Source organism: Dipodomys spectabilis, unplaced genomic scaffold (genome assembly GCF_019054845.1).
Source record: "Dipodomys spectabilis isolate Male_0828 unplaced genomic scaffold, ASM1905484v1 ptg000098l, whole genome shotgun sequence".
In the NCBI taxonomy this organism is placed as follows: domain Eukaryota; kingdom Metazoa; phylum Chordata; class Mammalia; order Rodentia; family Heteromyidae; genus Dipodomys; species Dipodomys spectabilis.
In genome coordinates, this window is record NW_024870775.1 from 4888616 (window position 1) to 5017344 (window position 128729).

Here is a 128729-nt window from a genome sequence, read left to right on the forward strand (position 1 = left end):
CCAGCCAATAGGTTTGACAACCCCAGTAGGTCTTTGGTTTGTCTCCCCCCCCCTCCCGCCCCCAGTCCTGGCGCTTGAACTCCAGGATCTGGGTACTGTCCCTAAACTTCTTGAGCCACAGCACCACTTCCGACTTTTTCTGTTTATGTGATCCTAAGGAATCAAACCCCGGGTTTCATGCATGCTAGGCAAGCACTGTACCACTAAGCCACATTTCCAAACCTACTTGGTTTGCTCTTTTATTTTTATTTTTTGTTGGTTGTGGGCTTGAACTGTAAGCCTGGGCTCTGCCATGAGCTCTTGCAGATTAAGGCAAATGCTCTACTACTTGAGCCATAGTACCACTTCTGGTTTTCTGGTGGTTAATTGGAGATAAGAGTCTCACAGACTTTCCTGCCTGGGCTGGCTTTGAACCATGATCCTTATATCTTAACCTCCTGAGTAGCTAGGATTACAGGTATAAGCAACCAGTGCCCATCTTGATTTGATTTTTGAGATGGGATCTCTGTGTAGCTCAGACTGGCCTGAGACTCCAGGGATCAAGAAATCTTGTTTTAGCCTCCTGTGATGCCGGGACTACAAGCCTGCATCATCATGTCTGATATGATTCAGGCATTTGAAGCTCAGATACAGGATAAAACTTTCAGCAACAAACTCAAGATGACAGATGTTAACTCTGAAAGTGATGATTGATGATGGTGATTGATGGAGTCTGGTTTTTTAATCCTATTTCCAGTTTCTAACAAAGTAGGTTCTGAGCTGGGCTTGACAGAAAAGTCCCTCCTTCCACAATAACCAGGAAGGTGGCTCAGTGGTAGAGTGCTTGCCTTGCATGCATAAGGCCCTGGGTTCAATTCCTCAGCACCACATAAGCAGAAAAAGCCAGAAGTGGCCCTGTGACTCAAGTGGTAGAGCTCTAGCCTTGAGTTGAAGAGCTGAGGTACAGTGCCCAGGCCCTGGAGTTCAGGCCCCACAACTGACATAAAATATAAATAACCAGCAAAAGCAGGACTGCAGTTGTGGCTCAAGTGATAGAATGCCAGGCCAGCAAATAAGCCAAAGGAGAAGACCAAGTTCAAACCTCAGTACTGAATAAAAAAATAAAAATTAAAAAAGGGGGGAGGGAGATTCCTGCACTGGTGGCCCAAGCCTATAATCCCAGCTACTCAGTAGGCTGAGATCTGAGGATCATGGTTTGAAGCCAGTCTGGGATATCCATGAGATTTATCATCTATAAACTAACAAAGAGTGGGAAGTGGAGCCATGGCTCAAGTGGTAGAACACCAGGTTTGAGATAGAGTTCAGAGACAGTGCCCGGGCCCTGAGTTCAAGCCCTGGTACAGACACACAGCGCACAGGCAGGACAGTGGCACCAGAAGCCAAAGGTATTCCATCTGCTAGGCGCGTTATGGTTTACATGGCTCATCCTCCTGCCTCACCAATTTTCAGAATCAGGGCTGGGTGCACCCTGTGAGAGGAACCGTAAGCTCACAGACCCTGAGGTCTAGTGGTTTCCACATGAGAGAGGAGGGTGCTGTGCAGACACAGCAGAGGGCAGGGCAGTAGGGAGGAGCCAGGGGAGCCCAAGGGCTTTGGAGGCCACGGTAGCTTCTGCCCTGGTAGCTTCTGCCTTGCTTTTGCATGCGCGCAAGCGCAGGCGAGGTGAAATCCTGCAGAAAGGTGTGAAATTCCCCACGTCTGCAGAGTAGATTGGCTAGGGCTGATGGGGCCCGCCTGCAAGAAAGGGAATGTGGTACGGAACCTTGATGGCTTTAAGAACATCAAAAGCAGCAGGGGCAGGAAGTTGATTATCTCTGAACCCCTAGCCTCAGGGAAAGATCCAGAACTGCACTAGCAGCACCTCGCGCCTCGCCTGGCCCACGGCACGTGCGGCCGCCAACAGCACACCTTGGGCCCTAAGGGCGCCCGAGGGCCTCTGGGGCCCGGCTGGGCCGCCCGGGGCAGGGTGCGCAGGCGCGCGAGTCCTCCAGCCCCACGGGGCGGGCGGGTGCGCGCGCTCCCTCGCGCACGCGCGCACGGAGGGGGCGACGGCTGCGGTGACGCTGCGGCGGCGGCGGCGGCGACGCGTGAGGCGCGAGACTCCCCGCGTCTTGGGAGCAGTGTCCTGGCCCCCGCCGCTCCCGCCGCCGCCATGTCGGGCCGGTCGGTTCGGGCCGAGACCCGCAGCCGGGCCAAGGACGACATCAAGAAGGTGATGGCGGCCATCGAGAAAGTGCGGAAATGGTGAGGGGCGGGAGTCGGGACGCTGGCAGGGGTCGGAGGTCCCGGCTCCGCCAAGCGCCGGGCACACGGGCCGGGTGGGACTCCAGCGGCCGGCGCTGGGGGAGGGGGTGTAGGAAAAAGCGGGAGGAGAGTGCGCTGGCGTCGGCGTGAGGGCAGAGGGCGCGCCGTCCCTGGCCAATCGGCGGGCCTGCCGGCCTGAGGGCCCACCCCTCCCCTCTTCCCCCCCTCCCCGTCTCTTACGCGCGCCGCGGGGCGGGGCCTGCGCGTCGCTTTGGCGTGCAGCCCGCTCCTACCAGGTTCTGGGTCTCTGAGCGCGTCCCAGCTCCTAAGCCGGCGTCTCCTAACCTCCCTGGCCACCGTCGCGGGAGCCCAGTCCGCTGAGTCTTAAGTCGTTGAGCTTTGGCGGGAGTCTGTTTGTCTGCCTGCCTTGGAGCAGGCGGGATCGTGGGAATGGAGCCAAGCCTGGCCTCGGACGCCGGAACCGGAACCGTTCGCAAATGCCACCTGGGCCCTGTTCTGCTTCAGGAACTCGGGGGACTCGTCCATTGGACTTCCCTCTTGGACCCTTTTCTCTAGCTAATCAGTTATGAATTCAGAGTCTTGGAAATCCCGCAGGCCTCTCCCTCCACCCTGTTTGTCCAAAACCTGCTCTACACCCGAGAGTCTCCTGCATCTCCAACTCAGTAAATACTGGTTAAGTAACTCATGCATTCCCTTCTGCGTGGAATCCAAGGGTGTGTGGGTGGGTGGGGTTGGTGTGTTGGTCCTGGGGCTTGAACTCCTGGCTTGGGTTCCATCCCTGAACTTTTTTGCTAAAGGCTTGCTCTACCAATTGTGCCACAGCTTCACTACTGACATTTTAGTGGCTAAACATAAGAACCTCACAGCCTTTCCTGCCCTGGCTTGCTATGAACTGTGATCCTTTGATCTCAGCCTCCTGAGTATCTGGGATTACATAAGTGAGCCACCAGGTGTGCTTTTAGCAGCCTCTTTAAATTTCCTGTGATGTCAGCATTTTCTAGAAAACAGCAGCTAGTTTTTCCCCCACTCTAATTTGTAACTTCAGATTCATACTTGAAACTTTCAGAAGTTGGTTCAGGCCTGTGACAGCAGATCCCTGACCTTGGTTCTAGTTCCTTAGTGACAGCAGGCAGTACTTTAGGACACCAGGAGCCCTGAGAGCAAGCAGATTCATTCTCTGCCTGTCATATTTCAGAAAGGAATCTCCTTTATTACATTTCCACATACATTGATTCACAAGCCATAACATGTATTGAAGAGGCTGGTACAGTGCTGCATACCTGTAATTCTAGCACTGGGGAAGTTGAGGCAATTGGATCTTGAATTAATAAGAGACCTATCAGCTGGGGACTGGTGTCTCACACCTGTAATCCTAGCTAATCAGGAGGCTAAGATCTGAGAATCAGGGTTTGAAGCCCAGGCAGGAAAGTCTGTGAGAATTCTTTTTTTTTTTTTTTAACTCTGGGCTTGGGCACTGTCCTTGTGCTCTTCAGCTCAAGGCAAGTGCTCTACCGCTTGAGCGACAGCGCCACTGCCGGTTTTCTAGTGGTTTAATGGAGATAAGAGCCTCACGGACTTTCCTGCCTGGGCTGACTTTGTTTTTTTGTTTTTGTTTTTCTCTTTTTTTTGGGGGGGGGGTCTGGTCGTGGGGCCTGAACTCTGGGCCTGGGCGCTGTCCCTCAGCTCTTCAGCTCAAGGCTAGCGCTCTACCACTTGAGCCACAGCACCACTTCCAGCTTTTTTCTTTTTGCTTATGTGGTGCTGAGGAATCGAACCCAGGGCCTCGAGCATGCAAGGCAAGCGCTCTATCACTGAGCCACCTTCCCCACCCCCTGGGCTGACTTTGAACCACGATCCTGAGATCTCAGCCTCCTGAATAGCTAGGATTACAGGCATGAGCCACCAGCACCCGGCTTGTGAGACTCTTATCTACAATTAACCACCAGAAAACAAAGTGGTGCTGTGGTTCCAAGCCTGTGCCTTGAGCAAAAGAGAGACCAGGCCCTGAGTTCAAGTCCCATGACCCACCAAAAACAAAAACAATAAAAGAGACCCTATCATTTAAATGCACAACAACATTATGGAGGTGCACATCTGTAGTCCCAGCTCCTTGGGAGGTGGAGATAGGCAGATTGTGGTCCTAGGCCAGACAAGGCAAAAGAGTGAGACCTTGTCTGAAAACTAAGCTAAAACAAAAAGGGATGAAGACATGGTTCAAGTGATAAGACTACCTGCATGTTTTTTTTTTTTTTGGTAGGTCATAGGGCCTGAACTCGACCTGGGCGCTGTCCCTCCCTCAGCTCTTCAGCTCAAGGCTAGTGCTCTATCACTTGAGCCACAGCACCATTTCTGGCTTTTTCTGCTTATGTGGTGCTGAGGAACCAAACCCAGGGCCTCATGCACGCAAGGCAAGCACTCTACCACTGAGCTGCCTTCCCAGTACCTGTTTTTACAAGTGCAAAACCCTGAGTTCAAACCCCAGTTCCCCTCTCAAAAAAAGTAAAAGTTGTATTGAAGGTATAAGTCCAGAACAGCAAATTTAGTTTTAATTGGATCTAGATAGACTTCTGAGACATTAACAGTTATTTAGACAGTGAACTTAGGCAAGATATTCATTCCTTCTTGTGCTTTTATTTTCTGAATATGGTGGTAATCTCTGCCATATTCCATGTCTCAAGATACTTAGAGACAAAGATTTCTACAAAGCTTAACTTCAGAGTTGAAATTTGAAATATTCTCCCGAGTAGTTACTGTCTCTTTTTTTTTTTTTTTTTGTATGTATTCTTGATTCCCCGCCCCCCCTCCAGACTAGCAAGACCTGGGCACTGTTCCTGAGTTTTTTTGTGCAAGGTTAGTGCTTTACTACTTTGAGCACAGCTCCACTTCTGGTTTTCTGCTGGCTAATTGGAGATAACAGTCTCATGGACTTTCCTGTTTGGACTGGCTTTGAACGGGGATCTTCAGATCTCAGCTTCCTGAGTTGCTAGGATTGTAGGTGTGAGACACCAGCACCAGGCTTTCTTGTGATTATCCCCTGTGGAGACCCTTACATGGAAGATGGAGACTTAGAAATTATTTCTTCTTTTTTTTTTTGCAATTTTTTATTGTGATTAAGTGATTACATAAATTTCACAAATTTCACAGTATTGTGGGATAATGATGCTTATTTAAAGTCACAAACACATTCTAACCTTTAGAAATTATTTCTAAATTTATCATGGCGTGTGTGTGTGTGTGTGTGTGTGTGTGTGTGTGTGTGTGTGTACAGGGAATTATACTATGAGCATTGGTCATGCTAAGCAAGCCCTCTACCTCCACTGAGCCGTATCCCTATCTCTCAGAGTTTGCTGTATATAAAAAGAGAGATAAGGATATGGGGATATAAATAAGCTAGGATTATAGGCAGAGCCACCTGTGGGTACCAGTGAGTCAAGCACATAGTCCTAACTACTCAGGAGCCTGGGATCTTAGGATCATGGTTTGAAACCTGGGCAGGAAAGCCGGTGTGAGCTCATATCTCCTGTTAACCACCAAAAAGCTAGAAATAGAGCTGTGGCTCAAGTGGTAGATTGCTAGTCTTGTGGGGGAAAAAAGTCTCAGTGACAATGCCCAGGTTCTGAGTTCAAGCCCCAGGATTGGCACAGAAAGAGTCTGTTACAACACCGGGCACTGGTAGCTTATGGGTGTAATCCTAGCTAATTAGGAGAATGAGATCTGAGGAATGTAGTTCAAAGCCAGGCCAGGCAGGAAAGTCCATGAGTCTCTTACCTCCAGTTAATCACCAGAAAACTGGAAGTGGAGCTATGACTTAAACGTGTAGAGCACTGGCCTTGAGAAGAAAAGCTCAGGGACAGCACCCAGACCCTGAATCAAGCCCTGTGACTGACCAAAAATAAAAAATAAAAATCTGTTGGGCATGGTGGTGGTACATGTTGTAATTCTAGCACTCAGGAGGCTGAGACAGAGACATCAGAAGACTCATTGCCAGTGTGGGCTCTATTGCAAAATCGTATTTTAATCAACAACAGAAACCATCTGGGTGCTGGTTGCTTATACCTATTCCTAGCTACTCAGGAAGCTGAGGTCAAAGCCAGCCTAGGCAGGAAAGTTCATGAGACTCTAGTCTACAGTTAACCATCAAGAAGCTGGAAATGGAGGTGTGGCTCAAATGGCAGAGTGCTAGCCTTGAAGGAAAAAAACTAAGGGACAAGCCCAGGCCTTGATTTCAAGACCAAGTACTGGCACAAAAAAAATTCTCCCCCTATGTTATTTCTGCTAGTCTATATTATTAGTAGGAAAGACAGGGACTTGGAGTATGCATTATTTGCCTATAATCTTTATTGAAGTTACAACTTTGTAAATTAGCTGAAAGGTCAAAACAGTATAAAAGAAGGAAAATCTCATGCCATTGAACAAGGGCAAGAAGAAACTGGCAGAAGCTTATGGGTACAGAAGGGAGAGCCGTTGCCAGCAGCCCCACTGGCAGTGAAATCTCTAAGTGACTTCCAGGGTCATTTTGGTGCAAAGGGGCCTAGGTTGGTGATGAGCAGGGTTCTCCCTGATAAATGGCTGACAGCCTTTCCTCTCCCTGGGGCTCACATATGCAGAGAAAAGAGTAACTTGTGGGTTTAAGATGTGGCTCAGGTGGGAGAGTACCAGCCAGTGAGTGAAAGCAAGCATTCGATAGCGAGTTTCAGTCCTGGTCTCAGACCGAAAAAGAGTAACTTGTGCTGTTTACTCTCTGCCCCCAACAGCCCCCAGCGATCTTCCAGCTGCAAACTGCACAATGCCTTCCCCAACGCAGCTCCAAGAATAATTCGATGGGAGTTCAGAAGGCATCTCAGATTCAAGGGTGATCTCTTGAGAAATGGAAAAGTACAAGTTAATGGACAGAAAATTGGTTTTATTCTGCTGTTAATATTAAGAAATGTCTTTCTTTAGGGAGAAAAAGTGGGTGACTGTGGGTGACACATCCCTTCGGATATTTAAATGGGTTCCTGTGACAGACAGCAAGGAGGTAAGTGTGGAAGAAACCAGAATAACAATAAGGCACTTCTTTTTATTTTGAATGTCTCTTTTAGTTATAAAAGAATTTGTTTCTCCAAATGAATTGAAAATACTTCTTGCTATACTCTGTCACTGGCCTGGGCAAGACTTTGCTTGATTTACTTATTTATTTATTTTTTTCAGTCATGGGGCTTGAACTCTGGGCCTGGGCGCTGTCCCTCAGCTCTTCAGCTCAAGGCAAGCTCCACTGCTTGAGCCACAGCGCCATTTCCGGTTTTCTAGTGGTTTATTGGAGATAAGAGTCTCACGGGACTTTCCTTGCCCGAGCTGGCTTTGAACCCTGATCCTCAGATCTCAGCCTCCTGAGTAGCTAGGATTATTACAGGCGTGAGCCACTGGCACCCGGCCTTTGCTTGATTTATTTTACCCCCTCATTGCTTTTATTATTATTTTTCTTGCTTGCTTGCTTTTTTTTTTTTTTTTTTTGTCCATCGTGGGGCTTGAACTCTGGGCCTGGGTGCTGTCCCTTAGCTCTTCAGTTCAAGGCCAGTGCTCTACCACTTGAGCCACAGTGCCATTTCTGGTTTTCTGGTGGTTAATTGGAGATAAGAGTACCACTTAGACTTTTCTGCCAGCCCTGGCAGAAAAGTCCATGGCTGAACCATGATCCTCAGATATCAGCCTCCTAACTAGCTAGGATTACAGGCATGAACAACCAGTGCCCAGCTCATCCCTCTTCTTCACCCTTCCTGCTTCACTATCTAGCACAGTCTAGGCTGCCCAACAAGTTTATCAGTGTAGTTGCATGGATACCCAAATGCATGCCCACTGGCTGATTTAGACCTCCAGTGCAAGGTTACATAGTTGCCAAAGCTTAAAAAAATCTAAGCTGGGAAGGTGGCTCAATGTTATAGTGCTTGCCTTGCATGCATGCGGCCCTGGGTTCAATTCCTTAGCACCATATAAGCAGAAAAAGCCAGAAGTGGCGCCGTGGCTCAAGTGGTAGAGCGCTAGCCTTGACCTGAAGAGCTGAAGGACAGTGCACAGGCCCAGAGTTCAGGCTCATATAGTAAGTATGCCCTCAATAAATAGACATGTACAAAAAGATAGAGCTGGTTGGGTACCAGTGGCTCACGCCTGTAATCCTAGCTACTCAGGAGGCTGAGATCTGAGGATCATGGTTCAAAGCCAGCCCAGCAGGAAGTCTGTGAGACTCTTATCTCCAATTAACCATCAGAACACTGGAAGTCACTTGTGGCTCAAGTGGTAGTGTTTGACTTGAGCTGAAGAGCTCAGGGACAGTGTCCAGGCCCAGAGTTCAAGCCCTACAATCAACGAGAGAGAGACAGAGAGATAGAGAGAGAGGAGAGAGAGGGAGGGAGAGAGAGCATGCACACGAGAGCACACTGGCCGACTTGAGACAACTCAGAAATCATTGGGCTCTTGGAATAAATGCTCATTTGCAAATGCTTGGATGTGTTATTTCTTCACCCTTGCTGTGGCAAACTCATGCTTGCCTACCCTTTCTACTGTGGTCACACAATTACATCTTCCCTGGACCCTGCTTCAGGGAGGGGATATGAGGGCACTGAAGGGCCCTGTACCATCTGGCAGCATGTTGTCTGAAGTGATGTGGTGCCTCCTCTGGTCCAGCTGCAGCAGAGCAGGGTGCCAGCGGGATGCTCATGCTTCCAGTCCTATCACAGGGAAGACTCAGCGAGGAAGTGCTGGTTGGACTAAAGAGCAGCATGGGAGCTCAGAAGCAAAATCCCCTCCTGGCACGTTGCACTTTGCTGCTGTCCTTGCTGGATGCATCCTTTCTGCCTGTCCTGTGCACTCTCAGCCCTCCTCCCTCTTCTGAGGCTCTTGCTTGACTGTCATATTCCTTTTTTTTTTTTTTTTTTTCTTTTCTAGAAAGAAAAGTCAAAATCCAACAGTTCAGCAACCCGGGAACCTAATGGCTTTCCCTCTGAAGCCTCTGCCAATCGCTCTCTCCTCCTTGAATTCCAGGGTGAGTTGTATCTGTGTCTACCTTGCGGGGGTGGGGAGGATGCAAGTCAGTGTAGCTGAAGCCAGGAATGGAAAGGTACATGACGTACATAGTAGTGATGTATCACACAGAAGGCCTGGTGTTCTGGATCAGAATTCTTTTCTTTTTTACTTTTTGAGGTGCTAGGATGGAACTCAGGCATTGCATTCCAGCACGGGCTAAGCCAGTTTTTGGCCACTGAACTCTACTCTCCCCCCTCTTCTTTTTGTGAATGGCAATTATATGATCCTATCTTAGATCATAAAGCTACCCAAAGCCCAGGCTTCTGCCCTAAGCCAGCCTTGCCTGTGTCATCCTGCTACTGTGACATTACCTCTTGGGGTATTTCACATCTTAGTGTATAAGATGCCTTCAGTTCCATTTCCAGATTTACCTTTATCTGCTCTTCATGTAAACCAGACCGTGGTTGTTGTCATCCCTGCTGAAGGCAGTTCCAGGGAAGGTTTGCCAGAGCCCACAGGGACATACCTTAGTCCCTTCATAATAAACATGGGGGGGGGGGGTACCTGTGGCTCATACCTGTAATCCTACCTAATCAGAAGGCTGAAATCTGAAGATTAAGGTTCAAAGCCAGATTGGACAGAAATGTCTATGAGACTCCAGTTCCAACTAACCAGCAAAAAGCTGGAAGTAAGCCAGGTGCTGGTGGTTCACACTTGTAATCCTAGCTACTAAGGAGTTTGAGATCTAAAGATTGTGGTTCAAAGCCAGCCAGGGCAGGAAAGTCCATGAGACTGTTATCTCCAATAAACCAACAGAAAACAGAAGTGACACTGTGGCTCAAAGTGGTAGAGCACTAGCTTTGAGCAAAAAGAGCTCATGGTGGCACCCATGCCCCGAGTAGAAGCCCTGAATCTGACCCCCCCACCAAAAAAAAAAAGTCAGAGTGGAGCTGTGTTTCAAGTGGTAGAGTGCCAGCTTTGAGCAAAAAAGCTAAGGGAGAGTACCCAGACTGAATTCAAGCTCAGTATGAGCACCAAGAAAGAGGGGGGTGATGGGGGGCTTGGAAGGAGGGCTACAGGCTTACCATCTCTCTTATGGATGTAGATCCTCCCCTTCCCCTCCCCCCACCTGCCATTGATGTAATGGAGAAAGGAGGGTGGGCTCTAGTTGCTGTGGGGAGTGATAGTCACTGCTGGGGACTGCACTGCTGCATTTCCCAGCCTGTGGTCTTGGTGTCTTCTTCATTTAGCAATGCCAGAGCCCCTCCTGTGACCTTCCTTCCTCAGGGAGGGGCAGGGATCAGCAGCCTGCCCATCTGTGACATCTGGTGCCCACAGGAGGCCAGAAACAGTGTGAAGTAAGAACCTCACTAGGCACCGGTGGCTCATACCTATAATCCTAGCCACTCAGAAGGCTGAGATCTGAGGGTCATGGTTCAAATCCAGGCTGGGCAGGAATATCCATGAGACTCTTATCTCCAATTAACCACCAGAAAACTGGAAGTGGCGCTGTGGCTCAGTGGTAGAGTGCCAGCCTTGAGCAAAAGAGCTCAGGGACAGCACCCAGGCTCTAGGTTCCCATGACTCAGCTCCATGACTGACAAAACAAACAGAAAGAACCTCAGTGGTGCTCAGGGGACCTACAGAAGCATCAGGGTGTTGAGGCAGCGCCTCTTCTGAGGCATGGCACATTGGTCTTCTGGGAGACTGAGAAGGGCAGTTAGACCAGCACAAGCTGCAGAGGCCACTGGGCACAAAGCAGCACTGCACATAGGGTCTACCTGCTGCAGTCAGGGGTCATAGGAAAGCTTAGCACACTGAGGTCCAAGTAGATGGACCTTGAGTGTTGAAGCAGGCATCCTGTGTGCCTGAGGGAGCAAGGGGTGTTAGATGTGCCTTGAAGACTGCAGGAGCCACTGGGAGCAGCACAAAGGCTAGAGACACAAGACTGGAAGTTGTTAGGTGGCCATCATCAAAGGCCTGCCTGAGACAGCAAGACTTGGACTGGGGCTGCAGGGAGAGACTGCTTTGGTCACTTTAAGCCTTCAGATATAGCCCCTGCATAATCCCTCTTCTTGGGGCCTCAGGGCCTTAGCTGACTACCTGCAGACATCACCAGGCTCCTTCGGGTACCAGGATTGCCAGAGGAGTTGTCCTTTCCCATGGGACATGAAAATGCCAGGCTGGAGCTGGAAGGGTAGGCAGTCATGAAGTGGTTAAGTCTCGGCAGACCTTACATTAGTTTTTTGGCTGACTGCAGCGCTTACAATACTTGGGTAGTGAGATGGGACATCTTGATCACCATAGGCTCTGGAGGTGATCCACAGTATACAGGAGCCATGACAGGGCTTGTCCTTTTTGAGAGCACCCCAGCCATGATCACATACCCTTCATGTCCATGGCCATCTATGAGGTATGGGTCCTCCTTGGCACCCAGCTCCTCCTGCGTTGACTTTGCTGTGTTTGGTCCACAGATGAGAACAGCAACCAGAGCTCAGTGTCGGACGCCTATCAGCTCAAGGTGGACAGCAGTACCAACTCGAGCCCCAGCCCCCAGCCAAGTGAGTCCCTGAGCCCAGCCCACACCTCCGACTTCCGCACAGATGACTCCCAGCCCCCTACGCTGGGCCAGGAGACCTTAGAGGGTGAGTTGTGGAGGGCCAGTCATTTGTCTTTGGAACACAAGGGTGGTTAGAGCGTGCCTTGGCCTAGCAGGTCCAGCTACTTGTAATAGCTCAGGCTTTTTTTTTTGGTCAGTCATGGGGCTTGAACTCTAGGCCTGGGTGCTATCCCTCAGCTCCTCAGCTCAAGGCGAGCACTCTACCACTTGAGCCACAGCACCACTTCCCATTTTGTGAATAGTTTATTGCAGATAAGAGTCTCATGGACTTTCCTGCCTGGGCTGGCTTTGAACCGTGATCCTCAGTTCTCAGCCTCCTGAGTAGCTAGGATTACAGGTGTGAACCACCAGCACCAGGCTTCAGGCTTTTTTTCTGTGTATGTGTTCAAGGCTAGTGCTTTACCACTTTGAGCACAGCTCCACTTCTGTTTTCCTGCTGGTTAATTGGAGATGTCTCCAAGAGACTTTCTTGCCTGGGCGGGATAGTTCCAAGTGGAACACTCATCCGTGGCATGTAGCCTGCTTCTGAGAGGCATCTGTGTCCCAGTCTGGCTCTGTCTTCCTGTTACACAATCTCCCCTTTCCTATAGTCTTCCTTGACACTTATAGGAAAGTTTCCCCTGCCAAGGCCTATACTAAGGCTGACCTTGCTGCTTTTCAGAGCCCTCCCTGCCTGCCTCGGAAGTTGCCGATGAGCCCCCCACCCTCACAAAGGAAGAGCCAGTCCCTCTGGAAATGCAGGTAAGGAGTCACAGCCTCTGGTGAAGGCAGGGCCAAGGGACTGGTGAATTCAGGGTCATCTGTCATGGGGGTGTGGGTGGAGCCTGCGGGTGGTAGACTGACCAGTCTGCTACTCCTGCTCTGGCTCCTCCTAGATGGCAGAGGAAGAAGAAGACTCGGGAGCCCCACCCCTGAAGCGCTTTTGTGTAGACCAGCCAGACATGCTGCAGCCTGGGGAGGTGCAGAGCACATCGGAGAGCTAGCACCTCCTGCCCCTACACCTCCTGCCCGCCTCTATTTATTGCATTCCAGCCCTAGCTGTGCCGCTGCTGGGCTGGGCAAGCACTGTGGTGCAGAGCCCACACAGGCAGCCTTCTGGGAGGGCTTGGGGTTGTAGCAATCATCTTCCTGTCCCTGGCACCTGTCTGCTTGCTCCTGAGAAGAGGAACCCCAGGGCCTTTTCATACCCCAAGTAGGCTGGAGCACCAGCCACCCCAAGATTCATCTATCACCTCCAAAGGAGCATACTCGGCTTCCACCCCTGGGGACTGAGGCCCCTCTGCCTGGAAGAGGAGATGGAAGGTACCTCTAGAGCAGAGCACGCCCCAGGTTACTTGAAGGTGAATGGAGACTTCCAGCAGGGCCCAGGCCCTGCTGCTGTTGAGGAACTGGTGGAGACCAGGGAGGTAAGGGGGAGGCCCCTCATCCTTGGTGGAGGTTCAAAGCTCATGTGGATTTCCTGTGCCCAGGCTTCCTGCCCAAGCCTAGGCAGCCCTGCCTCTGGGGCAGCTAGCTGCTGACTGATTGTGCCTGCCAGAACTGCCAGACTCCCCCAACACAAACACAAACGCACTTAACATCTGGCCACACCATGCATTTCATTCCAGCCACCCACCTCCCTCTGTGCTCCACCCCAAGATGGACAGATAGGAGGTTCTGACCACAGTACCTGCCTCACAGTACTCCCTCAGCTCACACTTTCTAGAGAGTTCCTTTTCTTTGAAATCTGCATGTTTAATTGAACTTGGTGATTTTATTTTTTGTTTCAAAAAAGTTTAAGAAAAATGGAAATGGGCAACAACGAGCGAAGACTTATTTTAGCACTGAATAGAATATTTTTAAAATTAAACTATTTGAAATATGTCTTGTTGGTGTGAGTGCTTCATTCTGAGGCTGTGGGGATGGCAGGGCTGGTGGGTGGCCCAGTCTTGTGAAGTGATGGGAAGGCCCAGCCTGGGGTTGGTCTGGTTTACGAGAGTACACTTGATGGCAGTTGTTTGAAACTTTTGCTTTATCCCTGTACACCTGAGGGAACTTTGAGAGAACAATGCCAGTCCTGGGGCTGGAACTACGGGCCTGGGGCATGTCCCTGGGCTGTTTGTTTTTGGTCAGTTGTGCGGCCTGAACTGGGCCTGAGCGCTGTCCCTCAGCTCTTCAACTTAAGGCTAGAGCTCTACCACTTGAGCCACAGAGCCAGCTTTTTCTGCTTTTGTGGTGCTGAGGAATCGAACCCAGGACCTCATGCATGCAAGGCAGGCACTCTACCACTGAGCTGCCTTCCCAGCCCATCCCTGGGCTCTTTGCTCAAGGCTAGTGCTCTACCATTTGAGTCCTGGCACCACTTCTAGCTTTTTCTATGATTAATGTGAGATAACATTCTTAAGGACTTTTCTGCCTGGGCTGACTTTGAACCTTGATCTTCAGATCTCAGCTTCCTGAGAGGATTATAGGCATGAGCTACTGTGCCGGCAAAAGGGTTTTTTTTGTTGTTGTTGTTGTTGTTGACATATTTTTTTGGGGGGTGGGGCTTGAACTGAGGCCCCAGGGTGGTGTCACTGGGCTATTTGCTCAAGGTTAGTGCCCTACTACTTTGAGCCACAGCACCATTTCTGGTTTTTGAGTGGTTAAATTGGAGATAAGAGTCTGATGGTGACTTTTCTGCTCTGGCTGGCTTTTAACCATGATCCTCAGATCTCAGCCTCCTGTGGGGCTTGAGTTCTGGGCCTGGGCGCTGTCCCTGAGCTCTTCAGCTTGAGGCTTGCGCTCTACCACTTGAACCACAGTGCCACTTCTGGTTTTCTGGTGGTTTATTTGAGATAAGAATCTCATGGACTTTCCTGCCTGGGCTGTTTTTGAACCATGATCCTTAGATTTCAGCCTTCTGAGTAGCTAGAATTACAGGCATGAGCCACCAGTGCCCAGCTATGTTAACTTTTTTTTTGGTCAGTTGTGGGGCTTGAACTTTTAGCCTGAGCACTGTCCCTCAGCTCTTCAGCTCAAGGCAAGGCCAGCGGCTCTACCACTTGAGCTACAGTGCCACTTCCGGTTTTCTAGTGGTTTATTGGAGATAAGAGTTTCACGGACGTTCCTGCCGGGGCTGGCTTTGAACCGAGATCCTCAGATCTCAGCCTCCTGAGTAGCTAGGATTACAGGCATGAGCCACTGGTGCCTGGCTCTATGTTAACATTTTTTTTTTTGGGGGGGGGGAGGTCCGGTCAATGGGGCCTGAACTCTGGGCCTGGGTGCTGTCCCTCAGTTCTTCAGCTCAAGGCTAGCGCTCTACCTTTTGAGCCACAGCACCACTTCTGGCTTTTTTCTTTTTGCTTATGTGGTTCCTGGGAATTGAACCCAGGGCCTCATGCATGCAAGGCAGGCACTCTACCACTGAGCCACCTTCCCAGCCCCTATGTTAACATTTTTAAAGAAGAGTCGGGCACTGGTGCAGTACAGATACTTCAATTCTAAGTTATACATAAACTAAGATGGTTTTTGTTATATAGGAATCTGATCAGCAAGATATAGAGAAGCCACATTTTGAGAGATGGAATTGTAAGTCTTTATTAGAAAGCTGGGGCTGGGGATGTAGTTTATTTTAGAGTGCTTGCCTAGCATACATGAAGCCCTGGATTCAATTCCTCAGTGCCACATAAACAGAAGAAGCTGGAAGTGGCACTATGGCTCAAGTGGTAGAGTGCTAGCCTTGAGCAAAAGAAGCTCAGGGACTGAGTTCAAGCCCAAGACTGGCAGTGAAAATAAAAATAAATAGAAAGCTGGCTACTGCAGGTGGACTCCTAAAGACCTACAGTGCAGAAAGTGGCTGGCACAAAGTTTTGAAAACTTGGAATGGGGACCCAAGCCCTACAAAGGCAGACTTTATAGAGGAACAATCAAGGTCAGCAAAGCAAAGGTCTAGGGAACTGACCAGGGGCCAGCATTCTCTGAAGAAAAACTTTCCTGGGGCTAAACAGCATGATACTTCCGCTTAGTCTGTGAAGCAGATTTTTCCTGGGGCCAAACAACGTGACACACCTGCAGTTCAAAGAATGGCTTGTCTCACCTCTAGGCTTTTCCAGAACTGGGTGAAAAGCCCCCACCACCCAGCTAGGAGCCAGGATGGCTATGAGGACAAAGCAATGTTGCTTAGACCCAGTATATTCTAATTTCATTTTAATGTTGAAAGAGCCAAAGCTATTGAATGTCTAATTGGTAAGCAAATATAAAAAATAACCAGGTTTTGCTGGGTGTGGTGGCACATGTCTATAATCACAGCATTTGGGAGTCTTAGGCAGGAGGCTACCTTGGTTGCCTGGGATACATAATAAGATGTGTCAAAAAACTAAACCAAGCCACGCACTGGTGGCTCACACCTGCAATCCTAGCTACTCAGGAGGCTGAGATCTGAGGATCACTGTTCAAAGCCAGCCCGAGCAGGTAAGTCTGTGAGACTCTTATTTCCAATAAACCACTAGAAAACCAGAAGTGGGGGCTGGGAAGGTGGCTCAGTGGTAGAGTGCTTGCCTTGCATGCATGAGGCCCTGGGCTGGATTCCTCAGCACCACATAAGAAAAAAGAAAAAAGCCGGAAGTGGCGCTGTAGTTCAAGTGGTAGAGCATTAGCCGTGAGCTGAAGAGCTGAGGGACAGCACCCAGGCCCAGAGTTCAGGCCCTACAACTGGACCAAAAAAAACCCCCCAAAAAACAGGAAGTGGCACTGTGGTTCAAGCGGTAGAGTGCTTGCCTTGAGCTGAAGAGCGCAGGGCAAGTGTCCAAGCCCAGAGTTCAAGCCCACAACTGACCAAAAAACAAGATAAATTAAAAAAAAAACAAAACTAAACCAGATAGACTTAAGAACTAAATTTCTATAAATGAAGTCTGAAGTCTGGTAGGTTGGGTTGGAACCCATAGAACAAACAGGAAACAGCAGAATCAGGGCTGGAGTAGATGTAGCCTGCAGAGGACCTGCAGGAAAATGATCAAGGCATAAGAGAAGGCCCCCCACCCCCCTTCATTGAGCGTCACTTCACCATCCTCTAAACTGTAGTATGAAGTTCAGGCTAGCAATTTCTGTGGCCATCCTGGGCCACAGAAAAAAAAAGCCAAGTTAAGGCCACAAGTTATTTGCCAGTTTGTAAATTCTCTCAAGAGAGCCTTAGGCTTTCTGCCTCAAAACCCTTCTTCTTCTTCTTTTTTTTTTTTTTTTTTGCTGGTCCTGGAAGGTTGAACTCAGGGCCTAAGTACTGGCCCTGAACTTTTGTGCTCAAGGCTACTGCTTTTCCACTTGAGCCACAGTTCCACTTCCAGCTTTCTTTCTGGTCATTAATTGGCAGTAAGAGTCTCACAGATGCCAGGCACTCAGGGCTCACACCTGAAATCCTAGCTACTCAGGAGGAGACTTCAACCTGAGGATAGTGGTTTGAAGCTAGGCCAAGCAGGAAAGTCTGCGATACTCCTTATCTCCAATTAACCTTCTAAAAACCAGAAGTCAAGCTGTGGCTCAAAGTGGTTATCTCCAATTAACCATCTAAAAACCAGAAGTCAAGCTGTGGCTCAAAGTGGTAGAGCACTGGCCTTGAGCAAAAAAGCTCAGGGACAGTGACTAGTGAGTTCAATCCCCACAATCAATTCTCTTCCCCTTGGGGCTCTCTGGTCTCCCAGGCTCTTTCTTCATTTCTGGTTTAGAGGGCTTACTTAAATCAACTCCAGTGCTCAGTCAAGTCGGCTGAGGTTTCACTCTGTCCTCTGGAAAATGGGAAATGGAAGGGCAAATCTACTTCCTTCCCTGCTAGGTGACTAGAGGAGGCACTGATCTAGAACATTCCTTACAAGGGAAGGTATTCTCCCATCCCCCCCCCAACCCCCAAACCAGTGTCGCACATGTGCAAGAAGCACTTTTCCACTGAGCTACATCTAGGCCTGGATTTTCCCCAGCCTATCTGTTTTATTTCCGAGGAAACCTCTCGCATCCTATTTCTCCTCCATAACTAATAGCACAGAGGCTAGAATATGGTAGGTTGCTGGTGGATACTATTTAATGCATTAAGGTTTATATTACATTTAGCATATATATACATACATACATACATATTTAAGATAATGTCTTTCTGGTAGTAATAGGGCTTGAACTCAAGGCCTTGTGATCGCTAGGCAAGCACTCTGCCACTTAAACCACATCGTCCCCCACCCCCACCCCCCAAAAAAAAGACAGGGTGTTGCTATGCAGCCCCATCTGGCTCTAACTCTGTTCTTTCTGCCTCAGTCTCCTGAGCACTGAAGATGACGCGTTTATCCTCTTAACATTTGTTTTTCAAAGAAATTCCTACATGATCCTTTCCGGCGAACCCACTAGAAGCAAGTGGAAAATACTATCCAGCTCTCAACCGCAATCTCGTCCAGAGAAGAAAACTTTAGGCTGCGCCCTGCCGGGGCTCAGGCTGGAAGAAAGTCTGAAGGCTGCTTCCCGCCAATCCCTCGCAGCCGTCCAGTCCCACCCGCGCATCCCCGGGCGTGGCCGAGCACGGCGCCTTTAAGAAGGGGGCGGAGCGCGAGTGGAAAGACAAAGCCCCTGGCCGCGCGCTCCCCCTCCCCCCTCCGGCGCACCACACGGACAGCGGTGCCCGGATGTCGGTGTCGCCGTCGGTGACAGATGGCGCAATGTCTGTAATACGTGAATGTCTTTGGGGCCTGACCTCCTTGAGTTCTCAGACTTTCGGTCTCCCGCTGTCTCTCTCTTTTAACTCCGCGGCTGGACCCCCGCACGCCTGTCACCAGCGCTTACATAACGTGACCTTTCACCTCTTCAGACTGCCCTCTGGTGCGCTGCAACCCAACTACGCGGCTGGGGCAAAAGGGGCGGGACTTTGGCGGCGAGCGGCAGCCGCTCTCAGCCAATAGACTGTGAGAGCTGACTAGGTCTCAGCCTATTGGAGCATTCGCCAGCGGCGCCACAGGGGAGCAAGTTAGTGTGAGCGCTGGCCCGGCGGGGGGGGAGGAGGGGAATCTCCCGCCATTTTTCAATAATTTCCTCCGGTGCCACTAAGGAGGAGTTGTGACTGGCGGCTGCGGGGGACTCAGAGTGCAGGTTGGCCGGGGGACCGCTGCCAGGAGGCGCCGCGGGGTGCGTGGAGGCTGTGTGCCTGGGCTTTCTGCCCCATGGCTCCCACGGAACGGCGCCGGCTGTGAGGGAGCCGGAGTTCGCGCCGCCCTCTCACCCCTCCCCTCCCCCACCTCCCCGGGAGCCAGGCGCCCGCTCCGGGCCGCGGGGCCTAGCGCTGCGCCCCGGGCCGGCGAGGAGCCGCGCGCCCGCCCGCCCGCCACGCCGCCGCCGCCGCCGCCATGGCGCCGCTCCTGGGCCGCAAGCCCTTCCCGCTGGTGAAGCCGCTACCCGGAGAGGAGCCTCTCTTCACAATCCCGCACACCCAGGAGGCCTTCCGCACCCGGGAGTATCCTTTACTGTCCACGCCAGCTGGGCGCCCGCGGGCCGTGGTGGGCCGGGGCTTCCGAGCCGGACAGGGCCGCGCTTGGGGCTGCTGTCAGCACGCTGGGGATGCCAGGGGGTTGGCGGGGGAGGGACGGGGGAAGGGGGGAAGCTTGGACGCCGAACTCGGTCGTGCAGTCTTGGGGTCCTGGAGGCGCCCCGATTCCCTCCCGCAGGGATTGGGCCCAACTCGAGCCGTCCCCGGAGCCTCGCGCCTCCATCCTGCCTCCGATCGCGTTACTTTGTCCCCGGGCCTCGCTAGCGATGGGCGCGTAGCGCGCCTTCGTCCTCCCAACTTGGCTTTAGGCCCTCGAGTACCGGGGCTTCTTTTTGCCTCCCCCCCCCCCTTTTTTCTTTTTCTTCTTTTCATAACTAGTGAACAGTCAAGTTAAGTTTTTGAGATTGTACCCGTGTGGCCTCGTGATCCAGCAGGTCCGGGTCTCGACTTGCGTGTCTGATCACTGCGGGAGCAGCGGTGTTTTTCTCCTCCCTAGTGGACTTTAGGCCGGGGATGAAGTGACAGCGTCAGGCATTTTCAGACTTAGGAAGAGGACCTGATGATGCTTTTCTCCTTTTCTGAACGCACACAGGTTTGCAATCTTGCAAGATTTAGAAGCTGGTTGGCATTTGTGTTTTAAGGAAAAAAAATTTTTTTAGAGGACTAGGAAAAAAAAAATCCAAGATTGACTTTTGTTTTCAATAGGAAGCCGCTGCCTTTCTCATCAGTGTTTGATTACTTGGACATGCATAATCATTTAGCTGAAAGTGTATGGGCTTAATTCTTTTTAATGGATGTCAGATGAATCTTTTTAAGGTGTAATCAAACTTGGTTATTACTGTATCAGCCCTTTCTCTTTGAAAGGATAAGGTTTTGTAGGAATTTCTATTAGTTTCTGTGTGGGAGGAAGTGTCTAGGTGATATTTTTCTCCTTGATCTTTGCTTGACTATAATACTTGACAAGATCTTGTTTGAGGCAGGTTATGAATGTTAGGTATTTCTGCATAAAGACACTTGGAAAATAAAGCCTATGCTGTAGGAGATTTTGTTTGATTTTTAAATAAAGTACACCTATAACATCTTGCAGTAGATCTTAAAGGTGGCCCCGTCTCCCTGTCAAATAGATCTCAGAGGACAGAGCTTTATTTGTTAAGGGTCACATACCACATTGCCATGCTGGGTGGGGGTCAGGATTACAATCCTGTGTACTCTGCCCAGTTCCTACCTGGGAGAGCTGCTTATTAGCTCATCTTTCAGTTTCGTTTTGTTTTGCTTTTGAGACAAGGTCTCCCTGTGTAGTCTGGTTGGAACTCCATCCTCCTCCTTCAGACTCCCAAGTGCTAAGATTAATTACAAGGACGCTTGCCATTTTTTTTTTTTCCTGGGGAGGGAGGGGATGAAGGATCAAAACCAGGACCTGACAGCCATAAGTTATAACATTAAGCAGTATCCCAAGCCCTGTCCTTCAATGTTTTTTCCAGTTGAGAATGAACCCAGGGCCTTCCACGTACTAGGCAAGTGGTTTACTGAGCTCCATCCCCAGTCTGTGGTTTATTGGGACAGCATCTTGCTTTCAAGATCAGGCTAACCTGGAACTTGCTGTGTTTCTTCTAGACTGTTCTCTAGCAAGATCCTCCTGTCTTGCCTCTTGAGTGCTGGCTTCCTCTTTCATCTTTCATTTAAATGTCAGTCTAGTTTGTGACTGAAGGTTTAATTGAGTGATAGAAGGTTAGCTCTACTTACATCGTTATTTTAAAGTTACCATGCATTTTCAAATATTTCTAAACACTAGTGGAGTACAATTTTACCTCTGGGAATCTGATAGTCTTATGTCATTGATGTTTTGAGATGTTGATGGTCATTGACACATCACTAGAGGTTACTTTTTTCAGGTCTGTTCAGCACATGTAAGAAACATGCCACAGAGAGGAGGCACATTCCAAGTCTGTAACAGGTGAAAAATGGTCATAGACAGCTATTCAGGACTAGGACACAGGCTTCAAATAACATTTCATTAAATCAGTGAAATATGTACGTGAAGAATTATCTCCCCACCTCCCCAGTATCCTAGGCAACTGCTTTACCACTGAGCCACATCCTCAACCTTAAAGAATCTCTCTCTCCCTCTCTCTCCTTCTTTCTTCCTCTCTCTCCTTTCTCCCTCCTTTTCTCCATTTTCTGTCTCCCTCTGCCTTCCTCTTTTCAAAGTTTTAGTGAGGATTTATTTCAGTATAACAGGGTTAAAGTAGGGAAGAAAAAAGAGAAACATTTCCTGCTCCCCATGCAGGAAATGGGCGTTAAGACTCAAGAGTTTTTCTTAATAATGACAGTTGAAACCTGAAACATACTAAATGGTTTCTATTCAAATAAACATTCTTTTTTTTTAATTTCCCATACCGGTATTTAGAACTCTTTAACAAAGTAATTCTTTAAAAGCATTATATATTGAGGGCAGGGAATTGCTCTCCTGGGAATTTGTTCAAGTGAAAGCACTTTGAGGATGGTTTATAAACAATTGTACTGTATAGTTGGTGGGTTGGCATATTTCTTTATTAGGCTATTAATGGTTTCATAGAGGAGAACAAATATATGGTTGAGTAATGGCTGCATTTTAAGTATGGTGATTCTCACTTTTCCACTTAGACTTCTGATTATATTTTTAATAGGATTTGATGCCTTAATTTCCTCACGATCTGTTTTGATTGCACGTATACTTTAAAGCAGATTTGTGTATTTTATTGGCTTAATGCTTTGAGTTTGTATGCTCTTGAAGTTACTTTGTAGCTCTTCATTAAACTTAGAGTGGAAGTTGTAAATAAAGCACATAACTTAATGACTTGTACTGTAGCTTTGAATTGTGGTACCTTACCTTCTAGGCCTCATGCTTGTTTAGGTAAGCCCTAAGCCACTTGATCTTAGTTGAAGAACCTTGTTGTTTTTCTTTTCTTTTCTTTTTTTTTGTTTGTTTGTTTTTGAGACATGGGCTCATTCATGCAGTTGGTTTTCATAGTCCATTCTTTTTGTCGGTTATGAAGTTTGAACTCTGGGCCTGGGCGCTGTCCCTCAGCTCTTCAGCTCAAGGTGAGTACTCTACCACTTGAGCCACAGCGCTTTTTTCTTTTTGCTTATGTGGTGCTGAGGAATCGAACCCAGGGCTTCGAGCATGCAAGGCAAGCGCTCTACCACTGAGCCACCTTCCCAGCCCTCATTCTTTTTCTTTTCTTTTCTTTTTTTGGGGGAGGTCGGTTGTGGGGCCTGAACTCTGAGCCTGGGTGCTGTCCCTTCCTCAGCTCTTCTGCTCAAAGCTAGTGCTCTACCACTCGAGCCACAGAGATACTTCCAGCTTATTCTGCATATGTAGTGCTGAGGAATCGAACCCAGGACCTCATGCATCCAAGGCAAGCACTATACTACTGAGCCACTTTCCCAGCCCCACAGTTCATTCTTAATGTGACTATTTGGATATAGGATAATAAACTCTGTGTGTGTGTGTGTGTGTGCACACGCGCGCGCGCGCGCGAGTGATTTATTTTTTGTTGGTCATGGAACTTGAACTCTAAGCCTGGGTACCGTCTCTGAACTCTTCAGCTCAAGACTAGCACTCTACTGCTTGAGCCACAATGCCACTTCCAGCCTTTTCTGCTTATGTGGTGCTGAGGAATCGAACCCAGGGCCTCATGCATGCAAGGCAAGCACTCTACCGCTGAGCTACTTTTCCAGTTCCAATAGACTGTATTTAAGTCAAGAATTGATTTAATTTTAAGTAGGAACTGAAGTTAGTTACAAAGGACCTGCATTTGATTAATATGTTGTTGTTTTGTTTTAGCTGTCAGTTTGTAAAGTTTAGAAATTGATGACCTTTAGCATCATTATGTGGGAACTTCTATGTTATGTGGCAAGAGGAGCGCATGTTATTCCTGCAGTTAACAGGGCTCTGGACAAGTCACTGGAGCTTGTTTAAGAGTTGGGTAACTTGAGTTATAGTACAGTTGCAAGACAGAATATTATTGGACAGAATACTGAGCTCTTAGGTTGCAATTTATAATTCCATTTATTTAAAGTAACAAATTCTGCCACATTAGAGTTTTACTGCCAGTCTGGTCCAGAAAGAACATAGAATAAAATGAAAATCTTGATTCTATTTAATCTTTTCATATGAAACTCTTGATACTAGAGTTGATGTTTTGGGTGGGGCATGTTACCAGAGTTTGAACTCTAGGCCTCAAACTTGCTTGTTCACAGTTGGTGCTTTACCCACCAAGCCACACTTATACCCCTGCTTGCTTGCTTGCTTGCTTGCTTGCTTGCTTTTTTCTTTTTTACCCTGCATTCTGTTGGTTAAAATTGGAGATGAGGTCTCATGGTCTTTTCTGTCTGGCTCAAACTGAGATCCTCTGGATCTCAGCCTTCTAAGTAGCTAGTATTACAGGAGTGAAATACTCAGCTAGATAATGCTTTTTTAACCTTCAAACTTTTCTGGGCCACTTCCTTTCAAATTATCAAGTACTTTATTGAAAGAAACAATCCTTGCAAGTCTAAAGAGAACAAAGCAGCACATTGTGGTAAGAAGTAGCTCTTGAAATCATGAAAAGTAGATGGATAATGAGAATAGTCTAGGATTTGAAAATATCTTATCATTTATAGCTTACACAACCTTTTGAGAATTGCTTTGACATTTTGTCTGCAATTATATGTACACTAGTTGCTGGTACATAAAAATCTCAGTTGGCATTTGCTCTGAGTGGTTATTTGAGAGTGAGTGACTTCTTTGGTAACCTAAAATTCAAAATACAATTTAGAGGCGGCTGACTCAATAGTCTTATGATGGGCTTTTGTCCTGTCCTTACTTTTGTTTTCTTTTAATGTAAAGTAACAAGCACAGGATTACATAAACCTGAATATACCAGTTTAGTTAAGGGTTGTGTGAAGTTCAGTTTTAGATTTTTGAGATCAATCTAATTTGATCAGTTAAAAATTTTAAGTATGCCAGGCCCCAGTGGCTTACTCCTTTAATCCTAGCTACTCCAGGCTGAGAGCCAGAGGGTGGTATTTTCAAGCTAGCCAGGGGAAGGAAAGTCTGACAGACTAATTTCACAATAACCAGTAAAAGAGCCATGAGGCATGGCTCAGTTGTAAAGCTGAGCAAGTGTGAGACCCTGAGTTCAAACTTCCAAAGAAAAAAAAGGAAAAGTTAATATTGTTAGAGGGCATTTGTTTTTGAGATGTGTACCTTGGGTTTAAAGTAGTCTCCAGTAGAAGCATAATATAAGCCCTATGTAATTTAAAATTTCTTGTAGACATGTTTAAAGAAAAATACAGGAGCAAAAGGAAAAAAATTTTTCTTCTGAGTCTGTATGGATAGGCCTTTGTAATGGTCCAGAGAGAAAGCTAGAGAAGTCTCCTCCCGGAAATGGCATGTATATGTTCATATCCACCAGCAGAGGCAGAGTGAGTCCAGTGGCTGAGCCCAGTTGTAGGGGGTAGGGTGTGCATTCCTCTATACTAAAGGCACTGTAAGCCCCAGGACAGGTTCAGGATGTGCAAACTTTATGGAAAGAAGGTGGGTAGTAGAAAAACAATATAATTTACTCTATTTGATCATTTAGGGGTTGTTTCCTGGGAAGTTTTTTATTTTATTTATTTATTTATTTTGACAGTCATGGGGCCTGAACTGGCCTGTGCACTGTCCCTCAGCTCTTCAGCTCAAGGCTAGCGCTCTACCACTTGAGCTACAGCTCTACTTCTGGCCTTTTCTGTTTATGTGGTGCTGAGGAATGAGGTGCTGAGGCAAGCACTCAACCACTGAGCTACCTTCCTAGCCCCAGAGGAGTTATTTTTGAGATCTAACAGTTACAATTGTCAGATAAAGAATAGAGGACTTTGTATTTGCTACTTGATACATTTGTGGGAGGCACATTTTTTTGGGGGGAGGGGGGTCCGGTTGTGGGGCCTCAACTCTGGGCCTGGGCGCTGTCCCTCAGCTCTTCAGCTCAAGCCTAGCACTCTACCACTTAAGCCACAGCATCACTTCTGGCTTTTTTTTTTCTGCTTATGTGGTGCTGAGGAATCGAACCCAGAGCCTCATGCATGCAAGGCAAGCACTCTACCACTGAGCCACCTTCCCAGCCCCCCTCTCTTTTTTTCTTTTTGTGGTATCAGTCCTGGAGTTTGAACTCAGGGCCTAGGCACTGTCCTTGAGCTTTTTTATAGCTCAAGGTTAGCACTCTACCACTTGAGCCACACCTCCACTTCTGACTTTGTCAATTGGTTATAAGAGTTTTACAGACTTCTGCCTGGGCTAGCTTTGAACGGCCTCCTGAGTAGTTAGGATTATAGGCATGAGCCACTGATGCTCAGCAATTTTTAGGCAGACGATAGGGATAAATTCCAAATAAGTCCTAACAGTAATCATAACCATCAGAAGCACCTATACTCACTCAAGACCTTTCTTCAAATCTGCCAAGATCTAAGCAGTAAGCCCATTCTCCTTGCCAGAGATGTGGTTACTATCTAGGTGATTAAACAAAACAGAATCAAACTTCCATTTTTAAAAAAAAAAAAAAGGAAAACTAATCAGAGTATTTTAAAACCAAGCCAGAAACAGCAGTGCACACGTGTAATCCCCTACCTGCTCCCGAGGCTAATAAGTTAATGCAGGAGGATGGGGAAGCCAGTCTAGGTAACCTAGTGAAACACTAAAAAAAAACAAAACCTGGAAATGTGGTCCAAGTAGTAGAGCACAGGCCACCTGCAGAGTTCAGTTTGCACACCAGCACAGAAACAAACAATAAATCACTATAAATGCACCCAGAGTTCAGGCCCCATGACCGGACCCCCCCCCCAAAAAAAAAAGGGGGGGAGAGAAGGAGAGAGAAGAAAGGAGATTAAACTTGCTTGTTGGAAGGTACTATGGCCAAGGAAGTGGTTGCATGAAGCCTGGGGTTCAATTCCTCAGTACCACATAAACAGAAAAGGCCAAAATGGTGCTGTGGCTCAAGTGGTAGAGTGCTAGCATTGAGCAAAAGAAGCTCAGAGACAGTGCCCAGGTCCTGAGTTCAAGCCTCAGGACTGCCAAAACAAAATAAAACCACATCACTATAGTACAGGGATTGGCAGCTATCTCTGTAATTGTGCTGTCAGTTTATTTTCTTGCACAGCATCTTTTGGCCCTGCATAAGCCAGTTACTTGCCACTTGAATTTGAATGTGCCAGCTGAAAGTGGGATTGTGTGGAAATTTTCCATGTGTTTGGCATTAACTATGTTGTTCTCTTCCCTCATTTTTTACAAAGACTGAACAACTAGACAAAAGCAAATGATCTTGAGAATGTAATATTATTAGAGACACAGAAACACTTGGTAAATATATCAAAAATATGCTAAATATATTACAAATGTGCTTAGGGCCTGATGAAATTTACTTTTTCTTGTATTAGAATCAAACCCAAGGTTTTATGTATGTTAGGCAAATGCATTACCACTGAATGATAAATTCAAGGAAGCAATAGATATTTGTTAGAAATAGCTATGCATGTTGGGGGATTGCATAGGAATGAGGACAATAATTTGAACAGAACTCAGCAAGGCAAAGTTTACTTCTGCAGACAGATGCTGCATCAGCCAAAAATTTGGCAAGCACACAGGTAGGCAGGCTGCTCCCTGTTTTTTTTTTTTGCTAGTCCTGGGGTTTGAATTCAAGAGTCTAGGCACTGTCCCTGATCTTCTTTTGCTCAAGGCTAGTGCTCTACCACTTGAGCCACAGCGCCACTTCTGGCTTTTTCTGTTTATGTGGCACTGAGGAATTGAACCCAGGGCTAGACAAGCACTCTTACCACTAAGCTATATCCCCAGCCTGCTCCCTTTTTATCCCTAACCCAGCTGACCCTGCTCCTCTGCTCATGTTGGCTGAGCTTGGGTTCTCAATCTGCAAAAGGATGTGGTGTAATTTACAGGGTGTAATTAAAATTCAAGGAGCTTTTAGTGGATATCTTAAAGTGAAATGGGAAAAGGATTTAACTAACAAGGGCCAACCTACCTGACCGAAGCAGGAACTTTTCAGGAAAAACAATTCTGTCAAGATTAATAAGCATGGGGGGGGGGGGGGGTATGAGGGGGAGGATGGGAAGGAGAAACAAAGGAGGAGGCTACAATGCTTGATAAGAAATGTATTCATTATCTTGCCCATGTAATTGTAACCCCTCTGTACAGTATTTTCACAATAAAAAAAGATTAATAAGCAGCAAAGTATTTTGATAGAAAAGAGAGCAATAGCAGTGTTTATTTTCTTTTTGTTTTTTTCTGTACTGTCCTGGGGCTTAAACTCAGGGCCTAGGTCCTGTCACTGAGCTTTTCCACTTGAGCCATAGCTCCACTTTTGACTTTTGGTGATTAATTGGGTTTGAGTCACACAGGCCAGATGCAGGTGGCTCACACCTGTAATCCTAGTTATTCAGGAGGCTGAAGTCTGAGGATCACAACTGTGATCCAGATCTATCTGGGGCAGAAAGTCCCCATGACTCTTACCTATAATTAACCCCTTAAAACTAGAAGTGGAGCTGTGGCTTAGTGATAGAAGTGCTAGCCATGAGCAAAACAGCTCTGAAACAGCACCCAGGCCCTGAGTTCAAGCCCCCAGACTGCTTCAAAGAAAAGAGTCACAGACTTTCCTGCCTGGGCTGCCTTTGAACCATGATCCTCAGATTTGAGCCTCCTGAATAGCTAGGATTACAGGTGTATACCACCGGCACCTGGCTTTTTTTTTTTTTTGGATGAAACTTAATACTGTTCACATCTTGTAGAGTGAAAGCTGGCAGATTGAGAAAATCTCATTTGTACTAAAGATACTGATATCTAGAAAACATGACAAACCATTCTTATTCTTTAATCTTAATTAGACTTCGGACTTGCAACTTGAAAACTAGGATTCTATTTTTTTCTTCTCTTGCTGTACATTACAGAAAGAATATAGAACATTTTCTGTAGCTAAGTATTTAATGAGTATGGATTGGTTGTGTTTGTTGATTGCATATTTTCCTGAACCACTGCTGACAGAGAGTATGAAGCCCGTTTGGAAAGGTACAGTGAGCGTATTTGGACATGTAAGAGTACTGGAAGCAGTCAGCTCACACACAAGGAGGCCTGGGAGGAAGAACAGGAAGTGGCTGAACTGTGAGTAATATGCTCTGTACTATCTTCACCTTGTTAGGAGAGGGGAAATATCAACAGTGAAGCTGTATTTGTATTTATACTTGTGGGGGCATACTCTGAAATACATTATACTTGGTGTGCTTTGTTGGTGTATGGGTGCCTTGGATTGACTTAGTAGCATTTTGCTAGTAGCAATGTGTGTGGAATACAGGGATTTTTTTTTTGGCCAGTCCTAGGGCTTGAACTCAGGGCATGGGCACTATCCCTGAGCATCTTTTGCTCAAGGCTTGCACTTTACCACTTGAGCCACAGTGCAACTTCCAGCTTTTTCTGTTTATGTGGTGCTAAGAATCAAACCCAAGGCTTCATGAATGTGAGGCAAGCACTCTCTTACTAAGCCACATTCCCAGTCCCTGGAATATAGTTCTATGAGTGCACTTATTAGGTATTGGTCAAGCCTTTGAATGTTCTTGCTCTGTACCTTTTATGTTCTAAATGCTCTGCAAATGTGATTGTCAACAAAGAAGCTGATAGATGCTGTCAAAACTACGGTGTGTGTGTGTATGCGTGTGTGCGTGTGCGTGCGTTTACTGTAAAGGTATACACAGAGAAGTTATCACAAGTCAGGTAATGAGTACGTTTCTTTTTGGACAGTGTCACACTTTCTCTCCCTCTCCCTGTTTTTCCCTCCCTTCTCCACCCACAAGTTGTAGAGATCTTTTTACACATAGAGGTACACAGTTTGAGGATAGTTTGTGTAGTCCAGGAGGTTGGGTTGAGAGTCTTAAAATTTGTCTCCTCAAAGTTCAGGTAGGTTATCAAAGAAGATACTCAGGGCATAGGGAATAGAGGCAAGTTGGGTGTTTGATGGTGCCTTCCTGTAGACCTAGCATTCAAGAAGCAGAGGCAGTAAGATTAGGAGTTCAAGGCCAGCGTGGGCTACATGGTGAGGCACTGTCTCAGAAGAATAAAACCAAGGTAGAAAGTAGGGATGGTAAAACAGTAGTCTTGGAATTTGGAGAAAATGCTTTTTTCTTATTAACTTGATAGTTGGTAAGTAGGTAAGTGCTGCTGTCTCTCCTATATAAGAACAGAATTTAGGGGCTGGGATGGTAGCTCAGTGGTAGAATGCTTGCCTTGCATGCATGAGGCCCTGGGTTCGATCCTCAGCACTACATAAGCAGAAAAGGCCAGAAGTGGCACTGTGGCTCAAGTGGTAGAGTGCTAGCCTTGAGCTGAAGAGCTGAGGGTCAGTGCCCAGGCCCAGAGTTCAGGCCCCACGAATGGCCCCAAAAAAAGAGAATTTAGTGCTCTAATACTGCTGGTCTGTTCTTCAGGGATTCTGGTAACAGCTTCATCACTGACTAGTGATTGGTCAGGGCTCAACCTGGCACCTATTTTTTCTTTGGTTGAATCTCTCTTGGATTAGTACAGATAAGAGTGTGTGTGTGTGTGTGTGTGTGTGTGTGTGTGTGTGTGTGTGTGTGTGTGTGTGTGTGTGTGTGTGTGTGTGTGTTTATATGTACCTAGAATAGGGGATAGACATTTTCTAGAAAGTGACCCCCTCCCACCCCCCCTGCTTTTTTTTTTTTGGCAGTGGTGGAGCTTGAACTCTGGGCCTAAGTGCTATCCCTGAGCTCTTCAGGTCTAGGCTAGTGCTCTACCACTTGAGCCATAGCGCTATTTCCGATTTTTTGGTGGTTAATTGGAGATAAAAGTCTTATGGACTTTTCTGCCTGGGCTAGCTTTGGACTGAGATCCTCAGATCTCAGCCTCATGAGTAGCTAGGATTACAGGCATAAGCCACAGGTGCCTGGCTTATGACTTTATTTATTTTTTTTTTTTTGATGCCACTGGGTTGTGAGCTTAGGGCCCTTGCTTGCCTGGCTCATGTGATCCCTAGGCTTGTTGTTTTTTGTTTTTGTTTTTTTTTTTCAGAGATAAGTTTTTTTTTTATTGTGAAAATACTGTACAGAGGGATTACAATTACATGGGCAAGATAATGAGTACATTTCTTATCAAGCATTGTAGCCTCCTTTGTTTCCCCTTCCCATCACCCCACCCCTCCCCACCCCAATCCTCCAGGCTTGCTGTTTTCATCTAGGATCACCAGTGCGTACTACTGTATCTGGCCTCCTCTCTCTGGAGGTGGAGTCTTGTAGACTGGCCTGGCACCTTGAGCCTTCCTATCTTAGCCTCCCATGTAGCTTGGGATGATAGGCCTTTACCACTGTGCACAGCTTTGAGGAGTTGAGATCATGTCTGAAAAAAAAGTACCCAGCTCTTTGTTTTTCTTCCTTTTTCCATTTCTTTTGTTGTTGTTGTTGTCATTACTATAAAGGTATCTACAAGCCAGGCACTGGTGGCTCATGTGTGTAAGCTTAGAAGGTTGAGATCTGAGGATCTCGGTTCAAAGCCAGCCTGAGCAGGAAAGGCCAGGCGACTCTATATTCAGTTAACAACCAGAAAACCGGAAGTGGCACTGTAATTCAAAGTTGGTAGACACTATCCTTGAACAGAAAAGCTCAGGGACAGTGCCAAGGTCCTGAGTTCAAGCCTCATAATCATTTTTTTTTTTTTTTTTGGGTCCGATCGTGGGGTCTGAACTCTGGGCCTGGGCGCTGTCCCTAAGCTCTTCAGCTCAAGGCTAGCGCTCTACCACTTGAGCCACAGCGCCACTTCCGGCTTTTTTCTTATGTGGTGCTGAGGAATCGAACCCAGGGCCTCGAGCATGCAAGGCAAGTGCTCTACCACTGAGCCACCTTCCCAGCCCCAAGCCTCATAATCAATAAAAACAAAAAGCAAAACAAAAAAAGTTATGTACAGAGGGGTTCCTCTTCCATTTCTTTACCTTTTATTCAATCCAAAGGAAAGTATTCTCCATGGAATAGGTATTACTGTTTGCTCTTGCAGAGGAAGATAATACCACCCTCTAGATGTCTTTTTGGGATAAGAAGATATGTATATGGAAATTCTATGAAAAAGAACGTACAAGCTAAAGGATATGAAGTGTAGTAAGGAAAGTTAGCTGTGATGGCATGAAGTGTGATCATGTGATCATATACCTGAAAAACCCAGAGGGTCAAGTAAAGAGCTGTTAGAACAAATCAGAGAACTGAGCAGAAAACTATTACATCCTACAGACAGTAAGATAGAGTGAGAATTTAGGGGCTAGCATGGAGGGGGGGGCAGGGAAAGCTTCACAAGATTTCCCGAACACGATGATATTGGATGCATTGAGGGCGGTTTATGCCAAATTGTTGACAACAGCAGGAGGTACTCAAATTTAAGTCAGTGAATGATGAAGAGAGGAACATGATTTTAGTTGGCTTAGTTAATAAGTCTGTAGGCTAGCATACTGTTCTGGTCTGGAGCCTGACATTAGTTGAGATAGAAGATGGCGGGAAGGAGGGAATTTGACTGTTTATTCTAACTAAATAACTACTGCACAGTTTCTTGGAAAGTCCTGATACATCTCAGCAGCTCAGGTTTTTATCTACAAGTATTGTTATTTTTTTTGGGACCTTTGCACTTAAAAATGGTCTAAAAAGGGGCTGGGAAGGTGGCTCAGTGGTAGAGCACTTGCCTTGCATGCCTGAGGCCCTGGGTTCGATTCCTTAGCACCACATAAGCAAAAAGAAAAAAGCCGTAAGTGGCGCTGTGGCTCAAGGGGTACAACTGGCCTTGAGCTGAAGAGCTAAGGGATAGTGCCCAGGCCCGCAAAAAAAAAAAAAAAAAAGGTCTAAAAAGCCTAGTCATAAAAAATGGTGTTAAATTGAGTTGCTGTGGAGGTGTTTTTGTTTTGTTTGATCTTACATTTTATTGGCAACTAATAATCTATTTCTTTAGTTTAAAGGAGGAGTTCCCTATCTGGTATGAGAAACTTGTTCTGGAGATGGTTCATCATAACACTGCCTCCTTGGAGAAGTTAGTAGATACTGCTTGGTTGGAAATCATGACCAAATATGCTGTAGGAGAAGAGTGTGACTTTGAGGTAGGTGCCTGTTTTCCTTCTATTTGGTTCATTGAGGATCAGAGTTAGAGGCTCCAGGGAAGATCATAGACTGCAATTCTGTCTGGGTGTGAGAAACTGGGTTATTTCTTTTTTTGTTTGCTTTTGTTTTTGTTGATTATGAGGCTTCAACCAGAGCACTGTCCCTCACCTCTCTTTTGCTTTAGGCTAGTACCCTACCACTTTGAGCCACAGCACCACTTTTTGTTTTCTTGAGGTTAATTGGAGATGAGAGTCTCATAGCCTTTGCTATGAGATCTCAGCCTCTTGAGTAGCATCCAGCTTAATTGGGTTATTCTTTTTTTTTAATTTTTTTAAATGTAAAGATACTGTACAAAGGGGTTACAGTTACATGAGTAAGGTAATGAATATATTGTCTATGGAGCATTGTTACCCCCTCCTTTGTTTTTCCCCTACTATCTCTTCCCTCTCCAACTCCTTCCCCCAACCCCATTTTCTTGTTTTTGGATCCGGTTGTGGGGTCTGAACTCTGGGCCTGGGCGCTGTCCCTCAGCTCTTCAGCTCAAGGCTAGCACTCTACCACTTGAGCCACAGCGCCACTTCCGGCTTTTTTCTTTTTGCTTATGTGGTGCTGAGGAATTGAACCCAGGGCCTTAGGCATGCAAGGCAAGCACTCTACCACTGAGCTACCTTCCCAGCCCCTCCCATTTTCAACATAGTGTCTTTTTGTCTCATTGTTACAATGGGTCAGGTTGTATCCTTCTTTCAGCATTTTGTTAATCCTCTTCTCCCCAAATTAGAAAAAAATATATATATGTAAGTAAGATGTAGGGCACTGGAATCAGTGGGTTATTCTTTTTTTTTTTTTTGTCGGTCGTGGGGCTTGAACTCTGGGCCTGGGGGCTGTCCCTCAGCTCTTCAGCTCAAGGCGAGCGCTCTACCACTTGAGCTACAGCGCCACTTCCGGTTTTCTGGTGGTTTATTGGAGATAGGAGTCTCACGGTCTCTCCTGCCCGGGCTGGCTTTGAACCGCGATCCTCAGATCTCAGCCTCCTGAGTAGCTAGGATTACGGGCATGAGCCACCAGCGCCCGGCATCAGTGGGTTATTCTTGAAGTCTGCTTTACTTAATGTTACGTATCAGAAGGATTGGCCAGGTTCATGCCTGTAATCCTAGCAACTCAGGAGGCTGAGATCTAAAGATCATGGGCAGGAAACCAAAAAATCTGGAAGTAGAGTTTTGGCTCAAGTGGTAGAGCATTAGCCTTGAGCAAAAAGGCTAAAGGACAGTGCCCAGGGACTGAGTTCATGCCCCAGGATCCGCGCGCGCGCGCACACACACGTGTTATGAATGGGACTTTCCTTCCTTTCCCTTTTCTTTTTGCCCCCTCTCTCTCCCTTTTTCCCCTCCCCTTCCCTCCCTCTTCCCTTTGGATTAAACCCAGAGCCTTGTACTTGCTATGCAAGTATTATGTTGCAGCATAGTCCCAGCCCTAGTGGCCTAGTGGGAACATGCTCTGTTTCATTATCTTGGCTTTTTTTTTTTTTTTTAAACTTTTTCCTACTTGTTTAAAATACTTTCAGATTTATCTAATCTGTCTTCTCAGTAATATGAATGAATTGATTTTTCTATTTAAGTTTGTTTTTGACACTTTTGATTATTAGACCATTGAAATCAAGTTTTGAATTTTTTGTTATTGAAGAGGTGGAGATTAAACCTAGAGCCTCAAGCATACTGGGCAAGCACTCTACCACTAAGCTCTTTTATATTTATTAATTTTCTATCCCAAATAGCTACAGAATAATACTATCCTTACATAATCTTGTGAAAGCTTAAGGTAGCATTTAGAAGAAAGGGAACCAGTATTTAAAAAACAGTGTTGTTTCGTTATTTTTTTTTGTTGCCAGTCCTAGGACTTGAACTTGGGCTGGACGCTGTTCCTGAGCTTCTTTTGCTCAAGGCTAGCACTCTACCACTTGAGCCACAGAGCCACTTCTAGCCTTTTCTGTTTATGTGGTTCTGAGGAATCAAATCCAGGGCTTCATGCATGCTAGGCAAGCACTCGATCACTAAGTCACACCCCCAGCCCAGGGTTTTGTTTGTTGGTTGTTGGGCTTGAATTCTGGGCCTGGGCTCTGTCCCTCAGCTCTTCAGCTCAAGGCTAGCCATAGCGCCACTTCCAGTTTTTCTGCTTATGTGGTTCTGAGGAATCGAACCCAGAGCCTCATGCATGCGAGGCAAGCACTCTACCACTGAGCTGCTTTCCCAGCCCAAGTTTGTAGATTTTTAGTGTATATAGTGCTGGGGATTAGACAGGGGCTTTAAGTCTGCTGAAAGATCGAGAAATACCATCACAACCAACAAAACACTGCTGTGTTTATGCCAGAGTATAAAGAGATTCTTGGTCCAAGCTAGTCAGAAAATAAAGCAGAAAGGGTGGATATAGAGCACCTGCCCAGCAAGTACAAAGCCCTAAGTTTAAGACCCAGTACTTCCCCCACCAAAAAAATTTCCCATATGAAAATAAACATTGTTCAGAGCTCCAGTTGCTCATGCCTGTAATCTTAACTACTCAGGAGGCTGAGATCTGAGGATTGCAGTTCAAAGTTAGCCCAGGCAGGAAAGTCCACGAGACTTTTTTGGGGGAGGGGGGATCTGGTCGTGGGGCCTGAACTCGGCCTGGGCGCTGTCCCTCAGCTCGTCAGCTCAAGGCTAGCGCTCTACCACTTGAGCCACAGCGCCACTTCCTGCTTTTTTCTTTTTGCTTATGTGGTGCTGGGAATCGAACCCAGGGCCTCAGGCATGCAAGGCAAGCGCTCTACCACTGAGCCACCTTCCCAGCCCCCACGAGACTCTTATCTCCAGTTAACCACCAGAAAATTGGAAGTGGTGCTGTTGCTCAAGTGGTAGAGCACTTGCCTTGAGCTGAAGAGCTCAAGGACAGTGCCCAGGCCCAGAGTTTAAGCCCCATGACCAACAAAACAAAAAACACATTGTAGGAAATAAAATAGCTCTATTTAAAGGATAATATAGCCAAGGCTGACCTCAGCCCCTAATCTCTGCCTCCCACAGGACTGGGCTTACAGTCTTGAGCCTCTGCACCGACTGTATGTTTTTTTTTTTTTTTTGTCCTGGGGCTTGAACTCTAGGCCTGGGCATTATCCCTGAGCTCTTCAGCTCAGGCTAGCGGTCTACCGCTTGAGCCACAGCACCACTTCTGGCCTTTTCTGTGTATGTGGTACTGAGGAATCGAACCCAGGCTTCATGCATGCTGGGCAAATACTCTACCACTGAGCCACATTCTCAGCCCTGACTGAGGTTGTTATCTGTCTGTCTTTTGTCTAATCTTTTTTTTTTTTTTTTGGTCAGTTGTGAGGCTTGAACTCTGCTCCTGGGCACTGTCCCTGAGCTGTTTAGTTCAAGGTAAGCGCTCTACCACTTGAGCCACTGTGCCACTTCCAGTTTTCTAGTGGTTAATTGGAGATCAGAGTCTCACAGACTTTCCTGCTGGGCTGGCTTTGAACCATGATCCTCAGATCTTAGCTTCCTGAGTAGCTAAGATTACAGGAATGAGCTTCCCTGAGCTCTTTTGTTCAAGGCTAGCACTATCTACCATTTTGAGCATAGGGCTACTTCCAGTTATTGAGTGGTTAATTGGAGGTGAGTCTCACTGAGATTTTTCTGTCCGGGCTAGTTTTGAACTGTGATCCGCAGCCTCCTGAATAGTTTAAGATTAAAGGTGTGAAGCATTGCACTCAGCCTAATCTACTTGCTGAAACCCTTTTTTTTTCTTTCTTTTTTTTTTTTGGTTGTTGCAGAGGAGAGCTTTTTTTTAGACAAATATTTACCATATAACTTACTTGTAGACAGAATGTAGCATACCTTCAATGGATGGCTGTATTATGGAAGATTACTCAACTATTAAAGGGAACAAACTATGGATACCTGGAACCACTTCACTGGTTTTCCAGAGGAATATGTTGGGGGAAAGCCACTTTCCAAAAGTTATATACTGTATGATTCTGAGTAACATTTTTTAAAATAGAATTTTATTGTTATTATTAAGCTGTTGTAAAAAGTGGTTACCATTTTATAAGTCAGATAATGAATACATTGCTGTTTTGGACAATGTCACCTCTTTTTTTACTTTTCCCCATTTTCCCCCTCCTGTCCCTGCCCACAAGTTGCCAGGAAAGAGGGGGCGGGCATATTTTCAAAGATGTCATATTTTGGCCTACAAGACTGAGAAAGTTCCTTACGACTAGTGGTATTAGTGTTTCAGTGAGTATTTATTAGGTGAGGGGAATGTGTATTGAATCACATATTCTCAACATTAGATTTAAGCTTCCATTTTTTTATTTACTAGATATCTCTGATTTCCTCTTGTTACCTATATAGATTGGAAAGGAGAAAATGCTCAAGGTGAAGATTGTGAAGATTCATCCTTTGGAGAAAGTTGATGAAGATGCCACAGAGAAGAAATCGGATAGTGCCTGTGATTCTCCATCAAGTGACAAAGAGAATTCCAGTCAAATTGCTCAGGACCACCCGAAGAAAGAGGCATTAGTGAAAGAGGATGAAGGAAGGCGAGAGAGTATCAGTATGTATGATGCTCACTGTCCTTAGTTAGAGGAGACCCTGGTTATTTTATTGCATAGAAATCTTTTTTGCAACTAAACATGTAAGTTTAGTACCAACTCAAGATTCTGTTCATTATGATTGAGATAGCAATTTAAATGTCCACAAAGTAAATTAAGCCTTAGCTCTCCCTAACTGCCCTACCTGGGGCAAAGTCAAGTGTTAGGAATGGTTTTTCATGAGTGAATGGATAGAATTAATTCTTTTTCCCCCACTAATTTTCTATTGATGTGGCTAGATGACAGAGCACGCAGGTCTCCACGAAAACTTCCTACTTCATTAAAAAAAGGAGAAAGGAAATGGGCTCCTCCCAAGTTTTTGCCTCACAAATATGATGTGAAACTACAAAATGAAGATAAGGTCAGTTGGTTACTTCAGTCCTCTTAGATGTTAGAAAATGTTACAGTATTGGTTTTTCTTGAAAAAAATTAGCTAAAGAAAAATATGAATGAAATGTATTTGTAACGTAAATTCTAAGTGACTTTCTAATTGTGACCTTTGATTGTTTATATATTTCTTCCCTAGGAGATAGCATGCTTTTCCTTTGTAGGAATTACTCAGGTACAAGGAAAATTTTACAGGCCCTGATTAATTCCTCAGAACCATCAACAAAAAGAGAAAAAGAAAAATTTTACATTGAACTGTGTTTTTTGTTTGTTTGGTTTTGTTTTTGGTCAGTTTTGGGGTTTAAACTCAGGGACTGGGTGCTGTCCCTGAGCTTTTTCACTCAAGGATAGAGCTCTGCCACTTGGGCTGCAGCTTTGCTCCCTGTTTTCTGATGGTTAATTGGAGAGAAGAGTCTCATGGATTTCCTGCCTGTGCTGGCCTTGAGTTGCAATCTTCAAATCTCAGCTTCCTGATTAGCTAGTGCAGGCATGAGCCACGATTGCCCATCACATTTGAAATTTTTAACTCAGTTTGTAAAATAAAAATCTATTTCCTTAGCTGGGCGCTGGTGGCTCATGCCTGTAATCCTAGCTACTCAGGAGGCTGAGATCTGAGGATCGCAGTTCAAAGCCAGCTTGGGCAGGAAAGTCCATGAGACTCTTATTTCCAATTAACCACCAAAAAACCAGAACTGGTACTGTGGTTCAAGTGATAGAGTGCTGGGGCTGGGAAGGTGACTCAGTGGTAGAGTGCTTGCCTCGCATGCCAGAGACCCTGGGTTCAATTCCTCAGCACCACATAAGAAAAAAGCCGGAAGTGGCGCTGTGGCTCAAGTGGTAGAGCACTAGCCTTGAGCTGAAGAGCTGAGGGACAGCGCCCAGGCCCAGAGTTCAGGCCCCACGACCGGACCCAAGGAAAAAAAAAAAAAAGTGATAGAGTGCTCACTCTGAGCTAAAAAGCTCAGGAACAGTGCCCAGGCCCAGATTTCCAGCCCCATGACCAACCCCCCCCCCCCCCCCCCCAAATCTATTCCCTTGCCAGGTGCTGTGGTTGAAGTCTACAGTCCTACTTGGGAGGTGTAAATAAGGGTGTCACAGTTTGATGCTGGCCAAGGCATGCAAGACCCCATCTTAAGCAATGGCTAGACATGATGGTGTGAGCCTGTCATGCCTAGCTACAGAAGAAGTATAATGCTTGATCCAGTGGTGTGCCTCTATCATCCCAGTGGCAAAGGGAAGCACAAATAGGATTACAGTTCAGGCATAAAGCAAGACCTTGTCTTGAAAATAACTCAACCTGGGGCTGGGAAGGTGGCTCAGTGGTAGAGCGCTTGCCTTGCATGCATGAGGTCCTGGGTTCGATTCCTCGGCACCACATAAGCGAAAAGAAAAAAGCTAGAAGTGGTGCTTGGTAGCTCAAGTGGTAGAGCACTAGCCTTAAGCTGAAGAGCTAAGGGACAGTGCCCACGCCCAGAGTTCAGACCCCCATGACCGAACCGGAAAAAAAAAAAAGAAAATAACCTAAGGAGATACGACAAAATAAACAATACTTGAGAAACAAAGGACCTCCACTCATCTGGTCAAATCATTACTAAATGACCCCATTCTGCTGACCACATATATGTGCACATCTGAGGAAAACTAGGAGGAGGACACAGAAACAGGGAAATGGGAAAACATACAACAGCAGGACCTATCAGCTGCACTGGTCATTAATCAAAACGAACTAAGCAACTCAGTGGCAGTGATGGGAAATAGGGAATGAACTGGAAAGAGGGAACAGCTGACACTAAGCAAAAGGAAAGAAATGTACATATCACCTGATGTAGAAAAAATAACTATTGTCAAAGCTCACAGAACTCATAAACTTTATAGACCATGATAAAGACAATTTGCCCCATAAGGTTAGAATGTGTTTGTGACTTTAACTATCACTATCTCACTGTGAAATTCATGCAATCACTTAATCGCAATAAAAAAAAATTGCTATAAAAAAATTTTTTTTTGGGTCCGGTCGTGGGGCCTGAACTCTGGACCTGGGTGCTGTCCCTCAGCTCTTCAGCTAAAGGCTAGCGCTCTACCACTTGAGCCACAGTGCCACTACTGGCTTTTTTTCTTTTTTTGTTTATGTGGTGCTGAGGAATCGAACCCAGGGCCTCAGGCTTGCAAGGCAAGCGCTCTACCACTGAGCCACCTTTCCAGCCCCGAGCCTTTCATTTTCACTTGGCCTTTTTCACTCAAGGCTGATGTTCTACCACTTGAGTCATACCTCTACTTTTGGCTTTTTGCTGGTTAATTGATAAGAATCTCACGGACTTCTACCACAGACCTTAAATCTCAGTCTCCTAAGTAGCTAGGATTATGGGCATGAGCCACTAGCTCCCAGCTTGGTTTTTATTTTTTAAGCAATTTTTTTTTGGGGGGCGGGGGTGGGTTCCGGTCATGAGGCCTGAACACTGGGCCTGGGCGCTGTCCCTCAGCTCTTCAACTCAAGGCTAGCGCTCTACCACTTGAGCCACAGTACCACTTCCAGCTTTTATCTTTTTGCTTATGTGGTGCTGAGGAATCGAACCTAGGGCCTCAGGCATGCGAGGCAAACGCTCTACCACTGAGCCACCTTCCCAGACCCAAGAATCCTTGTTTTATTGTTGGAAAGATCGAGTAGAGAACTGGGATGTGGGAGCTAGTTGCATCATAGGTTATTCATAAAAAACCCTTTCATGGGAGAAGCAGCTGAGACCCAAGAAGTTTGAAATGTCTCTGTCAGCGCTCAGTAATAAATAAGTAAATGAGAATTATAACCTAGTTTTTGGCTTCTTTCCTTTTTTCCACCTCAGAATCTTGACAAATCTCATTCCATTCTGATGCATTTGTGTTTTTGCTTAGTGATCCTAAAACATGTCAGGATCTCTTTAAAGTTACGTATTGTTAAATACAGTGATTGATTTCTTTCCCTCATTCAGCAGGTAGCTAAAATATGCTGTTTTCCTATCATGCTTTCTTATTGGTAAGCATTGTATGTATACATGTATTGAATAGAAAATACATTAAAATTTATCTCAGCCATACTGTAATCAAGTGCTAGCTTGGTTCTCCTGACTCATTGAGACAGACCTGAATGACTGTTTTTGTTATTGTTTTGGCTTTGGGAAGTCCAGCACCATAAGCAATTCTGGAGAGTCTGTCCTATTCCAAGAACTGTTTTTTTTTTGGTCAGTCTTGGGCCTGGGCACTGTCTCTGTGCCTTTCAGCTCAACCAAACGCTCTACCACTTGAGCCACAGCGTCATTTCCAGTTTTCTGGTGCCTGGCTCCAAGAAACTTTTAAAAAGAAAAGTGTGCCAGGCGCTGGTGGCTCACGCCTCTAATCCTAGCTACTCAGGAGGCTGAGATCTGAGGATCACTGTCCAAAGCCAGCCAAGGCAGAAAAGTCCGTGAGACTCTGATCTCCAGTTAACCACTAGAAAACCGGAAGTAGCGCTGTGGCTCAAGCAGTAGAGCGCTCACCTTGAGCTAAAGAGCTGAGGGATAGAGCCCAAGCCCAGAGTTCAAGCCCCATGACCTAAAAAAAAAAAGTGTGATGGGCACCAGTGGCTCACACCTGTAACCCTAGCTACTAAGGACTCTGAGATATGAGGATCATGGTTCAAAGCCAGCATGGGCATGAAAGTCTGTGAGACTCTTATTTCCAATAAACCACTCAGAAAACCAAAAGTGGGCTGTGTCTCAAGTGTTAGAGCATTAGTCTTGAGCTGAAGAGCTGAGGGACAGTGCCCAGGGCCAGAGTTAAAGCCCCAGTGACCCAAAAAAGAAAGAAAAGGGAAAGAAAAAAAAGGAAAGTGTCCATTATATGTATATATTTTAATTTTTAAAATGAATCCCTTATGGGTCAACTTTTAGGTAATAAAACCCTACCTCTGCTATTAGTAGTAGATGGTCTGGGGATGTAGTTCAAGTGGTAGAGCACCTGTCTAGCCAGCTCAAGGACCTGCATTTGAACCATAGTACCACCAGAAAAAAAGCATTTGATGGTGACTTTGTCTATTTACTCCCAGATAAATTCATAACTAGAATTGCTTATCCAAAGAGCATATTTTTAGGATTAGAGGTATTTTTTAATTGACATTATTCTATAGCTGGAAATTATTCTGCTTTTTTTCTATCCAGTTTATAACTCGATGGAATTGTGATTTTTCTGGGTAGGACATATTTGTTTGCATGGGCTAATTGCTTCCTATCTCAGTGGTGAGTTTTTTGTATTTGTTCACCTAGATCATTAGCAATGTGCCAGCAGACAGCTTGATTCGTACAGAGCGCCCACCAAATAAGGAGATAGTCCGGTACTTTATACGGCACAACGCCTTGCGGGCTGGCACTGGAGAAAATGCACCTTGGGTGGTTGAAGATGAATTGGTGAAGAAATACTCTCTGCCTAGCAAGTTCAGTGACTTTTTACTTGATCCATATAAGGTAAGGTCACTATTAACTTTTGGACAGCTGGATGAAAGCACTGTTAGATAAGTTTATTTTTTCTAGTGCCTTCCAACAGGGTTGGATTCATAGCAGATTTTTATAATTAAAGGTTTCCAAATAGGTTTTTATATATGAAATATATTCTAAATATGAAATAATACTCTTTTTTTTGAAATAATACTCTTTTATAATAGGCTGTGATACAGAGTTAAAAAGAGAGCCCACAGTTCTTATATAGTTCACTTAGTTTGATTTAATTTCTTACTAGTATAATTGGTTTGATTAACTGATTTCATCCTCATGAGTAGGATTACAGGAGTAAAGCACCAGTGCCTAAGTAGGTTTTATTTTCTTGAGATAGAGTATTGCTATGTAGCCCAGGCTGGCTTTGAACTCACCCATGCTAGAGATTGAACCCTAGGTCTTGTGTATACTGGAACTCTTTTTTTTTTTTTTTTGGTGTGTATATATATATATATATATATTTATTGTGAAAATGCTGTACAGAGGGGTTACAATTACATGGGCAAGAAAATGAGTACATTTCTTATCAAACATTGTAGCCTCTCCTTTGTTTCCCCTCCCGTCCCTTCCCATCCTCTCCCCACTCCCCCTGCCCAATCTTCCTCCCTCCCCCCCACACCAAAGTTGTAAAGTTTGTTTTTCGACTCAACGACTTGTACATCTTATTGTTGCAATGGGTCCACCTGTATCCCTATTTAAACGATTTGTTTTTTCACTTCCCCTCCCCAAATTATACCGACATCAAATACAGTGAAAGCAGGGGTTATACCGTGGGGGAGGGACATACAAAGCAACAAAGAAATAATCTTATAAATGTGTTAGAAACAATCGCATGAAAGAAAAAAAACATTTGAATACATACCTTAGGGTTCATTTCCCTAACATCAACTTATCTGACCTTTTCTGCTTGACTCAAATAAGGGACTAGACCTCTTAAGTTACACTTCCAGCCCTGACTTCAGAGTCCTGGGTGCTGGGATTTACAGATGTGTGCCACCACAACTGGCTGAATAAAAACTGGATTTGTGTGTCAAGTAAAATGATCAAATACATTGGCCACTTTGATAAAAACCTGGAATGTCTATTACTTTGTGTGATAGGATCTCTAGAGCATTTTAATGAAGTTGTATTGCAAGTATACTAAACATATTTACAAAGGAGAATCTAAGGCCTACTCTAATTAGAACCAAACTAAAAATGTTGTAAGAGAAGCCGGGTGCTGGTGGCTCACACCTATAATCCTAGCTATTCAGGAGGCTGAGATCTGAGGATCACGGTTCAAAGCCAGCCTGGGCAAGAAAGTCTGTGAGACACTTTTTTTGTCAGTGGTGGGGCCTGAACTCTGGGCCTGGGCTCTGTCCCTCAGCTCTTCGGCTCAAGGCTAGCACCCTACCACTTGAACCACAGCACCACTTCCAGCTTTTTCTGCTTATGTGGTGCTGAGGAATTGAACCCAGGGCCTCATGCATGCAAGGCAAGCACTCTACCACTGAGCCATCTTTGCAGCCCCCAAATTGGATTTTAAGCCAAACATTTTTTAAGACAGATTTTTGCTATATAGCTCAGGCTGGCCTTGAACACTCAATCACTCTGTCTCAGCCACCTCATGCCTGGAATTACAGCCATGAGCCACCATGCCAAGCCCCTAATTATTTTTATTTTTATTTATTTTTATTTTTTATTTTTTTGGTCAAGTCGTGGGGCTTGAACTCTGGGCTTGAGCGCTGTCCCTCAGCTCTTCAGCTCAAAGCTAGTGCTCTACCACTTGTGCTATAGTGCCACTTCTGCTTTTTTGATGTTTTATTGGAGATAAGAGTTTCACAGAATTTCCTGCCCGGGCTGGCTTTAAACCATGATCCTCAGATCTCAGCCTCCTGAGTAGCTAGGATTACAGGCTTGAGCCACCGGTACCTGGCTTGTGAGACTCTTTATCTCCAGTAAACCCCCAGAAAACTGGAAGTGGCACTGTGGCTTAAGTGGTAGAGTGCTAGCCTTGAGCTGAAGAGCTGAGGGACAGAGCCTGGGCCCAGAGTTCAAGATTGCAAGTGACCAAAAAGAAAAAAGTGACAACAGATAAAACATCTAGGATTTCCCCCCCCTTTCAGAAAGGTTCTTGCTGGCTTGGACTTACAGTTCCTTGATATGAATAAGCCACCATGCCATGACTACAGTTTTGTTTCGCTTTTGTTTTTTGAGGTGCTTAGGTATTGAACCCAGGGTCTTGTCCATGTTAGGCCAGTACTCTGTCTGAACATCTTTTTTTTTTTGAGATGGGGTATGCAAACTGGTTTTGAACTTACCACCCTTCTGCTTCACATCCTCAGTGGTCCACTGTTAATTATGAAAAAAGGACACCTTAGTCATAACTATATAACTAAACTGTCTTAGGTTGTCTTAGTTTTGTCTTAGGTTGATTATGATAACTGAAGTATATTGGAAACTAATGCTGTTTCTTTAGAGCATTGGTAAAACCTCTAGTCATAGTTTGGCATTTCACAGCTTTTCTAACCATCCCAGTAAAGTGAAACATTATTGTCTATCATGCCCTTTAAATTTGTATTATTTGCTTAAAAATAGGAAATTAAAACTTACTTGGCTTAGGTGGGGCACCAGTAGGCACATCACATGCCTGTGATCCTAGTTAGTCAGGAGGCTGGGATCTGAGAATCTCAGTTTGAAGCCAAGCCAGGGCAGGAAAGTCCCTGAGACTCTTAATCTCCCATTAACCACCAGAAAACCAGAAGTGATGCTATGGCTCAAAGTGTTAGAGAATTGGATTGAGCAAAAAAGTTCAGGAATAGTGTCTTGGGCCTGAGTTCAAACTCCACAGCCAACAACAACAAAAAAATAAGTTGGCCTTTTAAAGATTGGGACTAAATTTTCCATGGAACTATGAAGTTTGACTATTATATAGTAAACTTTTTCTTTTTTTTGAGTCCGGTAGTGGGGCCTGAACTCTGGGCCTGGGCGCTGTCCCTCAGCTCTTCAGCTCAAGGCTAGCACTCTACCACTTGAGCAACAGCGCCACTTCCGGCTTTTTTTCTTTTTGCTTATGTGGTGCTGAGGAATCGAACCCAGGGCCTCATGCTTACAAGGCAAGCACTCTACCACTGAGCCACCTTCTCAGCCCTATATAGTAAACTTAAATTTTGCTTGAATATGTTTATTTCATGAGGGGAAATTTGAGTGCAGGATTATTGCATTGCCATAAAGGATATGGTTTTCAGCAGAATGCTTATCTAAGTTCTTGTATATACATTCGTCTCTAAGGGGCTTCACACATACTGGTCCTGGGGCTTGAACTCAGGGCCTAAGCACTGTCCCTGAGCCCCTTTGTGCTTAAGAATAGCACTTTACCACTTGAGAACAGCACAACTTCTGGCTCTTTTTGAGATATATTTTATTGATCCAAGTATGTGAATTCACATGAAAGAGCATTATTTATCAGTGAAAGATTTTTTTGGTCTTAAAAGGACAAAGAAGGTGACCTATATAAAAATTGTAATTTCTTACATCTTGAAAGGCAATTTGTGAAGAAATTGTCTACTCTTAAAACATTTTAAGGAGGACTTGAGTTATGAGTTCATAAAATTTGGGTGTAAACTTGATGTCAAAACATGAACTTGCTGGAGACTGGACATAGGCAGAGAGTCCTGGATACTGAGGCCGATAACACTGCAGCCTCTAGAGCCAGGCACAGTTACTTATTTCCGGTATTGCTTGACACCACAGACTCTCTCCTGCTGTTCTTCCTTTCTATAAAATACGTTTTCTTAAAGACTACACAGAGATCAGTGCTTTGGATTCTTTTTTTTTGGGGGGGGGGGGGGGAATGGTCCTGAACTCTGGGCCTGGGTGCTGTCCCTAAGCTCTTCAGCTCAAGGCTAGCACTCTACCACTTGAGCCACAGTGCCACTTCCGGCTTTTTTCTTTTTGCTTATGTGGTGCTGAGGAATCGAACCCAGGGTCTCATGCATGCAAGGCAAACACTGTACCACTGAGCCACCTTCCCAGCCCTGCTTTGGATTCTTGACTCATGTAGAAGGAATTTTAAAGTAGCAATATAAATGACATTGCTGTTAATCCCATCCCTACAGGCCTGGCCACTTGTTGCTGGCTTCCTCCAGGTTGCAGAAAACAATCACTGAGAAACAGGGGAGGCTGGCAGGAGGAAGCAGCAGTTCTAGGGAAAGACTGATGGTGATGGAGCTGAAGTGAGAGTAGAACATTCCCTCAGTATGCAAGAGTTTTGAGTCTGACCTGCTTAGGGCCCAGGGTGGTGGTGGTGTGTTTGTGGGTCTTGTTAGCCCTTTCTAAACAGAACTGTCTTACTCTGTCTTGTGAGTTTCCATAGCACATTGCATATAATGAGTCTATAACTGTTGAATTTCTAGAGGAAAATGTCAGTTGGGCCACAGTGTTTCAGACTGTGCTTTGACTGGGCTTGTGTTTTCCTGCTGGCACCCAGGCTGTGGCTGTCTGGTAGAACCACCATAGGACAGACATGCTCTCAGAGATCACATTCAACTACAGGATGGAATTATAATTTTGTCTTACTAGGAGGAATACACATTTAAATAATCATTTTTATTCATCTTCATGAAGTAAATGTTTACAGCCCAAGATTTAAATTTAAATAAGTTTGGTGTGGGGCTGGGAAGGTGGCTCAGTGGTAGAGTGCTTGCCTTGCATGCCTGAGGCCCTGGGTTCGATTCCCAGCACCACATAAGCAAAAAAGAAAAGCCGGAAGTGGCTCTGTGGCTCAAGTGGTAGAGTGCTAGCCTTGAGCAAAAGAGCTCAAGGACAGCAACCCAGGTCCTGAGTTCAAGCTCTATAACCAACCCCCCCCCCCAAAATAAAAAATAAAAAAAGTAAATTACATTGTTTTCAAAAGACTTAAAAAATACTTTATAGTAACAGATTTAATGAACTCATACAGAAATTGCAAAAAATTCATTGTATGAACATTACTCTCAACCTCCTAACTTGCTGCGTTAAGCAGATATCATGTGTCAGGATCAAGATGTAGCTAGCCAAGGCTGTTTAAGTTAGGGTTTTCCTGCCTAGATTAGACTGCTTATTACTAAGTTCAGCATCTGATTGAGCTGCTACACATTGTTCTTTCATTTTTTTAATTGTATTTTTATCAAGAAACATGATGTGTTTGTGGTGTTGCTGGTCTGTCCAGGTGACAGGAATAAATGTAGAATTGTGTATACTGTTTTTCTTTCAACCTTTGTGTTACTGAGACATTTGTAAACACTTTTTTCCTATATGGCAATTAGGAAAGGCCTCTGCCCTGAACTTTGAATACTGCTAATGTGTGGGTATCCACTCATTTCTTCTCTTTGCCTGTCTACTAGACCAGTAGATATATTGTGCTGAGTGGGAGGTAGGGAGACCCTTAGCACATAAGTGGTTTTATACTTTTTCAGATCCCCCTGAGTCCAGCCATGCCGGCTCCCATTTGGCTGTGACTACCCAGCATGCTCCATGCTGAGATGACCAGGTACTGAAGGACTGCTCACGCCGGGAGCCGGCCTATTGGGAGGGGGTTGGGTGAGTTCATTTCTTTCATTTTTCAGAAAACTTAATGGCAGACAAACACCTTAGCAATGAAGATGAGTGACAGAGCCCTCCCATGGCTTTCCCACCCACTTTAGTGATTTCTTTATTATTAGTGGGCTTCTATGTCAAGAACTTTTAAAGAAACTTACTCTAAAGTTGAGTTGTTTAAAGGAGAAATAGAATCAGTAAATTAAGAAATACTCCAGTTATATTGGACCCTATCAAAAGATATCTATATAAAATAGTAAAAATCAAACTTAGCCTCACATTAGTTTCCTGATAAATTTTATTTTAGAATAAACTTCTGTTCTGAACATTAGAAGGATCAATTTGTATGTCTCTACCATGAAGATTTCCAAAGCTAGTGGAAGAGGATGGTTAGCTTTCTGTTTTTAGTTCTCTGAGTACTGACAGCTTGCCTTCATGAGTTCTAGGATAGTATGTTGTCCATGAGGAAAGTGAGGGTGTGTGTGTGGCACTGTCCCTGAGCGTTTTTCACTCAAAGCTAGCATTCTACACTTGAGCCACAGCTCCACTTTGTACTTTCTTTGGTAGTTTATTGGAGATAAGAGTCTCATGGACTTTTTTGCCTGGGCTAGGATTGAATGTGATCCTCAGATCTCAGCCTCCCAAGTAGCTAAAATTATAGGCACGAGCCACCAGGTCCCAGCAAGAGTGGAATCTTAAATAAGTTACCTTTCTTTGATTAGCTTTTTTTTTTTTTTTGGGGGGGGGGGTGGTTCCAGTCGTGGGGCCTGAACTCTGGGCCTGGGCGCTGTCCCTCAGCTCTTCAGCTCAAGGCTAGCGCTCTACCACTGGAGCCACAGCGCCACTTCTGGCTTTTTTCTTTTTGCTTATGTGGTGCTGAGGAATCAAACCCAGGGCCTCATGCATGCAAGGCAAGTGCTCTACCACTGAGCCACCTTCCTAGCCCTGCTTCGTATTTTTAACATTGTGAAATTTAGTTGTGGAAACTAGAAAACCTGGGAATTCTGCATTGAGGGAAGACTCTCCTGAGACACACAGTTTATGTTGTATAAAGTACTAAAACCTCTTTGTCAGCTGACCCTGTAGGTTATTGGGGAATAAGATGTCATTTTAATCAGAAAAAAAGAACAGCTAGCTAGAGGAATCATACCGTTACTATATTTTTTATTTTTGTTGTGCTGGTTCTAGAGCTTGAACTCTGGGTCTGGTGCTATTGTTGAGCTTTTGTGTGCTCAAAGCTAGTACTTGAACCACAGCTGTACTTCCAGCTCTTTTTTTGGGGGTGGGGGAGGGTGGTAATTGGAGGCAGGAGTCACAGAATTGGCTGAACTATGATCAGATCTCAGCCTCCTGAACAGCTTAGATTACAGGAGTGAGCCACCAGCACCTGGCTTGACTGTAATATTCTCTCTCTCTCTCTCTCTCTCTCTTTTTCTCTCCCTTCGTCCCTCTCTCCTCTCACTTTCTCCCTCTCTCCTCTCCCCTTCTCTCCCTCTCCCCCCCCCCCCCCCCCCTATGGGGCTGTCTTTGACCACTTTTGCTCAGGGCTAGTGCTCTACTACTTGGAACTACAGCACCACTTTTGGTTTTCTAGTGGTTAATTGGAGATAAAGGGTCTCATGGTCTTTTCTGCCCAGGCTGGCTTCGAACTTTGATTCTCAGATCTCAGCCTCCTGAGTAGTTAGGATTATAGGCATGAGTCACTAGTGCTCAGCTTTACTGTAATTTTTTAAATAATTTATTATAATTTTTTGTTTGTGTAGTACTGAGGATCGAATTCAGGGCCTCATGCATGCTTAGTTAGGTAAGCACTCTACCACCAAGCCACATTCCCAGCCATTGACTGTAATTCTTTTTTTTTTTTTTTTTTTTGCGGTCATGGGGCCTGAACTCTGGGCCTGGGCGCTGTCCCTGAGCTCTTCAGCTCAAGGCTAGCGCTCTTCAACTTGAGCCACAGTGCTACTTCCAGCTTTTTCTGCTTATGTGGTGCTGAGGAATCAAACCCAGGGCCTCATGCATGCAAGGCAAGCACTCTACCACTTAAGTAAGCCACCTTTCCAGCCCTTGACTGTAATTCTTGGAGGCAGATTGGCCTTTAAAGTTTGAGAACTGGGCTGGAAGAGGGATTTGTTATATGTAGCTGACTAGTGCCAATGAGATTGCTACTCCATCATCTCTGATAATTCTACTGTAAGTCTTAATTGGCTTTGTAGGACAGCTATCCATCACAGCTTCTATCATTTCTTCATAATGGATGAAGGAATTTGTTAATGGCACTACTACATCTTAGTCCTCCTAACCCACGCATACATATCCTGTATTTACTTTGTCTTAGCTCTTCCTGGTAGTGTTTTTGTTATTGTTGTTGTTTGTTTGTTTTTAGGGTTCATAGTCTCATAACGTACAGTCTGCTTCCTTGCCTGTAGTCTCATCGTTATACTAGTTTGTCCTGCCCATTTCTTCCAGAGCGCTTTTTCTTTTTCTGAAGTACTGAGGTTTGAACTCGGGGCCTAATGCTTAGTAGGTAGGGTCTCTACCACTTGAGCCACATGCTTTCTCTTTTCTTGCTTTCATTATTTTTTGGATAGAGTACTGTACTTTTTGCCTACCACTGGCCTCAGATTAAGATCTTCCTACCTATGGCTCTTGCATAGCTGGGAATACAAGTTGCCTATACACTTTGTTGGTTGAGTTGGAGTCTCACTGACCTTTTTGTCTTTTTTTTTTTTTAATCAGTCATGGGGCTTGAACTCTGGGCCTGGCACTGTTCCTCAGCTCTTCAGCTCAAAGCAAGCACTCTACCACTTGAGCTACAGCACCACTTCTGGTTTTCTGGTGGTTAATTAGAGATAAGAGTCTCACGGACTTTCCTGTTCTGACTGGTTTTGAACTGTGATTCTCAGCCTCCTAAATAGCTAGGATTATAGGCATGAGCCACTGGCACTAGTTTGACCTTTTTGTCTTGAGCCATGATCTTCTTGACTGCTGCTTCCTGACTAGTAGGGGTAGCATTTGTTTGCCAAAATGCCAAGCTTCCAGACTATTTATCTATATCCCATCCTCCTTCCTTCCCTCCTTCCCACCCTCCCCCCCTTCTCTTTCCTTCCTTCTTCTATTCATCCATCAGTTGTGGGGCTTGAACTCAGGGCCTGGGCACTGTCCCTAAGCTCTTTTTGCTCAAGGCTAGTGCTCTACCATTTTGAGCCACAGCTGTGGTGTTCTAGTGGTTAATTGAGCATAAAAGTTTCACCGACTTTTCTGCCCGGACGCTTTGAACCACAATCCTAAGTAGCTAGGATTACAGGTGTGAGCCACTGGCACCCGGCTTTATTTCTTGCTTTTCTGAAACCCTGTTCACTCAAGTATTTGAAGTTTTGGAATACTGACTAAATACATAGCTCCTTTTGGTTAATAGTTAAGTATTCTAGAAGTAATCTGGTCATTTTCTTCTTTCTTACAGTTTTTTTTCCCCCTGAAATAATCTGCATTTTTTAAAATTACTTCATTTAGTTTAAGGCTGAAATTTTATTTCAGTTTTAATTACAGATCCCGCCACTCAGCCAGTATAGATTCTCTGTTTCTATGTATATATTTAAGAGAATTGGTGCCATCATGACAAGTGGAGTGAGATGTAGCCTATTAATTTGTTCTTTGGATGAAGGTGATATGACGCAGAGTGGGAGTTAGGGAACCGGGTGAAGAGGTTCATGGAGGAGAGCAGACTGAGGGGAAGGGTTGGGTAGTGGGTAGGAGTCCTTGGAGAGGTGCCTGGCAGCAGGTTTACTATATTCCAACTGTGTTTAAGTTGAACATGTGCATGCTTATAATGTCCTAAATATGGTAAAACAAGAGACAAGGGACCATGTGGGTTAGGTGAGAGGCTATTACAATAATTGACTAAAATTCAATTTGTGTAAAGAAGGTCAAGAGCCATTCATGGCAGTACATACCTGTAGTTCTAGCTACTTAGGAGGCTGCGTAGGGAGAATTTCCTGAGTCCATGAGCTTGAAGCCACATAGTAAGTCCCTCATTGCTTAAAAATGGGAAAAGAACATGAAGGTGACTGGTGAAAATGTCATGATAAATGAATTTAAGGTGTTGTGAGACTGAAGGATTATGGGGGGATGTTCAAAGGCACAACTGTATGAGATTAAAGAGAATTTTGAAGAATGTATAGTTAATGTGTTTATAAAAAAAACGGTAGCCCAGCTAGGCACCGGTAGCTCACACCTATAATCCTAGCTACTCAGGAGGCTGAGATCTGAGGATCACAGTTCAAAGCCAACTCAGGCAAGAAACTCTGTAAGACTCTTATCTCCAATAAACCACTAGAAAACTGGAAGGGGCGCTGTGACTCAATTAGAGTGCTCGCCTTGAGCTGAAGAACGCAGGGACAGCGCCGAAGCCCAGAGTTCAAACCCAGCGACCGACAAAAACAAACAAAAAACAGTAGCCCAGGTTGGCCTCAAACTTGTGTCCCCATCCCTCTCCCCTCCCCTCTCTCTCTCTCCCCCCTCCCCTTCCCCCCCCCCCCCCCCCCCCCAGCCTTCTAGCCTCCCTAATGCTGAGATTGCAGTCATAAACCACCACACCTACCTAAGTCAGTTCTTGAGTTATGGGGAGAGGACAAGAGGAGTTTGAGAAACCAGCAGACTATGGTCAAAGAGGTTTCCTTACCTTTGAGAAGTGTCTGTTGTTCATATACTTAAAATAAAATAACATGTCACTGAGTTGAGTCAAAGATATTTGCATTTCTACCAAGATCCCTGAATTGAGAACAAAAACATAAAAATCCAGTTCTGTTTTGAGAGCTGTTTTGTTTTTTTTATCCACCCCTTCTACCTGCTGTTGCTAAGGGATTGGAATCGGTTTGTGACACTTGCTAGCAAGCCATCTTCCACTGAGTTATCCTCCCACTCTAGAAGAGACAGTTCTAAAGTGTTGGTATCAAGAGAATTTTGCATCCACCTGGCACAAACACCAGTTAGCAGTTGTCTTTGTTTTTTTAGGGGCATCTTGCCTATGAAGAGCAATGGAGCTATAGCTTTACCTGAATAGCTGGGGAGGACCTTTCAGATTCTTAAACATTGCTTCTTAAAATAAGTTTTTCAAAGTAATTTTATTCCTGTTCTTAAATTCTAGTACATGACTCTCAATCCTTCTACTAAGAGGAAGAATACTGGATCCCCAGACAGGAAACCCTCAAAGAAATCGAAGACAGACAGTTCTTCTCTGAGCTCACCACTAAATCCTAAGTTATGGTGTCATGTGCACTTGAAGAAGTCATTGAATGGCTCCCCTCTCAAAGTGAAGAACTCCAAGAATGCCAAGTCTCCCGAAGAACATCTGGAAGAGGTTATGAAGATGATGTCCCCCAGCAAGCTCCACACCAACTTCCACATTCCTAAGAAAGGCCCTTCCACCAGGAAGCCAGGCAAAGCTGGTGACAAGCCTTTGAAGGCCAAGGGCAGAAACAAAGGCATCCTGAATGGACAGAAGTCTACAGTGAATTCCAAATCTCCCAAAAAGGGGCTGAAGACCCCTAAAACCAAAATGAAGCAGATGACTTTATTGGACATGGCCAAAGGTACTCAGAAAATGACACGAACCCCACGGAATTCTGGGAGTGCACCGCGGTCCTCTAGTAAACCTCATAAACACCTGCCTCCTGCCGCCCTCCACCTAATTGCCTACTACAAAGAAAACAAAGACAAGGAGGACAAGAAGACCGCCCTGTCCTGTGTCATCTCCAAAACGGCACGGCTACTCTCCAGTGAGGACCGGGCTCGCCTCCCCGAGGAATTGCGCATACTCGTTCAAAAGCGTTATGAGCTTCTAGAACATAAAAAGAGGTGGGCTTCTATGTCCGAAGAGCAGCGGAAAGAGTACTTAAAAAAGAGACGTCAGGAGCTGAAAGAAAAGTTGAGGGAAAAGGCCAAACAACGACGAGAGAAGGAAATGCTAGAGAAGCTGGAGAAACAGAAGCGATACGAGGACCAAGAGTTGAGTGGCAAAAGCCTGCCAGCGTTTCGCCTGGTGGACACACCTGAGGGGCTGCCCAACACCCTGTTCGGGGATGTGGCCCTAGTGGTGGAGTTCCTCAGCTGTTACTCGGGGCTCCTCCTACCAGATGCCCAGTATCCCATCACCGCAGTGTCCCTTATGGATGCCCTGACCGCAGACAAGGGCGGCTTTTTATACCTGAACAGGGTGTTGGTCATCCTGCTACAGACCTTACTGCAGGACGAGATTGCCGAGGACTATGGGGAGCTGGGGATGAAGCTGTCAGAAATCCCACTCACCCTGCATTCTGTCTCTGAGTTGGTCCGCCTCTGCTTGCGCAGATCTGATGTCCAAGAGGAGAGTGAGGGTTCAGACCCCGATGACAACAAAGACTCAGCCCCATTCGAGGATAATGAGGTGCAGGATGAGTTCCTCGAGAAGCTGGAGACATCTGAGTTTTTTGAACTCACGTCTGAGGAGAAGCTCCAGATCTTGACGGCACTGTGCCACCGGATCCTTATGACCTACTCCGTGCAGGACCACATGGAGTCCAGACAGCAGATGTCAGCCGAGCTTTGGAAGGAACGGCTGGCTGTGCTGAAAGAGGAGAATGACAAGAAGAGGGCAGAGAAACAGAGACGGAAAGAAATGGAAGCCAAAAATAAAGAGAATGGAAAAGAGGAGAATGGATTGGGCAAAATTGATAGGAAAAAAGAAATCGGGAAGTTAGAGCCCCAAATAGATATGGAGGCTGAAGACATAGTTAGCGCGGTAAAGAGTCGGAGGCTGCTTGTCCTGAGAGCTAAGCAGGAGCGGGAAATCCAGGAGAGAGAGCTGAAAGGTATACCTCCCTGCCAGGCACAGAGGGCAGCCGCTAGAACAGTGGAACTAGAATAATGACAGGATGGATATCTACTGTTCACTTATTTAAAAATGTGTGATAACCCGGCACTGACACTGACTAGGTTTGTAAAGGAAGGAAGGAAGGAATGAGTTAGGGAGTTGGACAGGTAGGAGACAGGTATGTTGTAGGTGGGTCAGTCTAGATAAGAGTGTGTGTTTGCAATGCTGGGGACCAAACCCACCTAAGCTATCCACCACTGAGTTGTACCTTCAGCATTATGTTCCTGATATTTTAGGAATGAGCTACTCTTCACCTTACCGCAGGTAGCTGGCATTATAGGAGGGTACCAATATGCCCAGCCTCATGTCTTTCTTCTTTCTTTTTGTCTAATCGACTTTAGCTTTCGCTTTCTCCACACAATATGTATCAGTACTTTCTTCCTTTTTTGGTTAGACATGGGGCTTGAACTCAAGGCCTGGACACTGTCCCTGAGCTCTTTTGCTCAGGGTTAAGGCTCTATCATTTTGAACTACAGTGCCACTTTCTGGTGATTAATTGGAGATAAGTCTCATGACTTTCCTCTAGCCTCCTGAGTACCTAGATTACAGGTACCAGACATCTGCACTGGGCTTTGTTTTTGTTTATATTTCTGGTTTTGAACTTGGTCTCATGATGAATGCTAGGCAGGAGCTCTATTATTAAACCATGCTTCCTGCCCTATTTTCTTCCTTTTAGCTGTTACGGAGAATGGAGCTATAAACATCTAGTAGAAGAGGTTTTTTTTTTTTGTTTTTTTTTTTGTCGGTCGTGGGGCTTGAACTCTGGGCCTGGGCGCTGTCCCTCAGCTCTTCAGCTCAAGGCGAGCGCTCTACCACTTGAGCTGCAGCGCCACTTCCGGTTTTCTGGTGGTTTATTGGAGATAGGAGTCTCACGGTCTCTCCTGCCCGGGCTGGCTTTGAACCGTGATCCTCAGATCTCAGCCTCCTGAGTAGCTAGGATTACAGGCGTGAGCCACCAGCGCCCGGCTAGAAGAGGTTTTTGTGTCAAGATAGACATGCATTTCTCTTGGATGCCTACCTGTGAATGGAATTGTCCAGTCACAGGGCCTGTTAGATCAGTTTCCAGGTCCCATGAGCCATGAGGGGGGAAGGTGTGACTTTTATACGCTCACTGCTACTTGCCACACATCTGCAGGCCAGCCACCCCATTGGGTTGCCTGTCATTCCTCACCCAGGAGAATGTGAGGGCCAAGCACCTTTCATGGGCTTTTTAACCATTTGTAAGTCTTTGAAGATGCACTTCTCTTATTAGACACATGGTCCACAACTATTTCACCTATTTGGGGGCCGTGTTTTTTTTACTTTTTTGGTAGTGTCCAAAGAAACACAAGTTTTAAATTTTGATGAGGTCCAGTTATCTCTCATTTTTTCCTTTGTGGCTCATGGATTTGATATTTTATCTATAAATTTGTTGCTGAGTCCAAGGTTATAGAGACATTCTTCTGAAAACCTTAGTTTTTTTAGCTCTTATATTTAAATCATTGGTTTTACTTTTTACTGTAGTTTATTTCTAGATAGGGCCTTGTACTTTTCTAGAGTTGAATCTCAGTCCTGCTATCTCTGACTCCTAGCTGTGATTATATACGTGGACTACCATACCTGAGTCAAAAGTCTAGCTTTAGGGCTGGGAAGGTGGCTCAGTGGTAGAGCACTTGCCTTGCATGCCTGAGGCCCTGGGTTCAATTCCTCAGCACCACATAAGCAAGAGTCTAGCTTTACATATACACACACACATATATACGTATATACATACATATATCTATTTATTCCCACAAGTCAGGTTATGAATATAATTATCAGTATTACCCCTTTCTATCATTCTTCCCTATCTTCCAGCTTTATTTATATATTTATTTATTGCTGGTCCTGGGCCTTGAACTCAGGACCCGGGCTCTGTCCCTAAGCCTGTCTGTGTTCAAGGCTAGCACTCTCTCACTTGAGCCACAGTGCCACTTCTGGCATTTTGTTTATGTAGTACTGAGGAATGGAACCCAAGACTTCGTGCATGCTAGGCACGTACTCTACCACTAAGCCACATTCCCAGCCAAAGCTTTATTCTTTTACATGTTGCTATCCTATTGTCCTAGTATCACTTGCTAGAAAGACTAATTTTTTTTTTTTTTTTTGGTTCGGTCATGGGGCCTGAACTCTGGGCCTGGGCGCTGTCCCTCAGCTCTTCAGCTCAGGGCTAGTGCTCTACCACTTGAGCCACAGCACCACTTCCCGCTTTTTTCTTTTCGCTTATGTGGTGCTGAGGAATCGAACCCAGGGCCTCATGCATGCAAGGCAAGCACTCTAGCACTGAGCCACCTTCCTGGCCCTGGAAAGACTATATTTTAAATACTCCATTGGATGGTCTTGGTATTCTTGTTGAGAATCACTACAAACATATCAGTCTATTTCTGCTCTCTTGAGTCTGATTTCTACTACTTTTTCTTTTTTTTTTTTCAGCCACAATCTCCCTTGGTTGCTCAGGCCAGTCTAGAACTAGCAATCCCCCTGCCTTGATCTCTCAGATGCTAGGACAGATGTGTGCTTGTTTATTGACTTATATGAGTATAGTGTCATGTTGTCTTGATTATTTTGCTTTGTAGTAATAGTATCTGTTTGTTTGTTCCAGTATTGGAGCTGTTACTCAGCCTTATGCTCTTAATTACTTGAGCCATGCCTTCATTTCCAGCTTTTTTGAGAGGGAGAGTATTGGGGCTTAAGTTCAAGGCCTTGGCAATCTTGCTGTTCTTTTTCACTCAAGGTTGGTGCTTTCTCTGAGTTATACCTTACTTCCAGCTTTTTGCTGGTTAATTGGAGATAGAGATCCTCAAACTTTCCTGCTGGTGCTGGCTTTGAACTCAGATCTCAGCCTGCATAGCTAGAATTGCAAGCGTGAGCCACCAGTGCTCAGCTCTGTAGTAAAATGGAGAAGTGTCAGTGGTTTTTTTTTTGTTTGTTTGTTTTGTTTTGTTTTTTGGGTTTTTTTTTTGCGGGGGGGGGGGGGCGGTCTGGTAGTGGGGCCTGAACTCTGGGCCTGAGAGCTGTCCCTCAGCTCTTCACCTCAAAGTTAACACTCTACCACTTGAGCCACAGCGCCACTTCCGGCTTTTTTCTTTTTGCTTATGTGGTGCTGAAGAATCGAACCCAGGGCCTCAGGTATGCAAGGCAAGCGCTCTACCACTGAGCCACCTTCCCAGCATCAGTGTTCTGACATATGTTTTTCAAGATTGTTTGGCTATTTTTTGCCAGTCCTGGGGGCTTGAACTCAGGGCCTGGGCACTGTTCCTGAGCTTTTGTTCAAGGCTAGCACTCTACCACTTGAGCCACAACACCACTTCTGGCTTTTTCTAATCTTTATTTGAACTGAGGGATTGAACCCAGGGTTTCATGCATGCTGTGAGCACTCTACCACTAAGCCACCTTCCTAGCCCAGGTATTCTTGATTTCTGGAGATTTGGCATGAATTTTAGACTCATTGCTTATAGTTTCTAAAAAGAAGCTAGTTGGGGTTCTGGTAGGAGTTGAATTGCATCTGTAGATTTGAATCTGTTTTGTGGATTTTTTTTTTGGGGGGGGGTCAGTAATGGGGCTTGAACTCTGGGCCTGAGCGCTTTTCCCTGTTCTTCAGTTCAAGGTGAGCGCTCTACCACTTGAGCCACAGCGTCACTTCTGGTTTTCTGGTGGTTTATTGGAGATAAGAATCTCAGGGATGTTACTGCCTGGGCTGGCTTTGAACTGATTCTCAGATCTCATTCTCCTGAGCAGCTAGAATTACAGGCATGAGCCATCAGGGCCCGGTTTGTGGATTTTTTAGAGTAGTGCCTTCTAACTTCTTTTGATACATAAACATGCTTTCCAGTTATATAGATATTATTTATTTATTTATTTGTCTGCCATGGGGCTTGAACTCTGGGCCTGGGCTTTGTCCCTCAGCTCTTAACTCAAGGCGAGAGTGCTCTACCACTTGAGCCACAGAGCCACTTCTGGTTTTCTGGTGGTTAATTGGAGATAAGAGTGTCACAGAATTCCCTGCCCGGGCTGGCATTGAATCGTGATTCTCAGATCATATTTGTGTTGCCTTTGATTAGAAAGCTTCTTTAAGATATATTTTAGCTTATATTCCTTAAGGCCTTTTAAGTCTTTTGTATGTATACAGTATATGTATAAAATATGTATTTCTCAGGGTTTGATTTTTTATTTTTATTCGTGCATTGTGTGGCTTGAATTCAGAGCCTGGGTGCAATTCATAAGGGTGTCTTGTTTGTTTTAATCTTTACCAGTGAAATTAGAGCGGGAAGCTGAGGAAGAGCGGATGCGGAAGCACAAAGCAGCTGCTGAGAAGGCTTTCCAGGAGGGCATTGCCAAGGCCAAGCTAGTGCTGCGGAGGACACCTATTGGTACCGACCGGAACCACAACAGGTCAGGGACTGTGCTTCTGTTGGATTACCTTGCAGAGCTATAGCCTGTTGTTACCCCTAAGGAAACTCTATAAAGTAATTAAAATAAAACTTTTCTTTTTAATTTTCCAATTGTGTTTTAAAAACATAATTGCACATGAACCTTTCACTAAACATTAACTGCATGCTAAGGTAGGGTGGAGTTGAGTGATCAAGGGCTTGCCTTGGGCTCCAATCCCCTACAGTGTGGAGGGGAAAAATAGACGTATTTGGGCCTTAAAGATACCACAGATGTGAAACCTAGATTATGGTGATAAGTGAAGTATAATCTAAATAGAATTCTTTAAAAATGGCAAGTATGAGGTTAGGGGTTAGCTCAGTGGAAATGCACCTGCTTGGTAAGCACAAGGCCTTGAGTTTGGTCCTCAGCTCTGGGGGGGGGGGAAGCTATAAAAATGGTGAGTGTGTTTATGCCTACCAGTAGGGAGCTTGAATTCAGGGTCTTGCACTCTCACTCAGTTTTTCTTGCTCAAAGTTCTACTCAGTTTTGTCATACAGACCTTTCTGCCTGGGCTGTCTTCAAACTGATCCTTCAGGCCTCGATCTCTTAAGTAGCTATGATTTCAGATCTGAATTCACTGCTTGCCTTTTAAAAGTGGCTATATATTTTAAGTGTAGGCATTGTGTAGAACCTAAAGATAAATATTAAGAGTTGTAAAATTACAGACATTTAATTTTATAATATCTTTCGCTTTGCCTGTCTTTCAATTTGTCTGTCTGGAATTCTGAGCAAAGCAACTGTCAGTGTCTAGAAATGCTTATTCATGCCTGAGTCAGTTTTTCAAGCAAATGAAATCATCTAGCAGTCCTGATCCAGTTCTTACTGTAATTCATGGCCGTGATTTGTAGATACTGGCTCTTCTCTGATGAAGTTCCTGGACTGTTCATTGAGAAAGGCTGGGTACATGACAGCATCGACTACCGATTCAACCATCGCCGCAGAGACCGTGCAGACTCTCCCGACAAGGATTACTGTCCGCGAAGTAAGTGGCTGGCTAGTACATGCGCCCCTCCACTTGCAGTGTGGTTGTGTCTTAATTAACCTGCATTGAATAGAAAGCATACTGTGTTACAAGGCATGGAGCAATACAGCACACTCAAGAATTGGTGTTTCTGCTTGTCATTGTGTGGCTGCCTGCTGCCCACCGGTGTACAAGATCACATTCCAAGTGGCTGTTCTGTATCTGAGTCTCTATCACTTTCATGATGCACAATTGGAAAGCTCAAAACATCTTTCTTTAAATTAGTAAGCATTAGTTGCACAAGGGGAGGTTTCATAAAGACATTTCCACTCATGGGTCTGGTCGACTCATTCTGTCTGTTAATCTCCCTTATCCCACTTCCCACTTTTTAAAACAGTTTCAGCAGGTTTCCTTATTCTACCATGTTGACCAAATTCATTCTCATTTATCATTTGTTAGCCCTTCTAAAGCTGAACTACCTTAAGTAAAAGAACTTGTTTCCTTTTTTTAGATAATATCTCATTTATGTAGCTCAGACAGCTTTGAATGCACAATCCTCATACCTTATGTTTTTTTGTTGTTGTTGTTCTGATCCTGGGCCTTGAACTCGGGGCCTGGGTGGTGTCACTGAGCATTTTTGCTCAAGGCTAGTTCTCTACCACTTGAACCACAGCTCCAGTTCCAGATTCTTGGTGGTTAATTGGAGATAAGAATTTAACAGTCTTCTAAGAAGCACTGTGGCTCAAGTGGTAGAACGCTAGCCTTGAGCTGAAGAGCTCAGGGACAGCCCAGGCCCAGAGTTCAAGCCCCATGACCGACAGAAAAAAAAAAAAAAAAAAAGAATTTCAGTCTTTCCTGCCTGGGCTGGCTCTGAACCTTGGTTTTCAGTTCTCAGCCTTCTCAGGAGCTAGGATTACAGATGTAAGCCACAGGTGCCTGGCAAACTTGATGACAGCTGTTGGAAGTCAGATCTACACTAGCCCCCAAGAGGATTGGACCTAAATTCCTTTGCTTATAGAGCATCCCAGGGTTTGTTTTTGACACCAGGTCTTGCTATAGCTCAGGCTACCAAACCTGATATGTAACTTAGCTTGGCCTTAATTCTTAATTCTCCTGCTTTAGCTTCCTGAGGGGGCACTGGATGTTCTTTTTTGCATGTTTTCTCATGTTTCTGAATGGTATTGACTCCTCAGAGTTATCTTATTGTACCAAAGCAATTTAAGTAGACTGTGTGTATTAGTATTTTGAGGGAGCTGATTCAAGTTAAGGGGAAGAGAATATAGGCAGAAGGGACAATCACTTGTAATATTAGATAAGGCCTAAAATATTATGATACCCCCAAAATAGCCTTTGATGTAATGGCTTAAGGTGTGTCTGTTTTGAGGTCATGTGATGGGGATACAGGAGCTGATTTACAAAATTATTAACAATATTCCTGACCCTCGGCACCTCCAGCATCTCTCTGGAACATATTGTGTATTTTGTTGGCTGCCAGTCACCTCAGGAAACTTAGCTGTTCATGTCATATAAAAGGAATAAACTCACTTGCTCCAATGTGTTATTTCATCAATATATTCTAAGGTGAAATATTCTCAAGAGTTGAGCTGAGGCAAAGAGATGCCTCAACTTTTTTTTTTGGTCAGTCATGGGGCTTGAACTCTGGGCCTGGGCGCTGTCCCCGAGCTCTTCAGCTCAAGGCAAGCGCTCTACCACTTGTGCCACAGTGCCACTTCCAGTTTTCTGGTGATTAATTGGAGATGAGTCTCATAGACTTTCCTGCCCAGGCTGACTTTGAACTGAGATCCTCAGATCTCAGCCTCCTAAGTGATTAGGATTACAGGCGTGAGCCACTGGTGCCATCTTATGGAGTTTCATCCTATAGACCCATTGGAAATTGATAATCGATGTTGAAAATGCATTAATACATGGAAGTATCGGCTATTTGGGAAAAAAGAAAATTTTCAGCTATACATTCTACTGATGTATAGCCTTTCATGTAGGTTATGTGACCTGCAAGTCAGGTCATGGGCTGTTCATGCAAACTTCAGAGACATTAGCACGGACATGGCATCCATGTTGCAGTAGGATCTGGGTCATAGTTGTTGGGCATGGCGTGGCATATGGTCTGGGTTTGAACTAAACTACAGTCTACTGATGTTTGCATTTTTCTTAGGTAAGAAAGCCAATTTAGGCAAAAACGCAAGCAGGAACCCTCATCACAGACCAGCAGCGGGTGCTGCTGTGGAGACCACCACACCCAAGCAAGGCCAGAACCTATGGTAACGTGAGCATCATTTTGGTTGCTCTTTCTTTGACTTCCAAGTATTAGGAAAAGTATTAGGAAAACAAGTGTTGACTGTAAGGACCTTTTGTGTTACTTTGCTTTTTGTGTTTGTCAACCCACTGGGTTAGCTAGTGGCTCACACCTGTAATCTTGATTACTCAGGAGACTGAGAGCTGAGAATCACAGTAAAAAGCCAGCCTGGGCAGAATAGTCCTCAGTACTCCCATCTCCAAAATAACCAGCTACAAAAGCTAAATAAGGAGACTGGGTCTGTGCATCCCCTAAACAATTGGCCCTTGATTTCCCCTGATTGTTTCCCTAGATGGTTTAAGTGTCCTCATCTGTTTTGCTTTGCACATACATAAGACTTTTTTTTTTTTTTTGGGTCCGGTCATGGGGTCTGAACTCTAGGCCTGGGTGCTGTCCCTCAGCTCAAGGCGAGCGTTCTACCACTTGAGCCACAGTGCCACTTCCGGCTTTTTTCTTTTTGCTTATGTGGTGCTGAGGAATCGAACCCAGGGCCTCTGGCATGCAAGGCAAGTGCTCTACCACTGAGCCACCTTCCCAGCCCCTACATAAGACTTTTGTTGGGTTTGATTTCACATACCTTTTGTGGGTTTGGCCTTACATAAGCTTTGTGCTAGCTCCATTCAGGGCTGCTGGGCTTTGAGACATGAGTCCACCAGCAGTCCTTGACTCTCCAGTAAAGACTCATAATTTGACCTTGTAATTGGTGGCTTCTCTGTTTCCTGCTACTGAGTTTCCTTAAAACAACAGGCATGGCTTAAATAATAAAGAGTATTAGCTGAAGAAGCAAGTGGCCCTCGGGGCTGGGAAGGTGGCTCAGTGGTAGAGCGCTTGCCTTGCATGCGTGAGGCCCTGGGTTCGATTCCTCAGCACCACATAAGCAAAAGGAAAAAAGCCGGAAGTGGCGCTGTGGCTCAAGTGGTAGAGCACTAGCCTTGAGCTGAAGAGCTGAGGGACAGTGCCCAGGCCCAGAGTTCAAGCCCCATGACTGGACCCAAAAAAAAAAAAGAAGAAGAAGCAAGTGGCCCTGACCAGTGTACCAATGAAGAAAACTCACTGCTGTAAGCGGGTACAGTGGATCACATCTGTAATCCCATCCACTTGAAAAGTAGAGATGAGAGGGTCATTGTTAAAGGCTAGTATAGATAAGAAGTTAGTACACCCCATCTCAAAGAATAAGCCAAGAGTGGGTTCATGTCTGTTAACTCCAGCCCTATGGGAGGCAAGGGTAGGAGGATGGAGGTCTGGGGCTGCTGGCCCCAGGAAAAATGCAAGACCATATCTGAAAATTTAACTAAAGCAAAAGGGCAAGGGTAATTGGTGCTCATGGCTTAATGTCTGCTGTGTATTATAAAGTCTTTTATGTTATTAGAAAGGCTCTTGGATCATTTTCCTGAATTGAGTTTTATTAAAGTTTGGGAATTTAATCAATTGATAAAGATGATACCTGCATTGTTTATTGTTTATTAATGAGTATTCCTTAGTTGAACTGGGTTCCTATAGCCACTGGTCCTTTGGGTGCACTGCTGCTTCAAGCCAAGAGTGGAGGTCAGGGTCATTAGGCCTCATGGAAGTAGAAAAGCAGAAAACTATTGTTCTAATTAGAGCAATTAGACCACAAGTAGCTTTGGAATTCTTTACTCCTATCTTGCTATTGCCTGTTTATCCCTTACCTTGTGTTTGATTTTGATGATGGCTCAGAGGTGTAAGATCCATTTTGTCTTCACAGGTTTTTGTGTGATAGTCAGAAAGAGCTGGATGAATTGCTCAACTGTCTTCATCCTCAGGGAATTAGAGAAAGTCAGCTTAAAGACAGACTAGAGAAGAGGTAAGGATTTTCTTCTTGCCTATCAGTCTTCAATGTAAGTACAAATAACTGAGCAATAGGTTTGGCTTCTGTTTATAAGCTATTACATAAAAACTTTAGCCAGCCGGTGGCTCATGCCTGCAATCCTAGCTACTTAGGAAGCTGAGATCTGAGGATCACTATTTCAAGCCAGTCTGGGCAAAAAAGTCTATGAGACTTTTATCTCTAATAAACTACTCAGAAAAAAAAACACAAATAGCATTGTGGCTCAAGTGGTAGATTACTAGTATAGAGCACAAAGAGGCTCAGGGACAGCTCCCAGGCCCTGAGTTCAAGCTCCACAACTGACCAAGGGGAAAAAAAATAAGCCAGATGCCAGTGGCTCACACTTGTCATCCTAGCTACCAGGAGGCTAAGATCTGAGGATGAAGGTTTAAAGCCATCCCATGCAGGAAAGTCTGGAGATCATATCTCCAAAATGGCCAGCAAAAAGAAAAAAAGCAAACATAGCTCAAGGGTTACAGAACCGCCATAGCAAAACAAAACAGGACAACAGTGTGAGGCCCTGAGTTCAACAAAAAAGAAAAATCCAAAAATCCTGCTTTCTGGAGGGATTGCTAGAGGCTTTATCTGAAGCTGCACTCCTCCAGAGAATCCACATTTGCAAGTTGGTGCCAAGAAATTAGAGCCATTTGAACTTCTCTGCTTAGAGCTCTTCAGACACACAAAGAAGTGGACTGGGTATGAAGCCCACACCAACATCTTCAGAAAAGTAAAGATGAGTCCTTTGAATAACCTCACCTGTAGACCACAGACATCCGTACCAAGTGCAGCCAAAGCTCAGGGCTCCTTTTTCTTAGTAACAGATTTGCAGTATCACTTTGCTGGTCAGCTGGAGATGGGGTATGACAAGTGTTTCTATTGGGACACCTTGTGTAACTAATCCTTAGATCCTTGATCCCCAGATCTCAGACTACTAAGTACAATTACAGGCATGAGTCACTGGCACCTGGCTTAAGAAGCTGTTTCAGAATGAAGGAAATTTGATATTTTGTATAGAAAAAACATACCAAGGGAAAACAAAGAGATTTCAGTTTACTAGAAACAAAACACATCATTCATCCAAGTAATAGAAAGTTGTTTTTCTGTCAGTATTGTTATTTGAAGTCAAGACCTTGTACTTGCTAGGCAGGTGCTTTGCATTTGAGTCATACCCTCAACCCCAAGTAATTGGGATTTCCTGAACACTTTGAAAGGTTTCTTCTCTCCTTTCCTTTGCCCAAACTCTTACAGGTACCACGATATTATTCACTCCATTCATTTGGCTCGGAAGCCAAATTTGGGTCTAAGATCCTGTGATGGCAACCAGGAGCTCTTGAACTTTCTCAGGAGTGATCTCATTGAAGTAGCGACAAGGCTGCAGAAGGGAGGCCTTGGATATGTAGAGGAAACAGCGGAGTTTGAAGCCCGGGTAAGCACAGCACCCTGTGGAGCACCGTCCCAGTGTCCTGTACGTGTATTGCTAGCAGTGTGCTGGTAGATGACATGATGCTGTCCCAAAACATATAGGCGTACTTTTTTATTTATCTGGATATGTGCTAAAAATCAATCCCACATCTTCTGATGTTGGGGGGTTTTTTGTTTGTATTTCTGTAAAGCAGTATTTTTTTAATTGGCATACCTCATGGGACTGGCAGGATAGTATGCAGTATGGAAGAGGCTGTTTTTAGCTGGAGGTGCTGCGTTCAAACCCAACCCCTCCCCCCAGCCCCACGATTCTGATAGCGTGATTTAGCTGGCTCTTGTCTCAGAAAAACATAATGTCGATGTGCACCTTAGAGGGCATGACCGCCTGCGAGTGGAAAGCCAGCGCGATTGCGTTCTCAGTCTGTGCATTCAGGCAGCCCCTTGCACATAGAGGCACTCAGGTTCCTGAAGTGGACAGGATTTGCGAATTCTGTGACCTTTCTGTGAATTTTCCTTCACTGGGGAGGAGGAAGAGTCAATGATTTCAACTGTGTTGTCCATTTTGTGAGCTCAGGAATGCGAGTGAATGGTGCCATGGCCCTTTGAACCTGGCTAGAGACATTGCATTGAAAGCCAACCGCTTTCGTCTTTCTCTTGGCCTCATCTAATGTTTAAACCATTTTCTGTAGGTCATTTCCTTAGAGAAGCTGAAGGATTTTGGTGAGTGTGTCATTGCCCTTCAGGCCAGTGTGATAAAGAAATTTCTACAAGGCTTCATGGCTCCCAAGCAGAAGAGAAGAAAACTCCAAAGTGAAGATTCTGTAAAAACTGAGGAATTGGATGAAGAGAAAAAAATGGTAGAAGAAGCAAAGGTATTTAGTCACCACTAGTTCATGATGGTGCAAAAGACTATGACTTGGTTTTCAGTTGTTCTAACCCTCTGTATACTTCTTAGCTGCTTCTAGCACTATACCCTGAACCTTGAGTGGAAGAGTTGTGCTGGAATTTGAACTCAGGGCCTTGCACTTGGTAGGCAAGTGCTCTAACCTGATTTTTGTTTGTTTTTGAGATAGGGTTTCACTTGCTGCCCAGCTGTGCCTGGGTGCAGTCACCTGGTGTTATATTTTCCAGTAGCTGGAATAACAGGCATGTCACTGTGTTCAATTAAGAAGGCTTATGGGGGCTGGGAAGGTGACTGAGTGGTAGAGTGCTTGCTTTGCATGCATGAGGTTCTGGGTTTGATTCCTCAGCACCACATAAACAGAAAAAGCTGGAAGTGGCACTGTGGCTCAAGTGCTAGACTTGAGCTAAAGAGCTGAGGGACAGTGTCCAGGCCCAGAGTTCAGGCCCCATGACCAACCAAAAAGGCTTATGGGCTTCTTTCTGCCTAGGCGAGGCTGTCCTTGAACCAAGTCATCTTATTCTCAGCCTGCTAAGTAGTTAGGTTTACAGGTGTGAGCCACCAGTGCTGACTGGTGTTTCTTTTTAAAGTATCGCTCTACTGAATTGATAGTTTTCAAACTGGTATGTATCTAGGGCTATGGGTCAGAGGACTGTGCTGCCTCCCACATACACACACACACACACTCCTACACACCAGAGCCTGACACACACACACACACACACACACACACACACACACACTCCTACACACCAGAGCCTGTTTCTCTTCTAAAAGGTAGTGATGTGGTTTTTAAGTTATTTTGAAAGTTGTATGAAATACACATGATGTAGACTTTTCCTGTTGTATGTGCAGTTCTATACATTAACTGTAGCACTGTGTTAGCAGTCTGTCTCTATGGTTTCCTTATCTTCCCACCCTGGAGCCTGCCCACCCTGCTTCTGCTCTTGGGCAAACACCCTGGAGTGCTGACACTGTTCCCTCTCCCTGTCTTCCTGAGTGTGATTCAGGAAAAATCATGTCAGTGCAGAGGTAAGGCAGTGCAGAGAAGAAAAGTTCGGGAGACCTAGAGGTTTCATTCTTAGCTGCCATTGTCTCTCCTTTCCCCTCCCTGTGACCTGAGGGCTTTTAAGCACTGCTAACCTCTCCAGTGACATCAGATACTGTAGGATTATCTGTCTCCTTAGTCGAATCTTTTCCCCTTAGGCCTTTCGTTACATCATCTTTTTTCTTAATGTGTATTTGCAAAGAGTTTCTTCTCTCACCATTTCCTGTAGTTTTCTTCTGAGAACTAATAGGTACAGGATGCCCATTAGCTCTTCTTGAGTACTAAACCCCATAGCAAAGCATTCTTGGTGTAGGGAGGGAAATGTGGGCCTCCTGCAGGTCTAGACACCAGGAATGTAGAAATGGAAAATAAATTAGGTCCATCCAGCACCTCCAGTGTCTTCAGGAACCTGGTATTCTGCTCTGCACACCCACAAGGTCAGCTCTGCCCCAGCTCAAACATTTCCCACTGTCCTCTGCTTTGAAAGTTTCCACTTAGCAGCAGTCCAGCTATTCAGCTGGCAGCAAGCTGCTCACAGAAGCCTTTCATTCAGGCTTCAGTTTTCTTCTTTATAAAAATGGACTGAGCCGGGCGTCAATTCCTCACGCCTATAATCCTAGCTACTCAGGAGGCTGAGATCTGAGGATCGCAGTTCAAAGCCAGCCCAGGCAGGAAAGTCCAAGAGACTCTTATCTCCAAAAAACCACCAGAAAACTGAAAGTGGCACTGTGGTTCAAGTGGTAGAGAGCTCGCCTTGAGCTGAAGAGCTGAGGGACAGTGCCCAGGCCTAGTTCAAGCCCCATGACTGACCCAAAAAAAAAAAAAGTAGACTGAGCCGGTCACTGGTTGCTCACTCCTATAATCCTAGCTACTCAGGAGGCTGAGATCTGAGGATCACGGTTCAAAGCCAGCCCAGACAGAAAAGTCTGTGAGACTCTGATCTCCAATAAACCACTAGAAAACCGGAAGTAGTGCTGTGGCTCAAGAGGTAGAGCGCTCGCCTTGAGCTGAAGAGCACAGGGACAGCGCCCAGGCTCAGAGTTCAAGCCCCACAACCAAAAAAAAAAAAAAGACTGTCTGCATTTGTTCCCGACACCTCATTGGATTATTTGTTTGTGGGTACCAGAACTTGAACTCAGAGCTTGGACACAGTGCTTTAGTATTTTTACTTAAGGCTTGTGCTCTATCACTTGAGCCATGCCTTCCACCAGATTTTTTGCTCATTAATTAGAAATCAAGTCTCATAGACTTCTGTTCAGGCTGGCTTTTGAACCTTGATTCTCCAAATCTTCTGAGTGAGCCACCAGCATCATTTTTTCTCCTCTTACTTACTGAACTGTTTGGATTATTGTGCAATGAGAGAAGTGTTGAGTGTGTACTATAACAAGGTATTAAAAATGACCCATTATGTATAATGCCAATGGTATTGGCTTGCAAATCTTGAGACCTGGCCCAGAGTTGGTGTGAAAACTTGAACAGACTTTGTTCCCTGTAAAGTACCAAGGGTGATTTTTCAGCAACCACAACATGGAAACAACCCAAGTGTTGGCAAAAGAACAAAGAAAATGCACACAATGTGTGGTAAAATCTTATTTTCAGTAAGGTAGAATAAACCACTGTTACTCACCTTGTGAATGAACATATAAAGGGTGCTCTGGAGAGAAGCCCCTGTTCATAGCCCACATTTTCTTCAAGTTCCTAAAAATAACAATGAAATTGAATGAGTTCTAGGATGCCCACATATTTTAATGGATAGGAAATGACTAGGAAGTAAAAAGCACATGATGTGTATGCCTATAAAGGACTTTTTCAGTGTACACTACCACAGCTGTCCATTAGAGGGCAGAAAAGCCTGACTTTCATCCCTAAAATTCTTTTCCTTTTCTCCTTCTGGTCCGAGGCCTTAACCTCAGGGCCTGAGCACTGTTCTTGAGCCTCTCTGTGTGTTCTCAAGGCTAGCACTGTACCACTTGAGCCACAGCACAACTTCGGGCTCTTTCTGTTTATGTGGCACTGAGGAATTGAACCCAGGGCTTTACGCATGTTAGGCAAGCATACTACCACTAAGCCACATTCCCAGCCCCTAAAATCCTTAAATCTGTATGCCCTTGAAAAGATCTGGGGACTGTGTGGTTCAAGTTGTAAAGAAGGAAAGATGGATTGGGGTCTGTAGTCCTATGAGTTTACCTCTGCAACCCTGGGAAGGCAAGTGAGGCAGTCGTCCCTGTGAACGCATTGCACTCAGGAGTTGTAAACAGAAAAGGAAGGAAATTGTGCTTGCTTCCAAAGCTGATCTCCAGCCAGGCACCGTCTATAATCCCACCTACTGAGATCTGAGGATCACAATTAGAAGCCAGCTCCTCCAGGAAAGTCCGTGAGACATTTATCTCCCATTAACCAGAAAAAGACTGGAACTGAAGCAGTGGCTTAAGTGGTAGTGTGTGGCCTTAAACAAAAGAGCCAAGTGAGAATTTAAGGCCTTGAATCCCAGTTCCAGCGCGCACACACGCTCGCACACACACTCACACACAGTTTCACAATGAAACAACATTTGTGTTCCCTCAAAACATTTTGTAGAGGAGGGTGTGCTGTTAGTTGCTGAAATCCCCTTTCCCTGTTGTGTTTATGTGGTTGTCTTGGGGTGGGAGGAGACACAGAATGTATCCTGCTGATGAAGTAAAGCTGGCAGAAGGCTTTGTAGATACTATTTACCATTTCTGGGTCCTGGGAGCTTGGGTTGTGTGTGGCACATATTCCTTGTCTGAACCCAGATTCTGTTAGCTGTGTAATATTGTTGTATAAATAGCACACAGATGTCCCTACATTTAACTTTTTTTTTTGGTGGGGCGGGGGGTCTGGTCATGGGGCCTGAACTCTGGGCCTGGGCGCTGTCCCTCAGCTCTTCAGCTCAAGGCTAGCCCTCTACCACTTGAGCCACAGCGCCACTTCCGGCTTTTTTCTTTTTGCTTATGTGGTGCTGAGGAATTGAACCCAGGGCCTCATGCATGCAAGGCAAGTGCTCTACCACTGAGCCACCTTCCCAGCCCCACATTTAACTTTTTTTAAAAATTTATTTATGTGCCGGGCACTAGTGGCTCACGCCTATAATCCTAGCTATTCAGGAGGCTAAGATCTGAGGATCACGGTTCAAAGCCAGCCCGGGCAGGAGAGACTGTGAGACTCCTATCTCCAATAAAACCACCAGAAAACCGGAAGTGGCGCTGTAGCTCAAGTGGTAGAGCACTCGCCTTGAGCTGAAGAGCTGAGAGACAGCGCCCAGGCCCAGAGTTCAAGCCCCACGACCGACAAAAAAAAAAACAAAAAAAAATTATTTATGTGGTACTAAGGAATTGAACCCATGGCCTTATGCATGCTAGGCAAGCACTCTACCACTAAGCCACACTCCCCAGCCCCATAACTGTGTTTTTAAGTGATGTCACCAGAAGTAACTATTCCTGCTCCTACATCTCCTCCCTCCCCTCAGTGTTGGAGTAGTAGTCTTGAACAAGTCCTTTGTTCTTGGGAGCCATGATTATTGCCATTTCTGGGGTTTGAATCTCAGCATTGAGCTTGCTAGGCAAGTAGGCTATCACATGAGCCATGCCTTCAGCTCTTTTTTAGATTTTTAAAATTGTTACCATAAAGGTGATGTACAGAGGGGTTACAGTTAAATAAGTCAGGTAAAGGGCATTTTTTTTTTTTAGACAGTGTCACCCATTCCCTCCCTCTCTCCGGTTTTTCCCTCCCACCTCCACCACAACTTGTGTAGTTCATTTCCAACATAATGTCTAGTGAGTACCACTGCTGCATTTGTTTACCCTTTGTTCCTCCATTTTTGTGCATGTACACTCCCTTCCCCAAAGACAGATAAACAAGACAGAAATGATAACAAAACAGAGGAAGAGGCCTCTTGTTTCCATTTCCTGGGGTTTGTTTTAGATTTCCCCCTCCCCACCCCAAGCTGAGAACCAAACTCAAGGCCTTGTACTTGCCAGGCAAGTGCTCTTCTAGTAAGGTAAATGCCTAACCCCTTGATTTTTTTTTTTTTTTTTTTAATAGGTTCTATGTTTGTCTCAGGGCTAGCTCACCTAGACTATGATTTACTGTGATTATTTACACTTCCTGTGTAGCTGGGATGATAGGCGTAAGCCACCATGCCCAGCTTTAATCTGATCTCATGATAAACACCCCTGCTAGCCTCAACACCACACCCACACCTTCCTTCCCCCCCACCCCCCATCCCCAGATGAATGGGTGGATTTGTGCTACTCTGTTTTTGTTTGTTTGTTTGGGGGTTCCGGTTGTGGGGCCTGAACTCTTGACCTGGGTGCTGTCCCTCAGCTCTTCAGCTCAATGCTAGGGCTCTACCACTTGAGCCACAGCCCCACTTCCGGCTTTTTGTCTTTTTGCTTATGTGGTGCTGAGGAATCCAAGCCGTGGCTTCATGCATGCAAGGCAAGCACTCTACCTCTGAGTCACCTTCCCAGCCCCAAGGATTTGTGCTACTCTGGAAGGCAGTTGTCCTCAGAATTATTTCTACCCCGGGGGTTGGGGGAGGATTGGGTGGGGGGGCGAGGGGAGGCTGGGAAGGGATGGGAAGGGGAAACAAAGGAGGAGGCTACAATGCTTGATAAGAAATGTACTCATTATCTTGCCCATGTAATTGTAACCCCTCTGTACAGTATGTTCACAATAAAAAATAAAAAAAAAATTTTTTTTAAGAATTATTTCTACCCCTTTCTAGTCTTAAGTGTTCTCTCATTGGAGTAACGCTGGCCTGCTTTGCTCTCTGTTTAGGTTGCATCTGCACTGGAAAAATGGAAGACAGCAATCCGTGAAGCTCAGACATTTTCCAGAATGCACGTTTTACTCGGGATGCTCGATGCCTGCATCAAATGGGATATGTCAGCAGAAAACGCTCGATGCAAAGTTTGTCGAAAGAAAGGTATGTTTTGATCAGATTGGTTCATCTGAGTCTATTCAGATTGGTTCATCTGAGTCTATTACAGGGATGGGATTTCTGGTCTCAATTCTTGCCTCTAAATGGGTTGTGGAACAGTTTCTCCCTCCTGAGGATCTGTTGGGTGCCAGTCCACAGACCCTCCTGGGGGATAGAGAGGTCTTGGTTCCTCAGTGTGCAGCAGGATCAGCTGCTCCCTTCAGTCCAGATTGCCTAGAGACCAAAACTATTTCGTCTAAAATTGGTATTTTTCTTAAAATCTCAGCACTTTGGTCATCCCTAAGGTGAAGTGGTGATCCTCCAGCAGGGGGCAGTGTTTGTACATCATGGCAGATCCAGGCCAAGTGCTGACTAGATGGTACCAAGCAGGCTGGGATGGGAAGGAGGTCTGTAGAGCAGTTGTGGACACTGATGTAAGGGAAGGTTAGCCCAAGACTGGCCTACCCCAGGAAATTGATGAGCTTGGTGGCTTGGCATATGGGAGCCATGCCTGACACCCCACGGGTGGACAGGGGAGAAGGCTGCACAGTTCCTTGCCATCGTTCACTGTTGTCTTGTCCTAGTCTTGAGTAGATTTGGAGAAGTGGAGAAGTTAGGAAGCGTGGGAAACGCTCGTCCTACGTTCCCTGGTGGTAGTTGGGTGTACGCCACATCTCTTTTCAAAAGATGGACTTGACAAAAAGATCTGCTGCCGTAGGGCAGCCCCTGTGCATGCTTGTCCTGCTGCTTTGGCTCAGTGGCCCTTGCTGCGCTGCCGCAGGCTCACAGCTTTTATCTCTCTGCAGGTGAGGATGACAAACTGATCTTGTGTGACGAGTGTAATAAAGCCTTCCACCTGTTTTGTCTGAGGCCAGCCCTCTATGAAGTACCAGATGGTGAGTGGCAGTGCCCAGCCTGCCAGCCTGCCACTGCCAGGCGCAATTCCCGGGGCAGGTGAGACTTCCTTCTTTCCAAAATAAGTAAGCTTCTATTACTCCAGCTAAGTGATTGTGAGGAGCTTAGCATTCTCCTTTGAAGTGCCCAGCCCACTGATTAATGGTGCAGTGGTGGGGCTCCTGGTGCACACTCTAAATTTGGATGAATTACTGACATTCACATTGGCCACATGGCTGGTCTTCTTGACCATACTGCCTTTTCCCCCTCTCTTCTGCCTCCATGCTGCCTCCTCTTTCTTCTTCATAGTTACTTTGTAACCAGTCACTGCTTCCCACCCCACCCCCACCCCAGCTCTGCTTTGAACTCCACTCTTTCCTGCATGTCAGCTAACCTGCCTAGCATCCTCCATCCCACATGAGTGAGTGAGTCACCTTTGCTGCTTGCCATCCCTCCACCTCTGCCCTTTACCCCGGGTCCTGCATGCCCCTCCAGTTGCCCTTCCTGCCTCCTACACGCCTGTCTCACTTATCCCAGCTCTTGTGGCCACAGAGTGCCAAGCAGAGAGCACAGATGAGGTTTGGTTTTTATTTCTTTCGGTTTCAGGGCTTGAACTCAGGGCCTGGGCACTGTCCCCAAGCCTCTTTGTGCTCAAGGCTAGTGCTCCACCACTGGAGCTGCAGTGCCACTTCCAGTTTTTGAGTGGTTAATTGGAGATAAGAGTCTCACAAGGACTTTCTGCCTTGGCTGGCTTCAAACCATGATCCTCAGATCTCAGCCTCTTGAGTAGCTAGGAATTACAGGCATGAGCCACTGGCAAGCAGCTCATAGATGAGTTTTTCTACAGTTTCTAGAGTTTCAGGGCCTGGGCTGTGCTGGGTATGCTCATTGCAGGTGACTTACTGTTCACACACTCTGGGGCTTTGCTCCATCCTGGAATAGTGCCTCAGCCCAGCACTCCCCTACCCTCTTGTGAGCTGCCACCCCCCAGCCTGGCTCGGAAGGTCAGTCCTCATCTCTGCCCAGACTGCCCTCCTGCGCCAGCTGAGGGCTCATCTCCAAAGCAGATCATGGCGGCCATCATTCAGTCACACTGGCCCCAGACACTGCAGCCAGTTCCAAGAAGAGGCAGAGCCCAATCTGCACTTGATGTGGCCACACACAGGGCCTTGGGAGAAGAGAGACACCCGATGTTTGCCAAGTGTGAGCCTTGTTTTCCATACCACAGATGAAGGTTATGAAAGGGCGGCCCAGAGGCGCCTTGATCCCCCAGGAAGGGCGGGTCCCTTTGATCCTGCCCCCCCTTGCAGGGTCCTGGGTTTTCTCACTCCATTCCAGCTCCCCTCAGATGAGGCCTGCTGCTCTTGGTGGCGGGGCTCAGTTGGGGCAGCTGTTCTGGGCTGGGATTACCATTGCTTTGATGTCTGGTCATCTGCAAGCTGTCTCCACTCCTGGCCGGCAGCCATCAAGGTAGAGGAACACCTGTCCGCATGCATGCATCCCTCCACCCTCACAGAGCCTGAAATGCCACCCACTGGGGCTCTTCTGTGAGACAGTGGTTATGTTGTATATGATTTTGTGGGGGTGTAGGTTTGCATTTTGGTCTTGATTTCTATGGAGCAACATGCTTGAGGCCTCCTGTCTTGGGACCTTCTCTCTTCTGGCGTCAGCTCTGTCAAGCCTGTGATGAGTGAGTCTTTCTAGGACCCCTGTAGGATGGTGGCCCTTTTCAGGCCTGCTTTGTGCAAACTGTTCTGACCTGCTTTTCCTCCTCACAGGAACTACACGGAGGAGTCCACCTCCGGGGACAGTGATGACGCAGAGAGCAATTCAGAGGTGGAGGAGGAAGAAGAGGAGGAGGGGGAGGAGGAAGAGGAGGAGGACTACGAGGTGGCTGGCTTGCGGCGTAAGTGTGGAGTTGTGTGGTTGCCTCCCAGTCTCCAGGCTAAGCTGCCCATGGCTAGTCCCTTAGCTCTGTGTGTGTCTGTGTGTCTGTCCATCTCCTGAAGCTTGAACTCGACCTGAATGCCTGTCCTTGAGCTTTTGTGCTCAAGGCTAGTGTTCTACCAGAGCTCCCTCCACTTCTAGCTTCTTGGTAGTTTATTGGAGATAAGTCTCACAGACTTTACTGCCCAGGCTGGCTGGCTTTGAACCACAGTCCTCAGATCTCAGCCTCCTGAGCAGTTGGGATTTCAGCTGTGAGCCACGGGTGCCCAGTCTCACTGTCTTCCTTTATTCTGGGGCTGTGGGCTCACAACTGCAATGGCTCAGAAGACATTCAGGATGCCATTGTCAGCACCTGCCTCCGTGGGGTGCAGGGGCATGTGGGCATGAGCTTGCAGTCTATGCATGGGGAAGTCTGGGCCCTTGCCATGTCCATCTTGTCCCATGGTTCAGGGTGGTGCTGCTTTTAGAGTGTCTTTTGCCTACCTCATCTTTCTGGAGTGGCGGGTCTGCCCCTAGCTGAGGGCGGGAGGATGTGGGGTGTGTGGGGGAGGAGGAGGAGGAGGCTGAGGTCTGGGTGGTATCAGGAGGAGATGGCTTCGCCCTGTGAGTGTGCCATGTGGTACATGGGTGTTAGTGATGAGTCCTGTTGGCCTGGTTGACCTCCAGTCCAGCCTTTCCAAGCCCACTGTCAGCAGCTGACCACACGAATTACCCTCGCAGTTCTGAGGTCATCTCACTGGCAACCCCATTGCCCACCCTGTATGGCTCTCAGTAAGGCCAGGCGTGGCGCTTTAGGTTCTGCCTTCTCCAGGCCATGGGCATCTACAGCAGACAATGTGTAACAGTGCTGCTGCCGCCGCCACTGCCACCGCCACTGCTGCTTTTCCAGCCAGGGATTGCTCTTTTTCAGAGAAGCACTTTGCTTTCTTCTCCAGACTTCTTGGTTCTGTCTTCCAAAGGTTAGGGGATGTTTGGTGCTTAAGTATAGTCCAGAAGTAGAGTGGGGAGCTGCCTGTGGTCTCTATGCTGTGGTGCCAGCACCCTCTGCCCTCCTGTCAGCTCCCACCATCCTCCGTTCATGAGCAGACCTGGTGGGAAATGGCTTCTCGAAGCCTTGAGCATCCTTGCTGCACACCACCCTGGGGTGCCCTGAGGAATGTTGGGCACCTGCCGTCTAGCACCTGGCGCACACCAGACACAAATGTCCTCGGTGAGGCCCCATGGGGATGATGAATGTGCCTGGCACCCTGTCTAGTGCTCAGAACGCAAGAAAACACTGGAGCCAGGCCTGGCCTTCCGGAAGGTCTTTGCCAGCTTTTCTCTAAAAAAAGGTACCAGTGGCTTATCCCACCTACTCAGGATGCTCAGATCTGAAAACCGAAGACTAAAGTTTCACACCAGCCTGGGCAGGAAAGTCCATGAGATTCTTACCTCCAGTTAACTAGCGAGAAGTGGAGCTGGGCCTCAAATGGTAAAGCTCAGAGTTCCAGCCCTACCACCAGCAAGGAGAAGGAAAAAGAATGAAGTAGTGGGTGGGGTCGATGAAGCTATGAGACAGGGCCAGCATCACCACACCATACAGCTCCCCTCTCGGAGGGCACGCTGAGGCTGGGCTTGGCAGCAGGAGTCCGGCTGCCCATGGTGAGTGGGTTACAGTGGACTCTGCAGGTTCCTCATTTTGTGGAGTTCATTTGAGCAGGGAGGCTCAGAGGCAGCCTTCAGAAAGGGCTTCGGGTGCTCCATCCCCTGGTTGCTTTCTTTTGGCAATACTGAGGTTTGAACTCAGGGCTGTATGTTTGTAGGCTGGCACAGCACCTCTGAGCCACACCCTGGTTGTGTTTTTGCTGGTTATTTTTAGGATAGGGTCTTGCTTCCTGCAGTGCACAGACCTAAGCCAAGATCCACCTATTTTAAGCTGATAGAGTCCAGCTTCCATTCCATGGAGACAAGGCTCTGAGGAATTCTCTGCCTGGGGTAGCCTGCTGCCTGACCTCTTGCTGCCTGTATGTGGTGGGGAGCATGAGCCCCACGGGGCTCCCTCCTGGTCCAGCCTTACTTACTCCTTGTTTCCTTCAGTGAGGCCTCGAAAGCTCATCCGGGGCCGGCAGTGTGTCATCCCTACCACAGCCCGGCCTGGGCGGCCACCCGGCAAAAAATCACATACCACCAGGAGACCACGGCCCAAGGGAGCCCCTGTCCCTGCCGATGACTCTGAGCTGGACGAGCTGGTGAGTGAGTGCTCCCTGCCCTCCCGCTGTTCAGCGATACCCAAGGCAGCAACAGGTGGAGGCCCGAGGCTGCTGCTGCCTCCTTCTTCTCCTTCCCTCCCCCTCCCCTCTCCTGCTGCTGCTGCTCCTCCTCCTCTTTTTCCTCGCAGTGCTGTCACCCCACCTTCTCCCCCCCCCCCCCCCCCCCCCCCCCACACACACACACACACACAGGCAAGCTGCTGCACTGGCTCTGCTAGTTGGGGGCCGCCTGCCGCTTGTCAAGGATTTAAAATAGTCTGCATGTGTCTGTGGTGGGCCCAGAGGGGCGGCCCCGGAATGCCAGCAATGCGGGTGCTGCCCACAGTTGTCAGGGAGGGGAGGGTGCTGCACCCGGCAGTTCTTAGATCTCACTTTGAACAAGAAGCATACTCTTTTCCCAGATCAAATTAGGATTGGGCTGTAAAAGAGGCCAGGGGATCAAAGAGACCCTCCTGTTCCTGGCCCTCTTGCTGGAAGGCAGAGCTGCTCTTCTTAGCCCCAGGGAGACATGAAGCGCCACCATCCCAGGCCTCAAGGTTGGCTCTGGGTCCAGCACCCACCCCGCTGTGTGTAGCATGGCTAGATTATGGGCCCATCTACTCCACAGGGCCCGCATCCTGGCTGCACTTTAGTTCCCAGCCTAGTGCATCTTGATCAGTGACATCCTCATCATGCCTGCCCACACTCACTCCTTCTTCCACATTAGGTGCTTCAGAGCAAGCGCAGCTCACGGAGGCAGAGCCTGGAGCTGCAGAAGTGCGAGGAGATCTTGCAGAAGATCATCAAGTACCGCTTCAGCTGGCCCTTCCGGTGAGCCACCTGCCCAGCCTTCCCATCAGGCCTCCCTGCCCAGCCCAGCAGCGGGCACCGCGTACCGTGCCTTCCCGGCCGTGCGCTCCATTGGCTTTTCTCCCCAGGGAGCCGGTGACAAGGGATGAGGCAGAGGACTACTATGAGGTGATCACACAGCCCATGGACTTCCAGACGATGCAGAGCAAGTGTGCATGCGGTGGCTACGGCTCTGTGCAGGAGTTCCTCGCCGACATGAAGCAGGTGTTCACCAACGCTGAGCTGTATAACTGCCGTGGCAGCCACGTGCTCAGCTGCACAGCCAAGACGGAGCAGTGCCTGCTGGCGTTGCTGCGCAAGCACCTGCCTGGGCACCCATACGTGCGCAGGAAGCGCCGCAAGGGCCCCGAACCACCTGCCGACGAGCCAGAGGACAGCGATCCTGAGCCCGGTGCAAATGCCCGGGGCCGGAGGCAAAGGAAATAGAGGCCAGGCTGGCCTTGGTAAGGGAGTGGAGGTGGGAGGATGGAGGACTGGTGGGGGAGACCACCAGGGGGGGGCACAAGACAAGGGAGGAGGATTTGAAGAAGTGATGGAGAGCGCCAGACATGCCTGCACCCCCGCCCCACCCCACACAGGGCTGGCTTAAGCAAAGCCCTTGGGGAGTCTGGGGTCCTGCTGGCAGTCACTGGGTAGAAAGGGGCCAGCCCTGTGGTCTGAGCACCCCCAGGAGGAGCCCTGTGCACCCCTCCCTGGGGCCCCTACGCCCTTTCCTCCTCCTCTCAGTGAGGGTGCCGGGGAACACAGTGGAGTCCCATGCGCACCAGCATCACGGGACGGCAGCCGTCTTCTGAGGACATCTTGTGGAGTAGAGAGACATTTCCTGGAGCCATTCCTCAGCACCTCTCCTTTGTGAGCCCCCTCGCTGCCTCCGGAAACAAAGCTAAGGCACTTCCCCAGACTGCGGTCCTGCTTGTGATCACACCTACCTTCCCACTGGTCGCCTGGCCGCCAAGCAGCAGATGCCCGGAGCAGAGCGCTGAGTTGTTCAGAGGACTTTTCTAGTTGTTACCTTGCTTGTTTCTCAGCACACTGTATAAAGAGCACCTGTCTGCTCCTCCCACCTCAGCACGCAGGTTTCTACGCGTGCATTGTTCCCTGCCTGCTCCTCCACAGAAACCGCTGGGGTGCCAGCAAGCAGTGGGGTGCAGTGAGGTCCCCACCTGCCCTGCTGCACCTCCTGTTCCCTGGCCCCATCCTGGCTACGCTGTGTTTGTGGGTGTCCACAGGTGGGGGAGCCCAAGCCCCACAGCTGGCCCAGCCTGGGCACAGCCCTGAGAGCGCGTTTGTAGTCTCTCCCTTTTACTGCAGATTTTGATAAAAGTACAAGACAGGGTTTCATTTTCTTTTCTACCAACTCTGGGTTTAGAAAACATGGGCACCTGGGCTCTTCTGTGCCTGTCCGAAGGAAAAGCAGTCTGCGTGGGGATCGCCATTCAGGCGACTGGGTAGAGCCCGTGGACCGGAACTTGCAGGGGGGTCCCTGCCACCCCAGGTCTCCCTCTCTTCCCAGGTCTGCTGGGAGTGCGGACCCCAAGTGGCAGCCCAGCCCCCACCATTGCCCCATTCCTTTACATGGCTCAGGAGGAAGGCAGGCGGGGGCTTGTCATAAGTTGGAATTTCAAATAAACATTATGTACTTGTGTTTCTAAAGAAGCAGCAACATGGGCCGCGCCTCCTTTCGTGACGAGTGAGGTCTGGCCTCAGCCTCCCCCCATTCCATCTGGCACCAGAGGAAGTTAAGATGTGTTCCAGATAAAACTGACAATTTGTGGGGTCCTTTAACTTTGGAGCAATTCCTAACATTCCGAAGTTATTTCCACAGAAAGGTGCTCATTAGTCCTACATGCTCACCTTCCACCAGCACTTGGCTTGTGGGCATGCGTATTATTGAAGCCGCAGGGTTTGTGGGTGCACTGCTGGGTTTTGAGGGGCCACTGGTGTGAGCACCAGCTGGCAAGCAGAGCTGCCTGGCATGGCAAGGCAAATATCAGGCTAAAGGCATATGGTAGGTAGGCCTGGTGCAGGCTCAGCCTCTGGCTGTGGTAGTGGTACCATGTCGGCAGGACCTGCACCTGGTTCTGTGGGCACCTGTGGTGGAACCACTCCTCACCCCACAGGCAGCTATGGGGGCAGGTCCTACCCTGGCCGAGGGCCCCTGACCCCCTCTATCCCTACAGGGCTGTAACCTCGCATGTCCTGGGATGGCAATGAGGCAACATCCATGTCCCACAGTACCCAGCACTTGAGCCTCCCTGGATTGAGGGCCCCAGGATGGAGTTGAGTGAGAAATGCACACAGCCAGCCCTGAGCCTTAATAGTGGTTCACACCCAAGGCCCCGTCCCACAAGAACAGCATTGGGGAGTGAGCACCCCTATCCCCTCCAGCTCCAGGTTGGTCAGGTCTGAGACCTGAACCTTGGTCCAAGCTCAGCCCACAGGGATGGACAGAAGGGGTAGGCCCTTGATGCTCATGCTGCTGGCCCTCATTTCTGGGGTATTTGCTTGTCCCCTTTGTAGGGAAGTCCAGTTGCAGGAGGGTATCGGTTTTCTCCCCACTTGCCTTGCCCAGCTCCTCTAGACACAGTCTCCAAAGTTCCGACCCATAGTAGAAATCCCAAATACTAAGGAGACAGGCACCATCCCGCCCCCAACAGGCTGTGATGCCTCCCCATCAGCCAACTCTCCTTCCCTGCACCAACCATCCTAACCCCAAAGTGGAGCCCCTTGAACCCTTCTCTGCCTGCATCATGTTCCCCAAACCCTCCTTGTCTACTTGGCAAGGAAGAGGGATGCACCTATCCTTTGGTGCTCAGCCTCATGCCTCTTGCTTGCAAGATGTAACTGCTCCCTTAAGACCTGGAGCCATCTTGGTACAGCACCCTCCCATATCCTCCCACTTCTGGAGGTAGGGTGGGCCAGGGCTCCTTGATGCCTCCAGGAAACTCAATCAACAAAGGCCCCGACCATGTGGACAGCAAAGGAAGATGAAGCCATTTGCCTGCAGCTCCCTGGGCAGATGAAGTGCGAGGCTACTGGATTCCCTGTTGAGTGGGCCTCTAAATGGCCTAAGACCTTGAGTTTGAGATGGTCTGGTTGGCACGAAGTTGTGGGCTGCCAGCATAAGAGCTTCCTCTCCTAGGTTGGGTGAGATGGCTCATGTCTGTAATCCCATTTAGGATAGAGTTTTGAGACCAGCCAAGTAAAAAGCTAGGAAGATCATCTCAAGCAGTAAATTGGGCATGGCAATGTGAGTCTAAACTACAGGGCCCTGAGTTTAAACTCCAGCACTGCCAGGAAGCCAAGCTCTGGTGGTTCACACCTGTAAGCCTAGCTACTCAAGAGTCTGAGATCTGAGGTTCATGGTTTGAACCAGCCTGGTCAAGAAAGTCTTGAGTTCTTGTCTCCAATGAACCACCAAAAAGGCAGAGATGCCAGGATCGTACCCTGGACTTTGATTGCAAGTGGCAGGGTCCTTACAAGGACCACCGGGCAGCCCCAGCCTTCCCCAGCATGCTCTGTCTGTGTGTGTGTGTCTGTCTGTCTGTCTGTCTCTCTCTCTCATACACACATACACACCTGTGGTACCCTCTCCGCCCCATCTTTATGGCTCCCATCAGCACAAGTCCTTGGTCTCAATTTGCACTGAACTCCCATTTTCAGGTCCTCTTCTGCATTCCCAAGATACCCCATCTTCCCCTCCACCCAGAGATGTGAGGGGCATGGGAGCACCCTCACGAGGGCCCAGGGACCCAAGTGGACACACCAGCATCTTGTCTCTCCTTCATCCCTTGGCCGCACTGAGGTTCACATTCAGCACCTCCTGGGCAATTGTTCCACTACTTAAGCCATGTGCACAACCCTGTATTTTTCAGATAAGGTCTCTTGGCTTTTGCCGAAGGCCAGCCTCACACAACAATCCTCCTCTTAACAGTCTCCCCATGGCTGGGGTTATGAGTATGCACCTGGTTGAGATGGGACCTGACTTTGCCAAACTATTCTTAGTAGCTGGGAGTCCTGGTGCCTGGCCAGCACCAGTAATCCAACAAGGACAGTAGTCCTCTAGCTCCAGTCCTGGTCCCCAGGGAGGGGACCCGAGACAAGCTGGAGACAGGCTGACGCCCTCATTTTCAACACAAACGAGGAAAGCAAAGTGTGAGAAAGGAAAAACTTACCCATGGTCCCAAACAGGCCTGACGCCCCAAGGTCAGAGGTGGCGATGTCATCTCAGGGATCTCCCCCACCCACACACGCCCCTTTCCTGGCAGGCATCCCACTCCCGCTTCAGAGCCCCGGGAGACTCCTGCACATGCCATCTGGGACGCACACAAAACACGGCTGCTCACAGAGGAGCTTCCTCTTGATTGCTGGGTCCAGGGGATGAGCCCACCCCACCCGCAGATCGGCTTAGGGAGTGGGAGACCCCATAGGGTCCCCTCCCAAGTCCCCTTCCTTCCCCAGCCCAGAGTGGACTCTGCAGTAACACACAGGGGTTTATTCCAGTCACAGCTTGCGGAGAAACGCAACAATAAATTACATCATTAAATAAATGCTCTGATGGACCATGCCCTCCTCTGTCCCTTCTTCTGACCTTTTGGGGGTCGCAGCCAGGCTCCCACCCCCAATTAGGAAGCATACGAGTGTGAGTTTCACCAGGTCCCCACTCGGGTCCTCAGCCCCCTGGCTGTGCCTGACCTTGACAGCTGGGTGCTGCTAGTCAGCTGTCTTTTGGGGGGGGGGGGGCCACAGCAGAGAGCCAGGCCTGTGTCGCTAGAGGTGCGTGGGGTTCTCCAGGGAGGGGTCCGTCTTAGTCATGTGCAAGACCACCGTGGGGGCCTTATAGTGGCAGTGGATGCCCCGTCCATAGCCCCCAGGGGCTCTGCAGGCCTTGGCCCGGGCCCGGCCGGCTGCCATCTTACGGTGGCACAGGCTCTGCCAGGTCTGGAAAGTTTTGGAGCTCCACACCCAGACACCACTGGTGATGCCCACCACCAGAGACATGAAGATTTTGAGCATAAAGACAGCCACGGTGGGTACGGAGCCCCCCGGCAGGGAGCAGTCCCTGCGGCCCCCGGGCACCGACGCGCCAGTGCACGGCTGCTCTGCGGCCCGGAGCCGCCAGAAGTCCATGTTGAGGCGCTCGTAGGCGTAGCACACGATGACGCAGGTGGCGGGCACCGTGTAGAGGATGGAGAAGACGCCGATCTTGACCATGAGCTTCTCCAGCTTCTCGGTGTTGGTGCCCCCCGTCTTCATGATCTTGCGGATGTGGAACAGAGCCACGAAGCCCGTGAGGAGGAAGCTGGTGCCCAGCACCAGGTAGCCAGCCAGGGGCACCAGCACGAAGCCCGTGAGTGCTGCGGCGTCCATGCTGGCCACGTAGCAGAGGCCGGTCAGCTCGTCCCCGGCCACCTTGCGCAGGGTCAGGACCACGATGGTCTTGAGCGCCGGGAGGCCCCAGGCCGCCATGTGGAAGTAGCTGCCGTGGGCCTCGATGGCCTCGTGGCCCCACTTCTTGCCGGCCGCCAGGAACCAGGTGAGCGTGAGGACCACCCACCACAGGGAGCTGGCCATGCCGAAGTAGTAGAGCAGGAGGAAGACCAGGGTGCAGCCGGTGTTCTCCAGGCCCTCCTGGATCACGTAGAGCGCGCCCGCCTCCTGGTCGCAGGCCACACTCTGCGCGCCGGCCACGGCTCGGATGAGGAAGGCCAGCGAGTAGACGTTGTAGCACATGGAGAGGAAGATGATGGGGCGCTCGGGGTACTGGAAGCGGTGCGGCTCCAGCAGGAAGGTGAGCACGGTGAAGGCGGTGGAGAAGAAGCACAGCGCCGACCACACGGCCATCCAGACCAGCGCGAAGTCCTTGTCGCGCCGGGACCAGAGCACCTCGACGCCGGGCCCGCAGCGCGGCGCGCACGCGCGGCTCTTCTCCACGTACTGGAACTTCTCCGGGTTCTGGCAGGAGCCGGGGCCCTGGCCGGGGCCGGCGGGGCCCGGGGCTGGCGCGGGGGGCCGCGGCGCCACGGGCAGCATGCCCAGGCCCCGGTGCGGCTCGGCGGGGCCGGCCGTGGCGTTCTCGGGCGCCTCCATGCACAGCGCGTGCGGGTCGTTGCGCGTGGGCAGCCGGCCGCAGTCGAGCGCGTCGGGCCAGCCGAAGTGGAAGCGCTCCATGACGGGCGCGCAGCGCAGGCGCGCCTGCTCGCACATGGGCCGGCAGGCGGGGATGGGCGCCGACACCTGGTGCGTGCACATGGGCGCGTACAGCGAGCACAGCACGAAGCGCAGGTGGCCGTGGCAGCCGTACTGCACCAGCGGCGCGAACTCCGCCAGCTCGGCCGCCGCCTCGCCCTGCGACGTGTGGCCCAGCAGGTTGGGCATGCGGGTCAGGTTGTAGCCGATGCCGTGGCACATAGGGATCTCCACCGCCTGGCACGGCGCCGGCCCGCGCCCGCGCTCGGGGTCGAAGCGCCCGATCTCCAGCGCCGCGACGCCCGCCGCCAGCAGCGGCCACAGCAGCGGCAGCGGCGGCGCCCGGCGCGGCGGCGCCTCAGCCATCGCGGGCGGCTCACTCGGGCCGCGCGGCCCCGCGCTCCCCTGCCCGCCCGCCGCGGCGCGGGGCGCGAGCCATCGCCGGGACGCCCGCGTGTGTCCGGGAGGGCCGCGCCGAGCCGGCCGAGCAGCCGCCGCCGAGCGGGAGCCGCAGCGCGAGTGGAGCCCGAGCGGGAGCGGGAGCCGGAGCGGAGCCCGCTGCGCTGGGCCCGTGCCGCGGCTACAAGCCCGGGGGCGTGGCTATGGGACACGCCCGGGGGCGGGGACTCACCAGGACACGCCCTCGCCCGGAGTTAAAGGCGCCGAGTCTCGCCGGGGAGCTCGGGCCGCCCCACGGGCCGGAGCGCTTGGGACACGCCCGCCCTTTGAGCCCTCGCCTCGCTTTTCCACCAGGTTCCTCCCCTTCCCCTACGTCCCACCCTTTCCCCGCGACGGTGGTCGGTCTGCAGGACCATTCCTCATACTTTCTTGCTGCAAAAGATCATGGGCAAGACCTCGCAGGGGAAGGCCCGGCTTGGGACCCAGAGACAGTTCAAGTACAGCTTGGGCCTCTGCACTGGACACATATGACTTCGGACTCCTCTCCAAGCCTCCCATGCCCTGGTGTGGACCTCAGGATATCTTCTCAGCCTGATCCTCTTTCCCAGGTGGGGAAACTGAGGCTCAAAGAGTGACGTACTCCAGGGCACAGGGTCACAAATTCTGCATTTGTGACTGTGGTACTCCAGTCACGGGCCACCCTCTGTAGGGGCTCGGGAGCCCACTGAGATCTGCTCCAAACCTGCCATTGCTCCTGATGCCTCTGCTTATGAAACCCAGGGCCACCTCGTTCTGGGATCTCTTACAGACTGTCCCCACTGTCCACCTGTCCACCTCATCCCCCGCCCACCGGCCTAGGAACACCCAGACAGCTGGGGCTCCGGCTGTGTGAGCCCCCAGCCCAGGGTCAGGCTCTACAGCCAGTGCTCAGGGACCTAAACGACTGAGTGACAGAGGATCAGGCACTGCACAAGTGTGCGCTCAGAGCCACGGGGGTCCCCAGCGAGGTGCTGCCCCTTCATCTTCCAACTCCGAGAACCATCCTAAATCAGTCCTGCATCCACCTTCCAGGACAGTTGTGAGACTCAGAAAACAAGCTACCTCTGAGGCCAGCGAAGAGACGATGCCACCCATCCCAAGGGAGCCTGCCCAGGTGTGGCTGCCCAGCGTAGCCCACAGCTGCCCGCTGTGCAGCTTGGTGCAGCCATGGTGGTGTGGTGAGAAAGTGGGGCTGTGGTTCCCACACATGCCTGTCATTAGTGCTCAGCACCCCTTACAATTGTACTGGAGCCAGAAGGGACAAAGGCAGGCAGATGCTGCCCCTGGCCTGCGCCCAGCCCTCTTGTCTGATGGGAGAGGCTGGGGGTGATGCATAGCCCTAGGCTAGGCTTGCCTGGCTGGGGTACCGCTGTGAGACTCCAGCTTCCCAAGGAAAGGAAGGGAGGGCAGGAGTGTGGCCCCTTTGGAAAAAAAAAAATAACCCAGCTTAGTGGGAGCCTGTGACTCATGCCTATAATCCCAGCTACTCAGGAGGCTGAGCTGTGAAGATCAAGGGTCCATTGAATCCAGCTCAGGCAGGAAGGTCTGTGAGACTCTTAAGTCCAATCAACCAGCAAAAAGCCACAAGTGGGATTGTGAGTCAAGTAGTAGAGTACCAAACCTAGAGAGAAAAAGCTAAGGGACAGTGCCTAGGCCCAGAGTTCGAGCACCAGGACAGATGTGTGTGTGTGTGCGTGTGCGCAGGTACACACACACAATCACAGGCCAAAAACAAAACATTTTTAAAAAACCACAAAAAAAAATCATCAACTTTAAGTACAGCTTTCAAAATACCAGCAGCAGCTCCCCATCACACAGCTCTGGTGAGGAACCCCCTTCCCTGCCCCCTCCTCTGGAACCCGAGGCTGGAAGCCCTGGTGGCCTCTCCCTTCTTGTTTCTCCCTCACACCATCTCAGAGCAGGCCTGAGACTTGTGCAGCTCTGGATAGAGCTGCAGGCTTTGCTTGGGGGTCTAGGGTCCTTGCCCACACCCCTGGTCCATCCATCCATTCATCTGTCCGTCCATCCATCTTTCATTCCTAATTCTAGCAGCTGCTAGCTGATTGTGGATGGCCGCTCTGGCTGGAGCAGCATGGATGACAGTGAGGTTCAGCTCCATTTCCTGAGCCCCCACCCTACCGGCCATAGGGGTGTCTGGGGCTGGGGGGAGCGTCTGGGCTGCCAGGATGTCCCACAAGGACTGGCCTGGGAGCCAGGGTTTTGTGGGTTCCTGCCTCGCTCCTGGGTGAGGAGGAGCAGGGGGCTCTGTGTAGCAGCCGAGGAGGGGAGGGTGCCCCAGGGCCGTGGGATGCCAGCCCCGTCGCTAAGGCAACCGCTGGCTCCTGGGAAGCCGGAGCCGGAGGAGCAGCCGTGGCCCGCGCTGAGGAGAGAAGAGGCCTCTTGGGCCGTCTGCCCACCCACCGGGCTTTGTCACTGGATCTCGGCTTTACAAAGGCCAACAATGCCCCGGGTTTTCTCTGAAAGGGACACTATGAGGACCGGGACGGGCGGAGGCCTCATCAATGCCCACCCCCCACCAGGAGCCTCTTGGCTCCTCCTTCCTGCAAGATGCCAGCTTTTCCTGGGGACAATGGGGTGTGGGGGGAGGACACCCTTCTGCCCTGCATTCCTCCTATCCTCCCTTCCCACCCTCCCTTCTTAGCCCCACCCTCTCAGGAGTCAGCTCTGATACTGATGCCCCCCACTCCTGCTGATGCCCATCTTTCCAGGAGCCTAGGGGACCTGGGAGGTGGGTCTGCACCAGGCCCCCACCTCCACATCAGGGTCTTGGCACCTGGTTTGGGATAGGTTACCATAAACGCCTGCAGTGGAGAAGGAATGTCGGATTGGGGAATCGGGGATTCTCCTGGGCTTCCCACTCCCAGCCCTCTTGTTTGGATTTCCTTTCTGAGATAGTCTTGCTGACTGCCCAGGCTGGCCTCCAATGTGAATTTGGCCTCCTGAGTAGATGGACAAACAGGTGTTCTCAACCCCGTGTGGTTTCAATAGTCTGGGCAAGTTATAAATTGTCCAACTTCTCCCTCTGGAAAGGCTCCTGGGGAAAGGGGCACCAGGAGCGGTGGGGGCATCAGTATCAGAGCTGACACAGGGCACCACTCACCCTTGAGGGGGTGGGGCTAGGGAGAGTGGAGAGGGAGGGCAGGTGGAATATGATCTGTGTGGCTGTCCCACACAGACACAGCAGCAATGTATGCACCTTCATCCATCTTCATCTGTAGCCATCAGATCCGCTCTGGCCCACTGCTTGTTACTGCAAATAAAGTTTTATTGGAACACAGCCATGTTCATGCCCGTTGGTTTATAGTCCACAGTGCATAGCTGACTTCAAGCAACAGAGGTAGATCTGCACCATTGTTGGGGAGAGCACCGCCTGTGAAGCTCCAGGCATTTCCTCTCTGAACAGCAAGGCTGCCCTCCACAGAAGACTGCTGAGTCCTACATGAATCTGTGCAATTTTTTTTTCCAGAAGGGGCAATATTGAGGCAATACTGAAACTTGCTTCATGAGCATGAGCCATGCATGCCCCCAGCCTTTCTACTGAAGTTGTTTTTCAGATAGGATATTGAGTCTGGCTGGGGCTGACATAGCTGGGTCTATAGATGTGAACTGTTATGCCCAGACATACATGTGGGGGGGGGGGCGGGTGTGGACCTGCCAGTACTGGGGTTTGAACTCAAGGCCTGAGTGGTGCCCCTGAGCTTTCTCACTCAAGGTTGGCACTCTCACATTTGAGCCACAGCTTCATTTCTGGTTTTCTGGTGGTTAATTGGTATCTCACAGACTTTTGTGCCCAGGCTGGCTTTATACCATGATCCTCAGAATTCAGCCTCCTATGTAGTAGGATTACAGGTTTGAGCTTGGGGTTTTTGTTTGTTTGTTGTTGTTTGTTTGTTTTAAATAAGAGTCTTGCCTGATTTGGTTGGTCTCCAACTGTAGTTTTCCCATATTCCCTTTGACAGTAGCTGGGATTGCAGGCATAAGTCACCACAAATGGCTTCATCTGAGTTTTTAATACTAAGCCTTTAATTGAGCACATACCCTGTGCTGGGCAGGGGAGTCCAGCCCCCTCCCCGCCATGGCACTGGGGACCCTGGCTCTCCCAGGCCAGCTGTTGCTGTCTGCCAGGAGAGCAGGGAGTGAGAGAAGTCTGAGCTGGGCTGAATCTCAAAGCCACATGGGAGCCAGCAGGGAGAGAAGGAAGGGTGCTCTGGGTAGGGGACCAGCCTTTGCAAAGGTACTGGGATCGGAGCCGGGCACTGTGGGAGCAAGGCCGAGCGTGGTGGGCAGCCCCCCGTGGGGCAGGCTGGATCCCCGGCTGGGCTGGGCCTCATGGAGGCCCAGGGCAGCCTGGCTGGGTTTGGGGAGCCCCAGCCACCCGGGCCAGGCGGGAGGCTCCGCTGCTGAAAGCAGCTTTTGTGTAGCTGAGGGCAGCTGAGCTCCCGTTTCGTTGTCGTTGGAACCTGCTGCTTATTTACCCAGCTCGAGAAATTCAGCGGCAGAAGGGGGAAAAAAAAAATCACCTCAGCTGCCCAGAAGCGGGGAGGAGCACGCCCCACCCTCTGCAGCCCTGCCCGGCCCAGCAGCCAGGGACCCCCCCAACACCCCACAACCCCCCCCCCCCAGACCCTCTCTGCTGGGCCCACCTGGCCTGTGCAGCCAGGCTCTGCAGAGCCCCTGGCTCTGGGCCTCACCCCCCTCCCAGGGGCTGAGGGCAGAGCCCAGGGGGGCCATCCCGAGGTGCAGGGGTGACCTTTACCCAAAGCACAGGGTGTCCTCCCAGGCTGGGGCAGGCATGCCCAGGACAGAGTGGGCCTCCCAGCCGCCGGGGAGGAGCCTGCTCTCCTCCAGGCCTCCCGCAGGGCGGCAGGAGGGGCCCACGGGTGCCCTCTGCCAAGCTAGTGTGCACTGCAAGGTCACAAGCCCAGCCCAGGTTCTTGACCTACACAGCCTCCAGAACCATATGCTTGGGAAAAATACCTCTATTCTTTATAAATTACCCACACAGTGGTGTTTCGTTATAGCCACAGGAGGAGAGAGAATAGCACCGCACCCCCAGAACAGCACCGCACCCCAGCTACTCAGGAGGCTGAGGTACTCTCCATCCTAGGCCACTGTGGAAAGAAAGGTAGCAAGATCGAATCTCAGAATCAGACTGGGTGTGGTGGTGCATAGCTGTAATCTCAAATCCTTAGGAGATAGCAATAGGAAGAGCAAAATTTAAGACTGACCCTGGCAGTGCCCGCGGCTCATGCCGGGATCCTAGCTACTCCAGAGGCTGAGACCTGAGGATCGCGGTTCAAAGCCAGCCCGGGCAGGAAAGTCTGTGTGACTCTTATCTCCAATTAACCACCAAAAAGCTGGAAATGGAGATGTGGTTCAAATGCCAGCCTTGAGCAAAATAGTGCAGGCCCTGAGTTCAAACTCCAGGACTGGCAAAGAAAGAAGAAAGGAAAGAAGGAAGGAAGGAAGGAAGGTAAGGGAGGGAGGAAGGGAGGGAGGGAGGGAGGGAGGGAGGGAGACAGGGAGGAAGGAAGGAAGGAAGAAAGAAAAAGAAAGAAAGAGAAAGAAAAGAAAGAAAGAAAGAAAGAGGGGGAGGGAGGGGAAGGGAAGGGAAGGGAGGGAAGAAAGAAAGAGAAAGGAGGGAGGGGAGGGAAGGACAGGAAATAAAGGAAGGAAGGAAGAAAAGAAAAGAAAGAAAAAGAGAGAGAAAGGTGGGGAGGGAGGGGAGGGAGGAGGGGGAGGAGGAAGGGAAGAAGACCCTTACCTGAAAAACAAACTAAAGGGCTGGGAAGGTGGCTCAGTGGTAGAGCGCTTGCCTTGCATGCATGAGGCCCTGGGTTCGATTCCTCAGCACCACATAAGCAAAAAGAAAAAAGCTGGAAGTGGTGCTGTGGCTCAAGTGGTAGAACGCTAGCCTTGAGCTGAGGGACAGCGCCCAGGCCCAGAGTTCAGGCCCCACGACCAGACCCAAAAAAATAAAACTAAAAATAAACTAAAGACAAAAGGGTGTGGCTCAAGCGGAAGAGCATCTGTTTTAGCAAATGGGAGGTCCTGAGTTCAAGCCCCATACAGACAGAAAATAAATTTAAAAGGTAACACTTGTGCTGGGTGCCTAGCAGCACACCTGTCATCCTAGCTATTCAGGAGGCTGAGATCTGAGGATCGCGGTTCAAAGCCAGCCTGGGCAGAAAAGTTCCCCCCTGAGACTTACCCTCAATTAACCACCAAAAACCAGATGTAGAGCTGTGGCTCAAGTAGAAGAGTGCCAACCTTGAGCTAAAAAATTCAGGGACAGTGCCTAGGCCCTGAGTTCAAGTCCCATGACCAAAAAAAAAGTAGCAGATGCTTGTCTCCCTATCATCCACTTGGAGCTCAGCCTCAAGCCACACCTCCCCATGGCCTCCCTGGCAAAGTGGTCCCAAGATCCAGTAGAATTGCCTGCTTTTAGCCTCTTAGGCTTCCCTTCCTCTCCTGGCCTTTCCTAGTTTTCCTTGAAAATCAGACCCCATTCACAGCTCCCTCCCCTTCAAGATGCTGGGCCTACTGGGTTATATCAACAATCTTTGTGTCCTGTGAGGCTCTTTCATACATGTTTGACCCATTCCACAGGTAGAAACTGAGGCCTAAAGTGAAGCTGGGCCTGGAGCATCTGGACTTTCTCCAGCCTTGGGCTCTTTTGTTTCTCTGAGAATATATAGTCTTCTATTAAAAAGAATTGAAAATTACATTGTAAGAGGGCATTAGAGGATGGGTATAGTGGTGCACATCTGTAATCCCAGCACTTGGAGGCTGAGGCAGGAGGATCCAAAGTTTGAGGCCAATCTAGGCTTCCTAGCAAGACCCTGTCCCCCAAAACCAAGGGCCAAGTGTGTGGATTGGTTGGTAGAGCATTTGTTGAGCATGCTTGAGGCCCTAGGTTCCATCCCCACCAACATACACACACACACAAGTGACAAATCAACTAATAATCCATATGAAAACACGTGACAGAAAAGTCAGTCCACATGATTTGCTTTCTTTCTGATTTTCAAATGACATGGAGACACTGGAGGGTACCCTTTCTAGATCCCTGGGCCCAGTGCTGAGGGCCCCTGAGGAGGCCTGTCCCCTCCCCGGGGTCCTGCTTCTTCCACACGGATGACACACGGACACCCACACACCAGCGTGCTCTCCTGCCTTCTTTTCTTTCTGGAATGCCTTCCACCCCGAGCCTGGCACCGGAAAGGGAGCTTCCTCTTATAAACATGGCCCAATCTACTAAGACTGAACCTCTGTAATGGGAAGAGCGGAAAGACATCTTTCTTCCCTCTCCCTCTCCTTGTCATGCTATTACCTCTTTCCCGTGGGTCCTGGGCTTGAACTAAGGACCTTTTGCTCTGCTCAGCTTTTTTTTTTTTACCCAAGACTCGTGGTCTACCACGTGAACCACAGCTCTGCTTCTGGCTTTTTGCTAGTTAACTAGGGGTTAAGAGTTTCTTGGATGATCCTCGGATCTCAGACTCCTAAGTAGCTTGGGGGTCTAGGCGTGAGCCACTGGTGCGCAGCTTTCTCTGTTGTGTCACTGAGTACCTCAGGCTGGCCCAGAGTTTGAGATCCTCCCACCTCAGCCGCCCAGTTGCTGGGATTACAGGCATGAGCCACCATTCCCCTCCCCCCTTCCCTCCCTCTTTCCCTTCCTTCCTTCCTCTCTCCATCTTCTGTCTGTCAGTACAGTACTGAGTTTGAACTCATGTTCTTGCACTTGCTAGACTGGCCCTACACAATGTGAGCCACACCTCCAGCTTTCTCTCTCTTTTGTTATTGTTGTTTGTTGTTTGTTTTTGATAGGGTCTGTTTTGCCCAGGCTGGCCTGAAACTCACCACCCTCCTCTCTCCATTTCTGCAGTCCATGGGACAATCTTCACTGGAAGACTGAGTCCTGGGTCCACGGTGAGGACCCCTTTGTAGCCTGGTGGGTGCCACCCCTCCTTTCCCCACGCTTTGTCCCCAGAGCCGCTCAGTCCAGGCTGTCAGACAGTGGAGGGAAAGAGCACCGCACAGCTGTACCCAGAAAGTGGCAAGAAGAGCCGGGCGCCGGTGGCTCACCCCTGTAATCCTAGCTACTCAGGAGGCTGAGATCTGAGGATGGCGGTTCAAAGCCAGCTGGAGCAGGAAACTCTGTGAGACTCTTATCTCCAATAAACCACTAGAAAACTGGAAGTGGCGCTGTGGCTCAAGCGGTAGAGCACTGGCCTTGAGCTGAAGAGTGCGGGGACAGCGCCCAAGCCCAGAGTTCAAGCCCCACGACCGACAAAAAAAAAAAAGAAAAAGAAAAAAAGAAAGTGGCAGGAAGTCTCTGGAAGCCTTAGAGACACAGGTGACATCATCAGAGTGCTACTGAGTTCTCTGGCAAGGCAGGTGGGAGGACACTGGGGAGGGGACTGTGGTCCACCTTCCAGCAAGCTTCGGCTGAGCAACCACTCATGGGTGATCCTAAATGAATGACCAGCCTATCTGGGCACCACCTGTGGGCACAGAAAAGTCCACGCTTAAGGCCAGCCCCGCCCAGGTGGTCACTCAGTAACATCAAGTTCACAGGGCCTGGCTGGCACCAGATAGACCTTTGGCCCTAGCACAACACCACCATCAGCCGCCAGGCCAGGCATCCTGAGGTGGACTGCCAGGCTGGGCCTGGGAAGAGGCATTCAGGGCAAGGCGCCCCACGAAGCACAGGGATCTGGTTGGCTGGAAGCTGGGGTCCTAGGGCAGGCTGGTGCCTGATGAGCTTCAGCCCCACCCAGGGCCTGCCATCCCAGCCCCTGCCCTGACTCCCGCTGCCTCTGTCCAGTGGGTGGGTGAGGGGGGGGTTGGGGGGGGAAGCAGCCCTGACCCCACACAGAAGCTCTTTCACTGGTGGGCTGGCTGGGACGTTGGCATCCCCTCTGCCCCTCTGCCTGCGCCTCTTTCCTGCTGGGCCCCTGCACAGCTCCCCTCCCAGGGCCCTGAGGCAGGCCCAGGGTGGGGAATGGAGCATAAAGTGGCGCCTTGTTCCCGCTGGCCTCTGGAATTGGCCCACTTCCTGGCTGGGCTGCAGCCTTTTCCAAGGTAAATAAACAAATACGGAGAAGTTGAGGCCTGGGGCTGAGAGAGGAGCATTGGGGGTTTCCTTCCCTCTACCCCACCCATAGCTGCTCTGTAGCCACAGAGGCACCCACCCCACCCCCAAGCGGAAGCCCAGGAGCCCCAACCAGGCAGGAATTCCTGAGCTGGGAGCAGGCGCAGCTGCTGACAGGCTTCCACAGGGCCCTGGGGCAGGCGGCAAGGCCCTGGGCTCCAGGCCCAGCTGTGCCACCTTGGAAAGCTGTGATTTCAGGAAGGAAATGATGGCCCTCCAGCTGGGGACCAGGGCTGTCTACAGCCCCTCACCTCCCCCCCCAGCTAGGACTTGGTTTCTGCAGCCTCAGAATAGAGGCCTGACCTCTTCATATGTGGGGAGAGACAAGCTGTAAGCCCTTGAGGCCCCCTGGAATTTGGGAGTGGGAGACCATTCTGCCCCAGAGAAAGCCTGAAACGTGTGTGTGTGTGTGTGTGTGTGTGTGTGTTCATGCATGTCCGTGTTTATGCCAGTTCCACTTCCAGCTTTTTGGGGGTTAATTGGAGAGGAGTCTCATGGACTTCAAACTTGAATTCTCAGATCTTAGCCTCTGAGTAATGAGGATTACAGGTGTGACTTACCAGTGTCCAGCTAAGACTTTGGTTCCTTCAAGGACGAAGTATCCCCACTCCATCTTTGCCCAGACCCAGCCACAATTCAGCTGTGGCTGAGCCTGTCCTGGATTGCTGCTATGGAAGGGGGCATGGAATGGGAGTGTAGTATAGAAAAATTCTGTCCTTCTCTCTTCCCTCTTCCCAACTTCCCATTACTCTCTGCTCCCCTAGAGATACAACCATCCATCATCCACCCATCATCCCTTGTCTATCCATCTCCAGTTATCCATCATGCACCTATTATCTGATATTTACCCATTATCATCTGTCATCTGTCACACACATATCATCCGCCCATCATCAGTGTCTATCATCATCCGCCCATAATCAGTGTCTATCATCATCCATCATCTGTCCATCATCCACCCATCATCTGATGTGTATCCATCATCCACTATTTGTCATCCACAGTGTCCATCATCCACCCATCATCACTGTCTATCCATCATTGTCCATCATCCATCCATTTTTACTATCTATCTTTCATATCTAACATCCAATCATCATCTACCATTCATCCATTGTCCATTCACTATCATCCATTACCCTACCATCTAGCCTCTTTCCTTCATTATCCTTCTTCCATGGCCAGCTGTCATCCATTCATTGTCCATGTCCATCATCATCCATTGTCCACCTACTCTCCATTTATCCACCTTACCCTTGTCTGTAGGCACTTCTTAGCCAACACATGTTGTTTCTACCACCCCATCCAACACCCCACTTATTCACTTTCTGTCAACTTGTGCTTGCTTGATCTTGGACTGTGTGCACAGAAATGGTCTCTGTCTTGGGGGGAGAAAGGAAGGGGAATCTGGCTGATATGTTCAAAGAAATCTCCAAATTTCTTTAAATATTTAATATTAAGTACTTAAATATTAAATATTTAATATTAATTTCAGTGATAAAATTTTGTGGGTTTTCGTTTTGGAGACTGAATATCAATATGTATTCCAGGCTGGCCCTGAAGATTCTCCTGCCTCAGCTTCCTGAGTGCTGGTATTACAGGCATGTACCTCCATGCCCAGCTCAGTGATAGTTGTTTTATTTTGTTTTTGTTTGCCAGTCCCAAGGCTTGAATTCAGGGCCTGAGCACTGTCCCCAAGCTATTTCCAAGTAGAGTCTGCAGGAAGGCAGGTACATCATTGGAAAGAGGAAACTTTTTCCCAACCTGCCACCTCTCCCTCCTGTCCAGGACCCTTCTACTTCTCTGGCCAGTTCCTTGAAGGAAGTGTGTCCCAAACTTCAAAGCTAGGCCAGCACTGCCTCCAGCCTGGATTCCTAAGGTCTGAAAATCTGAGTCGCACTGAGCTGGGTCAGGTGAGCAAGGACACTGTGTGGAGGAGGGCAGGGACAGGGGAGGCTGGAAGGTGCCACGCGGGACAGGGCAGGCACGAGCAAGTGTGGGGCCAGGTGTATTTATAACCCGGCCCTCTCCCATAAATCACCCCGCTTCCTCGCAGGGTAAAAATAGCCTAGAGTCCTGCGTCACCGTGTGGTGTGGACAGAGCCTGCTGCCCCCAGGCCCACCTCCTGTCCTAACCGCCAGGCCTGCGTTCCCACCCCACTCTCCTCACCAGGCCTTTTGTCTCCCAAGTGGGGGTGGGGGTGAGAACAGCTGCCGGGATTTGCTGAGGAAGGGGGCCAGGACAAGAGACTGGGGGCTTGGAGGGGGCAGGTCAAAGGGACAGGAACAAAGTGATGGCCGCAGCCCAGTGAGCAGCGGAACGGGCTTGTGCATGACAAACCTCCTGTGAGCTAACAGAGGGAAACTGAGACAGAAGGGGCCGAGGATGCTGGGACTGGCCCAGCCAGGATTCAGATGGGAGGAGCCCGATAGCCAGAGCCCCTGGAAAGGCTTGTAAGGTCTGTGGCAAGGTCATTTGGGGGAAAACCTTATAATGAAGGCTCAGGGTCCACCCAGGGCCCTCTAAGACTAGACGCTGTGAGGGGCTGATTTATATGAATGTGTTGCTGGGGAACTGACCCCAGAGTCTCATGCAGGCTCATATCCTCAGGGTCTATGTCTCTCAGGCTAGCCTTAAACTGTGATCCCCCCAGCTTTAGCCTCCCAAATTCTGGGATTACAAGGGTATACTTCCGTACTGGTTTAGAGCTTTGTTTAAAATAAACAGCTCTGGGAGCCATAGCCTCAAGGCCAGGCTTTCCCATCCCATTCCACTGCACAGGACTCAGAGACTGAAGGGCAGGGAGGTGAGAGGCAGGCAGGATCAAGGCCACCCTTCCCTCCCTCTACCCTCCCCCTCCCCCCTCCCTCCCAGCCAAGGACAGGACAATTTTCCATCTGTCTCTTGGTCAGTGGCTATGGGAAAAAGTGACCAGCTAGAAAAGTGACCTATTTGGGGTCACCTCTGGCAGCCGGGCCCCTCCAGTACCCCAGCCTCTCTCTGGGGGCCAGGACAGCTGGCCTTGTTGGGGACAAGGCCCTGGGGCTGGGTCTTGGAGGAGGCACAGGGAAATGCTGTGTTCCCCGGCACTCCACATGGGGCTGGGAACCCACGTGGTCTAAGCGCAGTGGAAAACCCTGCCTTCTCCTCAGGGCCCATGCTGGCATGGCCACAGAGCTGCCTGCCGCTCTCCCTGGGCAATGGCAGGATGTGGGCGTCCAGCCACGCTCGGCCGGGGTGCCAGGCGCCTCCCCACCCTCCTTCCCAGGCAGCGGCTCTGCCCGGCACAGCCTCCTGTGCCTGCGCCAATGCTCCCACCACACCCCTGGGGGCCACTGGGCCTCCTTTGGGGACCCCTGTCTGGGAACCCCACAGGCCTCCCTGCGCCAGCTCTGGGCAGAGGGCAGAGGCTCCTGGGGCTGGGGAAGGCCTCGCAGGGATGCTGGGAGGATGCGGAAGGCCAGCAGCCTCCCCTGAACCCCCTACCTTCTTTCGTTTTTTAAGTTGGAACAGTTTACCGTGTTTTAAACTTAGAGAGACTGGTCCTTACTGTATTAAATTTAAAGGGGGCAATCCTCACTGGGCCAAAAAAGTCAAGTGCAACTGTGGCTCTGGTGGTACAATGGTAGCCTTGAGTGAGAAAGCTAGGGGACAATGCCCAGGCCCTGAGGTCAAGCCCCAGTACCAGCACAAAAAAGTTAATAAAGAAATGGAAGAAGAGCTAAGGCTGGATGTGATTGTACACACCTGTAATTCCATCTATTTAGGAGACAGAGACTAGGAAGATCAAAGTTCAAGGCTAGCCAGAGCAAAACTAGATAACAAGACCCCATCTCAAGTAAAAAGCTTGGGGTGATGGTATGTGTCTATAACCCCAGCAACATGGGAGGCCTAAGTAGGAGTAGATCTGAGGGCTAGCCCCAGGTAAGACATCAGGAGACTATTTGAAAAATAACTAAAGTGAAAATCTCTAGAGGCACTGGTTGAGTGCTATGACACCCGACGGACAAATCTGAGGCCCCGAGTTCAAATCCCAGTACTGTGATATCCAAATAAAGGAAGGAAAACCTAGGGATCTGTTAATAACAGTTCTGAGGTTGCTGTGTCCCAGATCATCCCTTAGACTGTGGAGAAGTGTAAGAGAAGGATGAGCACTATGACACGAAGAGGATGAGTACTACAGGGAGCACTGTGATAGGATGAGGAGCCTTATGGTAGGAGGAGGAGGAGGAGCACTATGATAGGATAAGGAGCACCATGATAGAATGAGGGGCACTATGATAGTATAAGGAGCACCATGATAGAATGAGGAGCACTATGATAGGATGAGGAGCACTATGATAGGATGAGGAGCACTATGATAGTATAATGAGCACTATGATAGGATGAGGGGCACTATGATAGGATGAGGAGCACTATGATAGGATGAGGAGCACTATGATAGTATAATGAGCACTATGATAGGATGAGGGGCAGTATGATAGGATGAGGGGCAGTATGATAGGATGAGGAGCACTATGATAGGATGAGGAGCACTATGATAGGATGAGGAGCACTATGATAGGATGAGGAGCACTATGATAGTATAATGAGCACTATGATAGGATGAGGAGCACTATGATAGGATGAGGAGCACTATGATAGGATGAGGAGCACTATGATAGTATAATGAGCACTATGATAGGATGAGGGGCACTATGATAGGATGAGGAGCACTATGATAGTATAATGAGCACTATGATAGTATAATGAGCACTATGATAGGATGAGGGGCCTTATGACAGAAGGATGAGGAGCACTATGATAGGATAAGGAGCACCATGATAGGATGAGGAGCACTATGATAGGATGAGGAGCACTATGATAAGACAGTGAGGAGCACTAAGATAGGAGAATGAGGAGAACTCCTTGCTGTCTCCAGAGGTCTGCTCACTCCACAGCCATCCCCCATACTTGTTGGAAATGTGAATTCTCAGCCAGGAGCAGCAAGGCGCCCCTATCTATAATCCTGCATTTGGGAGGCTCAGGCAGGAGTGAAAGTTCAAGACCGGCCTGTGCTACATAGAGAGACCCTGTCCCAAAATGAAAAAATAAATTACAGAAAGCAAAGGGGACTTTGTACCCTCTGCTCTGCTCCCTCCCCCCCCCCCACTGGAAATGGCCCCAGGGCATATAGAGAGGTGAACAAACATTTATTCAAGAGAATCCACCAAGATGCTGAGGGGAGAGGGAGGGTTCCTGTGGTTTCTGAACTGCGCCCACTCCCTGTGCTGCACAAAGTTCCACTCCAGACCCTGAAGCCAACACCGTGCTCCCCTCTCTCCTCTCCTTTCCCTCCTCCCACCCAGGAGGGAGAGGAAACCAGAATTTCTCATTCTGCCCCCAGCCACTGGTTTCGTGCCTGTTTTTCTGCATACATGTGACCAGCGGGCCTCTACTCTACCCTGTGTACCCCATCACTGAGAACATGGGGTCCTTGTCAGATAGAGGCTCCACATGGGACAGGAAAGAATCCAAGCCTGAGCTCCTCGAAGCTCTGAGCTTCGGGATAGGATAGAAGGGTGGGTCCGGACATGCCTGGCTCCAGGGCCATGGTGCCGATTTTTCCCAGAAACCAAGACAGGCCAGAGAGCAGAGAGCTCAGAAGCTTCAAGGAACAAACTTCATTTGCAATGAAGTGTAGTGGGTGAGGAGCGGGGTATGGTGGTGCACACCTATCACCCCAGCACCAGGAGGCTGAAGCAGGAGGTTGGTAAAGCCCAGGGCAGCCTGTGTACAGAGACTGGGTCTGGTCTTGGGCTTGAACTCAAGGCCTAGGCGCTGTCCCCGCCCCTGGAGAACTGGGAGTGTGGTGTAGTTGGGCATGACAGAGGACCCTTTCATCACGGCTGCAGGCTGTGTGCCCAGCACGGCTGCCAACACAAACGCAGCAGGAACCGAACCCGCAGAGCGGCAGCCTGCCCCAGGCCAAGGCCCCAGGCTGGCGTCCAGCCGGGTTTCCGCTCTGCTGACTCTGGAATTATAGCAGCCCATGTTGGGAGGTGGGGGAGGGGGCTAGACGGGTGGAGGCAGGCCCTAGGCTCTGCCTGGCCCCAGGACTCAGGCTGCCTCCCCTCGGAAAGGCCTCCCACGGTGGGCTACCTACTGGTTACTGTTCATGTTGGGGAATTTCTTTTTCAATTTGCTTCTGCATGTGTGTGTGTGTGTCTCCCTGTTAGTTCAAGATTGGCCTCAAACTCTTGGTCCTTCTGCCTCAGCCTCCCTATCACGCCCTGGCATTGCAGGAGTGCCCACACCGGGTCCCGCACTGGGAAAGCTCCCAGTGAGTATAAGGAATAACTTTCCAGTCTAGCAAATAAAGAAATGGAGGGTGCCAGTGGCTCACATCTGTCATCCTAGCTACTCAGGCAGCTGAGATCTGAGGGCTGCAGTTCAAAACCAGCCTAAGCAGCAAAGTCCATGAGACTCTGATCTCCAACGAACCAGCATAAAGCCAGAAGTAGCTGTAAAGTCAAGTGGTAGAGCACTAGCCCAGAGTGACAAAGCTAAGAGATGGCGCCTATGTCCCAGGTCTGATGTGCATGTAACACACACACACACACACACACACACACACACACACACAATCCTAAAATGCATGGAGAAACATAAGAATTAGGAACTGTATTTTTTCTTTCCTTTTTTTTTTTTTTTTTTGCCTGTCTTGGGGCTTGAACTAAGGGCCTTGGCACTCCCTGAGCTGCTTTGCCCAAGGGTAGCGCTCTACCACTTGAGCCACAGCACCACTTCCGGCCTTTTCAGTTTATGTGGTGCTAGGACTGCTGAGGGCCTCATGCATGTGAGGCAGACACTACCACTGAGCCACATTCCCAGCCCCTAGGAGCTATATTTTCAAGAAGCAAATGAATAAAATAGAGGAGACATGGGGCCTCAGAGGAGAAATGGGTGCCAGCACCTCTGGGAGGGGAGGAGGCACCCACACTTCCCACCTTGGGGCTCCAGGGAGGAAGTGAGGCTGGGAACAGATCTGAAAGAAGCAGGGGTGAGGAAAAGGCTTTGGGAGGGTGGGAGGATGGACTCGCTGTTACCTGGGGGAAGGAAGGCCCGCTGAAGCCCATCCTGGGTCTGGCCAGGACTGAGGTGAGGCAGGGGAGCACAGGGATGTGATCGCAAAGGAGCCGGGTGACACAGAGAGGAGCGGGTGACGCAGGTATGCACCAGGGCTGAGCTGGGTTGGAAACACATTTAGTGGTTTCACATCTATCATCCAGAGCATGAGAGAGAGACTGTGTGTATGCCTGAAACACTGTGCCATTGATGGCCAGTTCCAGCAGACATCCACCTTTACCCTCCCAATGTAGGACTCCCCTCCCACTGCCACCAAGCATTTGAGTAGGGTACATGGCCCGCAAGGAGTGCCAGCAGCGAGGGCCCCTGGTGTGAAGCAGCTAGGGTGACAAACACTGTTGATGGCTTTGCGTGTGCGCCAATCCTGGCGCTTAAATTCAGGGTGTGGGCACTGCTCCTGAGTTTCTTGGCTCAATACTGGTACTCTAGCCATAGTTCCTCTTCTGGCAATTTTCAGGGGGTGGTTACTTGATATGAATCTCATGGAGTTCCCTGCCTGGCCAGGCTGGCTTCCATCTGTGATCCTCAGATCTCAGCCTCCTGAGTGGCGGGGATTACAGGTGTGAGCCACCTGGCTTATTGCTGTGACCTGTGAAGCTCAACACCTACTCCTGGTGTCTAGCCATAAGCTAGGACATCATCAGGACATCACCTGAGGACATCATCAGCTTTTTGTTTTGTTGGTCGTGAGGCTTGAAGTCTGGGCCTGGGCACTGTCCCTCAGCTCTTCAGCTGAAGGCAAGTGCTCTACCGCTTGAGCCACAGCGACACTTCTGGTTTTCTGGTGGTTAATTGGAGATGAGTGTCATGGACCTTCCTGCCTGGGCTGGCTTTGAACCGTGATCCTCAGATCTCAGCCTGCTGAGTAGCTAGAATTACAGGCATGAGCCACCAATGCCACCATCAGCTTTGACACCAAAGGCCAGCTCAGAGGCAATGTGTCACAGTGGAGAAACAAGCCACAGAACTGGACTTCCTGTCATGCGCCCTCTGGGCACTTCCTGGAAATGGGGACTGCCCACTGCCCACCTCTGGGGATGAGCTCACTCAGCCCAGCTCATCAATAATACTTGACCTTGGGGCTGGGAAGGTGGCTCAGTGGTAGAGTGCTTGCCTTGCATGCATGAGGCCCTGGGTTTGATTCCTCAGCACCACATAAGCAGAAAAAGCTGGAAGTGGCGCTGTGGTTCAAGTGGTAGAGTGCTCGCCTTGTGTTGAAGAGCTGAGGGACAGGGCCCAGAGTTCAGGCCCCACAACCAGCTCCCCCCTCCAAAATAATAATAATAATACTTGACCTTCATCTCCTTGGTGCAGCTGATGGTGGGGACCTGTCTGGGCTGCCTGCCTGCACTGCCCCTCAGCCCTGCCCATGAAGAGGCTGTGTGTGGGCCAGGAGCCCAACCCAAGGTCTATCATTAGACATTAGGTTCAGATTTGACCAGCATCGCCAGTACCCCTGTGGGCCTTCCAGAGTGTAGCTCCTCCTTTCCACCCATTCCGTCTTTCCCAAACCTGGCATTTGTCTGCAAGCCCATCTTCTGGGGCTGCTCTTGTCTTCTAAAGACCACAAGGCTCCATCATCCCCAGGCTCATCTCCTGTTTCAGGGTGAAGTCCTACATCTGATGCTGTCCCATGGAGTCAGCAGTTCAGATGCACACACTTGGAGAGCTGACAGAAGGCGGGGGGGCGGGGGGTGGTGATCGTGAGGCCTTTCCCTCCCCAGCTTTCCTTAACTTACAAACTTGTAAACTAAGAGGGTCATACTTTGGGCTGGAAAGGTAGCTCAGTGGTAGAGTGCTTGCCTAGCATGCATGAGGCCCTGGATTTGATTCCTCAGTACCACATAAATAGAAAAAGCTGGAAATGGTGCTGAGGCTCAAGTGGTAAAGCACTAGCCTTGAGCACAGAGAGACTCAGAGATAGAGCCCAGGTCCTCCGGAGTTCAAGCCACAGGACCAGCAAAAAAAAAAAAGAGGTTCACACTTAGGAACTGAAGCATGGCTCAAGTTTAGGGCACTTGCCTAGCAAGCTCAGAATCCTAACTTCAATCCTCAGTACTGCAAAGGGACTCTTTGTAAGGTAAAGGAAAGGAACAAGACACCTGTGGCTCACTCCTGTAATCCTACTCCGGAGGCTGAGATCTGAGGATCATGTTTCAAAGCCAGAGCAGGCAGGAGTCTATGAAATTAAATTATCTCCAATTAACCAGCCAAAAGCCAGAAGCTGTGGCTCAAGTGGTAATGCACCAGCCTTAAGCAGAAAAGGACGGTGCCCAGGTCTTGAATTTAAGCCCTAGAACCTGCAGTTTTGGGTTTTGTTGTTTTGTTATTGTTGTTTTTAAAGAATAAACATTTCGGGGACTGGGAAGTTGGCTCAGTGGTACAGTGCTTGCCTCACATGCATGAGGTCCTGGGTTTGATTCCTCAGCACCACATAAGCAGAATAAAAGTGGAAGTGGCACTGTGGCTCAAGTGGTAGAGCTAGCCTTGAGCTAAAGTGCTGAGGGACAGCGCCCAGGCCCAGAGTTCACGCCCCACAACCGACAAAAAAAATAAAAAATAAAATAAAAATTGGTTGATTCCAATATTTGCACGGCTTTATGTGGCCATGTATCTGCTGACTTTTTCTGGTGTCCTGGGTTATCAGTGTGTAGCTCTCCCTTCCTGCAACCCATCTGCTTGGGTCTAACGTGTGTGTGTCTCCCCTCCCCCACCCCCACTCCCGTTGTGGGGCCTGAGCTCTGGGCCTTGATGCTGTCCCTCAGCTCTTTAGCTCAAGGCTAGCACTCTACCACTTGAACCACAGCACCACTTCTGGCTTTTTCTGCTTATGTGGTGCTGAGGAATGGAACCCAGGGCCTCATGTATGCAAGGCAAGCACTCTACCACTGAGACACCTTCCCAGTCCCGTGGGTCTAATTCTAGACTCTTAACTCTGACACTGAGCATTGCAGCACTGCAGCACCCAGGCAAAAACATCTGAGGTAAGCCAGGGCCAATGGCTCACGCCTGTAATCCTAGCTACTCAGGAGGCTGAATGAGGATCGTGGTTCAAAGCCAGTCCAGGCAGGAAAGTCCTGAGGCTCTGATCTCCAATGAACCACCAGAAAACCAGAAGTGGTGCTGTGGCTCAAAGTGGTAAAATGCTAGTCGTGAACAAAAGTGCTCAGGGACAGTGCCCAGGCCCTGAGTTCAAGCTCTATGACCGACCCCCCCAAAAAAAGAAAATCAGGTCTGAAAAGATCAGGGGCCAGGCCAAGCGAAGCAGAACAGCCGCCCAGCTCTGGAGCTGGTGGGAGAATGAAACCCAGCAGGTTCCAGGGAAGAAGAGACACAAAGTGTGTGGGTACATGTTTGAACAGAGGGCCCCCAGCCCCACCCTACATTCTCAACACTGCTGGGTCCCCTCCCACCAGACCTTTCCAACTATCACCCCGCCCCCCTCAACCCACTTGACTGGGCTGATTGTACATGGCCCAGGCAGGGGCTGGGAAGTTAGCTCAGTGGTATAGCGCTTGCCTCGCATGCATGAGGCCCTGGGTTCAATTCCTCAGCACCTTACAAGCAGAAAAAGCCGGAAATGCACTTGTGGCTCAAGTGGAAGAGTGCTAGCCTAGAGCTGAAGAGCTGAGGGACAGCGCCCAGGCCCAGAGTTCAGGCAAGGCAGCTAAGTGCTGGTCCCACAGTGGGGTGTTGAGGTGGCTGGTGAGCCCCGGGCCGACAGCATGAAGTGGGTTTTGGCGCCACCTACTGCCTGGTGTGCTCAGCAGGAGCCAGCTGGGCTCTGCTGGCCAGCCAGGAAGCCTGCTTGCCCTCAGTTCCCTCCTGTCACCTGGGTAAGCTCTCCTTTTCCAAATTAGTCACAAGTCAGAACCCTCCTTGTCCTACCTCAATAGCGCCAGCCGCTGGGGAAACACGGATTTTTAAACAGGGACACTTCATATGCAAACCTACGCAGTGCGCCCTTCTTCAGTCCATAGGCATCACGGCTCCTGGAGCGCTCCAGAGCAGTGGTATGTAGTTACTTTCAGCATTTGCCCATCGCCATGGGCGGTGACACCAGGCTCTACCAGAGCTCCTTTGGCAGCTCTCTGCCAAGACAAAACCAGTGATGGACAGAGGGTGGGTGGCCATTGGTGGGTTCTATGCACACCATGCATAAGGTTCAGGCATGTGAATGCTTCAGGGTAGAAGATGGAGATGGGGTTGGGGACAGGGAGTCCAGGAGCAAGCACTGACACTGACTTTCTGGGTACTGGCACAGACCTTCTGGGTACTGACACAGACTTTCTGGGTACATGTAGCTCAGAGTGACTTAGAGGCTTTGAGGAAGGAGGATCATTTGAGCCCAGGAGTTTGAGGCCAGCTGGGCAGCAGAGCAAGACCCCAACTCAAATGAAAGTGCTGTGGTGGAGGTCTCGAGAGAAGGTGACCACTGATGGGAGAGCACAGGTCTTCAGGTCTGGAGGTAGGTGGGGACCTTCAGCATGGGTCTCAGGATGTCTGGAGAAAATAACTGCTGTAGGTCTGGAGTCCCTGGGAGGCCTCAGAAGGCCCTGGCCTCTCCTCCAGGTGGCAGCCAGCAAGGACAAGGTTCCCCTGCAGCTGGTTCTGGCACTTGGGCAGAGGCACAACCGGGTTTCCAGGTGGGCAGCCACAGCCCTGGGCCAGGGAATGTTCTCTGAGGTGGAGGGTAGACACTGACAAGAGGGGGCACAGATGGGGCTCATCCCCATCTGTGAGGCAGGAATCCTCACAAGCTTGGGGTCGGGGATGGTGGTGTTCTCAGGGCAGGATGAAGTACAGGGAGCAAGCATGGGGAGTAGTCAGGTCTGGGGACAAGGCAATGCTGCCTGCACTGCACTACCCCATGGGCCAGTGGAGAATGTTGAAGGAGGATCTCAAACAGAGGGTGGAGAGGGGAGGCAGAGACCTCTGGAAGAAGGGTACTAAGAGAGGGATGGGGCTGGTGGGGGTGAAAGAGGTGACTGGGGGAGAGGACAGAGCCCAGGAGGGGCACCTGCATCCCAACCCCAAGAGGGGACAACAGAGACACAGGCCAACATGGGAGCAGCGCCCTGCCCAGAGGGGGATAAGGAGCCTCCTGGCTCCAAGAACAGGGAGACCAACTGGCTCTGTTTCCAGTGGTTTTTCTGGAAAACAGCTCCCCATAGGAGGGGTACACTGCAGGGGCCTCAAATCCAGGCACACATTTTATTGTTCCTCCAAACAAACCTAAGTCCCCCCCTCCCCCGCCAGCCCAATTCCCACTCCTGCCAGTCCTCAAGCCCCATTCGTGCCAGTCCCGAGTCCCACCCCTGCCGTTCCCCAGTGCCACCCCTGCCCGTCCTTGAGGGGTTTCTCTCCACCTCACCTATGCCCCCAAGTCAGCTGAACTCACATCATTTACATGGGCTCTTCCTAGAACAAGGAAGTGTTTTATTTACAACAAAAACATTTGTAACCAAATTCTCCCTTCAAAACATAGAACCCAACAAAACACACAAAGCAATCTCTATCTGCATTTACCCAGGGACCAGAGCAGCGGAAGGGGGACTGGGACTGGGAGAAGTGCCAAGGGCTAATTCCATTTGCAAAAAACAAGAAACTGCTTCTTCAAAAGCCCACTTTGCTCCTGTTCATAGCTGCCTTTCCTGTTCCAGGGGGAAAACATGGCAGCCAGGTGAGGGGTGAGGGGAGGGGCAGAGTGGACAGGAAGACAGGGGTGAGGGGTGAAAGCTTCTGTACTCCTCTGCACCTGGAGGCTCCATCCATCCCCTGCCCAGCCATGACCAGAACTCGCGGCTGATGCTCTGGCTTGAGGTTAGTGGAAGAATCTAGGGTCAAACAACAAACAGAACAGTAAAGATACATGGCAAACTCTACAGTCTCCGTGAGCAGCTGTCAGTGGTGTGAGGGGAGCCAGGCCCAAGGCATTGCCCACCTGGGAAGGGGCCTGGCCAATGGCAGACAAGGATGAGAAGGCATTGCCCACTGTCCCCTGTTGGCTTCAGGAGATGGCTGCCTGTGGACACGGTGACTCTGAAACTTCAACTCATCATTGGCCCCAATCTCAGAAAACCAGGATCAAGATGGACACCAGTTGCTCACACCTGTAATCCTAGCTACGCAGAAGGCTGAGATCAGAGGAACACAATTCAAAGCCAGCCCAGGCAGAAAAACTGTGAGACTTTTTTTTTGGGGGGGGGGGTGCAGTCCTGGGGCTTGAACTCAGGGTCTGAGCACTGTCCCTGAGCTTCTCTTGCTCAAGGCTAGCACTCTACCGCTTGACCCACAGCACCACTTCCAGCTTTTTCTGTGTATGTGGTACTGAGAAATTGAACACTCTACCACTGAGCCACATTCCCAGTCCCTCTTATCTCTTCTCTCCAATTAACCATCAGAAAACCAGAAGTGTAGCTGTGGGTCAAAGTGGTAGAGTGCTAGCCCTGAGCAACACAGCTCAGGACAGCACCCAGGCCGAGTTCAAGCCCTATAACCGACAAAGAAAGGAAACCAGGGTCAAAAAGATGCCAAGGGATCATTTAGGGATCATTTTTCAGACAAGGCCCCTAACCTCTGTGTCTGGCAGGACTTAAACCCATTGCTTTTCCCATCTACTCTCAGGGATTGCTGGGAGAAGACTATGCCAGCTGCTTTCCAGAGACCATGAATCTTTGGGGTGGGTCAGGCCACCCTGTGTAATGTAGTGCTGGGGCACTTACATTAACCCTGTAGTTGCTTTCCTTCCTCCCATGGGCTTTGCTTTGTACTACATAGAAAGTCAACACAAACCTGCTGACTTCAGACAGCCGGTGTGGAAGAGCTGATCTAGATCTCGACCTGGCTTTTGCTCTTGCCCCATTATTTCCTGCTGCATCATCCCTGTCTGTTCAGTGCACAGGGCAAGAGCTGGACTACTGGAAGTGCACAACACTGCTGTCCAAGGAAGGGAATGCCCTGTTCTAGCACCTGTGTGTGGTTCCTAATGGTGCTTACTTGTGCTAGGGCCCAGCAGTGACTAAACCCTGAGCCTCAGGCTCTACGCACCTGCAGTCATGAGGACGGGGCCCAATGCACACACAGCCCAGCCTTCTCCAAGCCAGGCCCCAGCCGACATGACACCAGCCTACATGACACCATCTGGCACTCACCCCCCTCTCAGTCACCTTCCTGGAACACTTGCTGGGCTGCTTCCTGCCTTTGACTCATCCTCAAGGCTTGGTGGTTTGATTCCAAGCCAAGCCATTGAGGAGAGACAACCTCCTCAGCCTTAGCTGCTCTCTCCTTCCTGGTGGACACTGGGAACAGCTGGGATGACCATGTCTGAGCTGAGGAAGGTTCTGCAGACACTGCTGGTCATCGCCCTAAGAGTGAAGCCAGATAGAAGACAGCACCCTGGGCACCCAAGATGGCATGCTCAAGTGCCACCAGGTGTTAGGGGATGGTGTGAGCAGGGTCACAGAGTGGCAGGGTGGAGCTGGACCGAGCATGTGATATAGAGGGCAGAAATGTCAGGTCTTTCTTGTCTGGCCAGAGCAGAGTGAGCGACACAACATCTCAGTAGAAGGGACAGCAATTGCACTGTCTTCTATCAATGACTGTTAAAAATATCAATCTGAGTTGGATGCTGGTAGCTCATGCCTGCAATCCTAGCTACTCAGGAGGCTGAGGTCTGAGGATTGTGGTTCAGAGCCAGGCTAGGCAGGAAAGTCCGTGAGACTCTTATCTCCAATAAATCAGAAAACTGGAAATGGCGCTGTAGCTCAAGTGTAGAGTGCTCACCTTGAGTTGAAGAGCTGAGGGACAGCACCCAGGCAGAGTTCAAACCCCATGACCGACCAAAAAAAAAAAAATCGATCTGATATACATCTGAAATATAAGCTAAAGCAAAAACAACTGTGCTGAAGTGGTTAATGAACAATCTAGCAAGTGGATGGCCCTGAGTTCAGTCCCTAGTACTGCCAAAATCAAACAAGAAAAATCTTTCAAGTATAAAATGTGTAATTCTGTTTGTGGCGACCATATATCAACATCCTCGAATATTTCCTTTAAAAAAAAACAAAAAAACAAAACTTCAAGCCAGGCACTGGTGGCTCATGCCTATAATCCTAACTACTCAGGAGGCTGAGGTTTGAAGACTGCTGTTTAAAGCCAGCCCTAGGCAAGAAAGTCTATGAGACCCTTACCTCCAATATAACCACCAGAAAACCAGAAGTGGTGCTGTGGCTCAAAGTAGTAGAGCGCTAGCCTTGAGCAAAATAGCTCAGGGACAGTCTCCAGGCCCTGAGTTCAAGCCCCACAGCTGACCATGGGGGGCTGTCACCTGTGCAGAGCGAGCTGGGGGCTGGGGACACACTGCTCTTTCTTTGTTGGTTTAAACTATAAACATGCAGCACTTTTATGATTTAAATAAGAGGAAAGAGCAGCAGAAATCTGGTAACTGTCAAACCAGGTTCTGATACATGATAAGCAAATACCAGGCAAAATGCCTTTACTTCTGGACAGGTTTGAAAATGTTCACTGTAAGGCTTTGTGATAACTAAGTGAAAACAGAAAAATCCCTTTAATATGATATGTGCCCCATGAAGTGACTTCACAAGGCAACCTTGCATCCTGCCCATACCAAGCACCATGCGACAGCATGAGAAACTTCAGGGCCACCTCAGACACTGCTCTTACAAGGTGGAATTTACAAGCTAGAGCCAATAAAAAGTGAATACCTTAAGCACGAAAGAGAATACTTCAAAACAGAAAAGCTCACATTTCAATTTGAAAGCCCAATATACACAGCTAGCAGAGACACAAAGTGAGAGAAAGCTGGCGTATCTGTGGCTGGAGGAAAGATAAGCTCAGAGACTGGCAAAGACAATGGCAATCCGTCTGGGGCAGGAACACAGAGAATACTAACAAGCTGCTTCTCACGGCCTCCGGAAAAGGCTCAGTGCACATGAAATCCACACTGAGCAAGGAGACACTGGTGTCCGCAGTAACTGAAGAAGAGTATGAAGATGTAACAGAGGGCACAGAAGAGTGATGTCATCCTGGAACCAAGAGCCTGGGATATTCATGTCGGAAATCAGAAGACAAAGAGCTGAGGGGCAGGGCAGAGAGACAGGGCAGGTAGGCAGTGCATAGGAGTACATCAAAAAAAGCCTCTGGAACCTCTCAAGGTCACACAGCCCTTTGAAATCACAAGTGAAAGCTAAGGGGCACTCCTTACATTCCCAGAATGACATTGCACATAATCATGGGGAGATGCACAGGCCTTGCTGCACCTAACTGGTCCCCTTTCCCAAAGTGCCACATAATGCTGAGTTTGGTGCATCCTTGCTCTCTGGCATCATGCTTGCCCTCCACCACCATCCCACAGCTGTGTTCTGGCCTCTGGTCCTGCAGCAGCCTATTCCCACTGCACCCCCTTGCCTGCCTCCCCACTGACGTGCACTTCATCCTAACACCATCATAGCTCCACAGGCTGCAGCCTCTGCTCCCTCTCAGAGCCAGGAACAGTGCCCTATTGGGCTTCAGATGCACAGGTGAGCAGCTGCAGGTGTCTCCCCTAGAACCACCTTGCCTCAGTTCCCCCAGCTGCAGCTCAGGGTCAGCCCTACAGCCACCAGGCTGTTCCATGAGGCCCACATGGGACACATTTCCAGTTGCTATCCACTATTCCCTCTTTTTCTTGAGCAAGTGTGAGCCCCTCCCCATCACTGGGCAAACTGTGGACTCCTGGTGGCTAACAGAAGCATCTCTGCGCTGTTTCCATCCCCTCTGCACTGTTTCCAGCCTCTCTGCCCTATTCCTTCCCCCCCCCCCCCCCCCAGCAACAGGAAACTGGCCTGGCAGGTTTTGTTGATGACCCCTGCCTAGAGGGAGGCTCCCTTTCTTACTGCCTCTGCTGTTCAGACCGTGATAGCTGGGACTGCTCTGGCCACAGCATGATAGATGCTTCCTCTCCTTCTTCCAACAGGGCTGGCATCCATGTCAGAAAGAACTTCTGTTCACAGCTCTTTACTCCTTGTTCATTACATGTGAAAACCTTTCTGCGGTGCTGACTCCCTTGGGCTCACCAATTCCTCTCTACTTCTTGCTGGTCTGTGACTTGGAGGGTAAGGGAGTATGGAAACCATGAGGGCTGGGATGTGCCCAGTGGTGGAGGACTTGCCCAGTACTCAGGAGTTTCTGAGTCAATCCCCAGTTCCATAAAAATAAATTAAAAAACAAAAAAAGCTGGCCTGGCTAACTCCAGCTACTTGGAAGGTGAAAAATGGAGTGGAGAGTCACAGCCTGAGGTCCACCAAAGCAAAAGTTAGACTCCCATCTCTAATAAACTGAGTAGTGGTGGTTCAAGCCTGTAATTCCAGCTATCAGGGAGGGAGAGAGAGAATTGTAATCCAAGGCCAGCATGGGCAAAAACACAAATCTGGAAACTAAAACAAACAAAAAAAAGAAGCATGGCTCAAAGTGGTTCAAGTGGTAGAGTGCTTGCCTAGCAAGTTTGAGGCTCTGAGTTCAAACTCTAATCCTGCCCCTTTCCCTTGAAAGTTATGTCAGCAATGGCCAAGTCACAAGGGCTCAGTCCATGCCCCTAAGGAACTAGAACGAGGCAGTCAGTAAACTAGGCAGAGGCCAGACAGGCCCTCAGATACCTGGTATTAAATCCCTACTATTCAGACTCACTGCTCCCACTGTTTGGCTGGGTGCTTATTCATCTACCTTGGTGGCCAGGGGCCCCTGCTTGGACGCAGGGCTTATATAGTTAAGAGTGAACTCAAGAAATTAAAACCAGATCAAGCCAACATCTGATGGACCCAGGAATACAATCTAAAGGAATATGACAGATGCTGATACCGAGGCCCAGAAGCTGCATACATAGTCACAGCTGGAGTAAGGGTGGGTGCCTCCTGACAACTGGCTTGAAGATCAGGAAGGGAAGCCATATATCTATGCCCTGAACAACCAGTGCTGGGGCCATCACTGCTTTCTTGCCCACCAAGCACGGACTCCACTGGGGCAGGTCTCAGTGGGAAGCAGGCTTTGGGCCCATTACAGCTGCAAGAGCGGATGTGAGGAGGTGAAGGGCCGGAGAGACTCCACAGGAAGATGTCTCTGCAGGAAGGGGCACACTGAAAAGGAGCAAGCTAAGGGAGGTAGTTGTGGTCAGATAACAGAAGGTGACTTCAGTGATAACTTCTATGAGAGGATAGACATCTCACCGCCGTTATCTACACCAAGAGCCTAAGTCAGCTCTGTCTGCATGCTCAGAAGGGCTGGCCCTCACCTGTTAACAAGCCTTGCTGCTTGGCCAGTGACCTGCAGAAAATACGACCCTGGCTTCATCAGAAAAATCCCGGTGGGAAGGGGGAGACAGAAGAATGAACCACAGGGCTGGGAAGGTGGCTCAGTGGTAGAGCGCTTGCCTTGTATGCATGAGGCCCTGGGTTCGATTCCTCAGCACCACATAAGCCAAAAAAAAAAAAAAAAACCGGAAGTGGCACTGTGGCTCAAGTGGTAGAGCATTATCCTTGAGCTGAAGAGCTGAGGGACAGTGCCCAGGCCCAGAGTTCAGGCCCTCTACCAGACCCAAAAAAAAAAAAAAAAGAATGAACCACATACCAAATCACAAACATGCCTTTAAACAAACGGTGTTATTTGTTCAGCATGTAGATGAATTTAGCAGGTTGCATAGACCCAGTATTAGATATAAGGGCTTCCTCTCTTAATCTCTTTAGGAACAAGCAGATAAAATAGATTCCCTGTCCGATCCAGGCACATTTTGTGAGAGAAGATGATCCGCTCTGGCAACTGGACAAGAGCCCAGACACCGGAAGGCCATTCTGCATCAAGGGAGCTGTGCTGAGGCCTCCACTGGCCCCAGGGTTCACCCCAGACCATGAAAGACTGCTGCTCCTGTGTGCACACTCACAAGCTGTGAACCAGGCCCAAATTCCAGGACCGGAGCTTCCAACAGTGGATTCTCCAGCTGCTTTAACTTCTCAGGAGACAATCTTTTAAAATGTCAGTCGGGGGCTGGGAAGGTGGCTCAGTGGCAGAGTGCTTGCCTTGCATGCATGAGGCCCTGGGTTCGATTCCTCAGCACCACATAAGCAGAAAAAGCCAGAAGTGGTGTTGTGGCTCAAGTGGTAGAGCGCTAGCCTTGAGCTGAAGAGAGCTGAGGCACAGCATCCAGGCCCAGAGTTCAGGCATCCAGATTTCAGGCCCCACACCGACCAAAAAAATAAATAAATAAAACAAAAAATAAAATAAAAAGCCAGTCGGGCACTGTCTCCATCGTCTTTTTCCTACCCCAGTGGCTTCAGCTTCCCTTACGTATGGGAAGCATGGAGGAGAACAGCTAAGAGAACAGAAACCTATGGCTGCACAGGGCAGGGCAGGCTCTATAAGAACTAGAGGCTAGATCTATTTAAAGCTCCACACGTGTTTCAAGTGCAACAAAGATGGTCACTGAGAGCCCATACAAACACCACCAGAAAATGTCTTCGTTCCTTAAGCTTCTTCCCTCCCTGACCTATAAATGAGAAATAATATGAGGCTGGGGAGGCTGGCTGGCCTCAGGAAGAGCTGTGTGAACACCTTTACCCCAGGACTCCTGTCTTACTCCTTCAGGTATACCATCCACACCCCATGCTGGGACCACAGAGGAACGGTGATACACCAGACCATGTAAACCCAAAATGCATTGAGAACTGGGGGAGGACACCCTCATACACAAGGATTCTTCCAGTGACAAAATACCACAAGGGAAGCAGGGGCAGAGCATCTCAATATTAATACATAACTTGCAGAAAAACCACAGGTGGCCAGTAAATACAAAAACCGATGCTCTACCAGAAAGTGGCCAATCATAGACATGACTGTTCCTGTCACTGTCATCTGCAACAGCAGGACTCAATGACAGCAGAGAAGGTAGGGATAGCTCAGCAGCAGCATGGTGTCTTCTTATCTCCACAGCCAGTCCTGCCCACCTCTCCCAGCAGGCCAGGTTCGCCCCAAGGACTTCTAAGACAGGGGCAGAAGAGGAGGAAGTTGTGAGGAAAAGCTGAGGACATGGGTGCCTGAGCCCTGCTTCCAAAGGGGAAGCTGCAGCAGTGGAGAGGTTGCGGTGCCCCAGGCCCTCAGATCTGTGTGGTCTCTACTTGTCAAGTACTGTGTACACTTCCACTTAGACTCTGGGGCATCCCTTAAGATCGTATCAGTGAACCCATTTTGGCTGATGCTAAAGTATGGATTTCTGTCATGGTTAATAACATGGATCTGACTGCCTGGGAAGGAGTTAAGATGTGGGGTATCCAAGTTAAGGTATGGGGTATCTTGGCAGTTTAGACTGACCCAGTCACCACTTATCAAGCACCAGGCAAAGTTCTCAGTGCTGGAAAATGCAAGGATGAAAATGACAAGGTCTCCAATCTCAAGTCTCCAATCTCAAGTGACCAAGCAGATATTCACTTGGCCAGAGCACCTCTGAGCTGTAGGGCTAACACCAAAGACCTTACAACTGACAATGGTCCTGATTCAAACCATCAAGTAGGTCAAATTTAAGTGATAACCCTGCTACAAGCAAGCAGAAAGCAAGGGGCCAGGACAGCATCACAGAGCTACACATGTTCTAACCTTAACAGCAGCAGGCAGATTCCACATGCCATTTCCAGTGCAATCACTGCTGTTGTCACATGACCATGGCAGGCTGGGACTACAGAACATGCCACCACCTCCAGCCTAGAGCCAGGGAAGCTGGCAGGCACAGAGGATGAAGAGGAAGCCTGTGGCCTGGCTGACTTTCCCAACACCTGGATCTAGATGGGCTAGAACCTCACTGAAAAATGGTTAAAAATGCTGAAAAATGTCATGCAAACAGCCAGCCCCATGTGTCTACCAGACACCAGCAGAAACCAAGGGCAATCCCTGTTTGCAGTGCAGTTCACAAGGCCTGCAGTGCAGCCTCAGGTACAGTTCCAGGGAGACCATGGTGAGGGGAGACCATGTATACTCAGGCTGCAGAGTTCAGTATTCTCAAACGACACAAATTTCCCTACACCACGCACACAGCAGGCCTGGACATTTCTCCTGGAACCTACAGGTAGTAGGATACATTGCTACCATAGAAATGACTTGTATTCACTGCTCACCCCAAACTCTCATTTCATATTCTTCACAAACTGAAGGTGACTCACTCGCTGACTCACACCACCACCTGATGGTGGGTAGAGATCATCACCTGTAACCAATCTACTTTTCACCTTTGCACTTCAACTAAGTGTATGACTCACTGCTCTGTGGTTTGGGAGGATCACTACAACTTTTATCTTGCTTTTGAGGAGAAAGATTTTGCCAAGATTAAGGGCAGGGAAATGCTGCAGCTCACACACTAATTTAGCACAACGGCTTGTCCTATGGGACTAAGAGCCACTCTGCGTCAGCGAAGTGGCTGAGTTTGGCCAAAACCTCATGTGACAAAGAAGAGGGTAACAATGGACAAGAAATGTAGTCACTACCTTACTCATGTAACTGTAACCCGTCTGTTCAGCATCTTTACAAAAAACAAAAACAAAAAACCCTTGTGTGACAAACCCAAGGCAGACCAGTTTGTGGTACCCCACATCCCACAGACCTGCAGGCTGGGGTGGGGAGTCACATCAGCCTGGAAGGAGGCCTCAGGTCACTAGGCCTCTCCCCTCCTGCCCCTCCCCCAAGCCGCTCTGTAGACATGGAGGGCACTTCAAAGGTGGAACTGGTTGCCAGGAGGCCACTGAGCAGCTGTTTTCTTGTTCCTGTTTAACTTCTCTCAAGAGAGCCAACTTATCTGCTCAGCAAAGCAGGTGTTTTGTGTTCTTACGAGCTGAGCCGAGTAGAGCAGACTGGAAGGTTATCTCGCATACTTCTGGGGGCACCTTGTCCTGCCAGGGCCCACTGGAGTGCCAGCCTGTGTGTGCGTGGTGGGAAAGGGAGACTCTGCCACTGCCAGCCTGGCACCCTCAGCTCTCCAATTCTAGGTGCAGTCTGGCCCTACCCATAGCCTGGACACTGGGATCTTATCATCTTGTTAACAGGTTACAGGTAAAATGAGGAAAGTTTTCAGGTTCTTAGGAAAGTCCAGACTAAGTGCCTGCATCTCCACTTCAACACGTTGCTAGATCATCCCACTAATGACTACATCCCACATATAACCCACTGTTACATATGAGCGTTTAACATAAAACACACAAAAACAGTTTAAAAATGTGAAAGCTCACTGGGCACTGGTGGCTCATTCCTGTAATTCTAGCAACAAGCTGAGATCTGAGGATTGTGGTTCAAAGCCAGCCCAGGCAGGAAAGTCCATGAGACTCTTTAATAAACCACCAAAAAGCCAGAAGTAGAGCTGTGGCTCAAGTGGTAGAACACCAGCCTTAAATGAATTAACTAAGGAACAAAGCCCAGGCCCTGAGTTCAAGCCCCAGGACCATCATAAAACAAAACAACCAAACAAACAAAAATTCTCAAAGCTCAAGATAGTTTTTGTGGACGATCACTGTGCCATTACCCCACATAGAGGGGCAGTCCTGCTCTCCCTCCTCTCCTCAGCTTGCATGACCACTAGTCAGTGAAGCTGGGAGAACAGTGTACATCTCTCCCTTCCTGAACAGTCTTATCATCCCCCAAATGCCCTGCCAACCCTCCTTACCTTCAGTCTCCTCCCACCATGGAGCCATCTTCACAAGCAGCAAACATCCGGTGGCACATTTCTTTCTCCTTGTCTATGTAGTCTTTGTAACAGCTGCAGAGAAACAGGAGGAGACATGCAATGGCTCAGGTGCAGACACTCAGGTGCAGGCTTTAGCCTGAGCCAGGAAGGGGCGAAGGGATGCTGGGAGACAGAGAGACAAGCAAGGCTCCAGCCTGCTCAGGAAGATTCTTACACAGTGTCTTTCTTTGAAAAGATGGTGGCCACTGTCAGCGAACTTCAGGCCATGTTTTGCCCAGTGACCCTCCCACTCTCAGTATCTCCAACTTTCTTGCTAAGGAATAGTCAGGTTCCCACCCTCCACACTTACCATGAGAGGAAACTATTCCACACCACAGGAAATGCTTAGATAGCACGAGAGGCCACAATGCTGCAACTGGACCCAAATAGAAGGAGTGCACACATTCACACCTTAGAGCCCCAAAACCTTTAACTAGAGCTTCAGATCCCATCTTTAAAGAAGAGGAGGCCAAGAATGTCACTGATACACAGCAGGAAGATACTACTTACTAGAAGACCACTCACAGGAGGGCACTTGGTTTTGTACAACGGACATATAACCTTTTGAGAAAAGATTCCATTTCTACAAGACTAATGATAATTAGGCCTGGCAGGCCCATTTGGCATCCTGCTAGGACCTACTGGGCACCGTAGTCCATTGGAGGCAAGCAATGGAAGTAGGTGGAGAGTCTTAAGCACGAGACCTTTTTTTTTTTTGGGGGGGGGGTCCAGTTGTGGGGCCTAAACTCTGGGCCTGGGCGCTGTCCCTCAGCTCTTCAGCTCAAGGCTAGCGCTCTACCACTTGAGCCACAGTGCCACTTCCAGCTTTTTTTTTTTTTTTGCTTATGTGGTGCTGAGGAATCGAACCCAGGGCCTCTGGCATGCAAGGCAAGCGCTCTACCACTAAGCCACCTTCCCAGCCCTGTGCACGAGACCTTTTTAAGAATCTCATGGGCCCACCACTCCAGATGGCACAGATTTGTAGGGTGACACAAAGGGAGGCAGGAAGTGCCACTGTAGGGCCTTGTGCACTTTAGCCTCTGGGCAGGTTCTGGGCCACACTCTAGCCAGTCCTCTCCCCAAACTGACAGGTCTGTCCTAAGGTCTTGGAACTTACCTGGCCAGCTTCCTAAGCTCATTGTTAATATCCTGATTGAGGGGCTGCTCCTTCTGAGCTCGAACCAGAAAGTCCCGAGCCTGTTGGTACTCAGTCAAGAGGAGACAAGCCTGTCATGAAAGAAGGCCTTCAGAGGCTGGGGAGACAGCGGCTTGGCAGTGGCTGGGCTGAGCACCACTGTTCGCTGCCTGGGCATGGATCCTACAGCTCACCTGTCCACACCTGAAGAGGGCCTTGGCATTCCTTTGGTCAATGGTCAGAGCCTGCTGTCCAAAGCGCAAGGCAGCCGCTGGGCGGTCTAACTTCAGATACACAAGGGACAGATTAAGGAGAACAAGAAGCTTGGCGGCCTCCACCAGGTGCTGCTCCTCAGGGGGAGCTAGTCGCCGATGGAGAAGCAGCAAAGCCTGAGGAGAAGGAGGGAGAGCAGAGGCCCCATTAATCGCTCCATGCATATATAAAACACACTCATATGTTACGCACACATTGAAAAAACAACTGTTAAGGGAAGCACCCAATTCAGCAGCTGGGCAATGAGGTGCACACCTATGATGCAGAGACTGAGGTAGGAAGATCACAGGTTCCACACCAGCCTTAATCACATGGCCAGGCCCTACCTCAAAAGAAACCAACTTTACTCAGACTGCAGACCATAATACATAAAAGTCATGAAACTTCTGACATCAAAGGGCATGCAAACCCAATGTCTGCTTGAGTGATACAAACAACAGTCATCCTGTACTCTCTCCTAACTCTAAAGGAAAAAGTCTGACTGGACTCCAACTGAGCAGAGGGCAGGAGGAAATAAAAAACCCATGTGTGGGAGTGGAGTGGGTGGCAGTGTGACAAGCCCTTGAGCAACTCAGAGCCTGACAAGGGAAGGGAAGGGACAGAGAATAAGAGCCAGGAAGGCCTGAGGAGCAGGAGGGAAGGCAGAGGCCCCAAGTAACCATTCCATACATATATAAACACATACAAATCTATTAAAGGAAGACACTAAAGAGTAAGGGCTGAGTTCAATCCTCACTCCTACCCAACAAAAAATATGTAAAGATACAAACACAGGATCAATAAGGGACTAGGAATGTGGCTTAGTGATAGAGTACTTGCCTAGCATGCAGGCCGCCCTGGGTTCAATTCAGTACCATATAAACAAAAAAAAGCTGGAAGTGGCACTGTGGCTCAAGTTGTAGAGTGCTGGCCTTGAGAAAAAAAATAGTTCAAGCCCCAGGTCTTGCACACACAAAAAATAGGGTCAATGAATTTTCACAATCTAAACATGCTCAATGTAACCACACAACACTGCTATGCATCCCCATGTCTCTCTCCAAGTCATTACTATCTGGCATGAGGTTTTTTTTTGAGGGGGAGAAGTTGGATGTGGGGCTAGAGCTTGAGGCCTGGGCATTGTCCCTGAGCTCTTTTGCTCAAGGCTAGCACTCTACCACTTTGAGCCAAAGCTCTACTTCTGGTTTTCTGATTAATTAGAGAGAAGAGTCTCACAGACTTTCCTGCCTGGGCTGGTTTTGAACCATGATCCTCAGATCTCAGCTTCCTTATTAGGATTACAGGCATTTTAAGATTCTGTTTTCCTTTTGAAGTAAGAATCTCCCTGTGCACTGCTGGCTGGTCTGGAATTCTTGATACTCCTCTCAGCTGAGTGCTGGGATTAAGGAGTATGCTACTATACCCAGCATAATGAGACTTTTTGTAATGGTTTCCTATAAAGAGTAAGCAGAGCTGGGCACTGATGGCTCAGGCCTGTAAGCCCAGCTACTCAGGAGGCTGAGCTCTGAGGATCAAAGGCAGACTGGGCAGGAAAGTCTTATCTCCAATTAGCCACAAAAGCTAAAAGTGAAGCTGTGGCTTAAGAGGTAGAACTCTAGCCGGGTGCTGGTGGCTCACGCCTGCAATCCTAGCTACTCAGGAGGCTGAGATCTGAGGACCGCGGTTCAAAGCCAGCCCAGGCAGGAGAGACCGTGAGACTCCTATCTCCAATAAACCACCAGAAAACAGGAAGTGGCGCTGTAGCTCAAGTGGTAGAGCGCTCGCCTTGAGCTGAAGAGCTGAGAGACAGCGCCCAGGCCCAGAGTTCAAGCCCCACGGCCGACAAAAAAAAAAAAAAAAAGAGGTAGAACTCTAGCCTTGAGTAAAAAAAGTTCAGGGAGGGCTGGGAAGGTGGCTCAGTGGTAGAGTGCTTGTCTTGCATGCATGAGGCCCTGGGTTTGATTCCTCAGCACCACATAAGCAGAAAAAGCCAGAAGTGGAGCTGTGGCTCAAGTGGTAGAGCACTAACCTTGAGCTGAAGAGCTGAGGAAAAGCATCCAGGCCCAGAGTTCAAACCACATGACCAAAATAAATAAATAAATAAAAGCTCAGGGACAGCCCCCAGGCTGAGTTCAAGCCCCAGGACTAACAAAGAAAAGAAAAATGACTAAGGAGAGATACAGCGTGTCTTTGAAGCAAAGAAGTTTTCTGAAGTGCACGTATACCTCACTGTCAGAGCATCCTTACCCGTTTATACCTCACTTTGGCATCATAGAAGCGGTTTTGGCGGAAAAGGTAATTTCCAAACTCCCTTACAGTTGCTGCCACCTTGAGGACCTTCTGAAGTGGAAATTGGTCTTGTTCCTCCTGCAGAGCAAAGACAAGAACATCTGGAAATGAAGCTGGGAGCCTATGGGCTGGAGGTGGGTTTCCCCCTTGCAGACTAAAACTTCTGCCTGTGTATACAGAGACCATGTGCCTCCCTGCTGAGGCTGTCCCTGGACTTGAAACTGAGGAAGCTGGCTAAGCCTAAAACTAAGAGTTTACAACCACCACATGGTACAAGCACTTCTCAGGCCGTTGATCCAGAGCCCTCATGATCTTTATTGTCCTGGTGCTCTACCCTGGATTATGTGGAAGAATCTTCTGCTAAGCCTCTTTTGCCCTGGTCCCAATCAGAACCTCAAGCTTCATGAGACTGAAGAAAAGATGAGACACCTCTGGGAGTGGAGGCCCAAAATCCTGGGCTCACCTAGGGTACAAGCACCCAGTATGAATCTCTGATGAGATTACAAACCCTGTCCATGCAGGTATTGTAAAGGGCTGTAAAGAAAAAGCAAGAGTGGGGGGTAGGGGGTATTGGTGGTAAGAGGGTGTGGGGGCAGGGGGTGGAGAAGGGAAGGGATGGTATGGGGAAACAAAGGAGGAGGCAACAATGCTTGATAAGAAATGTACTCACTATCTTGCCCATGTAATTGTAACCCCTCTGTATGGCATTTTCACAATAATAAAAAATATATAAATGAATAAAATAAAACTAAGTTAACAACTGAAAAAAAAAGAAAAGAAAAAGTAAGATAGTCAAGATCATTTGCTACATGTTGAGAAAGACATATACACTTCTTTCTTGCCCTCAGCCTGTCCACCTGTAGTGGTAATTTTGTATGGCCTACAATGATATTATAATAGCCAAATGGTCCTTGTTAAGAGGACAGTGACCGTATATCGTGGTCCAGCTTATACCTGAAGTCCTGGGTGAGCTATCCAGTCAGCAGCCCTTTACTCTCCAAGGCCTGGCTGCACGATGTTATACAGGGGCCCTGATTCTGTGCTACCAATGGCTAATCTGCTGAAAAGCCAATGCTCACTGTCTAGCAGAGAGAAATGACAAGGAGTGACTGACTGGCCTGCTCAAACTGCTCATTTAGAATCAATACAGACTCCAAATTCCCCAGCACATTTACCCAGGACAGAGAGACCCTCCATCATCACTGATCAGGCTTGGTTATCATTAGCAGAGCAGGTGATCTAGAGCACTCCAACCCAAACCCAAACCCACCCCTTTCTTAGGAAATGCCAATGCCCCTAGCTCTGGGACTTACAGCCGATAAGGCATAAAACTTGTCTGACTCAGCAGAGTCCAGGAAGTCGAGAAGCTCAATCTCAAATAGAACGGTGCTGTTGGGGGGGATAAGAGGCGGACACCCCAGTGTGCCATAGGCATATGTCGGCTTGAACAGGAACCTGGCCAGCTCTCCTCTCCGCATGCTCAGAAGGCCCAGCTCCATGCCCCAGAGTGTAATATCTGGCAGAACAGGTAAAGAAGTTGTTGGAGTGCACCCAGTAGTTTTCTCAAAGCTGGTCAATCTTCTCCTCCTTCCCTATGCAAGCCTCTCCAAGTGCTACCCAGGCTTTCTGCACCATGGTCCCAACCCACTGCTCAGGCAGCCCTGCCTCCCACACTCCCCACCGCCCCCAAAATCCACTTTCTCCAGGCTCAGCAGGATTCCATCTCCACATCTCACCACATGCTGGCTGCTACCCTGACACACATCTGATTCATACTTCAGGGTTCACATTGAGCCCCCTCTTTCATGAAACCTACCATGACTTTCCCAGCTGGAACCAATTGTGACTGTATTGTGGAAACACACAACACTGCTTATTCCTCCCCAGTACTCAGTCTCTACCATCCCTTCCTTAAGGGAAGGGGTGTTTTAATCAAGACCGTGCACTCTCATCTCAGCAGGCCTGGTGGGAAGCAAGTACTTGGTAGATGGCTACTTTACACATGAACAAAGACAAACATCCAGTAGGTGAGCCAAGATGTAAGACAACCTGGCCAGGTGGGCCTTGAGAAAGTACACTGGTGCTTCTCCCAAATACCAACCCTACTTTGTGGGAGGAGATGCAGGAAGAGGACTATTGAGAGTTTGAGGGCAGCCAAGGCAGTTATTGAGATTCTATTTTTAAAAACAGACCACTCCATCCCCCCCCCAAAAAAACCAGAAAGTAAAACAGGCTGGGATGGGGGAGTGATGGGTGACCGTGGGCTCGAGAGGAAAGAGGACAACTGGCAGAATGATGAGGATGAATGTGGTTAGAGGCAGTCTGCTTATACAAAAACAATGAAACCTGTTGAAATTGCTTTAAAGGGGAGATAGGGAGAGTGATGGAGAAAAGATACATCGTTTACATGTATGAGAATATCATACACTAACACATTAATGTATATTAAGTTTTTGGGTTTTTTTTTGTTGGTCGTGGGGCTTGAACTCTGGGCTTAGGTGCTGTCCCTCAGCTCTTCAGCTCAAGGCTAGTGCTCTACCGCTTGAGCCACAGGCCACTTCCAGTTTTCTAGTGGTTTATTGGAGTAAAGAGTCTCACGGACTTTCCTGCCTGGGCTGGCTTTGAACTGGGATCCTCAGATCTCAGCCTACTGAGTAGCTAAGAGTACAGGCATGAGCCACCAGCATCCAGTTAATAAGTTTGTTTTATTTTTTGAGGACTGGAAATGTGGTTCTAGTAGTATCTATTCCTGCACAAGGCATTGGGTTGAATCCTCAGTAGCACAAAACAAAACCAATCAACTCAGATCTGTGCTCTGGACCATCTTCCAACCCCCAAACACTGTGCCTTCCCACTTCCCCAAACAATCCTTTCTTTTCCAGCTATAGTCTGAATTTACCCTCTCCAAGCTTCATCAGTCGAGGAGTTTTTCTATAGCAATTTGAATCAAAAGGTTTGTCCATGTGTTCCAGGTAACCAGAAAATTTCACTAGGACAGAGAACAGAAAAAAAATGTGAGAATACACAAACCAATGAGTTGCTCATCAGTGGCTCATACCACTAATCCTAACTCCTTAGGAGGCTGAGATATGAGAATCCTGGTTCCGATCCAGCCTGAATAGTAAAGTTTATGAGACATTTATGTCCAATAAACTACAAAAAAATCTGGATGCAGAACTGTGGCTCAACTTAAGTGGTAGTGTAGCCTTGAGCAAAAAAGCTGAAGGACAGCACCCAGGTACTGAGTTCAAGCCCAAGGACCAGTGCGCACATGCGCATGCACAAGCATGAATACACACCAATGATTTACAGACTGGATCACAGTCAGTCCTGGAAACAAGGTACTAGAAACTGAGTACTGACTGGATACCTGCCTGAGGGTCTCAGTCCAAGGGTTCTGTGTCTGTAGATGTATTTTGCACCCAGCAAAGGGGAGACAGGGGAACCTCTCCTTCCTCTGGAAAACTCCAATTTAAAAGAAGCTTTTCCAGCTGGATGTGGGAGCGTCTGCCTGTCACGCTAGCTACTTAGGAGGCAAAGAGTAAGAAGATCACAGCTCAAGGCCAGCCCCAGAAAAAGAAAAAAAATTAGCGAGACCCCATCTTAAAACAATTCAGGCATGGTGGTGCACACCAGCTAAAACCAAATTGTATTCCTATTTCCAGCCCCACAAAAACCAATTTCCCTTGCCCCAGAGAAAGTGAAATCATGCAATTCCCAGAGAATAGAACCAAAGTGAGCTGCTGCCGTACCCAGCACCAAGGCATCGGGTGCCACCAGATCTCCAGCACCCTCTCGGATGATATCCTTCAGCACACCCCGGTCCCCGGAAACGTCCAGCATCCTCTGACTCAACCGCTCGTATGGAGACTGGTGAAGAGAAAGTCAAGAGCTCACAGCCCAGGCCCCACCAATGCCAGAGCCGGCCCGAGCCCCCCTCTGCCCCCCACGCGGGCCCCTTGTCAGGTGTCATGGCCACACCTGACCCGGGACTTCGTCCCTCTCGAGGACTACCAGGTTCCCAGAGCCTCCTCCCGCGGCCTCGCTGCTCGAGCTCCGGACTGCGTGCGCCCTGGGCCCGCCCCGGCCTCCTCGGCTGCCTGGGGGGCTGGGACTCTGGGGGGTTCTGAGGGCGCGGCCTGCTCCCCTCTGTGCCCAGCAGTTCGCCCCCGTGGGCGGCATTCCATTCTGGGACCTGGTGACGTTGCTCATTTCACTGTGGCCCCAGCCGCCACCACCTGGCTGGACTCGCTGGGTGGGAGACACTGGAAAGCGCCCTCCAGGCACGAGCCAGGGACGCATGGCGACCCGGCACCCAGCGTGGCGCACGTGAGAAGACACGCGGAGCCTTATGGGTAACTGCGCAGGCGGGCTGGCGCGCGAGAGGAGACGCGCAGAGCCTTATGGGTAAACTCGTGACAGGGACGAGGCCAGCGTGGGCTGTGAGGCAGCGCGCAAAGCATGGTGGGCCGGGAGACAACGCAGGTAGCGTAGTGGTGCGTGGGGCCTGCAAGTGCCAGTCACGGTGGAGCGAGGCGGGGGAGGGGGCACATACGGAAAGTTCCAGAAGGGAGGAGGGGCACACGGAAAGCGGAAGGAGTGCTGGGCCCAGAGTGATCCTTCAGCAGGAGACCCTCTTCCTTCCCACGTCCAGTGAGCGCTGGAGAGACTGAGGCCTGCAGCAGCCACATGCAGAACTGCCGAGGCTGGAGGGGAGATGTTCTTCGTTGGTCTCCCATTGTGGAAGAACGAACGTCCTCGACAAGATCACCGTCCCCGGGTCCTCCTCTTGCCTGGACACTGACTTGTCTTTCTAAAACCCAGGCTTAGCCGGGCAGCGGTGGCTCATGCCTATAATCCTAGCTACTCAGGAGACTGAGATCTGATGATCGCGGTTCAAAGCCAGCCCGGGGAAGGAAAGTCGGTGAGACTCTTATTTTCAATTAACTACCAGAAAACCGGAACTGGCGCTGTGGCTCAAAGTGGTAGAGTGCTTGCCTTGAGCTGAAGAGCTGATGGACAACAGCACACAGGCCCAGAGTTCAAGCCCCACGACCAACCAAAAAAGAAAAACAGGTTTGAAAGCGTCTGTCCCTGTTTGTGTCCACTGTCCATCTCCTTCCTGCCACAAGTTGCCTGGGCATGTTTGGGACTAGCTTCACCAGAGGGTGGCTGGGAAGATTTTCCCTGCTATTGTCCGCCTGTGGTCTCTTAGCTTCTGTTTTAGGTTTGTTTGGTTGTGCCCAGCTGGAGCTCTACCAGTCTATCCTCGCTTCCACTACAAGGTTTTTGGTGGTTAATTGGAGATTAAGAGTCTCATGGACTTTACTTCATGGACCAGCTTTGAATTGTCCTGATATCTCAGCCTCCTAAGTAGCTAGGATGACAGGTGTAAGCCACCAATGCATCTACTCTACCAGGCTTTGTTGTCTTCTGTAATGCAACAAATTACTACAAAGCTAGGGGCTTCAAGCAACACTTCTTAGCTCATTGTGGAATAGGTTAAAAGTTCAATGGGCTAAGATGAAGAGATCCAAAAAGCCTTATTATTGACTAGATGCCCTGGGAAGAATCAGCTTCCAAGTTCATTCATATCTTTGACAGAATCCAGATCCCTAAAGTTTTAGTCCCTGTCTCCCAGCTGGCTGGCAGCTGGGGAGCTCTTTAAGCTGCTAGTGGTCCCCACATCTCAGAAGCAGAAACACAACTGTGGATTTATGTGTGTTTTTTTTTTGGGTCCGGTCATGGGGCCTGAGCTCTGGGCCTGGGCACTGTCCCTCAGCTCTTCAGCTCAAGGCTAGCACTCTACCGCTTGAGCCACAGCGCCACTTCCGGCTTTTTTCTTTTTGCTTATGTGGTGCTGAGGAATCGAACTCAGGGCCTCAGGCATGCAAGGCAAGTGCTCTACCACTGAGCCACCTTCCCAGCCCTGGATTTATGTTTTGACTCCTCTGATTTCCCCTGCATCTTTTCCTAACTAGCCAGAGGAACTTCTCTGCCTGCTCAGCACTCATGTGATTACATTGGATCCGCTCAGATAATTTAGGGCCATGACGTTTTTGGGGGGAAGGGGAGAGAAGATGGCAGGATGTAACACAGGGCCTGGGCCTCAGTGTTGTACCTGTGATTTTTTTGCTCTACAGTTTGTTACTGCTCCTCTTCTGCGTGTGTGTGTGTGTGTGTGTGTGTGTGTGTGTGTGTGTGTGCATGCATGCCCATGCACTTGCTTAATTGGAGATAAGAGGCTCATAGATTTCTCTAGCCAGGCTGGCTTTGAACTGTGATCCTCAGATCTCACCCTTCTGAGTAGCTAGGATTATGGGATGAGCCACTGGTTCCCAGCCCATGATGCATTTTGCCATGTAAGGTAATAGTCACTGATGGCAGGAGCAAGGCCATGGAGATCTCCTAGGTTTCTTCCTCCTCCACTGGCTGGCATTCCGGGCATCCTTGTCTTGATCTCTGCACAGGAGCAATCAACTTGGGCCTGTCCTTGGACCCTAGCTTTCCAACTGTGCCCCTGTTGTTCTGTTTTGCAGTCCTGAGCCAGTCCAACTTCCCCATAGGTATGAGTATTATAGGTATAAGGCACTGGTGCCTTTTTTTTTGTAGTTTGTTGTGTTGGGGATCAAACCCAGGACTTTTGTATGTGCTACCTAAGTCTTGCCCCCAGAATATCATTGAACTTCTAAACCACAAGATTTCCCATTTTGATTTTGTTCCTGGGGTACTGGGGATTGATTCCAGGATCTTGTGTGTACTAAGCAAGCACTCTCCCATGGAACCATACCCCCAGCCCACAGCCTCACACTTTAAAACTCTGTAATTTAATGAAGTTGAGTGAAAGAAGACAGACACAAAAAGCGAACATTGCACAATTCTATTTACAAGAAATTCAAGCCAGGCACTGGTGGCTCATACTTGTAATTCTAGCTACTAGGAAGCTAAGATCTGAAGATCATGGTTCAAAGCCGGCCTGGGCAGGAAAGTCTGTGAGACTCTTATCTCCAATTAACCACCAGAAAACTGGAAGTGGTGCTGTGAGTCAAGTGGTAGAGTGCTAGCCTTGAGCTGAAGAGCGGAGGGACAGCGTCCAGGCTGAGTTCAAGCACTGTGACCAACAACAACAAAAGAAGAGGAAGAAGAAGAAGAAGGAGGAGTAGGAGAAGGAGGAGGTAGAGGAGGAGGAGGAGGGGGAAAGGAAGGAAGGAAGAGAAAAGAAAGGAAAAGGAAAAATTCAAAACCAGGTTCCATGAATCCGATTCAGGATGGGGCTATCTCAGAGGCATGGACTCTGAGGAGACACAAGGGTTGCAACTAGATCTTGGAGTGGGGATGAATGCCCATGGGAGATGTATAGCACATGCTGTGGTCCTTACTTGTGCATATGTTGAGCTAGCCCTCAATTGAAAGATCTACCTGATTTAAAATAGCTTCAGAGCCGGGCATTGGTGGTTCATGCCTATAATCCTAGCTACTCAGGAGGCTGAGATCTGAGGGTCAGGGTTCAAAGCTAGCCTGGGCAGGAAAGTCTGTGAGACTTTTATCTCTAATAAACCACCAGAAAACCAGAAGTGGCACTGTGGCTCAAAGTGGTAGAGTGCTTGCCTTGAGCTGAAGAGCTGAGGAACAGTGCCCAAGTCAGAGTTCAAGCCCCACGACTGACCAAAAAAAAAAAAAAGCTTCAGGATTCTAGATCAAATCCAGAAAGCAGTGTCAGAGCACATGTCTGCTCCCTTTTGGAGCCAGAAGTGTAGAGACTACACTCAGTCTGCTCCACCCCCATCCAGTCCAAGGCCACCACGTGATGCTGAGCTTATCAGAGGGGGCCAGTCCCGTGACGTGACCTAGTTCCCACCTGACACTGGGTGACCTTGGGGGACACAGGTGTTATTGGGAAAGGGGAGGAGGGGTGGGTGGAGAGAGGCAGTGGAGCAGGTGGAACTGTGGTCTCTGGTTTGTTTCCCCACTGGGGGAAGGAAGTCTGATCAGATCTGGACAGCCAGGCCGGTTTGAAGTCCTAGTGGGAATCTCGTTGGGAAACCAGGTAATATGGATGTTGGGGGTCCTTCTCTGGTCTGCTGCTGGCTTCAGCCTGGGGC

The 128729-nt window shown here is 48.8% G+C and overlaps 4 protein-coding genes and 1 non-coding gene across 7 annotated transcripts; 2 read left to right on the forward strand and 3 right to left on the reverse strand.

Annotated features, from left to right (window-relative positions):
• The first annotated feature begins 2050 nt into the window (after positions 1–2050).
• Positions 2051–13747, forward strand: Bcl7b (BAF chromatin remodeling complex subunit BCL7B). The gene is made up of 6 exons (XM_042686491.1): positions 2051–2244; positions 7207–7282; positions 9187–9283; positions 11739–11909; positions 12546–12625; positions 12760–13747. The coding sequence occupies exons 1-6, from the start codon at positions 2153–2155 to the stop codon at positions 12865–12867; spliced, it is 624 nt and encodes a 207-aa protein (XP_042542425.1). The 5' UTR covers positions 2051–2152; the 3' UTR covers positions 12868–13747.
• Positions 13748–15205: 1458 nt separating this feature from the next.
• Trnaa-ugc lies at positions 15206–15286 on the reverse strand. Its single transcript has one exon. It is a non-coding gene; the product is annotated as a tRNA-Ala (tRNA).
• Positions 15287–18843: 3557 nt separating this feature from the next.
• Baz1b (bromodomain adjacent to zinc finger domain 1B) lies at positions 18844–79937 on the forward strand. The gene is made up of 19 exons (XM_042686490.1): positions 18844–19322; positions 28405–28521; positions 32350–32494; positions 36872–37073; positions 37350–37471; positions 41769–41966; positions 52693–54394; positions 58728–58866; positions 59754–59887; positions 62040–62145; positions 63907–64005; positions 65278–65455; positions 66141–66323; positions 72198–72345; positions 73146–73293; positions 75012–75139; positions 77257–77408; positions 78136–78239; positions 78347–79937. The coding sequence occupies exons 1-19, from the start codon at positions 19216–19218 to the stop codon at positions 78702–78704; spliced, it is 4470 nt and encodes a 1489-aa protein (XP_042542424.1). The 5' UTR covers positions 18844–19215; the 3' UTR covers positions 78705–79937.
• A 2821-nt stretch (positions 79938–82758) lies between these two features.
• Positions 82759–84833, reverse strand: Fzd9 (frizzled class receptor 9). Its single transcript, XM_042686944.1, has one exon. It carries the CDS (start codon positions 84831–84833, stop codon positions 83049–83051), a length of 1785 nt encoding a protein of 594 aa, XP_042542878.1. The 3' UTR covers positions 82759–83048.
• Positions 84834–116896: 32063 nt separating this feature from the next.
• On the reverse strand, positions 116897–124839 carry Fkbp6 (FKBP prolyl isomerase family member 6 (inactive)). Of its 3 annotated transcripts, none has more exons than XM_042686975.1 (8): positions 124795–124839; positions 124380–124497; positions 123527–123616; positions 121941–122143; positions 120586–120705; positions 118284–118478; positions 118072–118181; positions 116897–116987 (listed from the first exon to the last, which is right to left on the reverse strand). In XM_042686975.1, exons 1-8 carry the CDS (start codon positions 124837–124839, stop codon positions 116897–116899), a joined length of 972 nt encoding a protein of 323 aa, XP_042542909.1. The 3 variants fall into 3 exon arrangements, with proteins under 3 accessions (XP_042542909.1, XP_042542908.1, XP_042542910.1); XM_042686974.1 differs by having other exon boundaries at positions 124783–124839; XM_042686976.1 differs by lacking the exon at positions 120586–120705 and having other exon boundaries at positions 124783–124839.
• Between the last annotated feature and the right edge of the window lie 3890 nt (positions 124840–128729).

Bases quoted from the DNA above. Each gene is read 5' to 3' on its own strand.
- Bcl7b (XM_042686491.1), top strand. From the start codon at position 2,153: ATGTCGGGCCGGTCGGTTCGGGCCGAGACCCGCAGCCGGGCCAAGGAC. The intron at 7,283-9,186 runs GTAAGTGTGGAA...TTTCTTTTCTAG, and splicing joins CTGTGACAGACAGCAAGGAG to AAAGAAAAGTCAAAATCCAA. The intron at 12,626-12,759 runs GTAAGGAGTCAC...GGCTCCTCCTAG, and splicing joins CAGTCCCTCTGGAAATGCAG to ATGGCAGAGGAAGAAGAAGA.
- Baz1b (XM_042686490.1), top strand. From the start codon at position 19,216: ATGGCGCCGCTCCTGGGCCGCAAGCCCTTCCCGCTGGTGAAGCCGCTA. The intron at 59,888-62,039 runs GTAAGTGGCTGG...CATTTTTCTTAG, and splicing joins CAAGGATTACTGTCCGCGAA to GTAAGAAAGCCAATTTAGGC. The intron at 64,006-65,277 runs GTAAGGATTTTC...AAACTCTTACAG, and splicing joins AAAGACAGACTAGAGAAGAG to GTACCACGATATTATTCACT.
- Fzd9 (XM_042686944.1), bottom strand. From the start codon at position 84,833: ATGGCTGAGGCGCCGCCGCGCCGGGCGCCGCCGCTGCCGCTGCTGTGG.
- Fkbp6 (XM_042686974.1), bottom strand. From the start codon at position 124,839: ATGAGCAACGTCACCAGGTCCCAGAATGGAATGCCGCCCACGGGGGCG. The intron at 123,617-124,379 runs GTACGGCAGCAG...TCTCTGTCCTAG, and splicing joins ACCCGATGCCTTGGTGCTGG to TGAAATTTTCTGGTTACCTG. The intron at 122,144-123,526 runs GTAAATTCAGAC...CTGTTCTGCCAG, and splicing joins ACTGATGAAGCTTGGAGAGG to ATATTACACTCTGGGGCATG.